The 124514-nt window shown below is 50.4% G+C and overlaps 5 protein-coding genes and 1 non-coding gene across 15 annotated transcripts; 5 read left to right on the forward strand and 1 right to left on the reverse strand.

The window, feature by feature from the left end:
- Positions 1–5351: 5351 nt before the first annotated feature.
- TLCD2 (TLC domain containing 2) lies at positions 5352–8609 on the forward strand. Its single transcript, XM_029213131.1, has 4 exons — positions 5352–5638; positions 5863–5945; positions 6164–6246; positions 6801–8609. The coding sequence occupies exons 1-4, from the start codon at positions 5463–5465 to the stop codon at positions 7251–7253; spliced, it is 795 nt and encodes a 264-aa protein (XP_029068964.1). The 5' UTR covers positions 5352–5462; the 3' UTR covers positions 7254–8609.
- A 14027-nt stretch (positions 8610–22636) lies between these two features.
- Positions 22637–59267, forward strand: PRPF8 (pre-mRNA processing factor 8). The gene is made up of 43 exons (XM_029211098.1): positions 22637–22777; positions 22971–23081; positions 23593–23761; positions 26567–26731; positions 26818–27036; positions 27182–27394; positions 27903–28028; positions 28124–28229; positions 29192–29382; positions 29513–29632; positions 29719–29908; positions 30042–30161; positions 30272–30406; positions 30754–30883; positions 31261–31457; positions 31586–31792; positions 31921–32084; positions 32224–32350; positions 32469–32661; positions 32936–33123; positions 33272–33510; positions 33737–33883; positions 34067–34277; positions 34473–34589; positions 49824–50071; positions 50173–50352; positions 50549–50684; positions 50800–50969; positions 51144–51273; positions 51388–51534; positions 51729–51889; positions 52194–52385; positions 53340–53577; positions 53725–53853; positions 54744–54857; positions 54942–55115; positions 55402–55595; positions 56341–56580; positions 56678–56819; positions 58045–58185; positions 58320–58459; positions 58565–58767; positions 58938–59267. The coding sequence occupies exons 2-43, from the start codon at positions 22982–22984 to the stop codon at positions 59090–59092; spliced, it is 7008 nt and encodes a 2335-aa protein (XP_029066931.1). The 5' UTR covers positions 22637–22777; positions 22971–22981; the 3' UTR covers positions 59093–59267.
- Positions 44750–44856, reverse strand: LOC114889866. Its single transcript, XR_003792160.1, has one exon. It is a non-coding gene; the product is annotated as a U6 spliceosomal RNA (small nuclear RNA).
- Positions 59268–59780: 513 nt separating the features above from the next.
- On the forward strand, positions 59781–63024 carry RILP (Rab interacting lysosomal protein). 2 transcript variants are annotated; one of them, XM_029211107.1, is made up of 8 exons: positions 59781–60228; positions 60301–60394; positions 60480–60586; positions 60675–60920; positions 61173–61318; positions 61641–61763; positions 62445–62534; positions 62797–63024. In XM_029211107.1, the coding sequence occupies exons 1-8, from the start codon at positions 60001–60003 to the stop codon at positions 62939–62941; spliced, it is 1179 nt and encodes a 392-aa protein (XP_029066940.1). In that variant the 5' UTR covers positions 59781–60000; the 3' UTR covers positions 62942–63024. The 2 variants fall into 2 exon arrangements, with proteins under 2 accessions (XP_029066940.1, XP_029066939.1); XM_029211106.1 differs by lacking the exon at positions 62797–63024 and having other exon boundaries at positions 62445–62770.
- Positions 63025–63573: 549 nt separating this feature from the next.
- On the forward strand, positions 63574–73516 carry SCARF1 (scavenger receptor class F member 1). Of its 6 annotated transcripts, none has more exons than XM_029211101.1 (12): positions 63574–63835; positions 64103–64164; positions 64412–64513; positions 65560–66085; positions 67336–67554; positions 67968–68096; positions 68890–68993; positions 69486–69606; positions 70077–70163; positions 70880–71004; positions 71096–71242; positions 71913–73513. In XM_029211101.1, the coding sequence occupies exons 1-12, from the start codon at positions 63618–63620 to the stop codon at positions 72770–72772; spliced, it is 2700 nt and encodes an 899-aa protein (XP_029066934.1). In that variant the 5' UTR covers positions 63574–63617; the 3' UTR covers positions 72773–73513. The 6 variants fall into 6 exon arrangements, with proteins under 6 accessions (XP_029066934.1, XP_029066932.1, XP_029066935.1 ...); XM_029211103.1 differs by having other exon boundaries at positions 63715–63835; positions 64041–64164; positions 64412–64834; XM_029211099.1 differs by having other exon boundaries at positions 64041–64513; positions 71913–73516.
- Positions 73517–80056: 6540 nt separating this feature from the next.
- On the forward strand, positions 80057–121580 carry SLC43A2 (solute carrier family 43 member 2). 4 transcript variants are annotated; one of them, XM_029211745.1, is made up of 14 exons: positions 80057–80080; positions 80969–81198; positions 89585–89792; positions 90681–90736; positions 91538–91614; positions 104974–105066; positions 106888–107021; positions 107105–107307; positions 107754–107900; positions 110368–110506; positions 111869–111998; positions 114319–114392; positions 115613–115736; positions 116300–121580. In XM_029211745.1, exons 2-14 carry the CDS (start codon positions 81039–81041, stop codon positions 116459–116461), a joined length of 1707 nt encoding a protein of 568 aa, XP_029067578.1. In that variant the 5' UTR covers positions 80057–80080; positions 80969–81038; the 3' UTR covers positions 116462–121580. The 4 variants fall into 4 exon arrangements, with proteins under 4 accessions (XP_029067578.1, XP_029067579.1, XP_029067581.1 ...); XM_029211746.1 differs by lacking the exons at positions 80057–80080; positions 80969–81198 and adding an exon at positions 81266–81836; XM_029211748.1 differs by lacking the exons at positions 80057–80080; positions 80969–81198 and adding an exon at positions 86466–86521.
- Positions 121581–124514: the final 2934 nt, after the last annotated feature.

Below are 124514 nucleotides of genomic sequence, written 5' to 3' on the forward strand. Positions count from 1 at the left end.
GGGAAGCCGGCTGGCTGGGTGGGGCGCCTGGGTTAGTCATCACTGGGCTCCCTCTCTCCCCACCTCTCGGCCAACTCTTGGCCCCTCCCCGTGGCCTCTGGCTAGGCTATTGCCCCCACCTCCCTTCGGCTGTAGTTCCAGCCTCCAACTCATTTGGCCTGTCATCCTGGCTGTTAGACTGGGCTAGGAGCTGTCAGGGTGCCAAAGGGCTGATGGAGCAGCTGGTCAGAGGGTCAGTGCCCTGGGCCCACCCCGCCCTGCAGCCAAGGGCACCTGCTTGGCACAGACTCTCAGCAGCAACTGAGTCCTATGGGCTGAACAGAGCCTGCTCAGACAGAGAGGAGTGGGAAGGAGTTGGACTGGTCACCTGGGAGAAGGAAGATACCACAAAGTTCATGCCTCCCAAGAGGGTTTTGTAATTTGAAAACCTCCCACCCTAATCTTTCTTACCCTCGGAGTATAGAAATCTCAAGGCAGGACCGCCTTGGCTCCTTAAACTGGCATGGGCCATGCCCTCGGACTAAGCGTCAGCACAGACCCACCCTCCCGAGCTCACAGCCCTCAAGCCTGCCACACCCCCAGCCCCCTCCCTGGGCCATGCTGCAGGGCCCGGCTTTTCCTGCTGATTCATGCGTTGGAACTGTGGGGGCGGGGCTTGGAACTTGGAACAAAGTTCAGTCATGGAGGGGACGGCAGACAGCCTGGAATTCATACCAGATGTACCCGGAATGTGCAAGCGGAATGCCTGGCATTTAAGAGTCCTGGGGAAGCTGCCCAACCACCCTGCCCTACCTCCCTCCCCTCCAGCCTCTGGTCCCCTGTCCTTTCCTCACAGTCCCAGGAGCCTCTGCTGACCTTCTTCCAAACTCTAGACCTCCTCCCTTCCTCACTCTTCCCCAGATGTAAGCCCCCCAAAACTCTTCTTCCAGCTGAACTCCCTGGGACCAAGTCAGTTGGGCTGATCCCTGAACTCGCATTTCTGGATCTGAGGTACAACTTCTCACCTAATACCTGGGTGACTGGTGAGGTGTGTCCAGGCTCCCAAGTCCTGCCCTCTCAGTGCTGAGGAGGCTGGGGGCCCCTGTGGGTAGCTGGGGCAAGAGGGGGTGGTGGTGAGAGCAGATATGGGTTTCTACAGCCTTCAGTTCTGGAAAGAGGAGCAAGGAAATAGGTTTAGAGCTGCCTCTTGTCTCTCACTGAGGAGCTCAGGTCAGAGCCAAGAACCCTTTATTAGAAGGTTGACCATCTTCTGGGGCTGCACTTTGATGGCCAGGGCAACAGTGTCCCTGTGACATGGCCCTGCTCAGATCTTCCCCATTTTTCCTTCCTTTCCCTTTAGGCACCTGTACCTCCCACATCCTCACCTGGCTGAGCCGCAGTAGTTCTTCAGTGGCAAGCTTTATGTCCTGACCCAGCTAAAGCTGCCAGTTGAAGAACTGTTGCCCTCTGCCCCTGGCTTCGAGGAGGAGGAGGAAGAAGAGAAGGAGCTGCCTTCCCCTCATCTGGAAGGTGACAGAACTGGGTCTGGGAAGGTCTGAACAGCGAGCGTGATGATACCTTTGGGAAAGGGAACCCTATTCAGCTGGAGAACCTTCACCCAGATTGAGCCAGCAGGAGAGAAAATTTCAGATTAGAGACCTTGGCTGAATTGGGGAATAGATGGCTCTGACTACACCCAAGGTTAGTTGGTCTCTGTGTGACAATGGGAAGAAGTGGAGCAAAGAAAACCCTGCCCACCCCTTTACCTAGATGTCTTTCCTGACCCTCCTTCCTTCCTCGTCCCTCCTTCTTTCCTACTGGCCTTTCCAAGTTCAAAAGTAAGTTTCCTCTTCAGGGAAAAGGTCATACTGAGACTCCCATCTAAGTAGTCATCCCCCTGCTCTTAATTTTTCCCCGTATTTCCTTAGTCTGGCCCAGACTCTAGATTCAGGGATACTTACCTCTATGTGAGACCCTTAGACCGCCTGTCTCATCTTCTCCACCTGTGAGGTGGGGAATCACACAGTTGAGCATGCGTGAGGGAATCAGAAGCCCACTTGTGTGGACTCAGAGCCTGGGCTCTCCTCCACAGTGGGTGGGAACAAAACAGCTTTTCACATAAGCTGTTGCCCTTCCCCCATCCCTGACCAGAACCCCAGGAGCTGGGGGTGGAGGTTGGAGGGAGGGACTAGGGTTAGACCAATGCAAGGGGCTGCTGGGAAATCAGTCTCTGCATTGACTTCCCACCAATCAAAGGTGGCCCAGGCTTCCCCTGCCTCCCAAAGCAGGGCTGCAGCCCCTGATGGGTTCCAGCTGCCACTGCTCTCTTCCCCCACTCACTTTTCCAGGATAGTGTGTGAGATTTAGCTCAGGCCTGTGCACGCTGGAAATTCTCCCCTCCAGCAACCAGGAGAGATAGGTTATGGCATGTAATCCCTTTAGGGGCATCAGGCAGAGTAAACTTGCCGCCCCCAGCTCCTGATCTAATGTCACTCTAAGGCTCAGGCTCTGGTGTGGTTCAGCCTTGGCCCAGTCTCCCTGTCTGAAGGTGACCAAGTTCAGGGGTTACAGGAAGCTGTTTGTTCCGTGTGGGGGCAGAAGTTGTGCAGGGAGCTGGGTCCTATTCTCCATTTATGAGAAACAGATTTAGGGCAGAGTAGATCACTGAACCCACCCTTCTACAGCCTAAGCTGGATGTGTGGGACTGCGGTAGAGGGGGTGGGGAGACTGAGTCCGCTCATAGGTTGCCACAAGGGTCGCTCTGTCCCTAGACGTTGCTTCCATCCTTTCTTCCCCCCTCGCTTCACTGGCCACAGTGTCTCCCTCCAGCCTTGGGTATGTGGCTCTGCCATCCTCACCCATCATGGAGCAGAAATGAGGAAGAGCAGCCTGGGAACACAGAGGCAGGCAGAAGACTAGTGAAGGACCAGGCCTGGAGAGCACAGGGCCCTGTCTGGACATCTGCTGAGGGGGGCCCATAGAGGCCAGGAGAGCCCCAGGAGGAGGGAGAACGGCCAGCCTCCATCGAGGACAAGCTTCCAGCCATCTACTTCATTCTCCGTTGCTCTCCAGTCGTTCTGCCTCCCTCAGAGATGTGGGACCATGTTAAAGCGTCCTTGGCTTCATCCTGCTGCTTCCACCTCTCCCCACCATGTAATTTAGCTGTGAAAGGACATATGCAGAAAATTCTTAAAAGAAATTCAAATGGATTTGAATGTGTGGGAAAAAATGTGTGCTTCATTAGTAATTAAAGAGAGGCAAATATAGCTGAAAGCATTTTTCCCGTAGCAAACTATAACAGAAAAAAAATAAGACCCAGTTATTGGCAAAGGAGTACTAAAATAACACTCTGTACATTGCATATGGGCGTACAAATTGGTACAGCCTTACTGATGTCAGTTTGGTAATATGTATCAAACATCCTAAAAGTTTCCATGGCCTTTGACCTAGTAATTCTACATTTGGGAATTTATCCTAAGGAAATAAGTAAAGATTAGTTTAAACGATGTTCATCCCAGCATTGCAGTAGAGAAAAATGAGAAGCAACTATCTGGTTGGGAATTGATTTCTTTTCTGCTATAATTGAAATTTGCAAGAGGGGGTTGCTTAAGTAAATTATTGTATATCCATCCGGATGGTGGGGTGGAGTGCTGTGCAGCCATTAAAAGTCACATAGAAGAACATTTGACTGGAAAGAAAAATGCTCCTTGAACATTAAAAAGGTTATAAAAATGGTGTATATTATGTGATCTCAATTTTGTTTTTATACATAAAACAGTCTGAAAAAGACTGACGACATACTCCAAATTGTTAATAATAGTAGTTACCTTTGAATGATGGAATAAAATAGTCGTAATTTTTCTGTTTGGTTTTCTGTAGTTGCCAAATTTTCTACATTAATTGTGTATGACTTCCATATAATAAAATTTAAAAGAATCAGTGTAGGGCTTCCCTGGTGGTGCAGTGGTTGAGAGTCCGCCTGCCGGTGCGAGGGACACGGGTTCGTGCCCCGGTCCGGGAAGATCCCACATGCCACGGAGCGGCTGGGCCCGTGAGCCATGGCCACTGAGCCTGCGCGTCTGGAGCCTGTGCTCCGCAATGGGAGAGACCACAACAGTGAGAGGCCCGCGTACCGCAAAAATAAAGAAAGAAAGAAAGAATCAGTGTAATTTTTAAAACTTTTGGAGAGGTGGGTGTGGAAGAAATGAAGGGATGCCCCCAGCCCCATTCGTTTAATGGGGTTTTGGTGGAGGAGGAGGGTTGTGAGAACGTTTGGGGGAGCACCTATTCGTTTATGAATTTTATTCTTTGGGAGTGGCTGGAATCCACCCTCTCCTGTACAGGGAACAGCTCTCTGAATTGGTGACAGCCATCTAAAGAGGTGTGGAGTGGAGTAAGACAGAAGGAAAACAAGTAAAAACCTGTCAGTCTTCAGGAGAGGGAAATCTCCCCGCCCCCAAGGCCGAAAGGTTCTAGAATCCTAACAGTCCTGTCTCTGAAAGCAAGATGGGTCTTTGTTTTTCTCTTTGATTCTGCCCCAATCTTGAGGTGACCCTGTGTGAGCTCTCCTTGCCTCCTCAGATTGGAAGAGATACTCACTTTCCCCCTAACAGGTACCAAGCCCTGGGGGAGGGGTGCTTTTCAAGGCTATAGGGCTGAGTGGTTCCTTTTTGCCTCCCCTTCCTAGTAATAAGGCTCCTCTGGAAGGCCCCCAAAAGAGCTTAGGGGAGGAGTCCCGGTGGGTCGCTTCTGCAAAATGGGAGCTGTTGTTCCCTATGAGAGGTACTATGTAAGGGCGCAGGACACCTGGAGTTACGGGGTTGCTGGGATGTGTTAAAGGTCTGGAAACCTCGTAAGTGGTGGCTCTAAGGAAGTGAGCTGCCCCCTTCCCCACAACCGAGACCGGGGTGGGGCGCGGGGCAGACTGGTGGCGAGGCGTAAGCACGTGGGAGTGGGTTTGCTCTGGCCTCTAACTTCAGGGCTGCGTGGGTGGGGTGGGTCGGAAGAGCAGCAGGTGAAAGGTTAGAGAGGGGAAAGGAGGGGAAAGTTAATGGGGCTGGGCCTCTGGGAGTGTCAGGTGAGATTAGTCACCCATTTCTGGATTTGCGAGGACTTCGGGACACATGGGGCTTGGGAAGACCCCTATCGACCTCCCGGAAAGCCTCCCTGAGCTCCGTTTCAGGGTTTGGTCCCGGGAAGCCCCCTACCAGACATCCCCCGCTGGGGCGGGACACGATCGGTTGCTGTGGCTCCAGGGGCGGTGGCCCACGGCTGCTCCAATCACCACCCAGCCGGGGGTTGGGGGCGTGGACGAGCCCTGGAAAAGTTAAGGCGGAATCCGTAGGCGGGGCGGGCGGGGGAGTCCAGGGGTGCAGCCTTGCCGGGAAGCTGGTTCGTAGTCCCCGCAGGGGGCGTTGGATGTGTCGGGACTGAGAGCTCAGGAGCCCAAGGGACGGATCCGGACCTAGCCAGCCCGCCAGGCCATGGCGCCCTCTGGGCTCCTCGTGACCGGCGCCTCCTTCGCCGCCTTCCGGGGGCTGCACTGGGGGCTGCAGCTTCTGCCCACGCCGGGATCTGCTGCCCAGGACCGTTGGAAGTGGCGGAACATCTGTGTCTCCCTGGTTCACAGCCTGCTTACGGGGGTCGGGGCGCTACTCGGGTGCGGGGCTTAGAGGTTTGGGAGGCACCGTGGTGAGGGTGAGAGAGAGGGGTGGAAGGCTGAGATTAGAAGACCCGGCGGCACCTTTAGAATCAATGTGAGGCCTCGAGAGTCTGAGACTGGGGTGGGGATGTAGATGCGTGGGCGGTGTGGATACGTCCACGTTAGGAGAATAAGATCTGGGTCTGCACAGACGCTGACCATGGCTCCCCCATCTCCTCCAGGCTGTCGCTGTACCCTCAGATGGCCGCCGACCCGATTCATGGCCACCCGCCCTGGGCCCTGGTGCTGGTGGCTATATCTGTGGGTGAGTCTGCAGGGAAGGCTGAACCGGTTTGGGGTGGGGGACAACCTTCCAACGGTGGGGTCTCCTTCCCTGGCCCGGCCCGCGATGGGGTTAAACGTTTCTGGCAGCTTTACTGAGAGAAACTCAAGAGCTGGGAAAAGGAGGGAGTGGAGATTCCTCTCCAGACTGTACGCTGGCTTGGGGGAAGCCTAACACCACCCTCCCCTCCTTGCCCCCAGGTTATTTCCTAGCCGATGGAGCTGACATGCTGTGGAACCAGACGTTGGGCCAGGCCTGGGAACTTCTTTGTCACCATTTGGTGGTGAGACTTGGGGAGAGGCAAGACAGGAAAGGAGGGATGCCTAGCCTGGGGTCCCCAATCTCTCACCAACTTTCTGTCCTATGACTTCCCAGAGTCTGAGCCCTGCTGGTGCTTGATGCTCCCAACCTTAGGCTGAATTGGGGGGGGGAGGGGATTGACTGCTGGCCACTGCTGGGAGTCTGAGCACTGTCTACGGAGATTGTATTCCCACAGGTGTGGGAAACGTTGACTATGGAGCTTTTCTGAGAAGAGGGAGCCCCAGTATAGGGCATGGGGATAGGGTGTGAAAGCACAGGAATGCAGATGAAGGGGGTGGGGTTCCGTGCAGATGCTACAGCTCCAGGGGAGACAGCCTAGGCGCCAAACCTGCTTCAATTCTATGGAAGGGTTGTTTCAAGCCCATTCAGGCCCCTACCATAAGGGTAAGCATAAGGTTGGGTTTCGGGGAGGGGTGCCACAAAATGCTTGGGAGCCTCTCTCAAGGACTGGGATATTGGAACATGATGGGTGGTAGGTCATGGAAGGTCCTCTGACCTCTGACCTTGGCTCCCCAGGTAGTGAGCTGCCTCAGCACCGCCATTCTCTCTGGCCACTATGTGGGCTTCTCTGTGGTGTCTCTGCTCCTGGAGCTGAACTCCACCTGCCTGCACCTACGAAAGCTGCTACTGCTTTCTCGCCAGGCCCCATCCCTGGCCTTCAGTGTGACTAGCTGGGCCACCCTGGCTACCCTGGCCCTCTTCCGCCTGGTTCCGCTGGGATGGATGAGTCTGTGGCTGATCCGGCAACACCACCAGGTACCTATTGCTCTGGTCATCCTTGGTGGAACTGGACTGGTCACTGTGGGTGCTACGAGCATCACACTGGGTGTCCGCATTTTGGTCAGCGATGTCCTGCGGTCTCGGCCCCGCCCACCCATCCCCGAGCACAAGGAAACCAAGGGCACCAGGACTTGTTGCGATGGTGAGCCTGTCACCAGGGATGATTCTACTCTCAGCCTGAAAGACTGAAGAGAAGCCTCAGGCTCCTCCTTTGCCAGTCCTGGGGGAGGTAGAACCAGGACAAGGAGATGGTGGTCTTCAATGCACTGTCCCCCAGGGGTAAGGCCTGGACTGGGTTTTCAGTATCTCAGTTCCTCTTCCAGCTAACTCCTGCATTCCTAGGATCTGAGAAGAAATGCTAATATTCATGGATGGGTGGGAACCTGAGCTATTGTTCACTGAATCCCATCATCAGTTGACCGCCCTTTCCGGCAAACTAACTCCAGAGGTATAGCCTGTGTTACCAATAAAGGGTGGCAGGATGCATGAAGCTGGATGAAAGTGCCAATGGGAGCAGAGACCCTTCGCTTTAGCACAGGAACGGATGAGGAAGGATGAAGTCCTACTAGGATCAGAGAGAGATCTAGTACCAAAGGGGTGGGGTTGGAGAGAAGAGAGACCTCACCTATGACCAAATTATGGCAGAGGGAGGAGGGCACAACAGGTGAACAGGTGCTATGCGTAGCCAGTAGGGTTGGACATAACGGTTGCCAAGAGACAGAAGAAATTGGACCACAACAATTGCTGGTGATATTTCTGGTTCTCAAAGTCACACTATTCTGTTTGTACTTCACCCTAGTCCTACTGTGTGCAGCATGCTCCTTTTGCTTTTTTTTAGTGTCTTCTGACCTTTTCAAAGAAAATGCAGATTCTTAGAGGAATGAGCACGGGGCTAGGTCTGTCTTCTCAGGACTGTACTGGAGTCCAGAGCCATAGCAGGAACTCAACCACCGGTTCTGGGTGCCCAGTGTAGGGTCTTCCCAGGGCCAGGCTTTCATGGAAGAACGAGGGCAGAGGCAGAAGCAGATGAGGTACGGCTTCTGCTCGGCTGCAGAGGAATTAAGGAATATCTGACTCTCTTCTGGGATTCATTTGCAAGCTCCCCTTTCTCCCCTGCTACTTCTACTGCATTTTTTTCTGTTGCACAAGACCCCTCCCTTCTTCAGGCAGAACATCCAGGTTATGGGAAGTGTAAGCAGATTAAGTTGCTATTCTACTAAACAATGGACAGAAATAGATAACCCTTAATTATCCACAGAAAAGATACATGAGCAAAAGCCAGAGACAGGAAGATGAACGCATAAAGTGGAGCTTGAGAGAGACAAAGGGAATGAAAGAAACAGACATATACTGATTGAAGGACAGACAGAAAAAGATTTGCTACAGAGACGAAGAGAGACGGAGGGCAAGACAGAATCCTTGGCAGAAATAGAGAAAGTCTGTTATAGATGCAGAGAAGAACGAAAATCATAGAATTGGTTAAATGGTCATAAACAAAGAGGACAAGCAAAATGGAAATTAAGACTGACAGGAAGGGATCCCAAAGGTGGAAGGTACAGATAGTCTAGACAGTGAAACAGGGAGAGTGAGTGACAAGGAGGAACCACCAGACTCCCAGGAGACAGAGGTAATAGTGGCTGGTAGATTAGCAGAGGGAGATGAGAGAGAGGTGGAAATAGAGATGAGGGGGATGAGTCAGGGGAGCTGAGAAGCAGAAGAACAGAAGGTGGAGGAGGCAGTCAATGGAAAGATTCATTGACAGAAAAAGCAGGCAATATGTTGAGTTGGAGACGGGCAGAAAGACAAAGGACAAACAGCTACAGTGCACTACCCAGAGACAGGGGTTGACAGGAACTGAGAGGCAGAGACTGGTAGGACGATGAGAAGTAAGAATCGGGGATGTGAAATGACAGAAGAATAAGCAAAGGAACTGAAGAGAAGCACAGAAAACGGGGGTGGGGGAGGGCAGAATGGTGAAATTAACATCCAGAGGAAGGAACGAGGAAAAGGAGGGAGCACAGAGATGGAGAGAGGAAAAACCATCGTAGAGACGGGATAAAAGAGAGAGAGGGACTGTGAGATATCCCCATCAGAGAGTCATTAAAACCAAAGCACAAAGGGGGAAAATGATGAACAGAGACTGAGGAGAAACTGCGACAGTTGGAAGTAAACGCAGGCAGAAAACGAGCAGAGGGTTTGAATGTAATCAGACTAAAACCAGAGATGCAAAGGTGTGGAAGTTGAGGTAGAGAAACAAAGCAGAATTCTGTCAGAGTTTGTCCTTAACAGAAGTAGTATCTTCAAACCTCAATTTGCTATTTTAACCAAATGCCTTGATTAATGAAAACATTGTTTTCAGCTTTCAAAGAAAAAGAAATGTGACAAACCCATGGGAGGAATCTCTTCCCTATGTGTTCATGTCAATATTGATTCATTCCCAGCCCTACACCTCTTCTTTTGCCACTGCCATGAATTCATGGTCCAAGTGAGTTCCCTTCTTGGGAAAACTTGGTAGTATCTATGAAGGGTGCCCAAGAACTTGACCATTAGGGAAATATGGCTATTTCTATGGGTTAACTAGTAAAACCCATACAGGAAGGGATTAGCTACCTGTGCAGGTAGGACATAAGTGGACACTTGAAGAATTTGGGATCACACACAAATTTCCATCATGGAGACCCAGTGAAACTTCAGGAAGGCAGGACTAGGATCGTGATTATAATTTAGTGGACATCTCATCAACTGGACCAGTTATAGATGGTGGACCAGATAGAGATGAGATGATGGGAATCAAAGAGCAATAGTCAACTGGGAGCCTGGAAAAGAGAAGCTCAAAATTGCAGAGGTTGGCAGATGCTGTATTTGGTACAATGAGTTGGGTCACCATGGTGGTGCTGTCAGACCTCACCATGGCCCGGTGAAGTGGTCCTCAAGACTGATCCCATCCATGCCTACTGAGCTACTGGCTAATGAATTCTGTCTTCTGGCACAGGGGAGGGGCTTTCCTGGATGGGAAACGTTGATATTTTATGGTCTCAGAACACTATCCTGATCAAAAATTAATAAATTGCTATACAAATAATAGCATCAGTCTTTTGTGAGTATGGTTGAGCCACTTTTCTTGGCTCCAGTGGTATCCTAGTTTATAATGCATGCTGGATCATGGAAGATCCAGCATTTGCTGTGAGAAGATCTCTTGGCACTAACTCTTTGACCTACAGAGCCCTGAAGTGGGAACTTCCCTCGTGGCACAGTGGTTAAGAATCTGCCTGCCAATGCAGGAGACAGGGGTTCGAGCCCCGGTCCGGGAAGATCACACATGCTGCAGAGCAACTAAGCCTGTGCGCCACAACTACTGAGCCTGCACTCTAGAGCCCATGAGCCACAACTACTGAGCCCACACGCCACAGCTACTGAAGCCCGTGCGCCTAGAGCCCGAGCTCTGGAACAAAGAGAAGCCACCGCAGTGAGAAGCCCGCGCACCACAACAAAGAGTGGCCCCCGCTCGCCGCAACTAGAGAGAAAGGCTGCACGCAGCAATGAAGACCCAATGCAGCAATAAATAAATAAATGTATTTTTAAAAAAGCTCTAAAGTGTTCTAAGATCCTCTACTATGAAAAAACAAATCAAATGTATTCAGTAGAATGGATTTAGAGCAAGAGAATGGATTCAGACAGTTTAGAGTGATTCTCAAATGCCAAGAGTTGAACCCAAAAGAGGCTTTTAGCTAAATTTATCTTGAGTTAACAAGAAAATTAGGGAATTCCCTGGCGGTCCAGTGGTTAGGACTCTGCACTTTCAATGCCGAGGGCGAGGGCTGGATCCCTGGTCAGGGAACTAAGATTCTCGCAAGCCATGCGGTGTGGCCAGAAAAAAAAAGAAAGTTTTTTTCTTTTCTAAACAGAAATCTCCATAACTGAATTGTCAAAGCATTGTTGAATATCAAATCTGTGTTTGTTCGGCTGAAGACTAAGAGCCCTCACTCTACAGGAGATTACACTAGGGAAGTTATTCTTTAAAGAACTGCTCCTTTATCGAAGTAAAGTATTTGTTTAGAATCTTTAACTTAAAGTCATAGCATCCTAGGCTGAACATGTGTTGTGCTCCTACCTCATGAGGTACCTTTGGATACCTTCTCTCATTGAATCCCACACAATAGAGACGCATCCTGTTTTTCAGATGAGGAAACCAAGGTAATTTCCTCAGGATTACCTAGTTAGTTAGTGACAGGGCCTGGACTTAAGCCCATATGTATGTTTATTTTCTATGATATCACCTGTGTCCAACATCTGCTATTTTTACCTGCCTAGCTCCTCTATCACTCCCCCTTCAAAGGGCATGTGACTCAGGCGTAGCCAATCAGAACACCATATCCTCTTTCCCTGAGATGAGCTCATGACTTAAACAAAGGTATGAGTTTCAGCACCTTGCTGTCTGCTACAACTTTTGGCTGAGATGCACTGTGTACTAACATTGCTAAGCCAGTAGGTTGATGTAAGACAGCTTCCCTGAGCATGAAGCCAAGACAGAGAAAAAGAATTCAAATATGGAGAGAGATTTCTAGCATCATTTAAATATCTGGATCAAACTCTGCCTGAAGCAAGAACTTCCCCTGGACCATTCAGTTACACAATTCAAACAACTCCCAGATTTGGACTTCCCTGGTGGCGCAGTGGTTAAGAATCCGCCTGCCAATGCAGAGGACACAGGTTCGAGCCCTGGTCCGGGAAGATCCCACATTCCGCGGAGCAACTAAGCCCGTGTGCCACAACTGAGCTCTAGCCTGTGCTCTGGAGCTAAAGAGCCACAACTACTGAAGCCCGTGTGCCTAGAGCCCGTGCTCCACAACAAGAGAAGCCACCGCAATGAGAAGCCCACACACCGCAACGAAGAGTAGCTCCCACTCGCCGCAACTAGAGAAAAGCCTGCACGCAGCAACAAAGACTCAACGCAGCCAAAAATAAATAAATAACTCCCAGATTTGCTTGAGTATGAGTTAATTTTTTTTGCTTGTAACAGTGAGTCTTTATTAATACATCACCTTCAAGATTATCTTACCATTTCATTTTTTTAAATCTTTGTTTTTGGTGGGGGTTGTGCTGCTTGGCTTGTGGTATCTTAGTTCCCTGACCAGGAATCGAACCCAGGCACCAGCAGTGAAAGCGCCGAGTCCTAACCACTGGACCACCACGGAATTCCCTTACAGAAAATTAAAGCCTAGAAAAGTTAAGTGACTTATCCAAGTACACCCAGCTAGTTTGTGGCACAGCCAGAAGTAGAATCCAGGGATCCTTATACACTATTTTGCCCCTTTCTTTATAGGAAGGCTGAGGAATGGAGAAACTTCAAGGTAGAAAGTTGACAACTGAAGATCAATCAAATCAGATATATTGCGTCGGAGGTGGTATTTATAAGTCAGGATGCTTCTTCGGTTGGAAAGCCAGACTTCTATTCACCAAGTATCGTATCGATTTCTGCACTTTTCAGGAACGCGGTAACTGTGCAGGGCAGAGGTCCGTTTTGGCATTCCCCTGCAGACGTGAACAGTGTTAACTCAGTGTTGAGAGCACATTCGTTCCCTGCCTCTAACCAGGAGGGGGACAAAACTTCCCTGGCCACACCTTCCACAGGAAGTAGACAAGGAAGTGATTCTCAGACTGAGTGAGCTCTTTCAACTGAGATAAGAATGTAGTGGAAATGATGGGCCCTGCAGGGGTTCTTCCCCACCTACCACCACCCAAACCCCCCCCAAAACAGGCTCTGGGGTAGTAACTGACATTGCAGGGATGGTAAATGATTCCTTTGGGCTAAACTATGCCCGCTCACTCTGGCCTGCCTGCCTGTGCCTTCGGAAGGATTCCTTCACCTCCTTGAACTTCACCGCTTGGCACTGCTAATCCCAAAGGCTGAGAGACTGGCACAGAGGCTCTCTCTGTCCCGGATCCCAGGTCAGGGCACTGCTAGAGGACAGAGAAGCCCAGGAACAGGGATGCCACAAATTACTGCTGCTGCACTGGCCCAGGGAAGCACTGCCAGTCAGCCCTAATCTCACTCTCCTTAGCAGCTTGTCCAACCATCATTTTTCTCAAGCTCCTGGCCTTCCTCCCCTAACCCCGGCTCTTCCTAGAATCCAAACATTTCCACCCTGGCAGCAAGCAAGGGTAGGGGACTGGGGGGATGGAGGAGATGCGGGGGGAGCCTAGCCTAGGGCAGCTGCAGCAGCATTTCCTTGACATATATTGAATTTTAAAAATTCATGTGAACTTTGCATTCTGCTTCAAAATCTTTTCCTATCTATCTCTTTTAATATAAAATAACATTTGAAATAACTTAAAAGTATAATATTTGAATTTTTTTTTTTAATTTTACAAAATGTCAAGTGAAACTGTCAGTTTTACGATCCGGGAAGATGTGCCATTCTATTTTGTGGCTCTAACTATTACTGGCACATTCCACTTTATTTCTCTTTTCAACAAGTATTTATGAACATCCTACTATGTGCTCGAACATAGGAAATATAATAGTGAGTAAACAAGTCAGAGACCAGGCTACAGGGAGCCTGCAATGAGGATTTCGTTAAAGTGGAAAGCTGGAAAAATTGGAGTTATCCAAAGGAGGGAAACCAGAGGTAAGGGATGTAGAAATGGGTCAGCCAATGACCCACAGACTAAGAATGATCTGACAACCTGGAGAGGAGGGGATTGTTGCATCCTGACATCCAAGGGATGTCCAGCATATTTCCTCCCAGACCTGCACCTTTTCTTGTATGCTCCTGGTCTGTGCACAGCACTGCCCTTAACTCACTGTATAAAACAGGAACTTAAGAATCATCCTTGGGCTTCCCTGGTGGTGCAGTGGTTGAGAGTCTGCCTGCCGAGGCAGGGGACACGGGTTCATGCCCCGGTCCGGGAGGATCCCACATGCCGCGGAGCGGCTGGGCCCGTGAGCCATGGCCGCTGAGCCTGTACGTCCGGAGCCTGTGCTCCGCAACGGGAGAGGCCCGCGTACCACAAAAAAAAAAAAAAGAATCATCCTCAAGCCATGGCACTCTACCTCCCCCACCCCCCAACAAGTCCAATTAATCACCGAGTTCAGAATGGCTTTCACATTCATTCATTTTTTCCATTTTTTTATCCCACCCTGGTTGGAGTCATCATCACCTCTACCCTGGGTGACATGGTGATAGCCTCATGACTATTTTCCACTTAGTGGTCAGTTTGTGATTTTTTTAAAAAATAAACTTATTTATTTATTTTTGGCTGCGTTGGGTCTTCGTTGCTGCGCGCGGGCTTTCTCTAGTTGCGGCGAGGTGCGCGGGCTTCTCATTGTGGTGGCTTCTCTTGTTGCAGAGCACTGGCTCTAGACGCGCGGGCTCCAGTAGCTGTGGCACGCGGGCTCAGTAGTTGTAGCTCGCAGGCTCTAGAGCACAGGCTCAGTTGTTGAGGCACACGGGCTTAGTTGCTCCACGACATGTGGGATCTTTCCGGACCAGGGCTCGAACCCGTGTCCCCTGCACTGGCAGGTGGATTCTTAACCACTGCGCCACCAGGGAAGCCCCTGTGATTGTTAAAATACAAATTGGATCATGTCATTCCCCTGCTTAATACCATCCAGTGGCTCCTCCTTTATTAGGTAGGGGCATAATTCATGATATGACCTGTAGGCTTCTTCATGGTCTCCCCTTGTCTACCCTCCAGATTCATTTCATGGTAATTTCCGTTTCACTCTTTTTTTTTTTCTTTCTTTTTTTTTGTGCTACACCACGTGGCTTGCAGGATCTTAGTTCCCCGACCAGGGTTTGAACCCCGGCCACGGCAGTGAAAGCGCTGAGTCCTAACCACAGGACTGCCAGGGAATTCCCTGTTTCACTCTTTGTGTGACTTTATTCAGTTTATAAACTATGCCATGGGGGCATAGCCCCGTGCGCCTAGAGCCTGTGCTCTGCACGCAACAAGAGAAGCCACTGCAATGAGAAGCCCGCGCACCGCAACGAAGAGTAGCCCCCGCTCACCGCAACTAGAGAAAGCCCGCGCACAGCAACGAAGACCCAATGCAGCCTAAATAAATAAATAAATGAATAAAATAAAGTATACCATGCTCCTTCCTTTCTCAGGACCTTGCACAGACAACGCCCAATGCCTGGTAGGCTGCCCATTCTCCCCTGTTTCCATCTTCCTGGCTCCCCTTCTCCTATTCCACCCCCTTTATCTTATACATTCTCAGTGCTCATTTCCAACATTTCTTTTCCTAAAGACATTTCCATGACCCTCCCCCTACAATTAGGTCAAATCTTTCTGTCTTTTCATTGGAAGTATTTATTACGAGTTTAATTGAAGGACCAATTATGAGCACTTGAGGAGAGCCTCTAACATGAAATATGTAGAATATGAAAAATGGGAAAACACAGAGAAAGCAAAGATTATTCATGGAGAATAAAACTTCAGTAAAACTCATTTTCCTCAGAGAGATAAGGGAATATATCATAAACATGAAATAATATACTACCAAAATTTAAAAAAGAATTCAGACAGAACTAAACAGAGTATAGGAAATTTAAAAGTGTGATATTGGAAATGAAAAATTCATGGAAGAGTTGGAAGATAAAGTTGAGAAAATCTCCCAGAAAGAAGATATTAGGGACAAAAATGAGACAATCATGGTACCAGTCCAAGAAACCCAACATCAAAATAATGGGAGTCCCAGAAAGAGAAAACTGAGGGAAAAAAAAGAAAAAAAAGGACTTCCCTGGTGGCGCAGTGGTGAAGAATCTGCCTGCCAATGCAGGGGACACGGGTTCAAGCCCTAGTCTGGGAAGATCCCACATGCCTTGGAGCAACTAAGCCTATGCACCACAACTACTGAGCCTGCGCTCTAGAGCCCGCAAGCCACAACTACTGAGCCCACGTGCCACAGCTGCTGAAGCCCACGTGCCTAGAGCCCGTGCTTCACAGCAAGAGAAGCCACCACAATGAGAAGCCCGCGCACCGCAACGAAGAGTAGCCCCTGCTCGCCACAACTAGAGAAAGCCAGCGCACAGCAACGAAGACCCAACACAGCCAAAAATAAATGAATAAATAAATAAATTTATAAATAAATAAAGTTTTTTCCTGAAGATGGAAATTCCTTCTTAAAAATAAAATAAAAATAAAAAAGAAATCATCAGTGAAATCATGAAAGAAAATTTTCAAAACCAAAGCACACAAGTTGCCATATTGATGGATCCATGGAATTCCCAGAATAGTGAAAGAAAGTAGATTCACATCAAGCAACAACAGAATTAAATTTCAGAACATTGAGATTAATGCTTCAGAGGGGAGGGAAAAGTTATGTATAAGCACCAGGAATCAAAATGACATCGAACTTCTAAACATCACACCAGAAGCTAAAAGGCCATGGAGCAATTTCACCAAAAATTGGAAAGAAAATTATTTAAAACTAGAGTTTGGTACCCAGCCAAACCATCAATCAAGTATGAGGGCAGAATAAAGGTATTTTCAGACATGTAAAGTCCAAAAAACTTTATCTTCCATGTACCCTTCTCAGAAAACTGCTAGAAAATACACTCCATCAAAATGAGGGAGACAATCAAGAAGAAGGAAGAGGAAACCCTCTTGTACTCTTGGTGGGAAGTAAATTGGTACAGTCACTATGGAGAACAGTATGGAGGTTCCTTAAAAAACTAAAAATAGAACTACCATATGAGCCAGTAATCCCACTACTGGGCATATACCCTGAGAAAACCATAATTCAAAAAGAGTCATGTACCACAATGTTCACTGCAGCACTATTTACAATAGCCAGGACACGGAAGCAACCTAAGTGTCCATTGACAGATGAATGGATAATGAAGACGTGGCACATATGTACAATGGAATATTACTCAGCCATAAAAAGAAACGAAAATGAGTTATTTGTAGTGAGGTGAATGGACTTAGAGTCTGTCATACAGAATGAAGTAAGTCAGAAAGAGGAAAACAAATACCACATGCTAAAACATATATATGGAATCTAAGAAAAAAATGGTTCTGAAGAACCTAGGGGTAGGACAGGAATAAAGACGCAGACGTAGAGAATGGACTTGAGGACACAGGGGGGCAGGGAAGGGTAAAATGGGATGAAGTGAGAGAGTAGCATTGATATATATACGCTACCAAATGTAAAATAGATATGTAGTGGGAAGCAGCTGCATAGCACAGGGAGATCAGCTTGATGTTTTATGACAACCTAGAGGGGTGGGATAGGGAGGGTTAGAGGGAGGTGCAAGAGGGAGGGTATATGGGGATATATGTATACATATAGCTGAATCACTTTGTTGTACAGCAGAAACTAACACAACATTGTAAAGCAATTATACTCCAATAAAGATGTAAAAAAAAGAAAAAGGAAGACCCAGATATAGAAAACAGGAGATCCAACACAGAAGAGAAGAACTTCACAGTTCTATTGGTGAAGGGGGATCCTAGGAAGAGAGCTGTACAACCGGCAGAGAGGGAAACTGATATATACTACAGCAGGTCACAAAGCTCTTGGAAAGACTTTTTTTTGAGGGGAGAGGTGAAATTGATAGACTACTTTATATGTCTGAACATTTTAAAAGAGATTTAAAAACTAATGAAGAGCCAGAGGAGAAGTTGGCAGAGTCCGTAGAAAACTAAGCGAATGCAGCTATTAACTATGGGCAAAACAAACAGTTGCATAGGAAAATAAATGTAATCATAACTTACTACTTGAATAAGCTGCAGATCTGTGGGTACCATCTGTGTAGACAGGCATAGTAAAGTTTTTTGCATGATTGTTTTTTCTTTTTTTACATTTTAACTTCATGTAAATTACTGAGGACAGATAGAAGGCAGTGGGGGTGAGTGCACTCGACAGAGGGGTGGGAGAGATAATAATTTAAGGGGGGTGGGGACTTCCCTGGTGGGTCCAGTGGTTAAGACTCTGCGCTCCCAGTGCAGGGGGCCCAGGTTCGAACCCTGGTCAGGGAACTAAGATCCTGCAGGCCACAACTAAGACCCGGAGTAGCCAAGTAAATTAATTAATTAATTAAAATTAAAAAAGAAGAAAACCTTAGGGGGAAGGGTGAGTGGAGGTGCAGGTTTCCTCCCTGTAGCCTGGATCCTTAGCAAGGGGTAGGGCTGTATCTGAAGAGCTGGGAAATAAATGATCGTCTCAGAGGCTGGGCACGTACTCCAATACTGTGTCCTTCACAGAAAGCTGGGGAGGGTACACTAGGTCATGGCTTTTAGAGCCAGACTACTTGGATTTAAATCCCAGATTTTCCACTTATTAGCTGTGTGGTCTTAGGCAAGTTACTTGACTTCTCTGTGCCCCAGTACCCTCACCTGTATAATGGAATGATAATAATAGGATTATCATGAGAAGTAAATGAATTAATGTTAATGTGCTTAGAAAAGTGCCTGCGGGGCTTCCCTGGTGGCGCAGTGTTTAAGAATCTGCCTGCCAATGCAGGGGACACGGGTTCGAGCCCTGGTCTGGGAAGATCCCACATGCCGTGGAGCAACTAAGCCCGTGCACCACAACTACTGAGCCTACGTTCTAGAGCCCGTGAGCCACAACTACTGACCCCGCGTGCCACAACTACTGAAGCCCACGTGCCTAGAGCCCGTGCTCCACAACAAGAGAAGCCACCGTAATGAGAAGCCCGCACCACAAGGAAGAGTAGCCCCCGCACGCCGCAACTAGAGAAAGCCGCACGCAGCAACGAAGACCCAATGCAGCCAAAAATAAATAAATTAATTAAAAAAAATTTTTTTTAAAAGGCATGCCAGGGTTTCCCTGGTGGCGCAGTGGTTGAGAGTCCGCCTGCCGATGCAGGGGACACGGGTTCGTGCCCTGGTCCGGGAGGATCCCACATGCTGCAGAGCGGCTGGGCCCGTGAGCCATGGCCGCTGAGCCTGCACGTCCGGAGCCTGTGCTCCGCAACGGGAGAGGCCACAACAGTGAGAGGCCCACGTACCGCAAAAAAAAAAAAAAAAAAAAAAAAAAAGGCATGCCAGTGGTGTGATTCAGGGAGTCAGACTTGGGCTATCTCCATCCAAAGGAACTTGGGCAGGGGCTGCTGACAAAAGTACTGGGGAGAGACATTACTGAGTTCAACCCTTAGGTAGTCACTGCTGGGGACAGAGAGCAGAGGAAAACATTTCCTATCAAGGTTGCCTAGGAAGGTGGGTAGCAGGGTAGTGGGTGAGAGGCACTTGGGTCCCACTGATTGGCTGAACCCCACTGACCTTCAGCAATCAGAATCCTTTCACAAGGTCATCGGGTGTGAACATAGGGATGGGGGTTAGATTTCTTGTAGACAAGCATCAGCTTGTCTACTGAAGTCTGCACACCTAGAGTCCGTGCTCTGCAACAATGGAAGCCACCACAGTGAGAAGCATGTGTACCACAATGAAGAGTATCCCCCACTCGCCACAACTAGAGAAAGCCCACGCACAGCAATGAAGACCCAACACAGCACCCCCCCCCAAAAAAAGAATCCGCCTGCCAGTGCAGGGGACACATGTGCAATCCCTGGTCCGGGAAGATCCCTCATGCTGCGGACCAGCTAAGCCCATGCACCACAACTACTGAGCCGGTGTGCCACAACTACCAAAGCCCACATGCCTAGAACCTGAGTTCCACAACAAGAGAAGCTACCACAATGAGAAGCCCACGTACCGCAAGGAAGTGTAGCCCCTGCTTGCGGCAACTAGAGAAAGCCCACGTGAGGCAACGAAGACCCAAGGCAGCCAAAAATAAATATATTAATTAATTAATTAATTTAGAAAACACAACACTGTAAATCAACTATAATTCAGTAAAAAAATAAAAATAAACATAAAAAGCATTTAAAAAATAGTGCCTAATACAGAGTAAATGCTATATAAGGGCTAGCAAACACAATTATGTAAATATTGAGTATTAGTCTCACCAAAAGAGTAATGTAATCATATTGAGAGGGTGGGGTAGTGGAAGGGTGTACATGTGTATGAGAGGCCAAGGGGAGAGTTGGACTTCCACCTTTTTTTTTTTTTTTGGTCTTGCCATGCCGCTTGCGGGATCTTAGTTCCCCAACCAAGGATCGAACCTGCTTCCCCTGCATTAGAAGGCGGTTTCTTAACCACCCGACCACCAGGGAAGTCCCTACTCAAACTTTCTGAGTCTGGGTTTCTCATAAGTAAAATGAGGATAATAATACCTATTTTGTAAGGTTGTTTTGAGGGTTAAATTAGCTGATTTATTTATTAACTTTTTATTTTGAAATACCTTTTAGGCTCACATGGAAGTTGCAAAAATAGCACAGAGTGCATAAAGATAAACATATAGATCGATGGGATATAATTGAGAGTCCAGAAACAAACAAATGGTCAGCTGATTTTTGACAGAGAGGAAAGAGTGCCTTTTTAACAAATGGTGCTGGGACAACTGAATATCCACATGCAAAAGAATGAATTTGGACCCCTATCTCACACCACACACAAAAATGAACTCAAAGGGAATCATAGACCTACAGGTAAGAGCTAAAACTGTAAAACTGTTAGAAGAAAACATAGGATTACATCTTTGTGACTTGGGTTAGGCAATGATTTCGAAGATTTGACACTGAAATCACAAGCAATAGAAGAGAAGATTTGATGAGTTAGACTTTATGCAAATTAAAAACTTTTTTGCTTCGAAGAATACCATCCAGAAAGTGAAAAGGTAATTCAAAAAACAGGAGAAAAATTTTGCATATCATATATATGACAGGGAACTTGTATGTAAAATATGTAAATACAACTCAATATTTAAATGGGCAAAGGATCTGAAAAGACATCTCTACAAAGAAAATACATATGTGTTACAACAGGGATGAACCTCAAAAACATGCTAAGTAAAAGAAGCCAGTCACAAAGTGACAAGAGTCACTATTCTATGATACCCTTTATATGAAATACCCAGATCAAGCAAATCTGTAGAGACACAAAGTAGATTAGTAGTTGCCTAGAGCTGAGGAGTAGGAGGTGGGAGGAAGTGGGGAGTGAGTGCTAAGGAGTACAAGGTTTCTTTCGGGAATGATGAGAATGTTCTGGAACTAGGTAGAGATAATTGCACAATTCTGTAAATATACTAAAAAACATTGGATTGTATACTTTAAACAGGTGAACTTTATGGAATGCAAATTATTTCTCAATAATGCTGTTTAGAAAATAGTACAGAGAGTTCCTGTGTACTCTTCACACACTTGAGAACTTCTTACATAACGATAGTAGGACAATCAAAACTAGGAAATTGACATTAGTACAATACTATTAATGAAAACAGACATTAGAATTTTACCAGGTTCTAGAATAATGCCTGGCACATAGCGGACCTTATACAAGTGGTAAGGACTTCACTACAGTGACGATAATGAACATCATGAAAATGATGCTGCGCTTTCTATTGCAGCCAGGTTGATTGGCTGCCTGTTTTCCTAACATGCCATGCTTGTTTCTCTTTCTAAACTCTAACCCTAGTAGTTACCACCACCTGGGATTCCTTTTTCCTTCCTCTTTCTCTACCTCCTCAAATCCTGCATATCCCCCACCTCCATCACATCTTTAATAATGCTCCTCTCTCTTCTTTGAACTATATGAACCTCCACACCAGTCGGTATTTGCCTGGACTCTCCTTTGCATACTTCTCATTTTCTCTTTTGAGTCCCAAATTCCCAACTAGATGAAGAACCTGTATGGGTTACAAGTCCTCTGCATCCTCCATAATAAACTTGGTGTGAGTTCAAACAAACTTATCTGTTAAGTCAAAGTTGTTATCAGAAAATAGGGCAAGAGGCATGAAAATTAAAACAAGGAAGGCAGGAGATGGAGGGCAATTCAAGCAGCAAGACATAGACAGAGCCTGAGGGAGTCAAGAAGCATTTATAGGGTATTCATTATACACTTCATAGGGTAGTCGTTGCCAGAGGGAGAAAATAGGAATGGAGATGGAGGGGGAAAAACACCCGGCAATGTTGTTCCCCAAGGCCTCTTTTACTTTGGTAGGTTCATTGACTAACTCCTCCTTGACATGATAGGCAGGGTTATATACCCTGGCCCCGAATTCCCATCACGGGACATTGTGAGAGCCTGGGTTCTCGTCTACCACTCAGTTTCCTGGGGAGTTCATTGAGGTTGGCTTCCCCCGCCCACCCCCCCGCCCCCGGCGCCCCCACCCCCTTCCCCTCTTCACCCCCCCACCCAACGCTTGATACAATAGTAGGCATTCAGTAAATGATTGTTGAATGAATGAATGAATGCATGAACAAAAGGCTGATTGACTCGGAGTTAATACTGCACCTCAAGTCTACATATATGAGACTAGCCACAGAATAAGGTGCAAACTTCGACAAATTTAGTAAAACTCTGGAAGCCTGGGCTTCTATCGGACGGACGCGAGCCGCTGCTGAGGCCCCAGAAACAGCTCCAGAAACGCGGAAGGCGGGGCTTCCGCCTATTCCGACCACACCCCCTCGCGTCCAAATATTTCCGCCCGTGGATCCGCCCCCTCCGGCACGAATTGCAATTCTAACTGGTGAGCTCTCTAATCCGTCTGAACACGCCAGCGCCTATTGGGTCAACTGCTGAAACCGGGTTGCGCACTTCCTGGCTTTGGCAACGCGGAGGGGACGTCGGCTTGCCGCCATTGCCCTGCCGGGAAGCGGCTGTCTGTGTGAGGGGCTGTAGGGGTACGTGGCGGGCTTTAAGGGCCGGGCTGCGGGAGGCGCGGTTGGGGTCGGGCTGAACGGCCGGAGGGATCGGGCCGGGCTGGACGCACTCTGAGCGAGGCGGGACTGCAGGCCGTGGGTTTCGACGTGTTCCTGCTGCCCCTCTTGCGGGCCCGGGCCCCGTCGTTAATTTTTTTCTTCCGCTGCTCCCCAGATTCTCCGGGTATGGCCGGAGTATTTCCTTACCGAGGGCCGGGTAACCCGGTGCCTGGCCCTCTAGCCCCGCTGCCAGATTACATGTCGGAGGAGAAGCTTCAGGAGAAAGGTGAAGAAAGCGTGCGGGAGCGGCGCCTGGGGGCGGGTGTGCGCGTGCGCGCAGCGGGTTTAGCCCCTTTCCCCGTTTTGGCAAGTGTCAAAACATTAGGTGTTAGTGCAATTATTGGCCCCCACTTATTTTTTACATCTAATCAAGTCTCTAAAACATCTACTTAAAAAAAGTAAAAGCGTCTATTATTTGCAGGCACTGATCCAGACAATGAGGATACAATAGCGAGACAGACAAAACTCCTTCCCTTGCAGGGTTTAAATTGCAATGAGGGAGATGGACAGTAAAAAAAAAAACCTTAATTATGTTATGACAGAAATGGTAGGCAATGATAAATGTGATGAAGAAAAAAAAAATAAAGCAGAGCGAGTAGACAAGAGAATTGTCAGGGAGTGCTTCTGCCCGGTGCCTGCCCTCTGTCATACGTCCTGACAGGAGATTAACCTAGGGCAAGAGACAGGGGTGGTTAGGGTAAGGGTGTGCCGTTCTTTAAACTGAGGTGTCCTTGTAGCCCGGAAATGGCAGCAATTGCAGGCCAAGCGCTATGCGGAAAAGCGGAAGTTTGGATTTGTGGATGCTCAAAAGGAAGACATGCCTCCAGAACATGTCAGGAAGATCATTCGAGACCATGGAGACATGACCAACAGGAAGTTTCGCCATGACAAAAGGGTGTACTTGGGGTAAGGAACATGCTGGAAGTATTTCATTTGGGGTTTGGCGCCTTTCCCTTCTCCCTGTCTCTTACATTTCAGTCCTGGATAGCTGCTCTATCATAATGTTCTGTGACAGCTCATCTGAGTGGTTATCAAAGAAGGGAGAAAATAACTGGAATTTCGTCATAATTTCCAGATCTTCCAGTTTTGCTTTTTTTTTTTTTTTGGTAAATTAATCTTTATTGGAGTGTAGTTGATTTACAACGTTGTGTTAGTTCCTCCTGTACAGCAAAGTGAATCAGTTATACGTATATATATATATCCACTCTTTTTTAGATTCTTTTCCCTGATAGGTCATTACAGAGCATTAAGTAGAGTTCCCTGTGCTGTATAGTAGGTTCTTTTTTTTTTTTTTTAATATTTTTTAATTTATTTTGGTTGCGCCAGATCTTAGTTGCGGCACGTGGGATCTTTAGTTGCAGCATGTGGACGACTTCTTAGTTGCGGCATGCCTGTGGGATCTATTTCCCTGACCAGGGATCAAACCTGAGCCCCTGTGTTGGGAGCACGGTGTCTTACACACTGGACCAACAGGGGAGTCCCAACAGTAGGTTCTTATTAGTAATCTGTTTTATATATAGTAGTGTGTGTATGTCAATCCCAGTCTCCCAGTTTATCCCTCCCCCACTTCCTCTTTGGTAAGCATAAGTTTGTTTTCTACATCTGTGACTCTGTTTCTGTTTTGTAAATAAGTTCATTTGTACCACTATTTTTTAAGATTCTACATATAAGTGATATCGTATGATATTTGTCTGACTTACTTCACTCAGTATGACAATCTCTAGGTCCATCCATGTTGCTGCAAATGGCGTTATTTCATTCTTTTTTATGGCTGAGTAATATTCCATTGTATAGATGTATCACATTTTCTTTATCCATTCATCTGCCGATGGACATTTAGGTTGTTTCCATGTCCTGGCTATTGTAAATAGTGCAACGGTGAGGATCAGGGTGCATGTATCTTTTCGAATTATGTTTTTCTCTGGATATATGCCCAGGAGTGGGATTGCTGGATTATATGGTAGCTCTATTTTTAGTTTTTTAAGGAACCTCCATACTGTTTTCCATAGTGGCTGTACCAATTTACATTACCACCAACAGTGTAGGAGAGTTCTCAGTTGTGTTCTTTATTGCCCTGATTTTTTTTCCTGATCTGGGACTGGAGGTTTTTTGTTTTTTTTTTAAATTTATTTATTTATTTTTGGCTGTGTTGGGTCTTCGTTTCTGTGCGAGGGCTTTCTCTAGTTGTGGCAAGTGGGGGCCACTCTTCATTGCCGTGTGCGGGCCTCTCACTGTCGCGGCCTTTCTTGCTGCGGAGCACAGGCTCCAGACACGCAGGCTCAGTAGTTGTGGCTCACGGGCCCAGTTGCTGCGCGGCATGTGGGATCTTCCCGGACCAGGGCTCGAACCTGTGTCTGCTGCATTGGCAGGCAGACTCTCAACCACTGCGCCACCAGGGAAACCCTGGAGCTTTTAATTTGTCCTGTTGATGCTTTGATAAGATGTCTCTATCTTTGAGTGGGTTAAAGCCCAGAGCAGGACACCTGTACATTCCTGTTTCCTGTAATTCCTAAGTGACCAGAATCTTCAGGTTCGGGGGTAGTTAACTCCTGAGGTCTTTGTACTCTTGTTTTTTCTGTGTCCCCAAGGTGGATGAGTACAGCTACAAATACCTTAGCAGATCCCTTTTCCATTTTTACACAAAAACGTTAGCCACTTGGGCTTCCCTGGTGGCGCAGTGGTTAAGAATCCGCCTGCCAGTTCAGGGGACAAGGGTTCGATCCGTCATCCGGGAAGATCCCACATGCCACAGAGCAGCTAAACCCATGCACCACAACTACTGAGCCTGTGCTCTAGAGCCCGCGAGCCGCAACTACTGAAGCCTGCGTGCCTAGAACCTGTGCTCTGCAACAAGAGAAGCCACCGCAATGAGAAGCCCGCCCACCTCAACAAAGAGTAGCCCCCGCTTGCTGCAACTAGAGAAAGCCCCCGCGCGGCAGCGAAGACCCATCACAGCCAAGAATAAAATAATTAAATAAATAAATAAATTTATTTAAAAAAAAAATGTTAGCCACTTAATGAACTGGTCTAAGACAGCTGTGGAAGTTTTATTTCAAAAATATTTTTGAGGGCTTCCCTGGTGGCACAGTGGTTGAGAGTCCGCCTGCCGATGCAGGGGACGCGGGTTCATGCCCCGGTCTGGGAAGATCCCACATGCCGCAGAGCGGCTGGGCCCGTGAGTCATGGCCGCTGAGCCTGCGCGTCCGGAGCCTGTGCTCTGCAACGGGAGAGGCCACAACAGTGAGGCCCGCGTACCGCAAAAAAAAAAAAAAAAAAAAAAAAAATTTTTGAGATCTGTGCTGTGTGCCAGGGATATAGCAGTGAACAGAAAGTAACGGTCGTTCTGGAGCTTATAGCCTAGTGACATAATAGACAATGGTTAAAGTAAAGTGTGGTAAATATTTTATTATTTTTTATGGAAAGCTACTGTGAGGTAGCCTAAAAGCTGTCTGTTAAGGGAATAGCTGTTGATTTAGAGGGACTGACACCCAGTATTGTGGGACACTGATGTTTAAGAAGCAAAGTGGCACAGCTGGAGGTGGGGAGGCAGAGTTCCTGGTCACGGAGGGCCGGTGTACTAACTTTGGGGGTTTGGACTGTAAGACCGGTTTTCTGTGGAATGTGATACTGTGCTACCTTGTGGCTTCTCTGCATGGTACAGGTAGCAGAACACCTTGTCACTTCGAATCCTCTGTCTTCCTGTTGTTGCAGTGCCCTAAAGTACATGCCCCATGCAGTCCTCAAACTCCTGGAGAACATGCCTATGCCTTGGGAGCAGATTCGGGATGTGCCTGTGCTGTACCACATCACTGGAGCCATTTCCTTTGTCAATGAGATTCCCTGGGTTATTGAACCTGTCTACATCTCCCAGTGGGGGTGAGAAGGGCTGGAACATGGTGTGTGCTGGTGGTGGTTGTGGAGGCAGTGGGTATAAACCGTTATGTGACATTGTCGACTTCCAGGTCAATGTGGATTATGATGCGTCGAGAAAAAAGAGACAGGAGGCATTTCAAGAGGATGCGTTTCCCCCCTTTTGATGATGAGGAGCCGCCTTTGGACTATGCTGACAACATCCTAGATGTTGAACCACTGGAGGCAATTCAGCTAGAACTGGACCCTGAGGAAGATGCCCCGGTGTTGGACTGGTTCTATGACCACCAGCCATTGAGGGACAGCCGCAAGTGAGTGATGGTTGGAGTTACCACTCCTGTGAGGGTTTTGGAACTGAGTATTTTGGAACTTCAGAAGGGGTCCTGGGAGAGCAATGGGTAGTATGGCTTGGCTAGCTAGCGTACCTAGCTGACGTGGGCCTCTTTTTTTCCCTAGGTATGTGAATGGTTCCACTTACCAGCGCTGGCAGTTCACACTGCCTATGATGTCCACTCTCTACCGCCTGGCCAATCAGCTCCTGACAGACTTGGTAGATGACAATTACTTCTATCTGTTTGATCTGAAGGCCTTTTTTACCTCCAAGGCACTCAATATGGCCATTCCTGGAGGCCCCAAATTTGAGCCTCTTGTCCGAGACATCAACCTACAGTAAGTTGGAGAGAGTAGAGATTTTAGGCACCTTGGGTTAAATAAAATCTAATCTTTTTTTAAAAAAAATTATTTATTCATTCATTCATTCATTCATTCATTGGCTGCGTTGGGTCTTTGTTGCTGCACCGGGCTTTCTCTAGTTGAGATGAGCGGGGGCTACTTTTTGTTGCAGTGCACTGGCTTCTCACTGCAGTGGCTTCTCTTGTTGCAGAGCACGGGCTCTAGGCTCACGGGCTTCAGTAGTTGCAGCCCGCAGGCTCAGTAGTTGTGGCTCGTGGGCTCTAGAGCACAGGCCCAGTCGTTGTGGCGCACGGGCTTAGTTGCTCCACGGCACGTGGGATTTTCCCGGACCAGGGCTCGAACCCGTGCCCCCTGCATTGGCAGGTGGATTCTTAACCACTGCAGCACCAGGGAAGCCCCATAAAATCTCATCTTGATCCTTGAGATCCCACTGTAGTTTCCAAACTGCCGAACTAGTGTGCTCATCTTTGATTTTGCACCCTAGGGATGAAGACTGGAATGAATTCAATGATATTAACAAGATCATTATCCGGCAGCCCATCCGCACTGAGTACAAGATTGCTTTTCCTTACTTGTACAACAACCTTCCACACCATGTCCACCTCACCTGGTGAGAGAGCTAGAACCCAGCTGGTGGAAAGGAGAGGTGGGCGTTTAGGTTGGGCCAGGGCAGGAGAACCTTGGCTGACTCTTCTTTCATTTTAGGTACCACACTCCTAATGTTGTGTTCATCAAAACTGAGGATCCTGATTTGCCAGCTTTCTACTTTGATCCTTTGATCAACCCAATTTCCCATAGGCACTCTGTCAAGGTGAGAGGAAGGGACGTTTGACATCAGCTCTTCAAGAGAGACTTCCTGTCCGAGAAGCGTTACTAGATAAAAATTCAGCTAGAGGGAGACATGTTTTCCATCCTTAAGTGTTCCCCTCTAGCTGTAAGCTAACGTGAGAGTTTGGCACTTGGCTCAGACCAAGTTATTGGTATAATCTTGTTTCTATGATTATCCATTTGGGTTTTATCATTTCTCCTCTGGGACTCTATGTGGTCTTATTCTGGTCTGTTTCCAACGTGTTTTTTTGTTTTTTTTTTTTAAATCCTTTATTGAGCTGTAATTCACTACCACACAATTCACCCGTTTAAAGTGGATAATTCGGTGGTTTTTCGTTTATTCACAGACTTGTGCAACCATCACCACAGTTAATTTTAGAACATTTTCATTTCCTCAGAGAGAAACCCTGCACCCATTAGTAGTCACTCTGTTTCCCTTGAATCTTCCTTGCCTAGGTAACTGCTAATCTGCTTTCTGTCACTGTAGATTTGCCTATTTTGGACACTTCATATAAATGGAATCATACAGTATGTGGTCTTTTGTGGCTGGGTCTTAACACTTAGCATAATGTCTTTGATGTTGATCCACGTTCCATTACGTTCTTAACATGAACAGATCTCCTTCCCCAAGCCCAGTTTTTGGAGCTTGGACAGAAGGTGATTGCAGTGTTCACCTCTTCCTGGTATTGGGGGGTCCCCTAGGAGACCTTCTGCTGGTGAGCCAGTTGGGGTATGAGGAGTGCTGCTTGCTTTCCTGGTTGGCCCTGCCTTGTTCTCTGCTCCCTTGGTCCCCTTTGCCCTGGCCCTTCAGGGATTCTCTTGTCAGGCAGCTCAGTTTCCATGGCAGATGTAGCCACTGTACTTGGCCCCAGAGTTTCCCTCTGATCCCAAGTGTCTGCCCACATCAGCGGGAGCTAAATAAACCCTCGGGGGTTCGTCTTTCAGAGTCAGGAACCATTGCCAGATGACGACGAGGAGTTTGAGCTTCCAGAGTTTGTGGAGCCCTTCTTGAAAGACACACCCCTCTATACAGACAATACAGCCAATGGCATTGCCCTGCTTTGGGCCCCACGGCCCTTCAACCTACGCTCTGGTCGCACCCGCCGGGCCCTAGACATTCCCCTTGTCAAGAACTGGTAAGACTTCTACCTGGGGGGGTAGTAGTGGATGTACAGGAGGAAAGACTCCAGCTGGGTGGGTGTACATCCTTCAGCAGAGCGGCTGGGAGGAGAGATGGGCCAGGCTCTGGTGGGCTTGTTTTTTCAGGTATCGGGAGCATTGTCCTGCTGGGCAGCCTGTGAAAGTGAGGGTCTCCTACCAGAAGCTGCTTAAGTACTATGTGCTGAATGCCCTGAAGCACCGACCCCCTAAAGCGCAAAAGAAGAGGTGAGGTGCCCTAGGGCCCCTGCTCAGACTTTTTCCATTCCAGAGATGATCAGGAGTCTAGCTCTCACTCCTTATTCCCACCCCAGGTATCTGTTCCGTTCCTTCAAAGCCACCAAATTCTTTCAGTCTACAAAGCTGGACTGGGTGGAGGTGGGGCTACAGGTTTGCCGCCAGGGCTACAACATGCTCAACCTTCTCATTCACCGTAAAAATCTCAACTACCTGCACCTGGACTACAACTTCAACCTCAAGCCTGTCAAGACGCTCACTACCAAGGTACCCGCGTTGGACCTTAGGGGTCTCCTGGGCTGACGGATAGACTGGCTTTGCTCTGGCCTCTAAGGAGGGCATACATCCAGTCCAGACTATTGCTGGCAAATGTTGTTTCTGTCCTTGGCCTCTTTTCCAGGAACGAAAGAAATCTCGTTTTGGGAATGCTTTCCATCTGTGTCGAGAGGTTCTGCGCTTAACTAAGCTGGTGGTGGACAGTCATGTGCAGTATCGGTTGGGCAATGTGGATGCCTTCCAGGTGAGGCTAGGAATGCCCAGTCCTGGCTCCAGGTGGAGAAGCTGGGTGAAGCCTGGGCTGATCGTGGATCTGGCTCTAGCTTAAAGCCTGATGGGGCAATTGTGTTGCAGCTGGCAGACGGGTTGCAGTATATCTTTGCCCACGTGGGGCAGCTGACGGGCATGTACCGGTACAAATATAAGCTGATGCGGCAGATTCGCATGTGCAAGGACCTGAAGCATCTCATCTATTACCGCTTCAACACGGTAGGACCCTGCCCTCGTATATTCATGTTCTCAGATCCATATTAATTTTTACATTGAGTCAGGACTCTTTCCAGGCACCTGTTTGGAGAGAGGCTCTGACTGTTTCATTACTGCCCTCATCTTGTGAATCTCAACACTTCCCCTCAAAGCCCACTTTTGGGTCTAAATAGAGAATCTCAGTGACTGGTTTCTTCATTTACTCCATTTTAGATATGGAGGTCGCAGAGTTTTCCCATTTTTTCCCTTAACTGCCATACGTGTGCTCTTTGCCTCACCTCTGCCCAATTTTCTGTTGTTGTCTGAATGCATTGTTAACTTGTATTCCTGATTTCTGCTTGGACTCCTAGGGCCCTGTAGGGAAGGGCCCTGGCTGTGGTTTCTGGGCTGCTGGCTGGCGAGTCTGGCTGTTTTTCATGCGTGGCATCACCCCTTTGCTGGAGCGATGGCTGGGTAACCTCCTGGCCCGGCAGTTTGAAGGTAAGTGGTTTTCTCTGTGTCCAGCTTCTCCCATTATCACTTCAAGGGTAGATCACGTGTGTTCCTGTACTGCCCCTTGTCCTTGTTCGAGATTGAGAATCCCTTCCTGTTGGATTGCCTCTAAGACCCAGTCTCCAATGAGTCTGACCTCGTATTCTGGGTCTTGGGCTTCGCTTTGGGGCCTTGAGGCTATCGAGCATTTACAGGGCGGAAATTCCTCAGAAGCGTAGTTCTGAATATCTGACGTATCTTGTCTTGCATGTGCTGGGCTTTGTTTATACTTACTGATTTCATTATAACCATGGTAAGCGACGGCATGCAGGTAGAGACGCTTATTAGGAGCAACAAATCTTGCTTTTACTCACTTTCACTTCTAGGCCGACACTCAAAGGGGGTGGCAAAGACCGTAACAAAGCAGCGAGTGGAGTCACATTTTGACCTTGAGCTTCGGGCAGCTGTGATGCATGACATTCTGGACATGATGCCTGAGGGGATCAAACAGAACAAGGCCCGGACAATCCTGCAACACCTCAGTGAAGCCTGGCGCTGCTGGAAGGCCAATATTCCCTGGAAGGTGGGCATCTCCCCAGCTCCGAGGAGGCATAGACATCATCTCCCTGTGCTCAGGATTACCACTTCTGGAATGTCTTAGGGGGGCATGTGGCTCCCATCACTTTTTCATTGTGCCTTTTGCACTTTTAGGTCCCTGGTTTGCCAACACCTATAGAGAATATGATCCTTCGATACGTGAAGGCCAAGGCTGACTGGTGGACCAACACTGCGCACTACAACCGAGAACGGATCCGCCGTGGGGCCACTGTAGACAAGACTGTTTGCAAAAAGAACCTGGGACGCCTCACTCGGCTCTACCTGAAGGCAGAACAAGAGCGGCAGCACAACTACCTAAAGGTTGGGCAGAGTAGGCTGGGCTTGGTGTGTGGGGGTGGGCAGGAGGGTGGACTGTGAAGTTGGGACCATACCTTGCCCTGGTGGGATTGGGCTATGGTGGGAAGCTAATTCTCATGTCCACTTTGCAGGACGGGCCTTACATCACAGCAGAAGAAGCGGTGGCAGTGTATACCACCACTGTGCATTGGCTGGAAAGCCGTAGGTTCTCACCCATCCCATTCCCCCCACTCTCCTACAAGCATGACACCAAGTTGCTCATCTTGGCCTTGGAGCGGCTCAAGGAAGCTTACAGGTGAGGAGTAGAGTAGACAGGCTCCTGTGGGGAGGTCACGGGGGAAGAATGGCATCATCGTCAGAGTCCAAAGAAAGAAGGCCTTCTGGGGATGGCTTCCTCTTGGTTTTCCCTTTCACCTTTACTCTTGCCTTGTTAGTGTGAAGTCTCGGTTAAACCAGTCGCAGAGGGAGGAGCTAGGTCTGATCGAGCAAGCCTATGACAACCCCCACGAGGCATTGTCCCGCATCAAGCGTCACCTCCTCACACAGAGAGCCTTTAAAGAAGTGAGTCAGATACCCTCCACGTTTTCCTTTGGCTTTGTGATTCATTCATGGCACCCAGGGTGGCAGGTTGCCTCAGATGATTGGTGGGTTGGTGTGAGCCAGCTTCCTTGTCCCACAGGTGGGCATTGAGTTCATGGATCTCTATAGCCACCTGGTGCCAGTGTATGATGTGGAGCCACTGGAGAAGATAACAGATGCCTACCTGGACCAGTACCTGTGGTATGAAGCTGACAAGCGCCGCCTTTTCCCACCCTGGATCAAGCCTGCTGACACAGAACCACCTCCTCTGCTTGTTTACAAGTGGTGCCAAGGTAAAACTTTTCTGGGATTCCCCTTGAGGAAGGGAGATGAATTAAGTTCTGTGTGAAATTTCTCATCCAGTCAGCATAATTAGTTTACCGTCTTGGTGCATGGTACCCAGGAAACGGTGTTGAGGTTATGTTGAGCACAGCTGACTCTCCTAGCAATACAGATGAATGAATAGAGTGGATGTGTGATCGGGTTATGAATGTGATAGCTCCTGTAGGCACTAGTTCTGAAACGGAATTTCTAACCTGCTGGAGACCTGTGTTTCCTACTCCTCAGGCATCAATAACCTGCAGGACGTGTGGGAGACAAGTGAGGGCGAGTGCAACGTCATGCTGGAGTCCCGCTTTGAGAAGATGTATGAGAAGATAGATTTGACCCTGCTTAATCGGCTGCTGCGCCTCATCGTGGACCACAACATAGCCGACTACATGACAGCCAAGAACAACGTCGTCATCAACTACAAGGTGTGTCTTAGGGGCAGGGCGGCAAGGAATTGGGGGAGGGGTGGTTGTCTGGCCCACTGAGTTGGGATTTGCTGTGGGGAGGGCAAAAGAGGATGGGCCCCGAGAAGCCTGGGACTTGGCCATGGTCAAGAGTTGTCTTTCTTTCTAGGACATGAACCATACAAATTCGTATGGCATCATTAGAGGCCTGCAGTTTGCCTCATTCATCGTACAGTACTATGGCTTGGTTATGGATTTGCTTGTGTTGGGATTGCACCGGGCCAGTGAGATGGCTGGTCCCCCTCAGATGCCAAACGATTTTCTCAGTTTCCAAGACATAGCCACTGAGGCTGCCCACCCCATCCGTCTTTTCTGCAGATACATCGATCGCATCCATATTTTTTTCAGGTGAGGGCTTGCATGGATTGTTATCCTTGCAGGGTGTTGAGGTACATGCCCAGCTTCTGGAAGCAGCTCTTGTACCTTAGTTGACTTGCTGCTGGGTTGGGGCTCTAAAATGGGATGAAGTCCTGTGAGTAGGGTGCAGGTTGGGGGTGGCCCCCGTCTGTGGAGCTGTAGGCCTCATGAGGTCGCAGTGTGCTTGGCCCTCAGCGTCGCACCTTGTCTGGTGTAGGTTCACAGCAGATGAGGCTCGGGACCTGATCCAGCGTTACCTGACCGAGCACCCTGACCCCAACAATGAAAACATCGTTGGCTATAATAACAAGAAATGTTGGCCCCGAGACGCCCGCATGCGCCTCATGAAGCATGATGTCAACTTGTGAGTCTCAATTGGGGCCGTGGGAGCTGGAATCAACCTGAGGGACCCAGAGGACAATTAGAGGGAATTTATAAGGTGGTGTCCTGGGTGGGAGGGTGTACTCTGTTGGGATATCATCAGTCTGGCCTTTGAAGGGAAGTTCCTTCTAGGAGACTGATGTGACCCTATGTTCTCTGTGGGCAGGGGTCGGGCAGTGTTCTGGGACATCAAGAACCGTCTGCCACGCTCAGTGACTACAGTTCAGTGGGAGAACAGCTTCGTGTCCGTGTACAGTAAGGACAACCCCAACCTGCTGTTCAACATGTGTGGTTTTGAGTGCCGCATCCTGCCTAAATGCCGCACCAGCTATGAGGAGTTCACCCACAAGGATGGGGTCTGGAACCTACAGAATGAGGTACAGCCTGGAGCGGGACCAGGGGGTAGTAGGAGTAGCATTACCATGCCTGTACATCCTGCGTAGGTGGGGTGAGGTGTACTGCACACCTTTTCATTGTCAGTCGGTTGAGCTCTGTTGGGAGGGTAGGGCTCAGTGGTGGTTCTTGTTCCTGTGGCAGTTCCAGAGATAGTTAACCTTGACCTTATGGTTTAGGTTACTAAGGAGCGAACAGCTCAGTGTTTCCTGCGTGTGGATGATGAGTCAATGCAGCGCTTCCACAACCGTGTGCGTCAAATTCTGATGGCCTCTGGCTCCACCACCTTCACCAAGGTACATACAGCAGTAGTGTCCTTTGTCTGTCTCACATCCCTTTCAGCTCTTCCCTCCTTTGCTCTCCTTTTTTCCCTACTGTGTCCAGTGTACTAGTCTCCATGCTTTATGGTACAGCCGCTTAGAGTGTCACATCACCTCACAGTTGTTTCCTGAGAATTCCCTGTAGGAAATCTATAGCCTACTTCTGTGTAGTTGTGATGATTCTAAGCTAAGGTCAGGGTAGAAATTGGATTTTTAAATTTGAACAAAAAGCACCATATTTGCATTGTCCCCAGACTTGTTTTCCAGGTCATACAGTTCATCTTTTGACCCGTAACATAATGTGCATGTTAAGAAGCAAGTATAATGAGCTGTATCTCAGTGTCTATGTCCCCTTCACTTGTTTCCAAAGGCCCAGCCGAAGGCAGCTGGAATTGAAAAAGAGTAATCTGAGGATTTGTTAACTGTGTGTGCTTAAGTTTCTGCAAGGTTTAAAAAGTCACCTTGCTCTTTTCTGCTGCCTTCCCGTTCCACTAATGGTGCACATGGATGTCGTGGCTAATACTCTCAAGGGCATCAATAATGCCAAAAAGAGAGGGAAGTGCTAGGTTGTTATTAGGTTGTGTTCCAAAGTCACTGTCCAGTTTCTAACTGTAATAATGAGGCAGGGTTACACTGGTGAATTTGAAATCATTGATGATCACAGAGCGGGCAAAACTGTGAATTTCACAGGCAAGTTAAACAAGTGATGTGATCAGCCCCAGATTTGCTGTGCAACTCAAAGATCTGGAAAAATAGCAGAATATTCTGCTCTTGCTCCATCAGTGTGGTTTCATTGTACTGACAACTCAGCTGGCATTGTGGACCACAAAGAAGCAAGACATAAAAACACACAGGGAGTATTCATTTTCTAGGAACGTTATATATACATAGAAATAAAATGCCTCAGTGGATTAAAAAAAAATCGCGTCATCCTGGTTTCTCTTAGAATAACTCTTAGTTGTAACATTTTCTCTCCTTCTGGCCTTCATATCCCTTTAAATATGCAGCATATAAAGAAGGTTTCCAATTTTTTAGTAATGGTTCTGTTAAGGATACTATATTTTGCGGTACGCGGGCCTGTCACTGTTGTGGCTTCTCCCGTTGCAGAGCACAGGCTCTGGACGCACAGGCTCAGCGGCCATGGCTCATGGGCCCAGCTGCTCCGCGGCATGTGGAATCTTCCCGGACCGGGGCACGAACCCGTGTCCCCCTGCATCGGCAGGCGGACTCTCAACCACTGCGCCACCAGGGAAGCCCAAGGACACATTTTTTTTTATCTTAATATTCCTTACCTAAAGTCCCTCATGATACTTTTTTTTTTTCTTTTGAGTATAGTTCAGGGAAAAAGTGTTTTGTCTTTTTAGGTTGGTTTATATCGTCCAAGAGTCAGATAACAGGAATTGTGTAACTCATTCATTCCATTTGTGTTTGTTGATAGCCACTGTGTTCAAGGCGTTACACACACACTACATGTGACATACAGTCTCTGCCTTCCAAGAGCTCACTACCTAGTTGGAGAGACAATGCATAGTCAAGAGAACTACAGTACAATGTGTTTATAGAGCTCTAGTGTTACTTGGGAATCTATGAGAATCCTCAGGTTCATGACTGTAGCCCAGTCTGGGAGAGGAAGAGAGAAAGACTTCCTGAAAGAAATAACATGTGAGAGGCAGGTGAGGGAGAGCATTCTTTCAGCCAGAGGTATGAAGAGGTAGCCAGCGTGGTACATGTGAGGCCATAAAAAGTTCGGGTTTACAACAGTAAAACTGTGGAGGAGATGGAGGCTGGATAGGTAAGCAGAGCTAGATCATGGAGGGCATCACCTGCCTTGTTAAGAATCCCATAAGAGTCCCAGGGGACTTACCTGGCAGTCCAGTGGTTAAGACTCTGGGCTCCCAATTCAGGGGACACAGGTTTGATCCCTGGTTGGGGAACTAAGATCCCGCGTACCGCATGGCGCGGCCAAAAATAAAATTCCATAAGGGTCTTGAGCATGGGAGTGACTTTTTCAGATTTCTGTTCCGTGTTAGGTGGTTCACTCATGCAGCTGTGGGGAAGATGGATTCAGAAGAGGAGGAGGAAAGATGAGGTTTGGGGACTACTGCTGAAGTCCAGATAGAGATGATGAGAACCGTGAACGTATGCAGAGGGGAACAGATTGGATAAATAGTAGGTACAGTCAGCAGAGCTTTATTTTGGTGAAATGCCAGAGGGAAAGGAAGTCAAAATAACATTCAGTTTTTGGCATGGGTGGCTAGGTGAATGTTGGTGCCATCAACTGGAAGACTACAGAAAGAAGAGCAGGTTTAGGAGAGACGATAAATGAACTTAGTTTAGGATATTAAAAGTTTGACGTTCCTGAGAACATCCAGATAGAGGTTCCAGCAGACACTTATATCTTATTTCTTCAGTTCCGAAATACATGTATGTGTGTGTGTATTTAGTGGTACCTCTTAGATTTGATGAAAAGCATTATGAGTTTGAAGCTCCAGGGAGAGAAACGAGGTGAGAAAGTAAGAGTGACTAGGGGCAACTTAGAGGTTCCTATAGGATGTCCAAGTGGAGATAACTGGAATCTGAAGCTTGGGGAAGATGTCTGGGTTGCGAATATAGATTTAGGAGTCTGTCAATATAAAGGAGATGGTTGAAAACTCAAGAGTGAGCAAGATTATCTGGGGAAATTGTAAGGAGCGAGAGGAGCAGAGGGGTGAGTTTGGAACCATAGGGAACACTGAGCAGCATGGCCAGACTGGGAGAGCGCCGGGCCATGGATGCCAAGCCTGTCAGGAATTGGGATGGGCACTTAACAGTGTCAGTTGCCTAAGTGTGTTTCAGTCAGATAAGGCCCGAAGTATCCATTGGATTTGGCAGTCAGGATGTCATGGATGACCTTAGCAAGAGCTGTTTCAGGAATATGGGGATAAATGCCAGATTGCAGTGGGTGAGGCTTTATGGGAAGTGAGGGAGTGGAGATGGCAAGGACTGTCAGTTTGCCAGAGCAAGAGGAGGAGGAGGAGGGACATTAAACGCCACCTAGAGGGAGATAGAAGTCAAGGCAGGTATTTTAAAATGGGAGTGATGGGAGTATGTGTACAGTAAGGAGCCAGTAGCAGTTCAGAGTGCAGCAGAGAATCCTGGTAGGTGATGGAACGGTGTCTGCTCCGCAGGGATAGAGTAAAGGGAAAACAGAGGGAAGCATCCTCTGAACCTAGTAGAAAGAGGTCTGCATAGTTGTGAATATAGATAAGTTTAGTGGGAAGTTATAACAAACCTTGCATTTTTCAGCTTCACCTGGGCTGGAGTGAGGGGCAGGGGGTGCTGGACTTGAGCACAGTGGTGAGGGTGGGATTCGATTGTTGAAGAAACTGCACTGAGGGTTTTAAGAGAGTGAAGACAACTGTGAGTGAGTGTGGGCTCTTCCCAGAACTTCTCAGCTTCTCAAGCTCTCAGCAACGGGCTGGAGAAGGTGGAGAGGTTGTAGTGCTGATCTAGGACTAGGGTTTTGCCAGAGGGCTGTTGTGGAGTGGTAAGGGGTTGGATGCAGGGGAATCAAGGGTGCTGGCCCCTACTGGAATCCTGGATATTGGGAGGGAGAGAAGGAAGAGACCAGAAGAGGCCAGTGGCCTTGGGAAAAAATACAGGGATCAAAGGAATATATGTGTGAGAGGTAAGAGCCTGAGTAAAGGAGGACTGTCAGAGGTCAGGTAGGCAGTTTAATATAGTCCTTAGAATAATGGGTTCTGGAGTCAGACTAGGTTTAGTCATAGCTCTACCACATTACTCTTGGGATCTGGGTTAAGTCACTCACTCACTCTGGGCCTTAGTTCCCTCATCCATAAAATGGGGGTACTGATATGCTAGCTAGCTCAGAGAGCTTTTGCGAGAAATGATGCTTATAATAAGCTATATTACTCAACAGATTTTGTAATAAATGTTTGCTGTCATTGATTAGAGGCATCTCAGAGATTATGATCAGATAGTACAGTATTGGAATTTGTTTCCTGAGGTGTGTTAAGGTAAAGCAGTTCTTGTAATAAAATTTCTTGGTCCTCCAAGGTTGATAATAGAAGGGAAATCTCCAGTAGGGCTAGAGGTGGCTGGACCTTATGGCGCTATTCTTGTCCTTACCCCCAGACTCACTTGTAGTTATTACTGATGGGGGCACTTTAGGTGCTACCCCCATTCTTGCTTTATGTACATGCAGTGCAGTAGCCCAGGCTTCGAGCCAGGACTCCTTCAGTCCTAGTAGTAGCTATGAAATAAGACTGGAACATTTAAACAAGACTTTGATATGGGCCAGGAATAACAGAAGGAAAATAGAAATGCACCACATTAGATCATATGACTTACAAGGTGCAGCCTACTTAGCTTTAGCTTATGAAGGACCATAAGGCCACCTTCCTGCTGAGTTCCCTGTCTTCCCACAAACAGCATTCTCTCTGTCCTTCACCAGGGAATCCCTTTAAGCATGTGTAGATGACTTAAAGTCTAAAGCCAAGAGGAAAAGAACATCTTTGCCTGGCAGTAGATGTATTTCTCTGTTCTTGTTTTGTTTTGACTTTTATTTTACATTATGTATTTTTTGAAAACTGTTTTTTTAGAGCACTTTTAGATTTATAATAAAATTGAGAGGAAGGCACAGAGATTTCCCATTAACCCCTGCCCCCACATGTGCAGAGCCTCCTCCATTATCAACATTACTCACCAGAGTGGTACATTTTTTTTTTTACCAAGGATGAGCCTACGTCGACACATCATAACCACCCAAAGTCCTTAGTTTACCTTAGGGTTCACTCTTGGTGGTATATATTCTGTGGGTTTGGGCAGATGTATAAGAACACATATCCATCATTAAAATATCATAGAGAGTATTTTTGCTGCCCTAAAAGTCCTCTGTTCTCTGCCTGTTCATCTCCCCTGTCCCAGCTATGTGTTTAGTTTTAGATGGAAAAAATTTGTTGTCTAATGTACCATGGTTCAAAAGGACACAGTAAAAGTTCCCATTAATTTTTTACCAGTTACGTTTTCACTTACAGTAAAAAGAAATTAAATACTAACAGAACCCAGAAAACACCCAGAATCCCATCATCCTACATCAGTTTTATTTTCCACATTCCCATCCAAGTTGGTCATGTGCCATGATGGACAGGTTATGTGAATTGAATTTGTTTTTTTTATGAAGACTTAGTACGTGTGAAGTTCTTACCATGGTACCTAGTACATGGAATCACTCAGTGTTATTCTCTTTCTTGCCTCCCCTCATCCCCAGGAACTTCTGCTATTCTTAAAGGAATGTGATAACTCCTTGGGAATTCATACTTACTCCCTAATGGGAATAAAGCACCGGTAACTGCAGCAGAACTGGAGTGTTCTGTGATACAAACCATGCAGCTTGTGATTCAAAGGACCAGATACAGTCAGAGAACTTACTAAGACTCGGAGTTGTCTTACTGAAGTCTATTTGCTTTATTCCCAGATCTAGCCCATTCTGGTCCCCAGCTCTCCGCTCTCGTTGCTATAGGTCTGTTGCCTTGGTTGTCTCATCCTGAGCACAAGCTAGATGCTCAGTTTCGCTTTTGTGATTTGATTCAGGCTGTTACCTCATCCAGGAGTCACTTCATCCTGCCTGTCTGAATACTATTTGCTCAAGGCTAATTCCTGTGATAACTCCAGCCAGTGTGAGCTTTCACTTCAAGAATTGCCTAGCAAAAGTATTCCTTACCTTAAAGTGTTGATTATATCGTTTGGTATTTTGTGGTTGCTCTCTTTTTCAAAGATTGATCTTTTGGTTTCACTGATTTTTTTTTTAATTTAATTAATTTATTTTTGGCTGCGTTGGGTCTTTGTTGCTGCGCGTGGGCTTTCTCTAGTTGCAGTGAATGGGGACTACTCTTCATTGCGGTGTGCGGGCTTCTCATTGCAGTGGCTTCTCTTGTTGCGGACCACGGGCTCTAGGTACGTGGGCCTCAGTAGTTGTGACGCATGGGCTTAGTTGCTCTGCGACATGTGGGATCTTCCCGGACCAGGGCTCGAACCCGTGTCCCCTGCATTGGCAGACGGATTCTCAACCGCCACCAGGGAAGCCCAGTTTCATTGATTTTTATCTTTCTCTTTTCTATTTCATTGATTCTGCTCTTTTGCTTACTTTGGGTTTAATTTGCTGTTAGTTTTCTAGTTTGTTAAGGTAAAAGGTTAGATGATGACAGTTTTGGACCTTTCATTTTAATAGAAATATTCAGTGCTGAAAAATCTCCTTTTAATAAAAGCACTGCTTTAGCTGCATCCCTCAAGTTTTTTTTTTTTTTTAATTAATTTATTATTATTTTTTTTAATTTTTGCCTGTGTTGGGTCTTCGTTGCTGCGTGCCAGCTTTTTCTAGTTGCAGCGAGTGGGGGCTACTCTTCATTGAGGTGCCCAGGTTTCTCATTGCGGTGGCTTCTCTTGTTGTGGAGCACAGGATCTAGGCACGCGAGCTTCAGTAGTTGTGGTACGGGGGTTCAGTAGTTGTGGCTCGTGGGTTCCGGAGCGCAGCCTCAGTAGTTGTGGCACAGGGGCTTAGTTGCTCCGTGGCATGTGGGATATTCCTGGACCAGGGCTCAAACCCATGTCCCCTGCATTGGCAGGTGGATACTTAACCACTGTGCCACCAGGGAAGCCCTGTATCCCTCAAATTTTGATAGGTTTTCATTCAGTTAAAAATGTTTTCTAATTTCCCTTGTGAGTTCTTTTTTTGTCGTTTTGTTTTTTTTTTTTTACTCAAATTATATATGTATTTTTAAAATTTATTTATTTATTTGGCTGCATCAGGTCTTAGTTGCGGCACGCAGGGTCTTCAGTCATGGTATGCAGGATCTTTCAGTTGCAGCATGCGAACTCTTAGTTGCGGCATGAATGTGAGGTCTAGTTCCCTGACAAGGGATCAAACCCGGGCCCCCTGCACTGGGAGCGTGGAGTCCTAGCGACTGGACCACCAGGGAAGTCCCTCTCTTATGAGTTCTTATTTTGCCCATAGGTTACTTAGAAGTATGTTGTTTAATTTTCAAATATTATTTGAGGGGTTTTCCAGGTGTTTTTCTTTTATTAGTATCTAGTTTAATTCCATTATGGTCAGAAAACACTCTTTATGATCTTAGTTTTCTCAAGTGTATTTAGACTTGTTTTATGGTTTAGCATATATAGTGACTGCCTTCGCGTGTACTTGAGAAAGAATCTGTATTCTGCTTTGTTGGGTTTTACAAATGTCATTTAGGTTTAGTCAGGTGATTGTGTTGTTCAAGTCCTTCTATGTCTTTTTTTTTCTTATGTCTATTTCTATCATTTACTGAGAGAAGATTGTCGTAAGTCGTGGATTTATTTCCCTTTTCAGGTTCCTCTTTTTATTTTGGCTTTAGAGACACCATTCACTTTGTTAAAGACATCCAAGCTTATAACATAAAGACACATGACATTTTTTCAGAAATTTGTATCTTTTTTGAGCACAGAAGAATGTCTGAAGTTCAGACTGCTCTGGTAGCTTTTAAATATTTAGTCAAAGTTGGGCAAAGCATAATTGGTTTGGCTTACAGGTGGAAAACCAAGAAAGAGTCATCAGGAGATTAGCAGGCTTAGGGGAGTAGGGAGCCATCTCATTGAGACCAAAATGCAAACTGACAAACTTTTTGTCCAAGAACCTGCATATGGGTGATGACCAAGGAGTTGTGCCAGGTGGAATGCTGTATCATGTACCTGAAGAGACAGCTAGAATTAGAAATGAACTTTACAACTGATGCACACAGACATTTCAATAGATAGAAGCAACTCTGTTGACACCCCAGCAAGAAATATGTATTGTTCATACTGTTGGGCATAATTATTTAATTTTTTTTTTGAATCTTATGCTTAAACAGGTCCATGATATTTTGCTTTATATATTTTGAAGCTCTGTTATTAGGTATATATTTATTTTTTTAAAGATTTAATTTTATTTTTTGCTGCGTTGGGTTTTGTTGCTGTGCGTGGGCTTTCTCTGGTTGCAGCGAGTGGGGTTGCTCTTCGTTGCCGTGCACGGGCTTCTCCTCACAGTGGCTTCTCTTGTTGTGGAGCATGGGCTCTAGGCCTGTGGGCTTTAGTTGTGGCATGCGGGCTCAGTAATTGTGGCACACGGGCTTAGTTGCTCCATGGCACGTGGGATCTTCCCGGACCAGGGATCAAACCCGTGTCCTCTGCATTGGCAGGCAGATTCTTATCCACTGTGCCACCAGGGAAGTCCCTAAGTATGTAGTATATTTAGAATTACTATATCTTCCTAACGAATTGACTCCTTTATCATCATGAAATACTCCTCTTTATTCCTTGTAATATTCTCTGTTCTGAAGTCTACTTTGTCTGATATCAGTAGTGCCCCTCTAGCTTTGTTTTGTGTGTGCATGGATGTCTTTTTCCATCCTTAATACTTTTAATCTGTGTCGTTATAATTAAAGTTAACTTCTTATAGATTGCATTTAATTGGTTCTTGCTTTTTAAATTCAGTTTAACAATCTTTGCCTTACAAATAGTCTAAACACTCCAATTAAGTTTATATGACTGTTAATGTCGTTGAGTTTAAATCTGCCATCTCATCCTTTGCTCTTTATTCAGCTTTTTTCCTCTTTTCCTGCCTTCTTTTTAATTTATTTTTTAAACAGGAGAAAATCAAAGGAAAGTTTCATAACATATATACGTGGGAGAGACCCAGGAAAACTGAGTAACTCATTTTCCTGCCTTCTTTTGGATTGAGTGGGGTTTTGGTATGATTTTAATTTATCTCCACATTTCGCTTATTAACTACACTTCTTTGTTTTTTATTGGTTGCTCTAGGGTTTACAGTATACATCTCTGACTTACTGTGACCACTAGTCTAGTATCACGTTACATATTGTACGAGAACCTTTCAATAATGTACTTTCATTTTCCTCCTCATTTTTTGTAGTGTTTGTGTTTTTTTGTTTTTGTTTTTTTTGGCCACGCCCCACGGCATGCAGGATCTTAGTTCCCTGACCAGGGATCAAACCCGTGCCCCCTGCAATGGAAGTGAGAAGTCTTAACCACTGGATGGCCAGGGAAGTCCCTGTAGTGTTTTTGTTATATGTTTTAACTGTACCTGTATTATAAACACAGTGATACTTTGTTACTGTTTTGGCTTTAAACAGCCTTTTTATCTTTTACAGAAATTACAAAGTGAAAAAAAAATGTCTTTTACATTTTACCCACATACTTACTATTTCTGGTGTTCTCCATTACTTTATGTAGGTCCAGGTTTCCATCTGGTATTGTTTTCCTTCTGCTTAAAGAATTTCCATTAACATTTCTTGTAGTAAAGGTGTACTGGCAGTGAATACACTCTGCTTTTGTTTGTCAGAAAAAGTGTTTATTTTGCCTTCATTATTTTTTCTGCAGCTTTACAATGTTGTTAATCCCATCCGTACATTTTAAAATTTCAGATATTGTAATTTTTATCTCTAAAAGTTTCATTTGGGTCTTTAACATCTTCTGTTTCTTTCCTCATTATGTTCATGTTTTTCTTTATATACTCAAACATAATTATAAAACGTTCAATAGCTGTTGTAAGATCTTTGTCTACTAATTCCATCATCTGTTGTTTCCAGGTCTGTTTGTACTGATTGATTTTTCTTCTGTTTCTGGGTAATTTATTCCTACTTCTTTGTATGCATCCAATATTTGATTGGATGCTAGAAATTGTGTAATTTATATTGATTTATGGATTTTGTTATATTCCTCTAAAGAGTGTTGGGTTGTGTTCTGGTGTACAGTTCAGTAACTTGTGGTTTAGTTTGATCCTTTTGAGGCTTGCTTTTAATTTTAAGCTTCTTAGTTATAGTGAATCCAGAGCACCCTTTCTTCTGGGGCTAATTTATCTCCACTACTAAGTTGATAACTTTCTATGGACTATACCTAATTCCCATTTATTATGAAGTCTCTGTATGGCTGGCGGGAACACAAACTGTTGTCAACCTTATGTGAGCTGTGGGACTTGTTCAGCTTACTGATCTGGTGGTGGTTCTTTTTTTGACCTCGGAGGTTTTTTTTTTTTTTTTTTTAACATCTTTATTGGAGTATAATTGCTTTACATTGTTGTGTTAGTTGCTGCTGTATAACAAAAAAATATGAAATGCTTCACGAATTTGCGTGCTGTCCTTGCACGGGGGCCATGCTAATCGTCTCTGTATCGTTCCAGTTTTAGTATATGTGCTGCCGAAGCAAGCACGACCTCAGAGTTTTATAGCCTGCAAATGGATCCCTTCATGGGTCTTCAGAGATCTCTCTCTCTCTCTCTCTCTCTTTTTTTTTTTTTTTTGGTTGCGCTGTGCAGCTTTTGCAGTATCTCAGTTCCCTGACCAGAGATTAACTGGCGCCACAGCAGTGAAAGCCCAGAATCCTAACGACTAGGCCACCAGGGAACTTGCAGATCTCTTTCTCTTTTCTTTGAAGTATGACTGACTTACAATATTATGTTAGTTTCAGGTAAACAATATAGTGATTTGCTCTTTTTACACATTACAAAATGATCACCAGGATAAGTCTAGTTACTATCTGTCACCACACAAAATTATAATATTCCCTATACAGTACATTACATCCCCGTGACTTACTTATTTTATAACTGGAAGTTTGTACCTCTTAGTCTCCCTCAACTATTTCACTCATTCCCCCACCCTTCCAAGTATCCGTGTTGTTGCAGATGGCAAGATTTCATTCTTTTTAATGCCTGAGTAATATTGCTGTGTGTGTGTGTATACATACCACATCTCCTTTATCCATTTATCTATCAATAGACATTTAAGTTGCTTCCATATATTGGCTATTTCAAATAATGCTGCAGTGAACATGGGGATGCACATATCTTTTCGAATTAGTGTTTTTGTTTTCTTCAGATAAATACCCAGGAGTAGAATTGCTAGATTGTATGGTTGTTCTATTTTTAATTTTTTGAGGAACTTCCATACTGTTTTTTATAGTGTCTGCACCACTTTACATTCCCATCAGTAGTACGGTAGTACATGAGGGTTCCCTGTTCTCCACATCCTTGTCAACGCTTGTTACTTGTCTTTTTGAAAATAGCCATTCTGGCAAGTGTGAGGAGACATCTCGTTGTGGTTTTGATTTGCATTTCCTTTATGATTAGTGATGTTGAGCATCTTTTCACGTGTCTATTGTACATCTTTATATCTTCTCTGGAAAAATGTCTCTTCAGCTCCTCTGCCGAATAGACATTTTAAATCAGGTTTTGTTTTTTTTTTTTATGTTGAGTTGTATGAGTTCTTTGTATTGGGTTGGCCAAAAAAGTTCGTTCATAAGATGTTATGGAAAAACCTTAATGAACTTTTTGGCCAACCCAATATTTTGCGTATTAACCCCTTATCAGATATATCATTTGTAAATATCACCTCCTGTTCAGTGGGCTTTCTTTCCATTTTGTTGATAATTTCTTTTGCTGTGCAAAAGCTTTTATTTATTTATTTATTTTTGGCTGTGTTGCGTCTTCGTTGCTGCGTGAGGGCTTTCTCTAGTTACGTCCAGCGGGGGCTACTCTTCGTTGAGGTGTGCAGGCTTCTCACTGCAGTGGCTTCTCTTGTTGAGGAGCATGGGCTCTAGGTGTGCGGGCTTCAGTAGTTGTGGCTCGTAGGCTGTAGAGCACAGGCCCAGTAGTTGTGGCACACGGTCTTAGTTGCTCCGCAGCATGTGGGATCCTCCTGGACCAGGGGTCAAACCTGCGTTCCCTGCATTGACAGGCGGATTCTTAACCACTGCGCCACCAGGGAGCCCCTGTGCAAAACCTTTTTAGTTTGATATAGTCGCATTTCTTTTCTTTTTTTTTTTTTTTTTTTTTTTTGCGGTACGCGGGCCTCTCACTGTTGTGGCCTCTCCCGTTGCAGAGCGCAGGCTCCAGGCGCGCAGGCTCAGCGGCCATGGCTCACGGGCCCAGCCGCTCCGTGGCATGTGGGATCTTCCCGGACCGGGGCACAAACCCGTGTCCCCTGCATCGGCAGGTGGCCTCTCAACCACTGCGCTACCAGGGAAGCCCCGTTTGTTTTTTGTTTTGTTTTGTTTTTCTTTTTGTTTTTCTTTTTATTTATTTATTTTTTTCCCCATTTTTTAATTTTTTGTTTCCCTTGCCTGAGGAGACATATCCAAAAAAGTATTCCTAAGACTAAGGTCAAAGAGAGTACTGCCTGTGTTTTCTTCTAGGAGTTTTTGGGTTTTTTTAATAAATTTATTTTATTTTTGGCTGCGTTGGGTCTTCATTGCTGCGTGCTTTCTCTAGTTGTGAGCGGGGGCCACTCTTCGTTGCAGTGCACGGGCTTCTTGTTGCAGAGCACGGGCTCTCGGCATGCAGGCTTCAGTAGTTGTGGCTCGTGGGCTCTAGAGTGCAGGCTGAGTAGTTGTGGTGCACGGGCTTAGTTGCTCCGCGGCATGTGGGATCTTCCTGGACTGGGGCTCGAACCTGTGTTCTCTGCATTGGCAGGCAGATTCTTAACCACTGCGCCACCAGGGAGGTCCCTCTTCTAGGAGTTTTATAGTTTCAGGTCTTACATTTAAGCCTTCAATCCATTTTGCCTTTATTTTTTGTGTATGTTGTGAGAAAGTCCAGTTTGATTCTTTTGCATTAGCTGTCCGGTTTTCCCAGCACCGTGTATTGAAGCAGCTGTCTTTTCCCCAGTGTATATTCTTGCTTTCTTTGTTGTAGATTAATTGACCATAACAGCATGGGTTTATTTCTGGGCTCTCTATTCTGATCCATTGACCTATGGGTTTGTTTTTATGCCACTACTATACTGTTTGAGTACCGTAGCTTTGTAATATAGTTTGAAATCAGGAGGTGTGATACTTTCTACTTTGTTCTTTATCAGGATTGTTTTGGCTCTTCAGGGTCTTTTGTGTTTCCATACAAATATTAAAATTATTGGTTCTAGTTCTGTGAAAAATGTCTTTGCTATTTTGATAGGGATTCCATTGAATTTGTAGATGGACTTGAGGGTGTGGTCATTTTAACAATATTCTTTTTTTTTTTTTTTTAATGTACTTATTTTTTGCTGTGTTGGGTCTTTGTTGCTGCGCACGGGCTTTCTCTAGTTGCGGCGAGTGGGGGGCTGCTCTTCATTGCGGTGCATGGGCTTCTCATTGTGGTGGCTTCTCTTGTTGCAGAGCATGGGCTCTAGGCACATGGGCTTCTGTAGTTGTGGCATGTGGGCTCAGTAGTTGTGGCTCGCGGGCTTAGTTGCTCCGTGGCATGTGGGATCTTCCCAGACCAGGACTCGAAGCCATGTCTCCTGCAGTGGAAGTGTGGAGTCGACCACTGGACCGCCAGGGAAGTCCCTCACCAAGTTCTTACAGTTTTCCAAGTACAGGTCTTTTGTCTCCTTGGATTGAGTTATTCCTAGTTGTTGTTTGGTTTGGTTTGGGTTTTTTTGGTTTTTTGTTTTTTAGATTTTTTTTTTTTTCCCATGGTCGTACCGTGCAGCATGTGGGATCTTAGTTCCCCAACCGGGATTGAACCTGTGCCCCTTGCATTGGAAGCATGGAGTCTTAACCACTGGACCACCAGGGAAGTCCCTGGTTTGGTTTGGTTTTTTGATGCAATTATAAACGGGATTGTTTTCATAATTTCTCTTTCTGATAGTATTCAGAAATGCAATAGATTTCTCTATGTTAATTTTGTATCCTGCCATGTTACTGAATTCATTGATGAGTTCTGATAGTTTTTTGGTGGTGTCTTTAGGATTTTCTATGTATAATATCATGTCATCTGCAAACAGTGACAGTTTCACTTTTTTCCAATTTGGAATTTTTTTTAAAATATATTTATTTATTTATTTTTGGCTGCATTGGGTCTTCGTTGCTGCGCGTGGGCTTTCTCTGGTTGCAGCGAGCGGGGGCTACTATTTGTTGTTGTGTGAGGGCTTCTCATTGCGGTGGCTTCTCTTGTTGTGGAGCACGGGCTCTAGGCCTGCGGGCTTCAGTAGTTATGGCACGTGGGCTCTGGAGAGCGCACGCTCAATAGTTGTGGCACATGGGCTTAGTTGCTCCGCAGCATGTGGGATCTTCCCAGACCACGGCTCAAACCTGTGTCCCCTGCATTGGCAGGCAGATTCTTAACCACTGCCCCACCAAGGAAGTCCCTGGATTTCTTTAATATCTTTTTCTTGTCTGGTTGCTGTGGCTAGGACTTTCAATAATGTGTTGAATAAAAGTGGTGAGAGTGGGCATCGTTGTCTCGTTTCTGACCTTAAAGGAAATTCTTTCAGCTTTTTTTTTTTTTTTAATTTTTTGGCTGTTCCGCATGGCATGTGGGATCTTCCCTGCGCCACCAGGGAAGCCCAACTTTATGCTTTTATTGAAATGAAATTCACACTTTTAAAGTATACAATTCAGTGGTTTTCATTATATGCATAAAATTGTGCAGCCATAACCACTAATTCCAGAACATTTTCATCACCCCACAAAGAAACCCTATACCCATTAGCAGTCACTCACTCCCCATGTCCCTCCCTGCCCCAGTCCTCTGGCCACCCCTAATCTACCTCCTGTCTGTATGGATTTGTTTCTTCTGGACATTTCATATAAATGGATCATGTATGTGACCTTTTTTGTCTGGTTTCTTTCACTTAGTATAATGTTTACAAGGTTTATCCATGTTGTAGCATACATCAGTATTTCAGTCTTTTTCATGGCTAAATAATATTCCATAATATGGCCGTATACCATTTTGTTTATTTGTCAGTTGATGGATATTTGTTTTTTTTCTACTTTTTGGCTATTACAAATAATGCTTTTGTGAACATTTGTGTACGTACTTTTGTGTGGACATATGTTTTTATTTCTCTTGGGTATATACCTAGGAGTAGAATTGTTGGGTCATATGGTAACTCTCTTTAACCTTTTGAGGAGCTGCCAGGCTGTTTCAATGTGGCTGCACTATTTCGTATTCCTACCAGCAGTATATGAGAGTTCCGTTTTCTCCACATCCTTGTAACTATCTTATAGCCATTGCAGTGGGTGTTAAGTAGTATCTCATAGTGATTTTGATTTATACACACTTCCCTAATGACATTGAGCTCAAATCTTTCTTGAGAACTAGGGAGAATATAACTAATTGTATCTGGTGGTTCCTAGCCACACACCCTGTCCCTGCAATGACTTATCTATAATTTACTTCTTTTTCACTATCTTCAGATTGTGAATAAGTGGAACACAGCTCTTATTGGCCTTATGACATACTTTCGGGAGGCTGTGGTGAACACCCAGGAGCTCCTGGACTTGCTGGTGAAGTGTGAGAACAAGATCCAGACACGAATCAAGATTGGCCTCAACTCCAAGATGCCGAGTCGCTTCCCCCCTGTCGTGTTCTACACCCCTAAGGAGTTGGGTGGACTTGGCATGCTCTCAATGGGCCATGTGCTCATCCCCCAATCTGACCTCAGGTAGGACTTGGCTGAAAATCTTGCTAGACCCTGAGGGAAGGAGATGTTTCTTTATTTTCAGTTTTTATTTTTTCTCTAATCTTGGTTGTGTCCCCAAACAGGTGGTCCAAGCAGACAGATGTAGGTATCACACACTTTCGTTCAGGAATGAGCCATGAAGAAGACCAGCTGATTCCCAACTTGTATCGCTACATACAGCCCTGGGAGAGTGAGTTCATTGATTCTCAGCGGGTCTGGGCTGAGTATGCACTCAAGAGACAAGAGGCCATTGCGCAGAACAGGTGGGCATCCAGGAGGGCATAGCAGTCCTTTTGAGTGGTGTGACCTTTGAGTCCTGCCTGGAGGTCAGGAGTAGAGTATTTTTATGGAGTCAAGGAAGTAGGTTGTATGTCTGACCCTGTTTATCCTTGGCCAGGGAGGAATGCTGAACTCTTCATATGAGTATTTGTTTTAACTTTGATCTTTTTTCCTTGGCAGACGACTGACCCTAGAAGATCTAGAGGATTCATGGGATCGTGGCATTCCTCGAATCAACACCCTCTTCCAGAAGGACCGGCACACACTGGCTTATGATAAGGGTTGGCGTGTCAGAACTGACTTTAAGCAGTACCAGGTACGTGGAGGGGATAGTGGAGAGATTTTCCCTGAATTAGGAGAGTCTGTGGCCATGCTGGGAACCTGGAGCAGTGGGCACCCAGAAGCTTCACCGTACCTACCTTGCCATCTAGGTTTTGAAGCAGAACCCTTTTTGGTGGACACACCAGCGGCATGATGGAAAGCTCTGGAACCTGAACAACTACCGTACAGACATGATCCAGGCCCTGGGTGGTGTGGAAGGCATTCTGGAACACACTCTCTTCAAGGGCACTTACTTCCCTACCTGGGAGGGGCTTTTCTGGTGAGGATTCTGTTCTCCCCTTACAGTGACCTCTCACATGTCACAGCCCTCTGAGCTCATCCCTCATATGCTTTTGTGCTCTACTGCGGTGTTCCCACACAGCCACCCCAGGAGGTCAGCAGTGCTCTGGGGGATGGCAGGACGTCACTTTACCTGGTCTCTTCTGCTTCCCAGGGAGAAGGCCAGTGGTTTTGAGGAGTCTATGAAGTGGAAGAAACTAACCAATGCTCAGCGATCAGGATTGAACCAGATTCCCAATCGTAGATTCACCCTTTGGTGGTCCCCAACCATCAACCGAGCCAATGTGAGTGTGATTGATAGACATGGGAGATGGGAAGCTAAAAACAAGAGTTTCTACTTCCTTAATTATGTCCTGAGAACCTCTCGGTCTCTAGTGTCACTCTCTTTTTCCTGTCAGGTATACGTAGGCTTTCAGGTGCAGCTGGACCTGACGGGTATCTTCATGCACGGCAAGATCCCCACACTGAAGATCTCTCTCATCCAGATCTTCCGAGCTCACTTGTGGCAGAAGATCCACGAGAGCATCGTTATGGACTTGTGTCAGGTGGGCTAGAGTTGAGGGGAGAGGATGCCACAAAAAGGTCAGCTCTCTCTTTTGGGTATGGGAAATCCACCCTCAGAGCTCCAAGGATGAGACTTCTGTTGTGGTCCCAGGTGCCACATTATCTTAAGTTCTATAAGCCCTCATTCTAAGTGGGCTTCCATAACCAGTCATAACCTTTCCACCTTTGCCTCCAGGTGTTTGATCAGGAACTGGATGCACTGGAAATTGAGACAGTACAAAAGGAGACAATCCACCCCCGAAAGTCCTATAAGATGAACTCTTCCTGTGCAGATATCCTGCTCTTTGCCTCCTATAAGTGGAATGTCTCCCGGCCCTCATTGCTGGCAGACTCTAAGTAAGTGCCTTACGACCCAGCCCTAGGCATCTAAGAAGCTTAGTTTTACTATTTTAGCAGCACTACTTTAGAAATTGTCCCTGGTTGCCTTTCTTTCTAATTTGTAACAAGTTCTACCCCTGATTCTGTTAACACCCTCAGCCAGGTCTGCTAATTCTCTGGTGGGTCTTGCTGATCTGGAACAGGCAGAGGAGTTGGTTTTGAGATTTAGACGTAGTGATTGAGAGTTCTTGTGGCTCTGGGGATATTGGTTGTGCCAGTGTCTTCCTGGAAGCCTAGACTTCTGACCCGTTTCCACCCTCAGGGATGTGATGGACAGCACCACCACTCAGAAGTATTGGATTGACATCCAGTTGCGCTGGGGAGACTATGATTCCCATGACATCGAGCGCTACGCCCGGGCCAAGTTCTTGGACTACACCACAGACAACATGAGTATCTACCCTTCGCCCACAGGTGTGCTCATTGCCATCGACCTGGCCTATAACCTGCATAGGTAAGTTGAGGCTCAGAAGCATGTATTGATACTTTTCATCAGCCCCACACTTTATTGTATTTTATTTATTATTTATTTTTGGGCGCGTCGGGTCTTAGTCACAGCACACGGGCTCTTCGTTGTGGCACGCGGGCTTCTCTCTAGTTGTGGTGTGCGGGTTTTCTCTAGTTGTAGCACGCAGGTTCTAGAGTGCGTGGGCTCTGTAGTTGTGGCGTGTGGGCTCTGTAGTTTGCGGCACGCAGGCTCTCTAGTTGAGGTTCGATGATGAAGATGGCCCCATTGAGAGGCTTGGTGGTCAGGTTCCCTTCAAAGGTCTAAGGAATGAGTGAGAGCTCAGTAGTTGTGGCGCACGGGCTTAAGACACCCCGTGGCATGTGGGATCTTAGTTCCTGGACCAGGGATCGAACCTGCGTCCCCTGCATTGTAAGGCGGATTCTTTACCACTGAACCACCAGGAAGGAAGTCCCTTAATTTTTATTTTACATTGCAGTATAGTTGATTTACAGTGTTGTGTTAGTTTCAGGTGTACAGCAAAGTGATTTAGTTATATGTATACATATATCTATTGTTTTTAGGATATTTTTCCCATATAGATTATTACAGAGTATTGAGTAGAGTTTCCTGTGCTATATATATATATACAGTAGGTCCTTGTTGATTATCTATTTTATATATAGTAGTATGTATATGCTAATCTCAACCTCCTAATTTATCCCTCCCCCCTGCCCCGTACTTTAATATACACGTGTTTTTTTAGTTTGCCCAGGTGAGGTGAGGTTGGCCGTTTCCTCCACTGGTGTCACTGACTCTTTCTTCCCTGCCTCTATGTACATGAGCAGGCACTCATTCTCAGCCTGACCAACAGCCTTTTCTTCCTCTGTAGAGTCGCAGTTTGCCTTGTTCCTGGGACTGCCAGCCTGGTCTTAACCTTTCTTGCCTCTTCCACCCTCACAGTGCCTATGGAAACTGGTTCCCTGGCAGCAAGCCCCTCATACAGCAGGCCATGGCCAAGATCATGAAGGCAAACCCTGCCTTGTATGTGTTACGTGAACGGATCCGTAAAGGGCTGCAGCTTTATTCATCTGAGCCCACTGAGCCCTATCTGTCCTCTCAGAACTATGGTGAACTCTTTTCCAACCAGATTATCTGGTTTGTGGATGACACGAATGTCTACAGAGTGACTATCCATAAGGTGAGAGTTAGATGCAGCGTGTGGGTGTGGGGCTCTGTATATGCCTGTTCGATGCAGCGTTTGGGTGGCCGGGCAAGTGCATGCATATTGCGAGGAAGGCGGGCTGGTTGTGTCTAGACTGTGCTAACTGATGTAATCATTCCTTAGACCTTTGAAGGGAACCTGACCACCAAGCCCATCAATGGGGCCATCTTCATCTTCAACCCACGCACAGGGCAGCTGTTTCTCAAGATAATTCACACATCTGTGTGGGCTGGACAGAAGCGTTTGGGGCAGGTGAGCATGTTAAAGGGTAGAGAGGCTGTAGAACTTTGCTGCCTCTTACTCTTTGGTATGTGGGGGGTGTGTATGTGAGAGAGAGAATCTCCTGTTTCTCTCTTTGTAAGATTCAGAACATCTCATTTAAACTTTTTTCCTGAATTACTTAACTTGGGAAGTGTTCTTCTATAAGAGGTCCAAGAATATTTGAGGTCCTTCATTACCTACAAGCTGGCGTCTCTGCTTCTTCAATCTCCCATCTCTAACCTATCTTGAAGAGGGCTATGAAAAATCATCTTTCTAAAGGGAACAAGCACTCTTAAAATGTCATTTTCACCAAATCTCTTCTCCTCCTCAAAGCCTTTGGTAGCCCCTTTCTTTTTGCTGAATTAACTTTTTGGTTTCCTAGATGCTTAACATCTGGTTGGCCTGTAACCTGTCCAGCCACAGTTCCTCTTCCTCTGTAGCGTGTTTCCTCCGGCAGTCAGTCCAGGATCCTGGTATCCCAAACCCTGATGAGCATCTCCACCTCTGTGGCTTTGCTTATAGGTCTTTGCGTCTAGAATGAACTCTTCTCTTGTTAATCACTGTCTTACTCATCCCTTAAGACTTCTTTATTTGTGCAGCTTTTTATGACCTTAGCCTTAATTTCTCTTGTCCCTGACATAGCGTGTATATAATCAAATACTAGCTCGTGGCATTGTGTGAGCTTTGTCTGGCCAGCGAGGTTGAAACACCCTTTGGGGCAAGACCATTGGACGTTTTTTCTATACCTCTGAAGTACCTAACATCCAACAGCAGTGTGTGATAGAAACATAGTCTAATTATTTTAAGACTAGAATTTTTTGTTCTAGTTGACCTGGGAGGGTGGAGACTCAGTTTCCATGTTCTTCTCTCTTGCTTTTTAGTTGGCTAAGTGGAAGACAGCTGAGGAGGTGGCTGCCCTGATCCGATCTCTACCAGTGGAGGAGCAGCCCAAGCAGATCATTGTCACCAGGAAAGGCATGCTCGATCCATTGGAGGTGAGAGGTGGTGAATGAGGTAGAAGGAAAGAGGGCTGAGACCTGCTGGTTCTGTTTCTAAACTTGGACTTGATCTTGTCTCAGGTGCACTTGCTGGACTTCCCCAATATTGTGATCAAAGGATCAGAGCTCCAGCTCCCCTTCCAGGCTTGTCTCAAGGTGGAAAAGTTTGGGGATCTCATCCTTAAAGCCACTGAGCCGCAGATGGTTCTCTTTAACCTCTATGATGACTGGCTCAAGACTATCTCATCTTACACGGTATGAAGCCACCTCACGAGGAGGGAGGGTCACTCTAAGAGGAGTGGGTTTGGGGGTCACAGGAAGGTTCTGTGCCTTAGGTTTTCCCACAGGCCTCTTATGGGGCCATTTTCACATCTTCAGCCTGTGCATGGGCCAGTGACTCTGCATATCAAGTTGACTCATGGTGAGGGGAGCACCATAGGGTTTGAAATGGGTTCTTGGGTCTCCTGAAAGGATAGGCTGGAGGAGAGGGGAAGAACATCAAGTAGCCGACCTCCTCCCATGCTGCCACATCTCTCCCCAGGCTTTCTCCCGCCTCATCCTGATTCTGCGTGCCCTGCATGTGAACAACGACCGGGCGAAGGTCATCCTGAAGCCAGACAAGACTACGATCACAGAACCACACCACATCTGGCCCACTCTGACTGACGAGGAGTGGATCAAGGTGGAGGTGCAGCTCAAGGACCTTATCTTGGCTGACTATGGCAAGAAAAACAAGTGAGCAGTGGTGGGGATACAGATGAGAGATCCAAAAAGGGTAAAATGGGTGGCTCAGTATATGCCTTCTTGGTTTTTTGCAACATTTTAAGCTCAGAACTTTCTCAAGAAATTGTCCTAGAGATGCCTATAGAGGAGAGGTAGGTAGGCAGTGTCTTCAGATGGTATAGGAAGTGTTCATGTCTCAGGGCTCAGGCGGACACTTGGGCGCTATTCCTTAGCAGAGGCACTGTTGCCATTTTGAGCAGGGCGTTTCCTTACTGTCCATACATTGCAGGAAGTTCTAACATCCCAGACCCTCAGATACCACAGCTAATAACACACACACACACACACACACACACACACACACCTTCCTTCTCTCTCCTTCCTTGTCATTGTGGCAACCAAAAATGTTCACCCAGTAAGGGTGTGGACACACCAACTGTGATTGAGAACTTGTTCTAGGATTTCCGTTTTTGAGAGTTTTCCAGTTCCAGGGCACTTTTTGTTGAGGAAAAGTGGGAGGTATGGATGCTGAGCAGGTTTGAGCATGGCTGAAAGGTGTACAGGCACAGGGCCAGCCTGGGATGTGACAAATCTTATCCGTATTAGTGTATTTCCACCTCACACTTCAAGTGTCAGTTGAAGATTATCTGGGGTCAAAGTATGGGCTCTCCTGTCCCACCAAGTTACACCTTGCCATTGGGACGTAAGTGACCAAGGGGAAGGGATCCTTGTGGTGTGACCCACACTGTCCCCACAGTGTGAATGTGGCATCACTGACACAATCAGAAATTCGAGACATCATCCTGGGTATGGAGATCTCTGCACCATCACAGCAGCGGCAGCAGATAGCCGAGATTGAGAAGCAGACCAAGGAACAGTCACAGCTGACTGCAACCCAGACTCGTACTGTCAACAAGCATGGTGACGAAATCATCACCTCTACCACCAGCAACTATGAGACCCAGACTTTCTCATCTAAGACTGAATGGAGGGTCAGGTAGTATAAGGGGCAAGAGGGGTAGGGATGGAAAGGCCTCTGGTGCTACCTGAGGTGCTTGAGTTGAGAAATGCCAACATTCCCTACCTGTTTTTAGGGCCATCTCTGCCGCCAACCTGCACTTAAGGACCAATCACATCTATGTTTCATCTGATGACATCAAGGAGACTGGTTATACCTATATTCTTCCCAAGAACGTGCTTAAGAAGTTTATCTGCATATCTGACCTTCGGGCCCAAGTGAGTATGTTTGTTCAACTAGGCCACAGTGTGTGCCAAACATTTTATGTGCCTAAAACTCACCTGAGATTTCCTGGAACTGGAGGTGCTGGTTTTGAAATTGATAGATGAGTAAATATACAAGGATAGCCAAAACAGGGAGGGAGGAGGGTTTCGGCCCCCACCAGATACCAAAACATTATAAAGCTATGGCAATTGAGAAATGATGTATTTTTGGCCTAGAATTTATTGGAAGAGGATATATAGAAACAGATTCATGTGTATATAATAAATGTATTGTATCGCCTGAGGATCCCACTTCATCTGTGGGATTAAGCGTGCCTTATGATACTGAAACAGTCAACAAAAGGAGGCTTGATCCCTGCCTCATAGCACTTAACAGAAGTCAAATCCAGGTGGAGTACAAATCTGAACGTAAAATACTAAACTGTAGTAAAATATTAGAAGAAAATATTCATCGTCTTAAAGTTAGGATAACCTTCTTAAACAAGACACAAAGCCATCATCAAAATTAATAATTTGTGCGTGACAAAGGGTACCACAAAAGACAAACTAAAAACAGGAAGAAAATATTTGCATAACTCTTAAGATATAGTGGGTTTGGATCTAGAATAGGGAATTCTCAGAGTTGATTTTTATAAAAGATAACTGTAGAAGAATGGGCAAAGGAGTATGAAGGTAGTTCAGAAAAGGAACTGAAGGTGGAAAATATATGAAAAGATGGTCAACTTTACTAGTAATCAGGGAGAATCATATTATAAAACACCAACTTGTGGCCTCAGTTTGGTGAATTTGAAGATTGTTAGTATCCTGTGTTGGGTGAGTTTATAGGAACACAAGTTTTCTTACTTTGTTCATGACAATGTAAAATTTAAAGTACTGCTGAGTGCTGATTTTATAGATGTGTTCAGTTTGTGGAAATGCATGAGCTCTGTGCTTGTGTGCTCATTTGTTTATGGACACTACTTAAATACTTAAATAATCAACTGGGGAATGTGTGAGCAGTGCTGATTCCTGGACCCCGCTTGAGATTCTGCTGTGCTAAGTCTGAGGTGAGGTCTGTGTTTAACGTTTTGAATAAGCACCCCCAGGCGTTTTTGATGCAGGACATTCTGGCCACATTTGAGAAACTGTCCTTGCTCTCGGAGAAGGGAATTAGACACAGGGCTGACGGCCCCAAATCTGGGCTGGTACTCTCTTTGGCTCTTGACCCCCTTGTCTCCAGATTGCAGGGTACCTCTATGGGGTGAGCCCACCAGATAACCCCCAGGTGAAGGAGATCCGCTGCATCGTGATGGTACCACAGTGGGGCACTCACCAGACTGTGCACCTGCCTGGCCAGCTGCCCCAGCATGAGTACCTCAAGGTTAGCGGGGGTGTAGGAGAACCGGGGCTTTCTGCTCTCAAGGTGGTGGAGGGAAGGCAGGGGTGTTACTGTCACGGGTGGGATTCCTGTCTGCAGACGGGGCTCTAAATAGCTTTTCACTGCTCTACCCACAGGAGATGGAACCCTTAGGTTGGATCCACACTCAGCCCAATGAGTCCCCCCAGCTGTCACCCCAGGATGTCACCACCCATGCCAAGATCATGGCTGACAACCCATCTTGGGATGGCGAGAAGACCATTATCATCACCTGCAGGTGGGGTTGGGCCGCCTTGGGAGGAAGTACGATGGGGCAGGCATTGCAGGCCAGGGCCCAGGAATGGTGGCCTGAGTGCTGACTCTGTCCTCATTCCTCTTCCAGCTTCACACCGGGCTCCTGCACCCTGACAGCCTACAAGCTGACCCCCAGTGGCTATGAATGGGGCCGCCAGAATACAGACAAGGGCAACAACCCCAAGGGCTACCTACCCTCGCACTACGAGAGGGTCCAGATGCTACTGTCAGACCGCTTCCTTGGCTTCTTTATGGTCCCTGCCCAGTCCTCGTGGAACTACAACTTTATGGGTATGTGAGGCAGGGTGTGGGGTGGTGGCGGGGCACACAGGATGGTGGGCTTGGGGTTAGGCCATCACCCTTAGCACTTAGGGCCCGACTCTGGTTTGGAGATGGCCCAGGACCCAGCAGGGTGAGGCAGGTGGACCTTGTCAACACTGGCCCTTTCCTTCTACTCCAAGGTGTTCGGCATGATCCCAACATGAAGTATGAGCTACAGCTGGCAAACCCCAAAGAGTTCTACCACGAGGTGCACAGACCCTCCCACTTCCTCAACTTTGCTCTCCTGCAGGAGGGCGAGGTCTACTCTGCGGACCGAGAGGACCTCTATGCCTAGTTGTCTCCTCACCTCCTGCTTCAGACTCCCCAGAGGCTAGAGCCTTTTACCCTCACAGACAAGCTGGTGACATTCAACAGCTTGGCCCCATTTTCCTCTACTTTGTGCTTATGTTGTTGACCTCGTGGTGACTTGTAATTCTGAACAAAGTATAATAAATTTTGTATAAACAGGAGTTGTTGAGGTTTTTTTTTTTTTCCCTCAGCTGGAATTCTGGGTGTAAGGGTGGCAGAGGCCAGACTTGTTCACAGCAAGCTGCTGGACTGATCCTTGAGGCCCCCTGATATTCAGGAGCTATGGGGGTAAATATTCTCTAAACTCAGAGAACTGAAGGGGACTTGGGCCTTCACACTCCTGCTGCCATGACATTTGCCAATTTCCCTCCAAAATACTTGGGAACACTCACCACTTTCCAACATCTCTTGGAGCAGTCTGCAGCTGTGGTGCCCAGCCTAGCCCTTTAAGCTTTGTGTCACTCTCAATCTGACTTGGAAACAGGCACATGGCTGGACAGTCGGCTGCCTCTGGTTGAGGCCAGTGACAGCTCTCCTACCTCTCACCTCTTGCCCGGAGAGTTGGCAGCCAAGTCAGGCCCCATGACTCCAGACACAGGGGTGGAGCCTGGTGTGGGCACTGTGGGGAGGGCTTGTCGAAAGTGACCACTTACAGCCCTGAGCCTCAGCTCCTGGACACCTGGCTGGAAGTTGGCTGTCCTGCTTCCTGTGACCTTGGGGGCTTGAACAGGACAGGGAGCAGGGCACTGAGACTCTCCTTCCCCAGCCTTTTTCCCTTAATCACTACCCCGCCCTCTACCGTCCTAAACTGCTTCCTGGGCCAGGACTGGTTGGCCTTTTCCTTCCCCAGTTGTGGGGAGGAGGGTGTAGCAGCCCTAGTCGCCTTCGGGGGACATGGAGCCCAGGAGGGTGGGGCCTGGGGCGCACTGCTGGGGGCCTCGGGTGGCCGCGGGGTCGGGGACTGCTGCGGAGCTCGTGTACCACCTAGCGGGGGCCTTGGGCACTGAGCTGAAGGAGCTGGCCTGCCGCTTCGGGCCGGAGGCGGCGGCCGGGCTCGTGCCGCTGGTGGTGCAGGCGCTGGAGCTCCTGGAAAAGGCGGCCGTGGGGCCCGCCCCGGACTCGGTGAGTCACGGCGCCCTCCCGTAGCCGCCCGCGGGCTGGTGGGGCCCGGCCCTGACGGCGCGGCCTCTCCAGCTGCAGGTATCCGCGCAGCAGGCCGAACTCGAGCTGCGGCAGCTGCGGGAGGAGAACGAGCGCCTCTGCAGAGAGTTGCGCTCTGGGCCACAGGGTGAGTGCGGGCCTGCCGGGAACCGGGGTCGGGGAGGCTCAGGGCCTCTCCCCGCGGGCCGCCGCTGAGAACGCCCCTTCCTCAGAGGAGCGCGCTCTGCTGCGGCAGCTCAAGGAGGTGACCGACCGCCAACGGGATGAACTCCGGGCGCACAACCGCGACCTGCGGCAGCGCAGCCAGGAGACTGAGGCGGTGAGGGCAGGGCGGGGCGACGTGCGGGGGCGGGGCTTTCCCGGCCCTCCGGCGCCCCGCCCACCAGCCCCCTTTGCTCCGCCCACAGTTGCAGGAGCAGCTGCAGCGCCTCCTGCTGGTGAATGCGGAGTTGCGGCACAAGCTGGCCGCAGTACAAACCCAGCTGCGCGCCGCGCGGGACCGCGAGAGCGAATCAGAGCGGCGGCGCGAAGCGACCTTGGAGCCCGCGCCAGAGCAGGCGCACGGCCAGGCCGCGGCGCCCGGGTGCGAGCAGAGGCAGGAGCCCGAGACGGCAGCCGCGGGCACAGGAGCCCCGGGGACCCCTGAGGACCGGGTGAGTGCCGGATGAGGTCAGGGACCGGTCCGGCACTCGGGAAAGGTTTGCTGTGCTGCGTAGTTAGGGCCACCGGGAAGTTGGAAGGCGGCACGAGTGTGCGCCCCCAGCCGGCCTCCGCCCCCAGTCTCAGCCAGAGCACCGGTCTGGCATCTATTGTAGCGCCCTGGCCTCCCAAGTCTCCCTGCCAGTCACCCTCTAGCGTCCCTCTCCAACCGAGGCGCCCCCCTGACCAAGCCTGTCCTTCCGCAGGCGGATGCCCTGCCGTCGCCAGGACGCCCCCCCAAGGTAGGGCAGTGCGGCTTCAGTCGAGAGGAGGTTGAACAGATCCTTCAGGAGAGGAATGAGCTCAAAGCCAATGTGTTCCTGCTGAAGGAGGAGTTGGCCTACTTCCAGCGGTGAGGGCGCAGGACAGGGGTGGGGAGGCTCGGGGGCACCACTTGCACCTGTTCCCAGGCCTCGGTTCACCCTCCTCATTCTTTGGGTCATCGATATATCCACCCTGTCGTGCGCCGGGCACTGTGCTGGGCACTGGAGGACGAGAATCGCAAAGCCCCTGCCCTCCTGGAACTTCTTCCACATGGGGTGGGCCATTGCAAAGGGTCACAGCAGCCATCAAGGAAGTATTCCTAGGAGGGGTGACATCTAAACTAAGGTTGGGACGAGACCTACTCTTGGCATCCCCACTGATTTTTCTCTGCCCCTCCCCCTCCTCTGTAGGGAGCTGCTCACAGACCACCGGGTCCCCGGGCTTCTGCTCGAAGCCATGAAGGTGGCTATCAGGAAGCAACGAAGGAAGATCAAGTCCAAGATGTTAGGGACCCCAGAGGAAGCAGAGAGCAGGTAAGTCCCTGCCTCCATTCCCACTGAGCCTGGTCACCTTCTGAGCCTGTTGCCTCAGACTGTACCTGTCACCCCAATCTAGTCACACCTTGAGCCTGTCACCTAGCTTAGTCACTTCTAGAACCTAACCTGGCCTGGTCATCCCCTGAGCCTGCCGTCCTGAGCCCACCACCCTTCTCTCTGGATCGCACTGCTCCCACCTGCCGTGCTCCCTGTACATCCTGCTGAAGAAACCTGCTGATTCTGCTTCTCCACAGTCAGTTTTCGGTTTCTTGTCTTGGCTGCATATCTGTTTGTTCTCAGATGGGTAAGGCTGTATCTGCAGTCTTGTCAGGGGCCTGCTGTGTGTCAGGCTAGAAAATAAAAGCCTCAGGAGGGGGCTTCCCTGGCGGTCCAGTGGTTAAGACTCCGTGCTTCCACTGCAGGGGGCACAGGTTCGATCCCTGGTCGGGGAACTAAGATCCCGCACGCCGTGGGGCACGGCCAAAAAGAAAAAAAATCCTCTAGTTGTCCTCCGTCTCCCCTGCTCTTCCTTGTCTCTAGCTTTGGGGCCTCTGAAGTCTCTTTGTCCTCCCCTGCCTGCTCCTGGGGGCTGCACAGAAGGCTGAACATAGCTGGAGTCCCGCTGTCCCTCAGGGCCTTGACAAATGACCCTCACAACTCCTCTCTCCTCTGCCTCAGTGACGATGAGGATGGCTCATGGCTCCTGCTCTCCAGGGATAAGGGAGACCACCTCCAGCCCCCACCCCCTGAGTCCAGAATACAGAGTTTGTATGTTGGGGGAAGAGGAAGGACAAATGTGGTGGGAGTGGAGGGACCCCACCTTTCCCGCTCCACTGTGGCTCACCCAGCCGCCCTGAGCTCTGAGCATGCCCGTCCCCTCCCGCTCCTCTGGTGGCCCCTTTACCTCCCCCTGCCTCATGCTGCCCTGTCGTCCTCTTGAGTCCCCTTTTTACAGCACCCCCTGCCTTCGGCCCCTATCCTTGACCTCCCTGGCATCCAGGCTCACAGCACCTCTTGGCTCTCCCCCCAGCTTGGGCCTGTGGTGTCAGGGTGGAACAGAGGCCCCTGAGGCTGAGGCCAGCATTGCGGCTACCAGCGAGAATACGGGGAGGAGAGGAGGCTCCACAGCCACCCCCGTGGAGCCTGTGGGCAGCCTGACAGCCCCCAACTCCTGACCGGCCCTGCTCTGCTCTCGATGAATATCTTCATGAGGGGTCTCAGCTGCCCCAGAGGCCTGCCTGACTCCGGAGTCTGTCTGGGGGTGGACGTGTGACCTCAAATGAGGACAGGTCTCCCTCCTTCCCCGCCCTCCCCAGGCTCTTTTCTAACCCTGGCCTGAGCCAGGGTGTGACGGGGAGCTCAACCTACCTTCCTTCCTGTATCTCTGTGCCAAGCCTCCAGGGCCAGATAAAAGTGCTGCTTCTGTGAGTTTCAGTTTCCCCATCCATGAAATGGAGAGTTGACTACCTCCCTCCCAGGTGTTTGTATGGATGGCCTAAGCTAATGTAATAAAGCAACTGCCCGTGATACCCAGAAACTGCTCCATGTCTGCCTGTCAGTGGTCTGCCCCTGCCCAGCTCTGCCAGGAAGTTCCCCTTGGTTGTCACTGGCTGGGGAGGCTTCTCCCAGCGTGGACCTCCACTGGGGAGTGTGACCTAGTGGATATCCATGGCTCACCCCCTCGCCTATCCCAGTCCCCGTAACTTACAGCCTCATCTTCCTGCCCCCCGACCAGACTGAGACCAGACCCTGAAGCCCCTGCTCAGCCCTCGCCATTGGCCTTCCTTTTCCTTTCTGTACGCTGGTGTCTGGTCCTCTCTGCGCCTGCCCAACTTCTCAGGGAGGTGCCTCATGGCAGCCCGCCCCTCCGGCCTGGTTTCCTCAGGAAAAGCCTTGGGAGGAAGCAGGGAGGGGGTTGGGAGCTGTGGGGGCCAGACTAACCCAAGCCCTCCCACTGCACTGGCCGCCATGGGGCTGGGGCTCCTGTTCCTTCTGCTGCTGCTCTGGACTCGGGGGACCCAGGGGTCTGAGCTGGACCCCAATGGGCGGCACGTCTGCATGGCCAGCAGGTGGGTCTTCTGGGGGTTTGATGGGGGGGGAGGAGGACATGAGGAAAGAGGGGCTAAAGCGAGAGGGGCTCGGGGACAGCCTAGTGGGTAGTGGGGGCAGATGGTGGGATGGCCAGGGACAGAGCGGGAAGGGGTCGGGGACACGGGGGCTGTGACCCTTGGCCAGGCCTGCCCGATGGGGCTGAGGCAGCATCCCATGTCTCAGGGAGACAGTGATCCACCTGCGGAGCCAGGCTGCCCCCCGGCTGACCCCTCTCTGCCCCACAGCCCCTCTGCTGAGCTCCATTGCTGCCCAGGCTGGAGGCAGAATGATCGAGAATGCACCACCCGTGAGTAGCCAGGATGCACCCCCCACCGGAGGAGAAGGGAGGACAGAGCCCAGTGACCCTTCCTTCCTACCCTCCTGGGGTCTGTTTGCCCTCCTGAGCCCTAGAGCTAGGGTCCATGCCGTGACCCAACCCCCCAGCCCTGGGGAAACAGCTCTTGAGGGGGACAGGCCACCGGGAGTCAGTGAAAGGAGCAGAGTGTCCCCTGGCCGCACCCCAGTCCTTCCAACCTGGGTGGGGTGTTTTTCAGCCATCTGCGAGGGGCTGGACGTCTGCCGGGAAGACGAGGTATGTGTGAAACCAGGCCTCTGTCGATGCAAACCTGGATTCTTCGGGGCCCGGTGCAACTCGCGTGAGTCCTGAGTCTCCTGAAGGATGAGGTTGCCGGGCAGGACTGGGGGAGAGGGGAGGCAAAGCTTGTAGGAATGTAATCTTAGAACAGCAGGGCCAGAATCCCTCCAAGCTTCGCTGAGGAGACTGAGGTCGAGACAGGAAGTGACGCACTCTAAGGGGATGTCCTGAGTCATCTGGTTTTTATCCCACCCACAGAGCCCTCCCACAGGTTCAGTTCTGGGCCATTCATCTTCCCTTTCAACTTCCGGAAAGATGCTGTGGATCCCCGTTAACTGCAGAATGGATGCATTCTTGGTCTCCCCGTATGCGCGTGTGGAGGGTGACTGGAATGTCCTTCCTCTCTGGCAGAAAGTGGGGCATGGGAGAGGGGTTGGTGGGCAGTTTAGCCAGAGGGCAGCCTGGCTAGGAGTCAGGGTTGAGAGGAGACACTGGGGGGAATGTGGCTTCTTCTTCGACCCGGATGGGCAGCATCCAGGCGGGGGAAGACACAATGGGGGAACCCAATGAAAGGGAGGAGGGGCATAAATGAAGGCACACCCACTTCTGTGTGACTCTGGGCAAGGCCCTTTGCCACTCGTGATCTTTTTTTTTTATTATTATTTTTTTGCTGTACGCGGGCCCCTCACTGCTGTGGCCTCTCCCGTTGCGGAGCACAGGCTCCGGACGCGCAGGCTCAGCGGCCACTGCTCACGGGCCTAGCCGCTCCGCGGCATGTGGGGTCTTTCCGGACCGGGGCAAGAACCCGTCTCCCCTGCATCGGCAGGCGGACTTTCAACCACTGCGCCACCAGGGAAGCCCATACACTCGTGATCTTTAAGTGTGTTCTGGAATGTGGAAGTGGGAGGCTGGGCCAGTGGTAAGGATTTGTGTAGTTCAGAGTCTGGGGCAGGAAGTAAGCTGTGCCCCAGGAGGACAGGCTGTCCCCGGCTCTTAGAGGGCGGGCCCGGCTCCCCACCTCTTCCTTGTGGAAGGGGGCGCAGGGCGAGGATCCGTGGTGCCTGACCCTGAGCCCGTTGACCCCCTTCCCTTCCCCCCACCCCGCAGGCTGCCCGGGCCAGTACTGGGGCCCCGACTGCCGGGAGAGCTGCGCCTGCCACCCGCACGGCCAGTGCGAGCCGGCCACGGGCGTGTGCCACTGCCAATCCGACCGCTGGGGCGACCGCTGCGAGTTCCCGTGCGCCTGCGGCCCCCACGGGCGTTGCAACCCCGAGACCGGCGCGTGCCGCTGCGAGCCCGGCTGGTGGTCGCCCACGTGCCGCCGCCCGTGCCAGTGCAACCCGGCGGCGGCGCGCTGCGATCAGGCCACCGGCTCCTGCCTGTGCGAGCCGGGCTGGTGGGGCCGCCGCTGCAGCTTCCGCTGCGCCTGCCACGGCTCGCCGTGCGCGCAGGAGTCGGGCCGCTGCGCCTGCCGGCCCGGCTGGTGGGGCTCCGAGTGCCGGCAGCCTTGCGAGTGCGTGCGCGGCCGCTGCAGCGCCGCCTCCGGCCTGTGCACATGCCCGCCCGGCTTCCGCGGCGCGCGCTGCGAGCTGCCCTGCCCCGCAGGCCGCTACGGGCTTCAGTGCCGCGATAGGTGAGCCGGGGCAACGGGGTATGCGGGAGAGAAGGGAGGGAGGAGGGCGTGAGAAGGAAGAGGAGAGAACGGGAGGGAAAGGGGATGAGCCGGGGGCGCAGGGAGAATGTTGCGCAGAAACAGACAAGGATGGGGTGAAAGGAGAAAAAGAGTCCCTCGACGCCCTAAAGCCCAGCCTCGCCCACCACTTTCATCCGCTTACTGTTAAACAAAATACTACTACTAGCAAGCCGTAGAAACAGATAAAGAATCAACATTGTGGCAAACGGATTGCAAGGTCCCTCTGAAACTCAATGGCTTTCAAACTTTGACCAGTTCCACCCACAGTAAGAAATGTTTTACCTCCCATTCATATATAATATATGATGCGATATATATTAACTGAAGTAAAAACTTAACCAGACAACACACATATGTACACCGAAATGTTTTCTATTCTCCCTCTCTCTCTCTTTCTTTTAATACTGGTCAGGATCTGCTAAATTGATTTTATGAACTCCCTTCCTCGCCCTACTAATGAGTCTGATCGAAGCACGTGATCCCAGATAATTAAGTCTCTGGAGGGGAAAACTTCAAGTAAGGATCAATGAGATATTAAGATAAGATAAACCTTATTGGAAAAGTTGCTAAAAGAGTAGATCTTACGTGTTCTCATCACCAGGAAAAAACCTTTTTTTTCCGCTTTTTGGTGTCCATATGAGATGACGGATGTTAACTAAACTTTTATTGGTAATCGTGTCACAGTATGTATGTGAGAAGGTCATTATGCTGCACACTTGAAACTTATACAGTGCTGGATGTCAATTATAACTCAATAAAACTGGAAAAAATGTAAGATAAAATTCTAGTGGTGAAAACAGACATTTTATGCGTTTTCATAATGCATAAAATGGCATAGAGGATACACTACTGAAAACTGCTCACGCCAGACCTCCGAGATGGCATGGGTGGAATGGGGGAAGGGGAAAAGGGGAGGAGGGGAACCCTGGGCAGAAGGGAAGCAGAGACTGAGGTCGTAACTTGGCTTCCCTGGCTGGGCTGGGAGCTCCTGGTGACTCTGGGACTCAGGGAAGGATGGGGCTCAGAACCAGGGGTTAGGAAAAGGCTGGAATCCTACTAGAGCCCACAGAGGTAGTCTGCCCAGCCTCTTTGTTGTACAACACGGGGCAGCTGAGGCTCGAACCTGCCTGAGTGGCCCAGCTGGCACCGGGAGGCTCTCCTAGTGTTGCATGTACTCTTTCTCTTCCCAGCTGTGGCCACTGCAAGCAGAATGAGCCATGTTCTGCAGACACAGGTAGCTGCGAGTCCTGCGAGCCGGGCTGGAATGGGACTCAGTGCCACGAGCCCTGCCCTCCTGGCACCTTTGGCGAGAGCTGCAGGCAGCAGTGCCCCCACTGCCGGCTTGGGGAGGCCTGCCAGCCAGACACCGGGCACTGTCGACATTGTGACCCTGGCTGGCTGGGGCCCAGGTGAGGGGGCCAGCCTGCTCAGGGTGAGGGTATACCTTCCTTCTAGATCCTCACCACAGCGGCTCCCTCAGGGAGAGCGGCCTCCTCCCGCAACGCATACATTCACACAGCCCTGGGGGCCCGCCTCCTGGGGAAGACTGAGGTGCGAGAGATGGGTGCTAATGGGGCCCTGGGCACAGTTTTCCTCCAGCTCCCTCACCACTCAGGCTTCCCGCCCTCTTCTCGTCCAGGGATCTGTAGTCTGTCACCTACTGGGTCTGGCCTCAAATTCAAGGCCCTGTTTGCACCTGAGCTTCACTGCTGAAAAGTAGACAACTGGGTCTCTGAATCTACAAGTGTGGGCAGATGGGTGAGGCCCCTCTGTGGGGTCCAGGCCTGCCCTGCTCCCCATTCTGAGTCTTGCCTCACCTCAGGTGTGAAGACCCCTGCCCGACTGGCACCTTTGGGGAGGGTTGTGGCTCTACCTGCCCCACCTGTGTCTGGGGGGCCTGTGATGCTGTGACTGGGGAGTGTGTCTGCAACGCCGGCTACTGGGGGCCCAGGTGAGGACTGGGGCCCTGGAAGGAGGCAGGGGCCTAGGTCGGGCCTCTGTGCAATCTGCTTCCCAAACTTCCCTTCCTGGGCTTCTCCATCTCCCAGATTCCCACCCAGCATCCTCATAACTAAGAAGTTATTCCTCTTGTGGGGTCTGCATCTTCCAAAGGAGGGTCAGAGTGATGCTTAATCTAAAAGGCCTGGCTCCTGAACTAGAAGTTACTTAGGAGGAGGGCGCCAAACCCCACTGTTGTTTCCCTAAGGTCTTCAGGTGGCAAAAACATAATCAGTGTTACTATCTCCAATGTCAGGTTTTTCCCACCTATAGGATAGAATGTAGCATCAACTGGAAGAGACCTCATTTTAGAGAGGAGAGAACCGAGGCCCAGAGAGTTAGGGGCAGGGCTGGGGATGGCTCAGACCTCCAAACCCTGAGGAAGTGTCTCTGGATTCCATTGGCATCTTGCTTATTTCACATTAGCGCCAGGTGGGCAAGGGATGAGGGTCATGAGAGGTGGGCCCTGACTGAGGCTTACACCCTGGGGGGCCTGGGAGCCAGGGGGCAGTTTGTGGGTGGTCTCTCTGGAAGATGGGCTTGGGGGCTAAGGGATTCTTCCAAACACTGCTAGGGGTGCTTAGAATGTGGCTGAGAGGTCAGAGGAATCTGCGTGGACATCATCCGGGGAAGTCTGTATGGCAGGGGGTGGGAAGCAGTGCCCAGAAATTTACCCTCCCCTGTGCCCTGCCCACCTCCACGCCTTCTCACCCAGCCTTCAGCCTGTCTCTCCTGTCACCCCAAAGCTGCAACACTTCGTGCCCATCTGGCTTCCACGGAAACAACTGCTCTGTTCCCTGCGAATGTCCAGAGGGAAGCTGCCACCCTATCTCTGGGGCCTGCCAGCTGGGTAAGGTGGAAAGAAGGGCACAGGGAGAAGTAACCGGGGAAAGAGTGGCCCTTTACGTGGGCTCCGGGGCCTCATTACTTGCCAGAGAGGCTGGGCCCTCTTCAGAGATGTTCTCTTTACTTGAAATCTGTATGGGTGCTTTGGGACCCCCTGAAGATGTGACAGAGCCTCTGTCCCCTGGGAAACCAGGCTAGCACCCAGGAAATGAGCGGACAGGGCCGGACACCGGGATGTCTCATCGGGCCCGAGAACTGAGGGCAAGAGTTTGCAGAAGAGGCCGTGGACCATCGGGAGAGGACCAGTGGGGAGGCTGCCTGGAGGAGGGGGCCTCCAGGCTGAGCAGAGTCTACATCTCTTAGAAGAGCGGGAGGGGCCCACAGGTGGAAGGTTCCCAGGATCTCCCCAGAGTAGGCAGTTCAGAGCCAGAGATGAGACGTGATGTATGGGAGACAACATGGCCCTGAAGAGTCGCCCGTCCCTGGCTCTCCCTAGGATCTAATGGTCAGGATGCCGCCCTCCTTGCGGGCATTCTTGTGCCTCTGCTGCTTCTCCTCCTGGCCATCGCCTGCTGTGCTTGCTGCTGCTGGGCTGCCCGGTTGGATCCCAAGGACAGGTGAACCCTGGCCCCTTCCTTCCCGATTCCACAGCTCAGGCCATGGGTGGAAGCAAGGTGGCATCTGGTTTCCTTTCAGGGGTGGGGATGGGCTGGCCTTGTCACACACGTAGGTCAGAGGTAACGAGGTAGCTGGCAGTGGCTGTGGCCTGGAGACACCAGGTCAGCCATCTGCCCTCCTCAGAAGCCTTCAGTGGGGGAGGTTCTGAGTCACGCGTGAGCCGGGGTCCCCGGGCACCAGGATGGCAGAAGGCAGAAGCAACGGGACAGCTCTGGGCAGGGAGGGGAAGAGACCAGGCCTCAGAAGGGAGAGTGCCATAAAAGCCCGAGCAGTGGTTTAGCAGAGAATGTGGCTTTTCGAGAAAAGGAGAGGCGAGGAGGGATTTGAGCTTGCGGGCTGCTGTGGGGAAGCGGGGAATATTCCTTGCACAGAGCTTTGTTCCTTTACAAAATCTCTTCGTACTTCTCAGCACCTTGGAGGCTCACAGCAGCATGGAGGTTTGGAGCGGGGCACGTGGGGCAGGAGGATTAGCATTCTCAATTCCCAGGAGGACAAGGTGACCCAGCTAGTCACTGGCACGGGCAGAGCCCGTGGCCGGTTCTCTGGACTCTTGGTTTTGTCCTGTGTGCTCGTATTAGTTCACGCACTACCCCTTGATCGTGTCCCCCTCTGTGCTGTGGGGCATCCTCAGACCAGCAGACCCAGTAGCCTCCCCGCGACCCCGGGCATAGAGCCTGGAGGTGGGGAGAAGCCCCTCACAGGAAGACCAGGACATGTGCACAGACTGTCTGAGGAATGGTAATGATTGAAGCTGTCACTTCCAGCTTCGGGGCGGGGACAAGAGTGGGCTTCCTGGAGGTGGTGTCACTTCCAGAAAGATAGGTGAGCTGGGCTCAGCTGGGATGATAATAACACACTGCTGCATTTTGGGGCAGCCCCACCAGGTAGCTGGTGCTGTGCTGGGTCCTGAAAGAAGTTCTGATAGATAGCAGTTGTCCCCATTTTACGGATGAGGAAGCTGAGGCCCAGAGAGGCAAAGTCTGAGCCACAGTTGCTGCCTCGTGACTCTGGAGCCACGCTGCCCTCTGCGACAGGCCCAGATCTCAGGGTCAGTAGTTTGGACTTTACTCTGTAGTCATAGAGAGTCACTGAAGTAGACACAGTCACTCTGTCACACGAATCCCGGGACCAGAATGGTCCTGGCCCTTTTCTGCTGCCCCCGGCCCGCCCCAACCGGGGTCTCCCTCACTGACGACTCTCCCGTGCCCTCAGGCCAGTGAGAGATGGAACCGCTATGTCCAGGATGAAGCTGCAGGTCTGGGGGGCACTGACCTCCAGCCTGGGCTCTGCACTGCCCTGCGGTTCCCTCAGCAGCCACAAGCTTCCCTGGGTGACAGGTAAGTGGGTGCTGAGGGTCAGGGGCTGCAAGGGGACAGGGCTTCCCCTGGGGCTCTGCGCCTGACCTAGAGCCTCCCCCTGCCGCTTCAGTCTCGCACCATGATCCGGAGATCCCCTTCAACCATAGCTTCATCGAACCGCCCTCGGCTGGCTGGGCCTCAGACGACTCCTTCTCTACTGATCCCGAGTCTGGAGAAGAGGACGAGGATCCTGCCTACTGCGTGCCACCCCAAGAAGGTAGCCCCCAAACAGCCCACTCAGCCCCTGAGCAGCCCTGCTCATCACAGCCTCTCCTTTATTCCTTCAGCAAACGTGTATCAAGCTCCCATTCCATGCCCTTCACAGTTCCTGGCAGTGGGATGCAGTAAAGAACAAGATAGATTCCTGTCCTCCCCAAGCCTGTAGTCTGGTGGGCAGTAATCAGACACATGTGGGACAGAGTGATACATGCTTTCATGGGGGACATGCAGGTCAGGGCTCGGAATCCAGCCACGTCAGGGATGACTGGAGTCAGGGAAGATGTCTCGGTGTTAGTGGTATTGGAGTTGAGGCTGGCAGAGTCAGTAGGAATTAGCCCTGGGAAAGTTAGGGAGAGTTGGGAATGATGTTTCAGGAAGAGCGAACAGTATACCCAAAGGCCCAGAGGTAAGAGGGACATGGCCATGTGGCGCTGAAGGAGTTTTAGCATGGTTAGAGTGTGACATTAGTGCAAAGTAGGGTGGGTGGTGAGAAAAGAGGATAGAAGCAGTAGCATCTGCCTGAATAGGCCCTTCCCCTGCCTCTCTGCATCCTCACCCTCTCCCTTGCCCCATCTGAGGGGCCTCCTGGAAGATGCTGAGCTGGGTAAGCAGGATGGATTGGGGTAGCCAGCCCAGGTTTGGCCAAGCTCTTCTGTCTCCTTTGCCAGGGATGGTCCCTGTGGCCCAAGCAGAGTCACCAGAGGCCAGCCTGACCGGAGGTCCCTTCCCTCCCCCTGAGGATGCCTCCACGCCGTTTGCCATCCCGCGCACTTCCAGCCTAGCTCGGGCCAAGCGGCCATCAGTCTCCTTTGCTGAAGGCACCAAGTTTGCACCACAGAGTTGCCGAGGCTCCGGGGAGCTCTCCAGCCCTCTCCATAAGCCCAAGAGGCTCTCCCGGGGGGGCCAGCCAGGTCCGGAAAGCCAGGAGGCCGAAGAGTCCACAGGCCCAGAGCAAGCAGAAATGAACGGGGCCCCTTCTGGTGCCGCCAGCCCCAGGGATTCAGCCACTGGCCGCCGCCGGCTCCCGCTTAGTGGCCGGACGGTGGCTGAACGCGTGGAAGCCATTGAGGGCAGTGTCCAGGAGAGTGCGGGCTCTGTGACCACAATCTACATGCTGGCAGGGACACCCCGGGGATCTGAGGGTCCCGTCCGGTCTGTCCTCCGCCGTTTTGGTAGCTTCCAGAAAGGCCAGGCAGAGCCTAAGGTCAAGAGTGCCATCCCCAAGCCTCCACGCCGGGCCCTGAGTCGGAACAAGGGCAGCCCAGGGCTGGCCTCTGGCTCTGCCCATCAGAGCTCCAGCTCAGCCCCAAGTGAGGAGCTGACTGGGGCCTTGGAGTCTGCAGGGACTGGGCCAGAGGAAGTGGCCAGGGGGCTAGGGGATGGCATCAAGAGCTCAGGGAGGGGCCAGGAGTTGGTCCCTGAGGGTGGTCCCCTAGAACAGGATCCCCAGAAGCTGGCTGACGAGGAAGGGCAGGAGGAGCCCCAGTATGAGAATGTCGTACTCACCTCTGGGCCACCAGAGCCCTGAGGACCTTGAATTTCGTGAGTGGGAAGACTGTGGATGGTGCTTAGGCATCCGAACTGCCCCGAATTAGATGGTGTTTTGTGCTGGGAAAAGATCCCAGGGCCAGGAAAGACACGCTGGAGCCCCTGCACTTCCACCGGGACATGTCAGAGCTGGAGGCCGGTTGGCTCTGGCCCTGGCCATGCTCTGGGAGTGGGTCTGGAAGGCCTGGGCAGAGACCCCACAGGATGGGGTCAGGAAGGGGAAAGAGATGGCTGCAGGGACTTTTTCTCTGTTGCCCTGTACTCTGTTTGCCCCCAAAGGCTATTCTTTCCTTCATTTGCAAAACATTTTTCTGAAATGGGAAACAACCTAAATGTTTGATGCTGAAAGATTAATTAAAGAGCTATTCCTTATGAAAGGTTCCTAAACAACCATAATAAATCAGGTTGTGTAAGAATATTTAATATGGGAGCATGTTCACACTATCCTGCTACGTGTAAAAAGTAAGTTTTCTTTTTACAAATTTCATTCCTTTTGGTCTCAGAATACGTTTAGAATTCTTCCATTTTGTGTTTATTTTGTGACTCTTTTACAGACTTTTTTAAAAAAGATGTATGTGCATAAAAAAGATTTGAAGGGGCTTCCCTGGTGGCGCAGTGGTTGAGAGTCCGCCTGCAGATGCAGGGGACACGGGTTCGTGCCCCGGTCCGGGAAGATGCCACATGCCGCGGAGCGACTGGGCCCGTGAGCCATGGCCGCTGAGCCTGCGCGTCCGGAGCCTGTGCTCCGCAACGGGAGAGGCCACAGCAGTGAGAGGCCTGCGTACCGCAAAAAAAAATTAAAAAAAAAAAGATTTGAGGGAAAGGCACCAAATGGCATTTTTCTCTGGGAGATGAGATTGTGGTAGATATTTATTTTCTTCTTAAATTTTTGCATAATTTGCAAATTTTCTACAGTGAACGTTCTTTTTACTTTTCTCACTGGGTTGAATATTTAAAATTATAATAGGCAATATTCTTCGTTAAAAATAAAAAGTACTAACATTATAGACATGTCTAGAGTAAAAATGAGATTTCTCTTCTCCCCAGAGGATTCTGGGGGATGAGGGAGGGGCCAGACTTAATTTTCACGGAGTGCCTGTTGGTCTAGTTGTGAATAGTTTCCTCACATACTTGAATTAGCCAGTCAGGAAATAAAGAGCAAGTCCCTCCGTCCCAGTGTGCAGAGAATCTCATGAACAGGTTAGAGGCTTCCTTTCAAATGTTTTTCTGTGCGCATGAAAATAAAACAACATACTGTTCTGCAATTTGCTTTTTTACTTAACAATATAACCTGGCTATCTTTTGATGTCAGTAAATATAAAGCTACCTCTTTTTATAAAAAATGGCTGCATGGGATTCCATCATGTGGAAATAACACAGGTTATTTAAACCATCCCCTGCCTATGGGGATGTGGGTTGTTTCTAATTGTTTTGATACAATAAATGATGCAGTGGACAACTCGGTCTACATTTCCTTTTGCATCAGTGCTAGGTTTTCTGTAGAAGAGCTTCCTGGAGGTGGAATTGCTGGGTTATGGGGTAAGAAAATTAAACATTTGAGTATTTACTCCAATTGGCCCTCCAAAAAAAGTTGAATGGCTTTGTGTTCTCATAAATTATGTTGGCATCTATTCCCCACACCCAATCTGATAGGTTAAAAGTGATATCTCATTATTTTAGCACACACAAAAAATAACTAAAGTAATAACATTTTTAATTATTAAAAAGTTAAACTCTTTGTACAGATAAAAGTTTTGGGTTTTGTTTTTTGGCCGTGCCAAGCAGCTTATGGGATCTTAGTTCCCCGACCAGGGGTTGAACCTGGGCCCTCAGCAGTGAGAGCGCAGAGTCCTAACCACTGGACAGCCAGGGAATTCCCCAGATAAAAGTTTTTTGTTTGTGGGGTTTCTGTTGTTGTTAAGTATCTTCTTTTTTTTATATATATAATGTTAATTTTTTTCTTTTTTCTTTTTTTTATTATTTTTGGCTGCGTTGGGTCTTCATTGCTGTGTGTGGGCTTTCTCTAGTTGCGGTGAACTGGAGCTACTCTTCCTTGTGGTGTGCAGGTTTCTCATTGTGGTGGCTTCTCTTGTTGTGGAGCACGGGCTCTAGGCACGTGGGCTTCAGTAGTTGCAGCATGTGGGCTCAGTAGTTGTGGCACATGGGCTTAGTTGCTCCGCGACATGTGGGATCTTCCCAGCCCGGGGATCGAATGTGCGTCCCCTGCATTGGCAGGCAGATTCTCAACCACTGCGCCACCAGGGAATGCCTGTTTGTGTTTTTTAACTATCAGAAATGGTATGATTCGTGCACCCAGTGTTCACAGCAGCACTATTTACAATAGCCAGGACATGGAAGCAACATCAGTATCCATCAATAGATGAATGGATAAAGAAGGTGTGGCCTAGGACTTCAGGTTCGAGCCCTGGTCCGGGAAGATCCCAAATGCCATGGAGCACCTAAGCCCATGAGCCACAGTTACTGAGCCAGCACTCTAGAGCCCGTGAGCCACAATTACTGAGCCCACGTGCCACAACTACTGAAGCCCGTGCGCCTAGAGCCTGTGCTCTACAAAAAGAGAAGCCACCGCAATGAGAAGCCCACGCACTGCAACGAAGAGTTGCCCCCTCTCACAGCACCTAGAGAAAGCCTGCACACAGCAAGGAAGACCCAACCCAGCCATAAATAAATAAATAAATTTTAAAAAAAGAAGACGTGGTCTATATACAATGGAATATTACTCAGCCATAAGAAAGAATGAAGTATTGCCATTTGCAGCAAAATGGATGGACCTAGAGATTATCATAGTAATTGAAGTAAGTCAGACAAAGAAAAATATCAAATGAGATCACTTACATGTGGAATCTAAAAAAAAATACAAATGAACTTATCTACAAAAGAGAAATAGACTCACAGACATAAAGACAAGATTAAGGTTACCAAAGGGGAGGGAGGGAGGGATAAATTAGGAGTATGGGATTAATATATATACACTACTATATATAAAATAGATAAACAACAAGGTCCTACTGAATAACACAGGGAACTATATTCAATATCTTGTAATACACTGTAGTGAAAAAGAATCTGAAAAAGAATACATATATATATTGGGAATTTTCTGGCGGTCCACTGGTTAGGGCTCCATGCTTCTACTGCCGGGGACAAGGGGTTCGATCCCTAGTCAGGGAACTAAGAACCCACATGCCGTGCTGCACAGCCAAAAAAAAGAATATATATATATATATATAAAATTGAATCACTAAAAAAAGTGCAAAAAATAATCATTAAAATGTGAATTCTATGATTATTCTAAGACTAAGCTTCTTTTCATATCTTTAAAGTTATTTGTATTTTTCCTATAGATGATTTGGTTATATTCTTTCCCCAATTTTATTTTTCTTTTTTTTTCTGAATTAATTAATTAATTTATTTTTGGCTGCATTGGGTCTTTGTTGCTGTGCACGGGCTTTCTCTAGTTGCGGCAAGCGGGGGCTACTCTTCGTTGCGGTGCACGGGCTTCTCATTGCAGTGGCTTCTCGTTGCAGAGCACGGGCTCTAGGCGTGCAGGCTTCAGTAGTTGTGGCATGCAGGCTCAGTAGTTGTGACTCGCGGGTTCTAGAGTGCAGGCTCAGTAGTTGTGGTGCACGGGCTTAGTTGCTCCACGGCATGTGGGATCTTCCTGGACCAGGGCTTGAACCCGTGTCCCCTGCATTGCAGGTAGATTCTTAACCACTGCACCACCAGGGAAGCCCTTTCCCCGATTTTCAATTGAGGTGTTCATTTTTTTCTCATTGATTTATAAGTGCCTTTATATCAAGGATATTCTTTTTTATTTTTATTTAATTTTTTTTATTGGGATACAGTTGTTTTACAATGTTGTGTTAGTTTCTACTGTACAGCGAAGTGGAGTTCCCTGTGTGCTATACAGCAGGCAGTTTCTCATTAGTTATCTATTTTATATATATTAGTGTATATATGTCAATCCCAGTCTCCCAATTCATCCCACCTCCACTTCCCCACTTGGTGTCTATACGTTTGTTCTCTACATCTGCGTTTCTATTTCTGCTCAAGGATATTAATTCTTCGCCCAGTTTGTAATTGGTCTTTAATGCTGTTTATAGTTTCTTTCTTCTTTTTCTCCATAGAAATTAAAAGTTTAAATTTAGACAAGTCTTTTTGTTTTTGACTTCTGGGTTTAATGTCACGCATAATGGAAAGATGGAAAGGCTTTCTCTACCTTAAAATCAGTGAAATAATCTTCTACATTTTCTTTTAGTACTTTAATGGTTATTTCTTTATGAATTTTTAATTGAAGTATAGTTGATGTACAATATAGTGATTCACAATTCTTAAAGGTTATGCTCCATTTATAGTTATTATAAAATATTGGCTACATTCCCTGTGTTGAGCAACATATCCTTGTAGCTTATTTTATACATAATAATTTATTTCTTTATGATTTGCCAGCAGTGCTGGTGTGTTGCCTTTAACACTGCTGACAAAAAGACTGAAAAAAACCCCAAACCCAGAGAATTCCCTGGTGGTCCAGTAGTTAGGACTTTGCACTTTCACTGTCCTGACCCGGGTTCAATCCCTGGTTGGGGAACTAAGATCCCACAAGCCACAAGGCTCGGCCAGAACAAACAAACAAACAAAAACCCAGAATTTCATTCAAATTAGACTTGGATTCAAATCTCAGTTCTGACATACTTGTTTTGTGACTTTGGAAATGTTACTTAAAACTTGTTTTTTCATCTGAAAAATGCGGATATGGCTATATCCCAGGTTATAGTAGGGATTAAATGACAAAGTATGTAAAGCACCTAGTAAATATTTGACTCTCAATAAAGGTTCATTATTATTGGCATTACATCATTCTCCCAGTTTTGAATCCTTTGTCCCTAGAAGCTGACACCTTTCTCCTCTTCATTTATTCATGTTTTCATTCAACAAACTTATATTGTGCATCTGCTTTGTGCTTTCTTCTGTATTAAGGGCTGGTTAATACAGAATACAATATAATACAATACAAAGCTGAATAAGACACAGTTCGTGCCTCCAAAGAGTTCATAGTCAATGGGAAAAGGGAGAGACAAACAGATGAACAGATTGTAAAACAAAGCAATCAGTGGACAAAGATAATGGAGAATATCGTGAGTAGTAGTTAGGGAAGACTTCCTGGAGGAGGTGCTGTTCCAGAAGGGACTACGTTTGAGGGTCAGAGGTGAAAGAACAGCACCTGCAGAACTACAAGCAATTCCATGTGACTGGAACATCTTAAGTCAGCCAGGGTGGGGGAGGAGCCTGTGTAGGTCAGGTTGGAGAACTTGAACTTTATCCTGCAGGACAAATGGTAAAGAGTTTCCGAGGCATTTTAGCAGAGGTCAGATTTACATAGCTCACTGGGATGGAGTGCGGTGGAGAGATGGATTTTTGTGGCTGAGATTGGAACCTGGATGTACAGCAGTTGCAGTCATAGACATACATGGGCAAATTAGATAAGCACTTAGGAGATACGGATTGTCTGGGTGGGGTGGGGGTGGGAGGGAGAGGGAGAATAACAGCAGGTACCCAACAAATATTTGTTGAAAAGGTGGTTCACGGTATCTGACTTCAGTAGGTAGTGATGCTGTTATCTGAAAAAGGATGGGAGGAACAGTTTTGGGGGGTGGGGGTGGAGAAAGTGAACTATTTCAGAGATGTGTTTGAAACAGTTTAGAAATGTGTATGGAACAACTGCCTGGAGACAGCCCTCAGGCAGGCGGCTCTAGGAGGGAGGGAGGGAAAGATTGAAGTTAGTCAAGAGACAGTTACAACCCTGTGAGCGGGTGAGATGAACGGGATAGGTAACCAGCCAGGATCCCCCAAGCCCACAATGTCAGGCGTGGTCTGAGCAAGGTTGCCAACGGTGGGTTCACGGCGGCAGGGGGCGCACTCGGACTCAGGGACGTGGAGCAGGAGGCTGCTGGGTCTCCCACAGCCCTGGGATGATAAGGCCAGCTCCCAGAGCATGCCAGAGAGACCAAGCTGAATCTGCGGGAGGCCGAAGGCCTTCCGAAGTTGTTGGCCTAGTGCCTTCGATGGGGGAGATCCTCCAAATGGAGCTGAACCTCCAGGGCCTAGGTTCCATCCCCCTGCCCTGGCAGTTCCTCGGGGCATGTCCAGGTCGCTGATCAGAGCAGGAGCCTGGAGCCCTCCCGACCACGCGCACTTTCCGGGAGACCTGACTTGTGCTTTGCAGTTTGGCACTGCCCACCGCGTCAACCTGCAGGGAGAGCCCTAACCTGAAGGAGATGTCAGGGAATGGGGAGTAAGGGGGTGGAGGTGGTGCCGGGCAGTGGGAATGGGGTGGTCAACTACAGCAGGGAGTACCAAGATGACCGGTCTGGGTGAAGGTCCCCGAGGGGACCAAGGAGAGAGGGAACGGGGTGGGGTCGGGGGGTCAGAGTCTCGATGCGGCACCCGAGGAAACAACGTTCTAGGAGGCAGACAAGCCCCAAACTCCCACCTGGGGATCCCCGAGGTACACCTTCCAGGGACCACCGGGCAGATGGCACCCAGAAATGGGGTCGATGAATCAGGAGAGCAGGGAAGAGGCACACCATGCCTGGATAGAGAGAGGTCAGGGGATCCAGAATGCGCAGACAGCGCCTGGATGAGGGTTACTAGGGGCAGGAGAGCGAGGATTCAGGACACAAAGCCCAAGACAGACAGGATGGCAGCGTTGCGTGGGGAGGCAATGGAAGTGGCGGGAGCGGGACGACTCATGCGGCGCCAGAGCATCGGGCGTGGTGCCCAAGGCACAGGAGAAGTTGGGGAAGACGAAGCCGGCCGGAGGAGAGCGGAGTGCGGGAGCTAGGCTAGGTGAGCGAGGCGGACCGGCGTGCAACTAGGGGAAGTCCGAGGGAGCCGGAACGCCGAGCAGGGGACCCAATCCAGAGACAGGGCTTCGGGGCGAGGCTCTGGAGAGGCGATGGGGCAATGCCTCTGGGGGTTCCCGGCCCGGCTGTGACTCCAGTTTAAAGTACCAGACCAAAAACACCGCCCAACGCAAGACCCGGTGCACCCCCAGCTCCCTTGTTTGTCTCCTAGTCCGGCCGGAACCGGCTTCTGCTCGCAGCGGGGCGGGCAGGTGGCTGCTGATTGGATAAAGCCTGTTTCCAGCCCCCACTCAGCCAATCAGCGTGTGGCAGTGTTTTCTTCTTGGGGTCGGAATAAAAGGGCTGGAATAAAAGGGGGGCAGAAAAGGCGCCGGCCGGGCCCGATACACACCAGTAAGAACCGGGTGAGCTGGATCCGGGGGACCTGGGCCCCGGGCTTGGCTGCTGGGGGGCAGAAGGCGCACGAATAAGGGCGTAGGTTGAAGATGTAAAGAAGAGAGGAAAGGAGAAAGGAGAGAGACTGAATGGATGAGGAGCCTCCAGGAAAGAGTTGACGAATCGAGGAGGGAGCTGGGGGATGGAGGGACGGGGGTCCACTTCCATGGAAACGAGCTAATTGCCGAGGAAACGGCCCCGGATGGGGGTCGCGCGAGAGACTCGCGCCGCCGGTTTGAACCGGCTTCTCCTCTCCCATGCGGGGCTCGCGTGGCCGCAGCGCCTAGCGACCTAGACAGCCGCCAATGGCGCGGCAGTTCCTGTGCCGTCAGGCCAATGAGCGGGCCGTGGGCGGGCCGTTCTGGAACTCCGTGCGCTGATCTTGTGGTTCAGGGAGCCCGGTCTGGGAGAGGGTCTCCAGTGCCGGCGGGCGGGCGCCAGTGAGGGCCCTAGGGAGTGGCAGCCCTCAGGTATGCACCTGCCCAGGTATCCGGACCTCAGGCTGCCTCCCTTGCCAACCCCCAGGCTGTGTCAATCCTTCTGGGAGCCAGGACTAAGTCCACGTCCCTGAGCAGACGTTAGTCCCTTCTTGTTTCCATGCCTCAGTTTCCCTCCGAGTGAGCCGAGGGAGAAGTCTCCCTGTCTGGCCGGGGCGGCTCTCCTGGAGCTGCGGGCAGGCGGCCAAGCCAGCGGCGCAGAGGGTGGCCCAGAGTACGGGCAGGGCTGGGGCTTCCTTGCTGCGCGCACTTGCCTCCCGGGCCGCAGAGGGGTGACAAGCTCCACGCGCTGCGGCAGCGGCCCGGGTTGGCCGACCCGGCTGCATAGTGCCGGGCGCTCACGCCGAGGTCTGTGCGCAGGCGGCTGCAGAGCCGGAGCCCGAGCCGGAGCCGGGCCGCCGCGCCTCGCCTCGCCTCGCCTCGCCTCGCCATGGCGCCCACCCTGGCCACTGCCCATCGGCGCCGCTGGTGGATGGCCTGCACGGCCGTGCTGGAAAACCTCCTCTTCTCGGCAGTCCTCCTGGGCTGGGGCTCGCTGCTCATCATGCTCAAGTCGGAGGGTTTTTACTCCTACCTGTGTACTGAGCCAGGTGAGCCGGGTGTTCGGACTCGGGGTGGTTCCTGGAGTGGGGGCTTTGGGAGAGGGGGGGATGGCGGTGTAGACCCAGCCAGCAAGACCGCCTCACTGCGCAGCACCTCCTAGTTAGCAAAAGGCCCATTTGATCCTCACCCAGCTCACACACACCCACAGTGTGTGCTGGGTACACATCACTGTCCCTGTTTTGTGGCTGAAGAAACTGAGTCTCAGATCTTCTGACTTGTCTGAGGCCGCACAGCTGTAGACTGTAATAGATCCAGAATCCCTAAGTCCAGGGTGTTCTTTCCACCACCTGGGAACATGACTGGACTCCTTTCCTCCCAGTGCCTGGCACATCACTTGCTTTGCAGTAAACATGTTGCTCTCTGACTGTAAGAAAGAGGAACTCCTGACTCAGTAGCTGGGGTGCAGCAGGAGAGAGGAAGTGGCTTGGCCTCCAGCCGGTGGAAGGTTCATCTAGAATCTAGATGTTTTTCTGTCAGGCCATCATGGAGTCTCTAAAAGGCTTTTCGGATACAATTTCTTGTCTATTTTTGCTGCTTTATGATTTTCCAAAGGACATTTCCTCCCACAGGCTGTGAGAACATCTCAGTGGCCTTCTACCCCCATGGGGGTGGGGGGAGGAGAGAGGTAAGGAGGATATTTATGGAAAGGACACTAGGTCTGTCCTCTCCCTTTGCTACACACTGGTGTTGCTGAATGAAGGCTGAGGATGCTTGTCTACAAGAAATCTAACCCCCACGCCTATGTTCACACCTGATGACCTTGTGAAAGGATTCTGAATGCTGAAGGTCAGTGGGGTTCAGCCAATCAGTGGGACCCAAGTGCCTCTCACCCACTACCCTGCTACCCACCTTCCTAGGCAACCTTGATAGGAAATGTTTTCCTCTGCTCTCTGTCCCCAGCAGTGACTACCTAAGGGTTGAACTCAGTAATGTCTCTCCCCAGTACTTTTGTCAGCAGCCCCTGCCCAAGTTCCTTTGGATGGAGATAGCCCAAGTCCGACTCCCTGAATCACACCACTGGCATGCCTTTTTAAAAAATTTTTTTTAAATTAATTTATTTATTTTTGGCTGCATTGGGTCTTCGTTGCTGCGTGCGGCTTTCTCTAGTTGCGGCGCGCGGGGGCTACTCTTCCTTGTGGTGCGGGCTTCTCATTGCGGTGGCTTCTCTTGTTGTGGAGCACGGGCTCTAGGCACATGGGCTTCAGTAGTTGTGGCATGCGGGCTCAGTAGTTGTGGCTCACAGGCTCTAGAGCACAGGCTCAGTAGTTGTGGCACAAGGGCTTAGTTGCTCCGCGGCATGTGGGATCTTCCCGGACCAGGGCTCGAACCCGTGTCCCCTGCATTGGCAGGTGGATTCTTAACCAGTGCGCTGCCAGGGAAGCCCAGCATGCCTTTTTTTTTCTCTAGAGTTCTAACTTTGAGGGAAGAGAAAGCTTTGGACCAGCTCATGCTGCCTGTCAGCCCGTGTAGAACCCTTCCTGGTCTCCTACTCTGATCTTCCTAGGAGATTCCTGAGCATTCCAAGTCACTAGGGAAGCTTCAGCTGGGAGAGGTTAAGGACAGGAAAAAGGGAGGGGATGCTGAGCCTGCCTGAGGGCAGAGAGTATATCATTTATAACCTTTAGCCTTTAGCCACTCAGAAATATTTCCTAATAACCTTAGGGTTCTTGGCAGACCTTTCCCCACATCAGCAAGAAATCTCGGGAGATGGGAGAGCCACTCAGACCTTGTTCCTTAAAAAAGCTTTCTGCTTTGCTCGAGAGATGTTAGGAGATTAATGACTCTCGAAGGGAACAGATTGGAGTGTTAGGCGCCTCCTCTCCCTCCCTCTCTCCTCTCCTTGTAGTTCATGACCCTTCCTGCTTGTCTCTGATGGATTCTTTCAGGCTGCACAGAGGTGTTAAAAAAACAGAAGGAAGCATCACCCCCAGATGAAGCTTTTAGCATCTCATCCAGACTGGAGGACTATTGTAGTCAATTTTTTTTTTTTTTTTTGGACCTACTGTGGTATCAGAAGGTCCGATTCTAGTGTTTTCTCCCCCACATTGTCCACTGATTTATTTTATGGTCTTGGCAGCGCTGGGGCTGGTCACTTCATTCCTGCCTCAGCCTTGGCTTCTTCCTTCTTTGAAGTGGGAGGAGTCCCGGAGATTGTGCCGACGTAGTGCTGAGTTGGTGTTTAAGCCCTTGAGAGGCTTGCCTGGTCCCTCCTGTAAACCAAAGTGAAGGTGAAGGGTCAGGATTGTGGGTTGAACATCAACTTCTTATCCCGTGCCTTTGTTCCTGCCTCTGATTTTGGTTTTTCTGACTATCTGGCAAACCCGCTGACCCAGCATCTGTGGCGGGCAGGCCTGCTGATTCCACACAGCTTATCTCTCTGGCCTCCTTGCTCCTTGTTTCTTGGAGTTGGAGTAACCTGTTGCCTTTTGGGGCCAGGAGTCCCTGTGTCTTGCCTGGCTGGGTGTGCCCGGAGGATTTAGGATCAAGATTTCTGCTTAGGCCTAATATTTTCATGCTTGGGGGACGGCTGAAGTGCAGAGAAGCGGTTAGGCCATTTATTACCTTTATTGACTTCAGCTTGTGAAAAGCTGATCAGTCTACAGCTGACTGAAATGCAAATTTGTCAGCTTTTTGTTGCTTTTAGGACTGACGCTTTGGTTTGTTCTCGAAAGAAAATTTGCCTGAACCTGTTGAAAGGTTCTCAGAACTCTTTCTCGGGACTCCAGCCAGAATCCGGCCACAGACACGGTGTCCGGTTCCAGCATGTCGAGGTGGGAGACAGAAAGAAAGAGCTGGGTTTTCCATTTCCCCTCAGCTCTTTATCCCTGTCTCCCGGACAGTCAGGATGGATGACTGGGGCTGGGGACCTGGGCCTGGCACTTGGCTTTGCCTTCCCACTCCCCGCTGGAATGGACAGGAGACCGACTGGGTTCCCAGCCCTGGCGTTTCCAGAACTGTGTCCTTTTGGCCGCCGGATGGCCGCTGTCACCACCCACACCCAAACTCTTTCTTCATTTCCTCTGTCAACCGGTGGCCCACTTCGACAGGGTCAGCTCAGGGGCCTGGTGCTACCTGTGGATGTTTAATCTCCTCTTTCATCTGACCTATACGTTCAGTAAACATTTTCTGAGGGGCTCTGCTGGGTGCAGAGCAATCCGGGCCCTCAGGGCGTCTGTAGTCTGCCAGCATCTAAGAGTCATCACACATAGGTCTACATGCTTCCAAGTGGTGGTCCGACCCCAGCAGAGAGCAGGGTGCCGGGGTGAGAGCCACCGTGGGGATCTGGTTCAACTTGGGGGGGGGGGGCTCTGTGATATTTAGGCAGAAGCGTGGAGGGCCACAGGGGTGACTCAGGAGAGGAGCGGGCAGTGAGCCTCCGGGGTAAGCTGTGTTTTGAAAGAGAGGAGAGAAATGACAGGCGGGCAGGAGATTACTGGAGATCTGGGAAGGGGCCAGGGCCTGCAGGCCCCTGGGGAGACTGAATTTTATTCTCAAGGCAGGAAGAAGCCCCTGAGGCAGAAGAGAGGATCAGATTCACCTGTTAGCCTCTCATGAATTGTTGAGGGCTTGCCACACGCCAGGTGCTGGGTGGGGTGGGGGTCCTGAAGGTGGGAGACGTGGCCTCTGCCCGAGGAAGCCACGGTCCAGCCCAGCCATGGACCCCAAGGCAGACCCCAGTTCTGTGCTCTTGACCACCACAGTTACTCTGCTTGTGGTGGCCGGGGGGTGGCAGCCCTCACTGAAACAAAGCAGGAAGCTGGCCCCCAGGACGCTGAGAGAGCAGGGCCAGGCCTGGTCCCCACCAGGCAGGACCGAGGCTGCAGGTGTGGACAGGAGATGGTCCGTGCCACTTGACGGCCCTCCCTTTTTATGGTCTCCTCCCACCCTCAAAGGCCACTGGTGGTAGCTTTTGAAAACCCATCGTTTCACATTGTGTGTGTGTGTGTGTGTGGCCACGCCGCGTGGCATATGCGGGATCTTAGTTCCCTGACCGGGGATCGAACCCATGCCTCCTGCAGTGGAAGCTTGGGGAGTATTAACCACTGGACCACCAGGGAAGTCCTTTCACTTTTTTGCTGCGAATAGGACTGTTTTCACCCTCTCCCCCCAGTTTATTTTGGATTTCTTTTTTTCAACTCGGTACTTGGGGATCCAGGTTGGGCCCTCCAGCCTCGGGACGTGTCACAAAGGAGCTGGTGCCCTTGGCCCTCCCCACCCACCCTGCCTGCCTCCTTTCCATGACCTAATTTCCCTCCTCCACATCTGCTGGCCCTCCCTGGCTTCTTGGTGTCCCATTAAGGTCCTGTACAGCTTGGTTGGCTTTCAGGGACCTCGTGGGAGCATCTTGGGGGCAGTCCCATTCTCACTAGGTGACATTAAGGGCCACCTGGCATTGCCCCGACACTGATAGCCTCGTGCGTCTTTCTTCCCTCAGCATCTTCTCTCTGAAATGCCTCTAACCCAGGTGGTACAGCATCAGCACAGCCTGAAGGTTAAAAGCAGGAGCTTTGAGGTCCGACCACCTGGATTCAAGTCCAGCTTCCCCATATACTGTCTATGAGACCTCGGGGAAGTGACTTATCTGCTCTGACACTCCTGGTATCTGGATGTGGAACATGGGGTGAGGGTGGGATGGCGCTCGGTGACACAGGAACCACTAGCGCAGAGCACAGTGGCCAGCGCACGGCAGCACTCTGCGATCACAACGTGGGGGCTGGGCCCTGGCCTACCCGGCATGGTCCTCTGACTGTGTCCTGCCTCGGTTTGCTGTGTCTGAGGCTGACCTCTTACCTACATACCCCCTGCCAGACTGAGATGCTGCTTCCTGTTGCCGGATAGACTAAGGATTTGAGGGAGACAGGAGATCCTGGGGCAGAGACCACAGCAGGGCGTCCAGAGGCCTGCACTCTGGGGGTTGGGGGCGCAGCTCGGGTTTGCAGAGGCCTCCAACCCGGTGCCCCTTGCTCCCTTGAGCATCGTGCGGTCAGCTCTTCTGGTTTGTTTCCCTGGGGTCAGGGGAGCCCCCTCCTTGATCCAGAGAGGTTAGGGGAGCCTCAGGGGGACCACAGCACCCTCTTTTCTCCCTTGCTTTCTCTGTAAGGATTTCGTGTGTGAGTTCTGTGAGGGGGGCCGAACAGGGCAGGCGTTGTTCTCTCTTCCCTGCCCCGGGCCTCCTCCTGAGCAGCCCTACGCCTGTTCTCTGCACACTCTGGACACGCCAGTTCCTTGCCTGTCTTCTTGGTTCACCTTCCCTGGCTGGGCTGGGCCGGAACGGGCCGCTCTGGCCGCATCTGTAGTAAGCCGGTGCAGGTGAGGCACAGAGCAGCCTGGACCGGGGTGAGGGCTGAGGTCTAGGCTGGGAGCAGAGGGGCACCCCAGGGGCTTGGCGCTTCCTGTGTGCTTATCTGTTTGGGTCTGTCTGGCCCACAGTGGCCCAGGTGGGAACAGAGCGACAGAAGCAGCCTGGGTGTGACTGTGTTTGGGCATTTGCTGGATCTGTGATAATTCCGTGTGGGCTGTTTACTGCCAACAAAGCTTCAGGCTCACAGAAGATTTAGTTCCCTCTGGGGCGAGGGGCACTCTCGCACTGCTCCCTGGGCCGATGAGAGGCCACCCGGGCGCCTCCACCCCCAGCTCATTTGTTGCTGGACATCACTGCCGGGAGCTAGGAGGGCAGAGGGCCAGGTGGCCCCGTTGGCAGGGATTTAAGAGAAGGTTTGTGGCCAAAAGTGTAAGGTCCCTGCTTCTGTTATAGCAGCTCTAGGATGAAAGATGGGAGAGACAGATTCCCTTCCCTCCACTCTAACTTCCTGAGCCCCCCTATCTAGTTACAGGGTGACCAGATCTCTAAACAATTCAAGATGTTTTCGTCCCCATCTTCACTTAGAGCAAATCAGGGAGTCTGCCTTGCATATGTATGTTGCCTTGGGATTTCATCTTCTCTCTCTCTCGGGGAGTACAGTCATGGATTTAGGTCCAGCTGTGGTTCCTCTCTGGAGAAGCTGGGAGCAGAACACCCTTGTGCCTTTCCTCAGACCCGGTGCTGCCTCGCTTCCTCTGCTCTCCATCCGATCATGGCTCCCTGCTTGTAGCAGCAGATCCCACAGCACTCCCAGCCCGGAGTGATTTCGCGTCCTCTAGCGCTCTCACAAGCCAGCGATCCCAGACCTGGGGGTGCCCCCTTCCTCCCCCATCCACTCTGTCGCACCTCTTTTGTTTGTTTGCACCTGCACACCAACCTGGAGGTGGCCGTTGCTTTGCGGACACCCTGTCCTCCCGCCTTACATTCCAGTTCCTGTTGCTGCTGGCAGAGCTGACACCCGAAACCAGTGCCAACCTGTGAAGCAGCTCTGCTTTTCCAGAAGCGGCCTCGCTGTGGACAAGCAGCTCAGGCCTGCTGGCTAAGGCAGTGTGTGTGACGGTTCTGAGCTGGATCCTAATGGGCTCAGATGACCCTGTTTGTCATGTGTTTTGTCTGCCAGCACGGTGGGGCATCTTTTGGAAAGCTGAGAGACAGTGGTGGGGGGCGCTGAGAGTCTGGCTTGTTAGGTTTTGTATCTTTGGCTTCAGGAGGTTAACATTGGGTCTATAATCTCCTTCGATCCCCTCTGTCTTCAAGTTGGTTCCATGTGTCCTGTTTCATTTCTTCTCTCTTGATCCTTTTGGCCAATGTGATCTGATGCCACTGTTTTCATTCATTCAGTAAACAACTACTGTGTACCAGGACCAAGGGGAGGTGCTGGAGACACAGGTGACTAGAACACAGTCCCTGTCCTTCAGGGCCCCCAGCCCAGTGGGAGACTAGATATGAATTCATGCTGTGGATGGTCAGTTACAGAACTCTGCTCCCAGTTAGTGTGTCCAGCTGTGTTGCCAGCCATTACCCCCATTCCGAGCCAACGAGAGGAGTAGTAATAGTAGTAATGACAACTTTTAGCTATTGTTTATTGAGCATTTTCTATGCCTATGTGAGCTCTAGAATGTTATCTGGATTTCTCTTTTATCTTCCTCAAAACTCTAGAAAGGTAGATGATTTTTTATATTATGCCCATTTTATGGATAAAGAAACTGAGGTAGAGATGAAATCACTTCTCCAAGGTTATACAAATAGGAAGTGGAGGAACCAAAATTGGAACCCAGAGGCCAGGTCCCTGCACCCCACCCTCAACGTGCCCCCTGCAGGGCCTGTTGGTCAGAGGCTGGCATATAGCATGATTCACCCAAGGTGCATCTTTTCCCGTAACCTTGGGTCACACCCGAGAGAGACCCGGGCAGGCCTTGCACACCTCAGATTTATAGCCCTGGTGCCAGAGGGCTGCATTCAGGAGGCACGCAGTTATCTGAAGAGAGGTATTTCCCTGAGTCTCCCAGCGCGACCTCACCTCTCATCAGAGGTTGCCCCTCCCTCTGCGGGATTAGTCAGCATCTCTTAACTAGCAGTTCCCAGGACGAGAGGGCTCCTCCGCCACATGGCGGCCTGTCCTCTACCCTCCCACCCTCTGCTGCTGCAGCACTTTTCCCTCCGTCTTTTCGTTGTCTTGGTGCCAGGTGGACTTTGGAGGGTATCGTTAAGGACTGGGATTACAGCACAGGCGTGGCCACAGGGGACAGTGACATCATGACCCCAGCGAGAAGAAGAAAGGTGCACTTCAACAAGTGAAAGCAAATTACTTGGGACTTTTCTTTTTGTTAACAAAACAAAACAAAACCCCTTCCCAAGGGCTTCCATGACACAGTGTATGTGGCGGTTGATGCTGTGAGAACATCGGGGAGGATTGAGCACAGGGGCTGTGTGTTTGAGGGATCTGCCGTACTGGGCAGTAAAGGAGGCCTACTCACCCCTCCCCTCGGTTGACCAAGGGCAGCGCAGTGAGACCAGCAGCTTATCCTTCCCAGGTGGTCTAGGGTCGGCCTCCTGTATACTGGCTGCAGACTGTTTCCATGGACAGAGCTGCAGAGAAGGTTCTAGCCAGCCTGGGGTCCCACTCACAGCCTGGGTTGGGTCCCGAGGCCTACTCTTCTAGGTGTCGGTTACTCTAGAATGGGAATCCCAACCTGGGGCTCATGGGTGCTGCAGGGGATGCCTGAAGGCCCTGAAACTGTGGGCAAGACTTTGTGCATTTTCTAAAGAGCAGGAGCGGAGCTTCCTTTATTGGATTCTCGAAAGCATCTGTGACCCCCACACAGAAGTGAAGAATCTCTGCATTATCGCTCCAGGGAGCTTGGGCCAGATAGACATCCCACCCTGCTGGGGGTAGCCAGATTCAGCCCTGGCATTCCCAGTGGGCTGACTCCGGGTGGGCACCTGCCCCTCTGATCTTTGGAGATCGCTGCCACGACCCTGTGGTCAGGTTTCGCTCCCTCTACACACAGAGAATGTCACCAATGGCACAGTGGGGGGCACAGCAGAGCAGGAGCACGAGGAGGTGAGCCGAATGAATGGCTGGCTCAGCTGCAAGGCCCAGGATGAGATGCTAAACTTGGCCTTCACCGTGGGCTCCTTCCTGCTCAGTGCCATCACCCTGCCTCTGGGCATCGTCATGGACAAGTACGGCCCAAGGAAGCTCAGGCTGCTGGGCAGGTCAGTTCTAGGGGTGGGGGTGGGCAGGTGGGACCCCTGGGCTGAGATTCCCCACTGTGGGTAATCCTGGTACCTGCTTTCAGGTGCACTGTGGAGCTCCCTAAATGCCTGCCCAGGACGGGCTTCCTACCCCACGTGCAACCAAATCAATAGCTACTGTGACCCTTGCATTGTGCCGATCTGCATGAATGTCACAGGGCTCAGGCCTGCCTGGAGGGCCTGGAATCGCTTGTCATTAAGAACACTGGTTTTTGGGGCTTCCCTGGTGGCGCAGTGGTTGAGAGTCCGCCTGCCGATGCAGGGGACACGGGTTCGTGCCCCGGTCCGGGAAGATCCCACATGCCGCGGAGCGGCTGGGCCCGTGAGCCATGGCTGCTGAGCCTGCGCGTCCGGAGCCTGTGCTCCACAACGGGAGAGGCCACAGCAGTGAGAGGCCCGCGTACTGCAAAACAGACAAACAAACAAACAAAAAAAGAATGATATATGTGTATATCATTGACAACTCCATGTGCTTATATTAGAGGTATGTATTCAAACTCTTTCTTCTCATGGAGGTGTAAGATCAGAAAGACTGGAAACCAGTGTTCTTTTTTTTTTTTTTTTTTTTGCGGTATGCATATTTCATATTCTTTTCCATTACGGTTTATCACAGGATATTGAATATAGTTCCCTGTGCTAGACAGTAGGACCTCGTTGTCTTGTTTTTGTTCTTCGAGTTTTATTTTTCTCATCAGTAAAATGGAGCCAGTTATACTCTGTAGAATTGTTAAATTAAATGAAAGAATGTATATGAATTTTCTGAAAGCATCTGACACATAACCAATACCTCCAAATAAGCAATATTAACAATAACAATAATAACAATGTACTGTTTCTGTTTCTTTTTAGTGCCTGCTTTGCTGTCTCCTGCTTGTTGATTGCATATGGAGCAAGTAACCCAAACTGTGAGTAAGCTTTTCCTCTACCCTTTTGTCAGGGACTGGGGAGAGAGTGCCCAGAGGTGCCTGTAGGCCCACCTGCTCTAGAAAGCTGGGCCAGGCCTGGTGCTCACTGCTCACATTAGAGGGACACCTGTTAGGCCTTTACCCGGTGACTTATCTCTGATGGGTGGCTGGATAACCAAATAATGGCCCCAGACAGAGGTCTGAGAGAAGCTCCCAGGGGGTGAGAAACACCCATCTCATTGCCGAGCCAGGCCAGTCCCCCATGGCCTCATTGATGCCAACTGGAGAACTAGGCCAGCTGCAGGGGCCTGTGTGGAGGTCATGAGCTGAGCCCCTTAGGGCAGCCCAGGCCAGCACTTTAAAAATAACTTGGAAGCTGCCTGGTCCCTAACCCTGTTCAGGTGGAGCTGATGCTGCAGGGACTTTTAGAACAAACACCAAAATGGGATTTGAGTTTCACCAAAATCTTATCCAGGCTCATCTCCTGATTCTTGGGTACCTGTACTTTTGGTTTCAGTGAAGCAGCTTCTCTAGGCTTCTCCCTTGCTGCTAAGGTTAGTGGAGAAAGGAGGACGGGGATGCAGCTTTTGCAAGAGCCCAAGCTCCATAAAATAGGCAAGAGGAGGATGAGGCAGAGGCTGGGCCGGCTCCCCAGGTGTCCGGCACTAACGCCTGATGGCTTGTCAGGCACTCAGCTGCGTTTGTTCGGAGCCGGCTCCTTACCCGGCACTGGGGCAGACCCCGGCCTCCCTGAAGCTCAGCCGTGGTTCCCCACTTAGGAGCTTTTCTGCTTCATTCCAGCCCTCTCCGTGCTCATCTTCATCGCCCTGGCTCTGAATGGCTTTGGTGGGATGTGCATGACATTCACCTCATTAACAGTAAGTACCAATTATTTTAGGAAGATCTCTAGTTCAGTCATCTTCTGTGAACCTGAGGCAGCTTTTATTGGCTTTGATTTCCTTGCTTTCCATTTGCCAGCTTCTGCCTGGGTATCCCAAGCAGTAGAGGGTCATCGGTGGTGAAGCTGTGGCAGCAAAGCCAGCTTCGGCCTCCCAAGCTGGGGAGGTCCTGCAGGCAGAAAGGAAGGCAGCAGAGCGGGACTCGCGGAGTGGCTGGTCCCCTGCCTCCGGACCATGACTGAGGTGCCGAGGGAGCCATGTGCCTAGAGAAGGCGGGACCCGGGAGAAAAAACCTGCCACCTGCTTTCTTTTCTCATATTTTCTGTGGCAAGAGATTTCTTGCTAACAGTGCAACCTTAAAACACACCTCTCTTGGAATCACCCTGCCCCTAACTGTTGCTTTGTTCAGAACTAAATGAAAAACTCTGGGGAACACATAGGCTGCCTCTCTGCTGGGTTTTCTAAATGCTGGGGCACAGAGAGCCCTTCTGGGCACAGGGAGCCCTTCTGGGGAGGGTTTCTATGGTAGCACCAGAACACCACAGAATGTGCTTCTTTTGGAAATGGGAGAGGCTGCAGGAAGGTCTGGGTTAAAAGAAAGTCGAAGGAGGAGGAAGAAGGGAGCTGTGTGCAGGTTCACCTGGTCAGGCAGGTGTGCCTTTCAGAGCTGGCCATTGGGAAAGAAGTGAGAATGCTGGGCTTTCAGAGAGATTTCTCTGTCCAACAGGAAGTTCTGGACTGTCTCAGTTTCCCGTTGAGAAAGTATTAATGAAACAATACCTCCCATCACTATTTATTTGCAGTGCATTCACTTCTGCTTTCTCTTTCCACTAATGACTCAGGAGTCATGCTGTTGAAGGGCCCTCGTTTAGCTTTGAGGGAGCTCTGGGGACTTGCTGGTCTTCTTGTAAGGAGCTTGAAGAGCTACCGACATCTCTGTGACCCCTTCCTACAGGCTGTGAGCCAGAGGCCAGGCCTGGCCCAGAGCCTCTTCTGTTCACCCTTCCTGCGTTTTGCTGTGTTAACTTTGACCCGGTGGGAAGGATGAAGTGCCTGGGTCTGGGTCCATGGAAATGGAACACTCGGTGGGGTCTGTGTTAGGTGAGAGAGGCTCGGCCCAGGACCACATATGTGCTGTGCTTGGGGAGTGGGGGACACACACGTATCCGGGAACTCTGGTTGCCTTGCCCCTGGTGGTGTGAAGGAGATTGACTTTGTAGTCTTTTGTACATTTTTATTTATTTATTTTTTTAAAGCTACTATTTCTTTTCTTTTTAACTTTTTTGAAGGAACATTTATTTATTTATTTATTTATTGGCTGCGTTGGGTCTTCATTGCTACGCGCGGGCTTTCTCTAGTTGAGGCGAGCGGGGGCTACTCTTTGTTGCGGTGTGTGGGCTTCTCATCGAGGTGGCTTCTCTTGTTATGGAGCACGGGCTCTAGGTGCACAGGCTGCAGTAGTTGCGGCACGTGGGCTCAGTAGTTGTGGTGCACGGGCTTAGTTGCTCTGTGGCATGTGGGATCTTCCTGGACCAGGGGTCAAACCCATGTCCCCTGCGTTGGCAGCCGGATTCTTAACCACTGCGCCACCAGGGAAGTCCCTATTTTTATTTTTTTAACCAGGTAGATTTATAAAAAATGGATATATCTCCTTCCTTCTCAAATTCCCAGGGGAAAACAAATGTTGAAACTGTAAGAAATATGTTAGAACTGTCAAACGTACACAGATTCCACTAAGTTGCATAAATTGTGAAGCAGGAGCCGTGGTTCTGTTTGTTTTTTGATAGTGTGAACACGACCACCTCTTTCATCAAAATGAAAAATAAAAATCTGGCATCACCCCCGTTATTTGAGCCACACTATGCCTATGTGATGGCAGTTCTGAATTTCGGGATAAAAGAAGGAGATGGTCCTTGAGGAGTTTACGCTCTGAAATACAGAAAGCTGCTTTATTGTAATAAAGCCTAAGACAAATAGACAAGAACCACCGCACCATGAATCCCCTTTAAGAAAGTCTTTAACAGGAATAAAGATGCAGACCTACTAGAGAATGGACTTGAGGATACGGGGAGGGGGAAGGGTAAGCTGGGACAAAGTGAGAGAGTGGCATGGACATATATACACTACCAAACGTAAAATAGATAGCTAGTGGGAAGCAGCCACATAGCACAGGGAGATCAGCTCGGTGCTTTGTGACCACCTAGAGGGGTGGGATAGGGAGGGTGGGAGGGAGGGAGACGCAGAGGGAGGAGATACGGGGATATATGTATATGTGTAACTGATTCACTTTGTTACAAAGCAGAAACTAACACACCATTGTAAAGCAATTATACTCCAATAAAGATGTTAAAAAAAAAAAAAGAAGACAGTCTTTAAAATGAGTTCATAGTTATTGTCCAAGAAACCTTTAGGGGAGGCTAGTAGGCTCATAAGGATTCTTTTTCTTTTCTTTTCTTTTTTATGATTATAAAACAAAAAGTAAGAAGTCACTATTTTGGAAATATAAAATGTGGACTGTAAAATCCTATAAGCCTAACTTCATCAGTTTAGAATGTAACTCTCCATTATGAAAAAAATAAGAAAACCTGGATATACTAATGTTGCTCTTTTTAAAAGAAATACTGTTACAACTTGCCTTTTTCACTTAACAGCGTATCTTTTATGTCTTTTCCTGCCAGTCTTTAGAAATCTACCTTATTATTTTAAACTATGGAGATTGGCCTCATTATTAAACAGTTCCATGTTATTCTATAATATAGATGTGCCATAATTTATGTAACCAGCTTCCTGCTAATGGACTTTTGGGTTGGTTTCCAATTTTTCTGATTTATGATGCTGCCGAAGTAAACATCCCTGTACATGTATTTCTGTAAAATAAATTCCTAGAAGTGGGATTGCTGGGCCCCAGGATCAGCATGTGTTAAATTTTAATATAGATTGTCAAATGGTCTTCCCAAAAGTTTATACACAGATGCTAGCCTTCCAGAAAGTCTGAGAGGTTTTCCTCCACACCCCTTCCGATGCCCTGTCATTAATCATGCAGACATTTGCCAGTCTAATGTGGTGAAAACTGATATACTATGATTTAAAATTTTTTTCCTTGTTAGTGAGATGGAGCATCTTTTCACCTCTTTTTTGTGATCATTTGTATTTCTTCTGTGATTGCTTCTTTGTGTCATTTGTCTTTTTTTACAGGGTTGTTTCTCTCTTTTGTGTGTGCTTTTGAGCACTCTCTCACATACAAAAAAATTAGTTCTGTTTCTGAGTGAGCAAGGGGTCTTACCCTAGGTTTTTTGTTTATTTGTTTGTTTGTTTTTTTGTGGTACGCGGGCCTCTCACTGTTGTGGCCTCTCCCATTGCGGAGCACAGGCTCCGGACGCGCAGGCTCAGCGGCCATGGCTCACGGGCCCAGCCGCTCCGTGGCATGTGGGATCCTCCCAGACCGGGGCACGAACCTGCGTCCCCTGCATCGGCAGGCGGACTCTCAACCACTGCGCCACCAGGGAAGCCCTACCCTAGGTTTTTTTAGGCCTCTAGGTGGTCCATGAATAAGCTTCAGGGGGGCTGGGCACTCCCTTGAGATTCTCAGCAAGCAAGCAAATTGTGTGTGTGTGTGTGTCTGCACGTGCACACACATGCCGTGCAGGTGCATTTTTCTAGAGGAGGGTCTGTTGCTTTCATCAGCCTCTAGTAGGTCTGTGTGAAGCCAAACGCACTGCAGCAGGAGTGTTCCTGTTAGCTCTTGGCTCTTCCAGAGGGAGGTAAAGGCTGCACAGGCCAGATAGTGACCAGGCAAGAAAACCATCTAATCATCACCTGAAGCGTTTGGTTAGCAGGCATCTGTTTAAGGGACGTTGGTGGCTTGTCCTCTAAGGTCCCCATTCTTGGATCTAGAGCAGAGGTCAGCAAACTGCAGCCCCCAGGACACATCCAGACCACTGCAGGTTTCTGTAAACAAAGTTTTACTGGCACAGAGCCACTCCCACTTGTTTCTTTTGTGCTGTGGCAGCAGAGTGAAGTCTTTTACAGAGACCACATGGCCTGCAAAAGCTAAAATAGTTAATCTCTGTCCCTTTACAGAAGAAGTCCAACAACCTTTGGTCTAGAGGCACCAAGAAGCTGCTCAATCACAATCCCCTGTTGGAAAGCAGGGTTGACGCCCACCCCAGCCCCTGCCCACTCCCCTTCTAGTTTCATGGCCCAACTCCCTAAGCACCTGTTTTTGTTTGTTTTTTTGTTTGTTTTTTTTGCGGTACGCAGGCCTCTCACTGCTGTGGCCTCTCCCGTCGCGGAGCACAGGCTCCAGACGCGCAGGCTTAGCGGCCATGGCTCACGGGCCCAGCCGCTCCGCGGCATGTGGGATCTTCCCGGTCCAGGGCTCCAACCCGTGTCCCCTGCATCGGCAGGCGGACTCTCAACCACTGCGCCACCAGGGAAGCCCCAGCACCTTTTTTTTAAGGTTTTTTTTTTTTTTTTTTTTTTTTTGATTTATTTGTTTTTGGCTGCGTTGGGTCTTTGTTGCTCTGCGCGGGCTTTCTCTAATTGTGGTGAGTGGGAGCTACTCTTCTTTGCGGTGCGCAGGCTTCTCATTGTGGTGGCTTCTCTTGTTGCAGAGCACGGGCTCTAGGCGCCCGGGCTTCAGTAGTTGTGGCTCGCGGGCTCTGGAGCGCAGGCTCAGTAGTTGTGGCGCACGGACTTAGTTGCTCCGAGGCATGTGGGATCTTCCTGGACCAGGGCTCGAACCTGTGTCCCCTTCATTGGCAAGCAGATTCTTAATCACTGCGCCACCAGGGAAGCCCCCTAAGCACTTTTTATGTCATCTGTTTCCTCCTCCGCACGCTGCCCCTGGCCTGAGGGACCTCCTTGGGCATTCCTCTGTCCTGTGAGGCCTCAGATAAGGAGCCTCTCCAGAACAGACCCCGAAAGGGGAATGAGAAGCAGGTCAGTGAGGGCAGGGCTGGAGCTCTTGGGCAATGTTCCTGGGCTGGCCGAGGCTTCTGCTGAGCAGAGCTGAATCTAGTTCTGACACAGCCCAGGCCTTTGAGAAAGCAGAACTGTCAGGATCGGCTCCCGGAGATGCCGAGCTAGCAGCACAACGGTACTTTCTGTTTGGGTCTCCCACCCATGTTCTAACTGGGGGGACAAAGGAGTCTTCAGGGTCGCCTTTAGGAGCTTCCTAAATCAAATCTCCTACAGCAGCTCTGGGTCCATGGGTAATCACTCCGTAATAACCTGGGAATCTGGGGGGAATGTTGCCAGAGAAATCTTAATTGGGGGACTTTTCTGAGTTCCAAGGGGTTTTGTGTTGCATGGGCTGTGGTATAAATAAAGATGACCAGAGACAGTGAGCTGCTACCCCCATTGGTGGAGAGGGGGCCCCAAATTGGCAGAATGCCTTTTCCCCACAGGCCTGTAGACCTCCCTACAGAGCCGGAGAGGTGTGTACTCATAGGTGATCCCATCCCCTAGAGCAGAGACTGGATCCCATGCCAGGTGGGCTGCTTAATGGCTAGAACTGGCTTTCCCAGATCCCTGCCGCAGAGGGCCCCGGGCAATGCGACACCCTCAGAGGAGGAGGGTGCGGGTCATTGGTGGTGCAGGGCACACCCCGAGGTGCCGAGCCTCAGCCTCCCCCCTGGACATCTGGACAGCACACTCTGCTCTGTTTGCTCAAGGCCTCGCATTTGCACAGGTCTTTAACTCGCTTCATTGGCTCGAGGAAAACACCAGCCGGTGGCGGAGGCGGCATCTCTGGGCCGCCATCCGACGATCCGGGGCCAGGGTTGCTTAGAGATGGGAACAGATGCCACCAGTGTTGTGAGCATGTCATTTCCATTTCACTCCTCTGACCCCTGTCAGTGTGGGTGAGACGGGGAGTTGTGAGCTGAAACCCTCCCAGAAAGGTGACGACAAAATGTTGCCAGGCTCCTTAATGAAAAATTTCTCTGTGGGCTTTCCCTGTTTGATTCATTGAAGTCTTACTTTGAACCTGAGGAAGAAGTGATCCCACGGGAGTTGGGATCTGGGTGTGAAGAGAAATAAATATCCCTCTTCAAACACCTGAGAGAAGGGGAGGGAGAGGATTCTGGGTACAGCAGTGAAGCAAATGCCCCCTGGGGGTGTGTGTGGGAGTTTAGCATTCCTGCTCAGGCCAGGAGAGGGTCCCCAAGGCATCCTACGTGCCCCAGGTGCCAGGTGAGCAGGACCCTCCCAGTGCGCAGAGCCAGCTCTGCCTCTGGGTTTCTGTTCTGAGCCTTGAGAACCCAAAGCAGTCAGCTGATCACCATTGGCTTGGGAAAAATTCACCCGTCAGAGTGCACCACGTTCCGAAGTTGCCCCAGCACGTGACTCGTTCAGGGGTGGACAGAACGTGTCGTGGGGACATCGGGGATGGACCTGGCTGGGAAAGCGGATGAGGTGACTGGGGGTGTGGAGCCCCTCCACCTCACCCATTCGGCAGTGGAGCGGAAAGGTGACCACAGGACCTTCTCCGGGCAGTGTGTGCTTGGAGCTGTTGGCTGGGAAGGGTTAGAAAAGAGCCCGGCTTTGCCAAGTCCGCTTGTCCAGACTGGCACCTGGATCCTGGCCTGTTCAGGTTGCACAGAGCTCTGCGTGTGTACCGCCGCCACCTGAGGACAAGGCTCACCTCTGGAAGGGGCCTGAGGACCAGAATGCCAGCCCCTCGCCCACCCGGCGCGGCATGCGGCTGCTCCCTGAGGACCAGGGGGAGCCCCCAGCTGGCGGGCTGCGGAGATCACTGATTTGGAAAGTCGGTACCAGGTGGCTACACAGTGGCTCTTCTGTCCCGCCTGCCAGCAAGCCCTAGGCCTGAGTTGGAGGGCCCTGGGAAGAGAGGCATCTTAAAGAGGGTCCTCCAAGGAGGACGGCCCACCCTCACCGTGCTGGAGCCTAGGCTTCTGGTGATTCTCATCCAGTAGCAGCCTCTGTGGCCAGCACTGCAGGGGAGGGGCCATCTGCAGCTGCTGTTTTCCCCTCTGGGAAGGTCACACAGCCTGTTTACAGTGCAGCCCAGGGGCTGAGAGAATGAGTCACCACCGGCTCACGCAGGGATGGCCTCCCCATGTGAGCCAGGCCAGCACGGAGGGCCGGTTCTGCCTGGCTGAGCCCCCTCCAGCCCTAGTCCTCCCCGAGGCAGCAGGGGTGGTGATGGGAAGCACACAGAGCCCGGGAGGGGGCCTGTGCCCCCCCACCTGCAAGTGCAGTTGTGAGCCCAGGGTCAGGAAGCCGCCCCTGCTGAGTGTTTTCCCCGCATCTGTCATTGCAGTTCAGCTACAGCTTCCTACTTGGCAGAAGACGTGGCTCTTGCCCCTCCGCCTGACCCTCAAGCCGGTACTAGGGCACTCTGCTCACTACTCAGCCACCACTCACTCTATCACCAGGGCTTCTGAGTGGCCATTATGTGCAGCTGAGGTCAGGCAGAAGCAGAAGGAGAGAGGAGGGAGGGAGGGAGGGAGGGTCATGTGGAGACCAGTGGGGGAGGAGACTCAGACAAGAAGATGAAACAAGAGAGAGTCTACAGCCAAATGCAAGTCCACCTGACAGTGTGGCCCTGGACTGTGGGGAGGTCGGCCAAGGAAGGTCAAGGGGAGAGAAGGAGGCAGGTAGGTCTAAAAGGAGCATCGGAAAGGATATAAGAAATCTCTAGTGGGGAAAGCAAACAGAATGCTTAATAAGGGACGCAGAGAGGTGTGAGAGGTAAGGGTAATCGCCTTGGTCCCCCAAGTCAAGTGTGTACCCTTCAAGGGCCATGTGAGTTTTCCAAGACACAGAGTAACCCAGTGGCTATGCACGTAAGCTTGACCTGCTTTGAATTCCAAATTTGACCCTTACCAGCTTGGGGGAGTCCCTTGACTTTTCTAATCCTAAAGTTTTGTACCATTAAGTGAGGGTAATAAGTGACACCTGGGACTTCCCTGGTGGCGCAGTGGTTAAGAATCTGCCTGCCAATGCCGGGGACACGGGTTCGAGCCCTGGTCTGGGAAGATCCCACATGCTGCGGAGCAGCTAAGCCCACGTGCCACAACTACTGAGCCCGTGTGCCACAACTACTTAAGCCCACGCACCTAGAGCCCGTGCTCTGCAACAAAGAGAAGCCATCGCAATGAGAAGCCCACGCACCGCAACGAAGAGTAGCCCCTGCTCGCTGCAACCAGAGAAAGCCTGCGCGCAGCAACAAAGACCCAACACAGCCAAAAATAAATAAATGAATAAGTTTATTTTTTTAAAAAAGTGACACCTATCTGGTAAGGATGTTTTGACGGCTCTTAGGATAATAATAGTTGCTATTATAATAATAATGCTATTATATGATTTAGTATATTAACATAACTATGTTACATTATTATACAACTTAATAATAAGGAAAAATCCTCTGATCGAGCTGCTCCTGGGCACAGCAAATGGGGGAAATTTCCTCTGGCAGGCATGACAGCTTTGGGAGGAAGGGAAGGAAGTAGCTTAAAGGATAAAACACAATTAGTATTAACATATGAAAAATAATTAATGCCCCCAGGGAAACCTTCTTGTCTCCTGTGCTTGCTATTTTGTGACCACACATTGACTACTGCCAGGATGTTTATGCTTTGCGTTTTTCGCTGGTCAAGGTCATCCTTGATACTGTTTTCAGAGAGATTTCATCTGACACAAATGTTAGGTAGTCCCTAAAAGCTGAAACAGACTTTGACTACCTATTTAAGCACTTATATTGGTAAAAAAAAAAAAAAAAACCCACCACGAACTAAGAAGTTAAAGGCCAAACTAGGAAAACATACCTACAGTATATGGACAAACAGTGAGGGTCTTTAATATATAAAGAGCCTATGCCAAATCAATATGAACAAATTAACATCCTCATAGGAAGAAAGGACAATAGGAATATAAATGAGGAATATAAATGACTGATTTTAAAAACCGTAGAAAAAATGTTCAAAGTCATTAACAATCAATAAATGTAAGTTTTTTCAATTTCAATTGGTGTAAGTTTTCTGGAAGGCAATTTGGCACAGAGTATCACAAAAACTTAAAAATGTGTATTCCCTTTTGCCAAATGATTCTACTTTTGGGAATTTACCTTAAGGAAATCATAGCTATATGCATGTATGTTTATCTTCAAGGATGTTCATTAAAATGTTATTTATGATAAAAATTAAAAAGGCTCTGAGAACATCAGAGAAATGGTTGCATAAATTATAGACCATCCAGAAAAGGAAATACCGGACAGTTGTTACAAATTATGTTGAAGATGAATAGTAAATTACAAAATATTTATAATATATCAAGTAAAAAAAGAAAAAGTTTATAAAATAATATGTAGCATATGATCCCAGTTTGGTTACAAAGCTATAGGTATTTATGGGAAAAAGATTGAAAGGAAATATATCAAAATGGTAACGTGGCTATATCAGGGGAATTTTGATTTCATTCTTCTTGTGTACTTTGTTCCAGATGTTTTACAATGGACACGCATTGCTCTTCTAATCAGGAAAAATAATCGTAATTTAAATACAAGATGTACATGTTGGTAAGAAGGCTGCATAGCGTGGTTTGCCCTGAGGCTCTGTACACCCTAGGAATGGCCCTGCTGACTAAAATAACATGTTAGGGAAGAGAATTTTCAGGGTGTTGCAAAGAATGTTCCAGGCAGGGAGAGGCAGGGAAGCAAGGAGGGCAGCTGGAAGGTTACTGCCCTTTTCCAGGCATGAGGGCAAGTGTCTCATCCAGGACCAGATGTCAAGTCAGTCTCCTCTCTCAGCTTCCCGTTCTTGCCTGTCCTGGATCCAGTTCTGGGGAGAAGACTCCAGAAGATGAGGTCAGAGTTGCCCACTAGCCCCAAGCCCCTGTTGTTCTGTTCTAGCTTGGGTTAGGGTAGAAGGAAAAGGGCTACCTAGCAAGCAGTCTGCTCTTCAGAAGTATCCCCTTGCCCTGTCAAAAAGTTGGGGACACTCTTTTTACCCAGAGGTGACAACTGCAACAAAAGTGTTTCCTGGCTTGACGGCACCGAGTGGCTTTTGTCCTCCATCTGCTCTTCTGGTTGGGTTCTAAGCCCTCTTTGACCCCTTTCTTCCTCCACATGCCCTGTGGAGGCTGGAGTGGCATCCCAGGCTAGAACAGTTTCCTCTTTCCTTACAAGCAGAACTAATCTTTGGATTCTCCCTGGGGCAGATGTGGCCCCAGAAATGCCTGAGGCTGCCTTGCTGGAGTAGCCAGCGTGGCACAGCCCAAATATGTGAGCTCAGAAACCGAGGCGTGTCCTCTGAACCACAGCATACCTGGGAGGCAGGTGTGCAAAGAGTAAGACTGTGCACCTTTAGTGCTCACTTGGATGTGCCTGGGCCCCCATGAGCACATCACATTTCCTCTGTCTTTACCTGGGGGAGTTTCCATATGCTCCTTATCTCCCTCTGACCCTCTCTGAGAAGACTGAGTTGACACAGGGGGCTGGAAGAAGAGATCTTTGTGTGCTGGGGATTCTTTGGGTAGGCTGGAGAGCCACCCTGGCTTCATGCCATAGGATGGCTTTGTTGGCCATACACTATAGATTAATTCATGTTCCTTTTAAATCCTGGGATCCCAAAACATCTCAAGTCTCTCATTCATGTTTTTTTTTTCTTAACAGTGATATTGAGACATAATTCACATACCATACAATTTACCTAAAGTATACAATTCAATGGTTTTTAGTTTATTTATAGAGTTACACAGTCATCACCAGAATCAATCGTATCCCTGCAAATCACATCTCTGTACCCATTAGCATTTCTACCTATTCCTTCCAGCTTCTTCCACCCCAACCCTAGGCAACCCCTAATCTGTTCTCTGTCTCTATGGATTTGCCTATTCTGGACATTTCATATGAATGGAATCATACAATTTTGTGCTCTTTCATGACTGGTTTCTTTCACTTAGCATAGTGTTTTCAGGGTTTATCCATGTTGTATTCATAGCATGTATCGGTACTTCATTTGTTTTTGTGGCTGAATAATATTCCATTGTGTGAATATACCACATTTTGCTTATCCAGTCATTGATGGGCATGGAGGTTGTTTCCACTTTTTGTATATTGTAAAGAATGGGGACTTCCCTGGCAGGCCAGTGGTTAAGACTCGGCGCTTCCGCTGCAGGGGGTGTGGGTTCAATCCCTGGTCGGGGAACTGAGATCCTGCATGCCACAAGGTACAGCCAAAAAAACAAAAAAACAAAAAACACTGCTATAAACATTCATGTACACATGGGCATATATTTTCATCCCTCTTGGGTATATATATACCTAGGAGTGAAATTTCTGGGTCATATGGTAGCTCTGTGTTTAATTGAGGAACTGCCAGTGTTTTCCAAAGTGGCTGTGTACCATTTTACCTTCCTACCAGTAGTGTAGGAGGGTTCTGAGTCCTCTGTATCAGCACCAACATTTGTTATTATGTGTTGTGTTTTTTTTTTATTATTATTATTATAACCACCCTAGGAGGTATGAAGCGGTATCTCATTGTAGTTTTAATTTGCATTTCCCTATGATTAATGATACTGAGTATCTTTTCATACGGTTATTGGACATTTGTACGTCTTCTCTGGAGAAATGTCTATTCAGATATGTCCATTTGCCCATTTTTAAAAATAAATTTATTTATTTTATTATTATCATTATTATTTTTTGGCTGCGTTGGGTCTTCACAGCTGCGCACAAGCTTTCTCTAGTTGCGGCGAGCGGGGGCTACTCTTCGTTATGGTGCGCCGGCTTCTCATTGCGGTGGCTTCTCTTGTTGCGGAGCACGGGCTCTAGGCGCGCGGGCTTCAGTAGCTTTAGCACGCAGGTTTCAGTAGTTGTGGCGCGTGGGTTTCAGTAGTTGTGGCTCGCGGGCTCTAGAGCGCAGGCTCAGTAGTTGTGGTGCACGGGCTTAGTTGCTCCGCGGCATGTGGGATCTTCCTGGACCAGGGCTCCAACCCGTGTCCCCGGCATTGGCAGGCGGATTCTTAACCACTGTGCCACCAGGGAAGCCCTATTTGCCCATTTTAAAAATGGTTATATATGGTTTTTTTTTTACTGAGTTGTAGGAGTTCTTTATATACTGCAGGTACAGGTGCCCTATCAGACAGATGATTTGTACAAATTTTCTCTCTTCTGTGCCTCTGTTCGTTTTCTTGATGGTGTCTTTGAAGCACATTTTAAATTTTGGTGATGCCCCTTCTTCATTTTTAATTGTGGTCAGAACAGGCAGAAATGATGAGGGGCAGGTAAATAAACACATTCAAACCGCCTCTGTTCAGCGACAGCAGACTAGCTTGCGGGCAGCCATCACGTGGTCCGTGTTTGATAAAACCCCAAAATGATTCCAGACAAAGGGGGAGGGGAACATATATTAGGTCCATAGAAACATCTGAGTTCAGTGAAACAGGTTGGCAGATCCAGGGAGCGATTCTCAATGCCAGGGACCTTGTGGGTGTGGCTGGGAAACCTTCAGCACGCAGTACGAGCGCCCCTGAGGTTAGCAAGAGCAGCCAGCACTGCCGTTTGAGGAGGACGCACTTTGCCCCATGTCTGTTTGGATCCATGACTGAGTTGCCATGTTATACCATGTCTGGATTTGTATGGAATCACTGGGGGTTTTAGTTTCACAGTCGTGTTGGACGGGCCCAGAGCAAGCTGCTGTGAGATGGGAAGAGCGGCCTCACAGGGAAGAGAGACTGAGCCTCTCTTGCCGTTGCTCCTTCCAGATGGAAAAGGGGAGGGCCCTCCTTGGACCTAGAAATTCAGACGCAGGACTTCCGGGCCAGCCCCCTCGTCCGCCCTGGGGGCTGTAGAATTCTGATTGGCACCTTCCAGAGACCTACTCTTCTCAGCAAGAAAAGCAGCCTTTGCTGACAACTGGTCCTTTTGGGACATGGATATTTTTATTTATAAAATGATCTCATCCTCAAACAGATTCTTACTCTAACAGGCTTGCTCCCTTTGAGGGTTGCCTCAGGCTCCCAGCTGTGCTTGCTGGCATCTTCTTGTAACCCTGCAAAGGCGGAAGGACCTGGCCTGTGCCGGAGAAGAGAGGAGGGATGCTTGCCAACCAGGAAGTCTACCAGCTCTGTCTTCATGTGCAGAGTCTGAGTTCTGTATTACTCTCCTCCCTTCCTTTATCAACCTCAGTCTGGGAAGAAAAAACTTTCAATTAGCTGCGATTACCCCTGGACTGATGCCCCCGTGAATTACACAGGGAGGAGAGCAGATAAGAAATGGTGCCTGAGGATGCCATGATTCTTTCTTCCCCTCCTCTTTCATCCGTCCCCTGTCTGTTCTCTCAGCAGAAGTCTCCCTTGCTTCTTATCTTTCAGCTGCCCAACATGTTTGGTGACCTTCGGTCCACGTTTATTGCCTTGATGATTGGATCCTATGCCTCCTCAGCAGTCACCTTCCCAGGAGTCAAGGTGAGCGTGTGTACTAGTGTCTGAGCAGAGGCCTCTTCTAAGACTCCTTCAGCGCTCCCAGAAGAGGGAAGTCATTGTGGGTGCTGGGGCCCCCCTTCCCCCAAGCCCCATCTGGGGGGAGGATGCACCTGGGCACCATGGGGGTAAGAAAAGAAACCTGGGGATTCCCTGGTGGCGCAGCGGTTGAGAGTCCGCCTGCCGATGCAGGGGACACGGGTTCATGCCCCGATCCGGGAAGATCCCACGTGCCGCGGAGCGGCTGGGCCCGTGAGCCATGGCCGCTGAGCCTGCGCGTCCAGAGCCTGTGCTCCGCAACGGGAGAGGCCACAACAGTGAGAGGCCCGCGTACCGCAAAAAAAAAAAAGAAAACAAAAGAAAACTGCTGTGCGGGGCGGGGGGGGGGGGTCTTCCGATCGGGAGATGGGGGGGGGGGGGGGGGGGGGGGGCGGGGTGGGGGTTGGGAAATGCAAGCATATCACTGCAAGGCGTGACTGAAGGCTGCCTTTGCGTTTCAGGCCTGGGGACAGAAAGGGGGTGAGTGTTTGTCCCCAGTCCTGAGTCTAACTCTAGTCCCCCCACGCCCAGGTCTGTTGTTGTTGGGCTGTATTGCTCCCCACTGCCAGAACGCTGCTGTCAGCCAAGTTGGTTCAGCTGTTTCCCTCCCAGGCAGGATTCTGAGCCTGTGGAAGTCACACAGGGTCAGGATGGAGCAAACACCTCACTGTTCATCAGTCCCAGTTCCTGCTCCAAATCCTGTTGCTCCTGAAAGGGCTTCAGAAGGGGCTTCTCCCTTCTGTGGCACCAGCACCAAATAAATCCCCTTTCCTGAGAGGTCCAAGGGGGAGAGGCCATAGGGCAAGAGGAGGAGGAGTCACAGAAGGCGTGGGCCAGGGGCTTCCCTAGGGGTCCAGTGGTGAAGACTCCACGCTTCCACTGCTGGGGGCACGGGTTCGATCCCTGGTTGGGTAACTAAGATCCTGCATGCCACACAGCGCGGCCAAAAAACAAAACAAAAAGACATGGGCCGGCCACCTGGACTTCGAGGTGCTTGGAGGGGCTGGGGCCAGACGTCTGTGGATTTTAGGGATCCTCGAGTTCCTGGAGTGCAGAGGAGCCTACAGGTTCCCCTTCCTCCCCTTCTCCGTGTCTAACTGCTGGTCCCCTCCCTGGGTAGCTGGGCTGCTGTCTACCGCTACTCTGGGGACTCTTGTGCTGGAAATCAATGGCAATAATGACATTAACAGGCTTGCAGGCTTCTCACCTGTCAGGCCCTGTCCTGAGCCCTCTACCCGCTTGACCCCCACCTTGACACCATGAGGGTACATGCCAGTGTCACACCCATTTCACAGAGGAGCAAAGCGAGACTTCCAACTGTTCATTCCTTGAGTATTTTTTTGGCACCTACCGTGTGTATGCTTCAGGGTACTAGAGAAACATCAGTGGACAAGGCTGGAGGCTCCTCTCAGGGAGCTGGCCTGGTAACAGATGAGGAAATGAATCAAGAAGTCAAAAACCTCAGCCAGGGCTGTTCACTGTGAGCCAGTGATGTGACAGTGATGGGTGGTCTGGGAGGGCCTCTCCAAGGAGATGACATTTGGTCCAAGCTGGAGGCATTTGGTCCAGGGCGAGCTAAGATTATTGGAATGCAGGTGCCTGACGACCAAACACCCAGGCTGATGGGGCCATGCCTCTCCTCGCAGCTGAGCGCAGGGAGAGCAGGACTGCTGGGTGCCCCTACCCGCTGCCCGCTCCGGCTTCCCTCTGCTAACTCTGCCCTCCGCCCTGCCCTGACTCCAACTGCTACCCCGTTGTGCCTCTCAGGTCATCTACGACTTCGGTGCCTCCTTCATCGTCATGCTCGTGGTCTGGGCTGGCTGCTCCGGGCTGGTTTTCCTCAACTGCTTCTTTAACTGGCCCCTGGAGCCCTTCCCGGGCCCAGAGGACATGGACTACACGTAAGTGGACGTGCGGTCTGCTCCCACCCCTACGCCGGCGAGGGGCCCTGGCAGCGCGACAGACACTCTCCTGTGGCCTCTAGGGTGAAGATCAAGTTCAGCTGGCTGGGCTTCGACCACAAGATCACTGGGAAGCAGTTCTACAAGCAGGTGACCACGGTCGGGCGCCGCCTCAGCGTGGGCAGCTCCATGCGGAGCGCCAAGGAGCAGGCGGCACTGCAGGAGGGCCACAAGCTGTGCCTGTCCACCGTCGACCTGGAGGTCAAGTGCCAGCCCGATGCCGCAGGTACCCGCGTGCGGCCCCCACCTCCCAAGCCTGCCTGAGCCGTCAGCAGGGGCTCCTAAACCCGCACCCCAGCAACAAGGAGGGGGAGGCCGGTCCAGATGTGGAAGCTGCAGCCCCCTCGGGGGGACCAGCTCCCGCTGAGGGCTTTGTGGGTACCATCTCCCTTAATCCCCATTTCATCCCCAAAGAGCCGGTGGCACCATCCAGCCTGCCGTACAGACGAAGGGTCAGCGAGGGTGAGGGACTCACCCAGCTTGTTTCGTACGGCTGGGTGACCTAACTCCTGCGTCCAGCCGTCCACCTCATCCAGCATGATTTGGTCGGCAAAGCAGGGCTCTCAGCCCCACGCGCCCAGCCCCTGGGTGGCAGGTGGGCCGTGGCCACGGCGGTACCGCGGCCACGGCGGTACCGCCCAGTTCTCCCTGAGCACCCTCTTCTCCCTGTAGCGGCCCCCTCGTTCATGCAGAGCGTGTTCAGCCCCATCCTGCTGCTCAGCCTGGTCACCATGTGTGTCACTCAGCTGCGCCTCATCTTCTACATGGGCGCCATGAACAACATCCTCCAGTTCCTGGTCAGCGGCGACCAGGACGCAGGTAGGTGGCCTCCAGGCCCCGGGGCGCAGCCCATGAGCGGTGGCCACTCCTGCCCGCCTGAGGTTCAGCCCACTGCCCGGCTGGGCTGGACCAGCAGGGTCGTGAGATGGCAGAATCCAAGGGCCTGATTGTGTGTCAGAGCCATTTCATCACAGCCGGGCCCAACTGTCCTTTCATGTCCCCGTCGGAGTTTCCCGGTTTAGGAGGGAGGAGAGGACTAAAATAACTACGTGTGTTTGGGGTGTGGGGATGTGTTTTTTGTTGCCGGAGGGGGACGGTTGACGTGTGTGTTCGTAAATGAAAACACGGCACAGAACGCGGTACTCCACCTGAGAGCCTGTTGAAAGGCTATCAGTCAAACCCAACGCCAAGAATTCTCCGGGAAACTGCAGGGGTGCCGCGTGGAGAGGCTGGGGGCCGAGATGGGGGCTGGGCTGCTGCGGCTGGAGACTGGGGCTCCTGGGCCTGCACAGGATCTGTGCCCTGAACTGGGAAGCAGAGCCAGGTGGAGCCTTCCTCGTGGGTAATCCAGTCCAGGCTTGTTACTTCTGGTAAACAGAACTGATAACCCACCTGCCACTTTTCCAAGAAAACACACAAGCTGATTAGTGGTTTTGAGTCTACAAAGAAAGTCATTACTTCCTCAGGGCCTGAGCTGAGTCAGCTTTAGTTATCCCTAAGCGGGACAAACACATCTGGTAAATCCTTTTTATTGGCTGTCTCATTGGTGTGCAACATTTGGGTTGGTTCCCCCCCCCGGCCCCCCCCCACCCCGGGAAGATCTGCCCGGCACTGTACATTTTTAAAGAGGATGAGAAACCTGGCCTTAGCAAAAGGGGAAGGTGACAAAGAGGCACAGATAATGCAGGTGCTACTCCAAAAATGGGTGTTCGGACGTGAAGCAATGTGGGAAAATCCTATCACGCGCCCTCGCAAAAATTTGTAGCAAACGCAAAGATAGGAAGAAAAAGAACCTGTTTAGCTTTGTTTCGTCCAATGATATTCCCCTATATTTCTACCCCAGGAACCCTTTTATTATGTAACATTCATTAAAATCTGTGTGCCACGCTTTGGGGAGAGATGACCTAGCGTGTCTATTTGCCCTCTATTGTAAACCCTGAGGCCCAGACAGGTGGAGACTCTGACGGGTACAGGGAAGGGCCCTCACTGGCCCTTGGAAGGCAAATCTCCCTGCCGCTGAGTCATGGCCTTTTACTCTCTGAGAACTCTTGCTGCTCAAGAGGCATTTTTTCCATCTGTTTCCCGCATTCAAAAAGTCAGTTTCAAGAAGTAGAGGAAGTTGGGCCAGGAAATTCGGTCTGCAGCTGACAGGGCATTGGGTTTCCCCATCCTGCTCCTCTGAGCAGTTGTGCCTGACATCACACACACACACACACACACACACGCACGCACACACACATGTCTGGCTATCAGGGTCAGGGGGCCAGTAGGTGGACGGGAGACCAGCGCTGGCTAGTGAGATACTTGGGCTGGGTGTGGGGTAGATTCTTTGCCCTCGGAGGGAACAAGGGCAACGAGGCCCAGGTTCTGCCAGGTCTTCTGCACCCACACCGCTTCCCCATCACGGTCCCCCGCAAACACCACAGGCCTGATTGACCAGCCCGCTTGTGACGAGGCACCAGCTGCACACGAGTGAGGCCCCAGCCGGCAGGAAAACGTCCGCAGACACCCGCGCTGGGCACTCTTGAGAGTCAGGGCTTGGTGGGAAATGGCGTGTGAGCTGGGCCCAGAGCTAGCCTGCCTCCATGCCCCATCCCCCTGTAATAACCTGAGACATTTCTGCTGCTGACCTCACTCCTCTCTGCTTTTTCACTTTTGCTTTCTTGATGCAGTGATGGCTACCGGTAAGCCAGTGGGGGCGGGGGACGGGGGATTGTCAGGGAACACATGACATCCTCTCCTAGCCGGTCTGTTCAACTGAGAAACACCCCTCCTTGAACTCCAGACATCCCTCTCGGCCAGACCTGTGTTTGGGGGTGGGGCGGTCAACATTCAGCTTCTGTTTGTCTGAGAAATCCCATCATAATTTTAAGGCTCTTTGAAGATTGAAGCCCTTACGTCAGTGCCCTTGTGAGTGGTGCCTTCCTGGTATATTTCTAGAGGCAGAAAACTGACGGCCAGTCACACACAAAACCTCAGTCCCAGGCATTGGTAATTTTGTGGTTCCCAAAGTCAGAGAGACTTCCTGGAGCTTCTGGGGGAAGTCACTGTGACATACTGGATTTCGTTAGCCGTTTCTTGGAAATAGGCGAGGACTTTGGAGAAAAGAAATGGGTGGCATTGATTTCAGAGGTTAAGGTCTCCGGGCTCCCCTCATGACCCACAGTGACAAGGGGGCGGTTCTGGAGAAAATCCCAGAAGGGCTTGTGGGGTCACAGACTCTGCCCAGCGCCCACCCCAGGCCTCTGCCGGCAGCCCCCGTGACCCAGCCCGTCTTTATCCTCAGTGGGCCTCTACACCTCCATCTTCGGTGTGCTCCAGCTGCTCTGCCTGCTGACAGCCCCCGTCATTGGCTACATCATGGACTGGAGGCTGAAGGAGTGTGAAGATGCCCCTGAGGAGCCCGAGGAGAAAGACGCCAACCAGTGCGTAGGCGGAGCTCGTGCCCCGGGCCCCGGCCCCCAGAGGGAGAAGCCCACCGGTCAGGTGTTAGGCAGCATCAGGGTGGGTGGGTTAGGTTTTAAAGTTAGCAGGAGAGGCGAAAGAGGGCTGTGCTCAAAGCTGCTCTTGCCCGCGCTCAGCTCAGCACACGTTTTGGTCTGTTGCTTCTGTAAGGAAAGTCTTTTGTATGCAAAAGTTGGGGAGGCACGGAGCTCTAAGAGAGGAGGAGAGAAACCAGAGGAAGGTCTGTGCAGACAGCTATCAAACATCCTGCTTTTAGGGCTGCTCTCCGGTCCTTAGCACAAGTAGTACACCGGCAGACATCCTCAGAGTGGTCCTGTTTGCCTGCAAGGTCTGCTCCACTGGGTGTGAGTAGTAAACGGCTATAACCTTAATACATGTCAATAGATCTGTTCATGACTGTGAGAATTAAGCAAGGGACCGGAGCCCTACTTTACAGAAGGGTTGGGCTCTAAGATCAGAGGATGAGTTAAATGGTGTCTTCTCTGACTCCACCTTAGTACAATAAGCTCCTCTTTACTGTATCAGGCCCTGTGCCAAGCCCTTAATGCACAACATCTCAGGTAAGCCTCCCAGCACCTCGATGAGTTAGACCCATTTTGCAGATGAGGGGACTGAAGCTAGGCGTCTGAGTGGCTTGCCTGAGGTCACATAGGGAGAAAGTGGTGGGTCTGGGCCTCCCTGCACATCTCTGAGCCCTTGGATGTCATACAGTTGTCCGTGGGGTATCTTTGTGGGTGTTGAGGCTGGAATCAGTCATAGTGAATTCACAGGGAAATAATTACAGAGAATGCTCTGTTATGTAGGTCAGGTCCTACAGCCAGAAGGCTGTTGGTGCCCATTCCAGTTCCATCTGCCGCATACTCGTTTCTCCTTCACCCCTTCCTGCCGCCCAAGGAGAAATCCACTCACTCCCTTTTTTGGCTTATTGTCTGGCTTAGTGTCAGCTCCCTGCAGGATTCAGGTGAAGTTGGAGCCAGTAGTGAAGGAGGCTTTGCCACATCCTGACCGGGGTGCACTCTCCTTCTCCCTCCCCATCATCGGGCCTCAGTCTTCGCCGAAGCAGCGCAGGGCGTTGACGCCCATCTCCTCGTGCCTTCTCGCATCCGACCTCTCCACTGAGGTTCACACTCCGCGCTCAGTCCAGGGGGTGCAGTGGGGAGTGTCCCTCGTGCTGGTCTAGCCCCCACAGCCCCTAGCACATGCTTGCGGGTGGTCTCTGAGTCTTGCGCTGTCCACAAGCTGTGACTCCGGGACCTGGCTTCCTGGGAGAGCCCATCCTCCAGGGAGCCCCCAGCTCCGGTGTGTGCTCTGCGTTTCCACAGAGGTGAGAAGAAGAAGAAGCGGGACCGGCAGATACAGAAGATCACCAACGCCATGCGGGCCTTCGCCTTCACAAACCTGCTGCTCGTGGGCTTTGGGGTGACTTGCCTCATTCCCAACCTGCCTCTACAGGTGGGTATGGGGAGAGGGAGAAGCCAGGTGGGGTATGGGGTGATGAGACTGAAAGGTGCATGATGTCTCATGGGGGAGAGAACAGTGCTCGCTCAGCAAAGAGAACAGTGACTTTTCATTTGTCTAATTCAACCAACCAACCTATCAACCGGCCCGCTGTGATTTACCAAAGGGCCCCCTACCTGCCAGGCTCTGTACGTGCGTGATGCTGGGAGCAAGGTGTAAATGAAACTCAGATTGCCTTTCACGGAAGACTCTTGTCTGTGAAAGTACATCATTCTTCTCGGTCTTTAGGCATCTTGCATACCATGAGTACCGTCATCTTACCATTTCTGGAACCATGTGGTGTAGTTGTGTGGCTGCTCGTTTTGCATGCGCTCGAACAGCTGAAGTCTGATGTCCAAAGAGCTCTGGCTAGTCTGTGGCGTTGGTGGGAACGTCTGCTCCTCCAGTACAGGGGAGCAAGACCGACGATCCCTTGGCATCTGGGTTCAAAAGTTTAATTCCTTCTCACAAGATTTCCAGTGCCTTTGGAACCTGGCTTTTGGCAGAGAGTTTGAGAAAGGTAGATTTTGTTACCTGCCTGGCTCCACCCTTAGGCCCACAGAAGTGCTCTAGCTCTAATCCCCAAATGTATGAACTTGGAAGGGACAAAAGTGACGGCGTTACTTCCAGATGGGTGTGACCCAAGTCCAGATGGTATCTTGGACCAGGTCCAGGAGGAAAGCAAGAGTCCCTTTCTACAAGTGGCCGCACGTAGAAGTTCATTGAACATCCAGGTGTGCACCACCCACAGGTGCTACCATGTGTTTGTGCCGACACCGCGTGCAGCCAGAGTAAACCATGGGAGGCTCTACCAGTTCCAGATGGGAGTATTGCTGCATCCCTGGTGCCCTCCCGGCCTCCTGGTGGTGGCCCTCTCCGCAAGACCAGCAGACCCTTGCCCTGACCACCCTTGCCCAGTCGCGGGGCAATGCTCAGTGAGGACAGTCATCTGCTTTGTGTTTTATCCAGTTCTTATTGAAAGGCAAGTTGTGAAAAGGCAGCAAGGCATTTGGAGTGGAAAGCGGAGGCTGCCGAGGGATGGGTGCACGTTCAGGCACAGACCTTTCGCAGCACCGCAGAGAGCAGCCCTCGCCACCTCCACTGCCCACATTCCCGGAAACGGGTCTTGGCTGCTGAGCCCGATGGCAGGGCTGTGTGCAAAGAGCAAACAAAGGGTCCTGGGAGCAAAGGAGACAGCTCGTGGCTCTAAGGAATCGTTAACAAGTGCTTGCTAAGCTTGCCAAGCTTGCCAGCAGTGACCTTTCCTCAGGAAAGCAGAGCTAGAGGGGAGAGGGACAGCCATCTACCAGTAGGGCCTGGGTGGCCAGGCAGGGAGACCTGGGCACAGTCCTCAGGTCCGCGAAGGCAGGAGTGGTGATTAGTGACCTCCTGCTTAGTGCTATGTCCATACGTACACTTAAGAGCAGACTCTAGATGGGGGCGGGATGGGGGGAGCCCTGGGTTTTAGCGTTTGCCAATTTCCGCGGTGCAAGCGCTCTCGTCGTGGCTGATATCAGCCAATACGGTGTCACTAACTGTGGAGTTGGAAAGAGACACAGTAACACACCATCATACGATATTTACAGTAGAGCAAAAAACCTTAAGAGCGGGAATTCCCTGGTGGTCCAGCGGTCAGGACTCCGCGCTTTCGCTGCTGAGGGCGCAAGTTCAATCCCCGGTTGATCCTGCAAGCTGTGCGGTGCAGCCAAAACTAAAAAAATTTTTGAAAAAACAAAAAAACCTTAAGAGCACGGCTAATGGTAAAACAGAATAAAATAATTAGGATGTGCTGGGTTTTGAGTATTCATTAACTTTGTTTTCAACGTACAGTTGACCCCTGAACAACACAAGTTTTAATTGCGTGGGTCCACTCCTACTCAGATGGTTTTCAGTGGTAAATACTAAGTACCACGTGACCCGTGGGTGGTTGAATCCGAGGATACAGAACTGTGGATACAGAGGGCCGACTCTAAGTTATATGTGGATTGTTGGCTGCGTGGAGGGTCGGCACCCCTAGCCCCCCGTGTTGTTTAAGGGTCAACTGTAATTTGTTGAATTGTACGTTTATTACAGTTGAACTGTTAGTAGTGACTGTGTTTAACTTAAAATCGGCTCAAAATTCTTGGCAGTTCAGGAGTTGGCCCTGGAAAGCTGGCACAAGCTGACTCCAGGGCGCCAGTACTCCCACCGCTCAGGACCCCAGGAGCTGTGGGGCAAGGGGACAAGGTGAGGCCCTCCATGTCTCTTGCTCAACACTCTGCTCTCCCTCCCTCAGATCCTCTCCTTCATCCTGCACACGATCGTGCGAGGATTCATCCACTCTGCCGTCGGGGGCCTCTATGCCGCTGTGTAAGTCCTGGGAGCTGTGGGTGGCCTGGTGGGTAAGGGAATGACCTGAAGGAGGTTCCTGGTGGGACTGAGGGCCTGAAGGGGGCCGTCTTGCTCACTTGGGGTTCATCCTCTGGCCTTAGGTACCAGGGCTTCTGTCGGGTGTGTCAGGGGAAGGCCATACCTGGCAGGAGCAGGTCAGTGGGTAGACAGTTGGGTGCCCACAAGCCTTGGCATTTAACACGAAGTCAGTTGCCCCAGCCAAGGTGCCGCTCGTTGTTGCCTCGGGGACTGCTGCGCACTCGGGTTCTGAGGCTGCCTCTGGCTGCTCATGGGAAGGGCAGGGGGGTGGGTTCTAGATGCCCACAGCTCAACGGTGACCTTCAAGTGGGCTTCAGCGGCGGCAGTGACGTGAATAACTGAGCCCAGGATGTGCCTGACAGATCCCACCCAGGGCCTCAAAGGGCTGGTTCTGTCCACAGCCTTCTTAGGCCTTGGCTAAAATGAAACCTGCCTCCTTTTCCAAGAGGCCACACATGCCTAAGGAACCATAGTTGTTCCTTCTCCTTGGGCCGGGCCTTGGCTCACACACTGGAACCCAAACACCATCCACTGTCTCCCTCTGACCAAAGACTAGCCCGTTCCTCCAGCCGTTCCTTGCTAGGAGTCCCTTCTCACCTCTGGGGCCACGATACCTGACGTGGCCCCAGAATTCTGGCAAAATCTGGCTAAGATTTTGCCAGAACTCTCTCCCTCTCTCAACAGTATCCCATGGGGGTCATTCCAGGTCTGCCTGTTCCACCCCCACCTACCCCCCAGGCCTGGAGGAAGTTGTGGCTGCCCTGGCAGAGTCTGAGGGACTCGTCCGAGGGCTGTGATGCTATGTTTCCGTGATTACACAACGCTCCTCTGGTAGAGGGTGCAGCCAAGCCAGGCCCAGCCTCCAACCTGCTCCCTGGGCCTGGTTCACAAGCTGCAGACTCCTGCTGGCACCACATTTTCCGCTTGGCTTGGCCAGACACCCATGGGCCCCGGGGCCTCATGCTGGTCCAAAAGACAAATTCGCTTTGCAGAACGGCTCAGCAGAAAGCAGTCCAAGGATGGACACCCCATTCCCACCTCTTCTCTGCCACCGGAGGTGCAGCCTGGGGGCACCAGCACCTGGGGCCAGGCTGCGAAGGAGCATGTGGGAAGCCGGAGCATGGCCCCCTGTGGTGACAGGTTCTCTACTGCCCTGGCAGGTACCCCTCCACGCAGTTTGGCAGCCTCACAGGCCTGCAGTCCCTGGTCAGTGCACTCTTCGCTCTCCTGCAGCAGCCCCTGTTTCTGGCTATGATGGGTCCCCTCCAAGGAGACCCTCTGTGGGTAAGAAGGATTGGGGTGCAGGGGGTTATGGGCATCCGCCCCACTCTGCTGATTGGGAGCTGGGAGGCATCACTCGGGGGCTTCTAGAACCCCGGGATAGGCAGTTTGGAACTTTGGTTAGGATCAATTCAGGGACCCCTTGTGAATGGGCAGGAGGGACAAGAGGAGAAGAGTGTCCTTTCTGGACCTGATTTTGGGGTAAATCGAACAAAGTTGCTGTCCCTGCTCCTCCTGCCAAAGGCCCAGATTCTTAACCAGGTGCTGTAAGCTTGTCCCAGTCCCGCCCCCCACCCCCCCAGAGATTCAGATCAGTACAGTATGGTGGCCCGGCCTGTGGACAGCTGGGGAATTCTGTTGCTGGAATGTGGAACGACGGGCCCTCCAACCTCTTGAAACTCCTTGTTTGTTTTTCCTCTCCTCTCCTGTGACCTTCTCCCCATTCCCAAACCTGAGAGCGAGGAAGGGGCTGGAACTGGGCTCTGCAAAGACCACAGCCCCTGCCTGCTCCCTCCCTCCCCCCTGCCCTTGATGGCGACTCTCAACTCTCATCCCTGCCTCCCCAGGTGAATGTGGGGCTGCTTGTCCTGAGCATGCTGGGCTTCTGCCTTCCCCTCTACCTCATCTGCTACCGGCGCCAGCTGGAGAGGCAGCTGCAGCAGAAGAGGGAGGACGACAAGCTTTTCCTCAAGCTCAACGGCTCGTCCAACCGGGAGGCTTTTGTGTAGTGCCCACCACCTCGGAACTGTGGCGTCCCGCCCTTGCTTCAGTGACTCAGCGGTGTCCTCCCCACCCCAGAGGACCTCCACGCACCCCTAGGATCCTGTCCTGAACCATGTTGGAGTCCTCGCTCCCTCCCAGGGCCCTGGTCCTGCTTCGGAGCTCTGCGGTGGAAGGATGGGAGAGGGCCCGGTCAGGCGCTTCTCCTGCTGGAAGCAGAGGCGCTGCGGACTTCGCTCAGCCACCCTCGAGGGGCCCTGGAGCCTCGGGGCTCCGTGGTGCCTGCAGGAGCAGACAGGAGGACCCCGGGCAGGCAGGCCCTCTCCCCCCAGTGTGTCGAGATTCCGCCTCTTGCCAAAGCAGAGGAGTCTGCCTTCTACTGCCCACCACCTGCCCCTCGGCTGCATGTCCACCAGCCACGCCTGCTGAGGACAAAGGCTTGCACTGTCTGTACCCGCCTCGCCTGGCCCCTCACCTCCTCCCCCGGCCAGTCTGAGCTGCCTGAGGAAGGAAGGACCCGCTTCCTGTTGTTGGTGCTAACTCCTTTGTGATTCCAGCCCCCTGTGGCCTGTCCTCCTGTTCGAGGCCTGTGGAGAAGGCCCCCTGGCTTAAAGCCTGGGGAGGGGATGGAGGGCTGGATGGTCACATGTGGCTCAGGAGCTGTGGTCAGGGCCGAGCAGCAGTCCCTTCCCTCCTCCCTGAGGGCCTGAGCCGGGGGCATGTCTCCACTGCCACCCTCTGTCCAGTCTGTGACCTGAAGGGAATTAAAGGGGCACCACACACAAACACACGCATGCGCATGTGTGCGCGCGCGCGCGCACACACACGCACACACACACACACAGCTGTTTTTGTGGGGGTGGAAGTGAAGATGTGGCTGACAGACGTGGAGGTCCAGGCCCGGGTGGGAAGGTGGATTTGTGAGAGACCTAGGGGTGTGTGTGCATGTGGGTTGTGCGCGCGTGTCCTGTGCATGAGAGATGTGTGTGGGATGGGGGTGGGATGTGGGCGCTGGGGGTCTGCCCTTATCCTCCCAGAGACACCGCGGAGCCAGCCAGGCCCGCAGCAAGCCCAGCGCCCAGGAGCCGGCCCCGCTCAGGGTTGGGAGCTTGTCCCAGGCTGCAGGGCCACAGCGCCCCCTGCTGGCAGAGTTTCCAAGGGCCCTGGAGCTGTTTATGCGGGCGAGGCCCCGTTTCCTCCGCCAGGTGGGCCTGGCTTGCCAACCCACCCACCTTGACTGCCCTCAGAAATGTGTCTGAGGCTTCCTGGGAGCTCTGAGAAGGGTGGGTTGATTTTTAGGTGAATTGTTTTGGTGGTGGGTTGGTTTTTTTTTTCCCCTTTTAAGTTTTATCAGACTCCTTTTTATAAAGCAATAAATCCATTTTCCTCCTGGTAAGGGACGCCCCTTCTAGCATATCAGTTAATGACTACATGTGCCTGTTTTGAGCTTGAGAAGAAAAGGCAAGACAAGATTTTCTGCCCCAGTCGTACCCAGCGACTCACCGTCTCTCTGGGTGTGATTGCTGTCTCTCAGGAGGGGCAGTGGGCCAGGAAAAGACCTTCCTCCCCTGCCCCACCCCCAAACAAATGGGGCTTGTGCAGACACCTTAGAAGTGTGGCCATCCCCTCCTCTGCTGCTTATCCCAGCCCGACAGGCTAATCCTGACCCCCTTTCATCCCTGCTCAGACTTCCTGTCACCAGTCAACCATGCTGAGGGTTCTTCCTAAGTTCAGGACACAGGGTGACCCCAGGAGAGCCGCAGGCTCAAAGAGAGCAGAGGCAGGATATGGCGGAGGAACGGGTGGCAACAGGAAGGGGCAGGGGCAGGCCCAGGCCCGAGCCCCTTGAATGCACCTAATCTCCCTAGGCTTCACCCACTCAGATATTCAAAAGCAAATGTTTGTTTTAAACAGACATTTTTTTTTTAAAAAGAGAGAGCCTGAGATCAGCATTTCCCAAAGCATTCCTCAGCATGCTAGTTCTGTGAGATGTCAAGGTCATTCTCATTTTTTAAAACAGCGTTGTAGTCAGATTCGGGAAATGTTGAGATAAGGTCAAATGAGCGGCACTGGTGGGCTGTGTGCCTCTCCAGGGGGTGTCGTCTGTGACTAAGCGATGGCTTTAACCATCACAGCCGTCCTCCACGTGGGGCCCAATGACCACGAGCAGCAGGAGCTCTCGGGGTGCTGGTTAATAACAGCCTCTGGGACTTGCCTCTGACCTAGAGGGAAACCGAAGTCTACACTTTGCTAAGTCCCACCTGGTGGTTCTGGCGCCCGCCCCCCCAACATTTGAGACCCACTGATAAAGGAGTGCAGTTTGGGGAAGCGCTGACTAGCGAGGGCCCTTCCAGCTGGGAGATATGTTGAGCTTGTACAGACATGGCCTGTGCTGTTCCCAGCAGTGCCCAGCCCAGCCAAAGTGGGAGCTGCGGCCTCTCTCTCCCACCCACCTGCAGGGTGTGCACTTTGGGGGAAGAAGCAGGCATTAAGAAACGAGAGTTCAGGGTGGGAGATAGTCTAGGGCCAATAGTGCGTGGGGATTAGAGGCATGAAAATGGGAGCAGGGTACCAGATGGGTTGGGGACCACAGGTGCCCCCCCACTTCCTTGCCTGTCATTTTGCTCTGACTGTACAGGGTTGATGGGTTACATATTTTCCCATTACCATCACTGGATCATGCTAACAAGCCAGGAGTTCATACTACCCTCCCTAATTTACAGCTGGAAAAATTGAGGCCCAGGGAGGTGGAGTAACTTGCTCAAGGTGAGAGCCAGGACTCATATGTGGTTCTTAGCCTCTAGGTCAGGACATTCCATTCAGAGCAGCAGCGCCAGGGGCCACCAGGCCTTGAGATCAGGGCGAAACAGCCTAAGGGAAGCAAACACAGGCGAGGTGTCTGTTTCTTGGAGCCAAGGGCTTCCTTGGAGAGAGTGGAGTGAGCTCTACTTAATAAAGTCATCTTGGCCCTGGAGGCCGATGGTAGCTTGGGGGAGCAAGTTTCTGGTCGCCCCAACCCCTGAGAGGAGTGCCCTGGGGTGGGGCAGGGACCACATGGCCTCGGCCCTCCATCTTCGTCCTCCTCCTCTAGGCTTCTGGTGGGAAGGAGCTGGAAGTCATGCCCAGCCCTGCGGGCTCAATCAGAGTGAAGAGCGCGGCCAGGCTGGGCTCAGGAGCATGGCCCCGAGCCCCACTCCTCTCTAGTCTCCCTGTACTTGAGTCCAGGTGTTCCTTTGTGGTTAGCTTCCTACGAGCCCTCCTGGTCTCTGCCTGTGGCTCTCGCTACCTGGGCCTGTACTAGGGAAGGTTCCCACTCTCGTAAAGGCCATAGATGGGGCTGCAGGTTGTGAGTTCCGTTCTGTTTCTCTTTTTATTCCTCTTGTACCCGGTGTTAGCCTGGTGAAAACTTCTCAAGCCCTCCTTGTCCTGGCCCTGGTCTGTGCAGTGTGAGGAGGGCATCCCGCTGCCCTGGGCCCCAAACACACTGAAAATGGGGAGCCATCCAGTATTGGGGGTACGTGTGCAGGACTGTCCCAGACAGCGGCACAAAAAGCCCAGTGGAGTTGTCGATGCATTTGCACATCAGCCTGCCTGAATTTAAACAGATACACACCACCGGGGGCAGGTGAGGCTGTGGACCCCCTGTGGTAAGGGGCTCCTGTCGGAGAACTCTGAGAAGTCTTCTCCGCAGAGTCAGGCTTCCGGGGCTGTTTAATACGGTGCATTCTCGTGGGCTCTGGGACAGTAAGGCGCCTTATCTGTGGGGTCAGGATTAGGAGCCCGGGACCCCAAAGTGAAGGGATGGGTTTTCCACAGGCTGCAGCGCTCCCCTGGGGTGGGGGTGGGGTCAGGGTGAGCCGGAGGGCTCTGGAAGCCTGTCCCACCCAGGCCCTGCCTCATGCCGAGTCCTGGGGTGAAGACCTGGTGTCTGGAAGGAGGTGCATCGTCCTCCACGTGGGTGGCCCGCCGCAAAGCAGACCTCTCCCGCCGCTGGCACACAACCACCGCCTGGGCCCTTGGTCTCTGCAGGCAGCATGTCCAGCCCCGAAGTTAGTCTTTCTCAGCCTCCCAGGCAGATCCAAGACCAAACCAGGGCCTCTGGCCGCTCCCAGCCCCCCAGCCCTTCCCAGAGTGAGACCGTCTCCTTGTGCTGGGGAGGCTGTGAGGGAAGGGCAGAGGTTAGGGGCCCCACCACACATACTATCTCGTGACCTGAAGCGAGTCTTGAGCCTCAGTTTCCTCATCTGTAAAATGGCAATAATACTCTCCCCGGGAGGCTAGGTGGACATGGACGTCAAGCAGTCGCACATTGTTGCACCTGGCACTCCATAGGCACTTAACAAGCGATAGCATTATTTTTATGACCCTGGAGGAATGCAGAGAGCACAGGGGATGAGGACCACCCACACCCACCCTCCCCCGCCCATATAACAGGACAGACTTTAGGCAGCCCTGACCGGGACAGCCTTGTGGCCAAGTAAAGGAAGTGAGGTCTGTTTCTGCTGACCCCTACCCCTCTCAGAACCCCCTCTCTAAGCAAAAGCCTTAAGCAGTTGTCCCCTTGTTCAGTTTTACGTTTTTCACATTTTGTTAAGAGACTTGGCCAAAGCTCCTCAAGCTAACCTCTAACTGGTGGATATCCGGGCACTCTTGACAGTTTTATGCTGAGGTGGGTGACTCAGAGCACAGCTTGTAGGCAGTACCTCCATGCCACCTCCTCGTGAAACTGCTTGGCTGTGCCTCTGTGTGTGTGTGTGTGTGTGCGTGTGTGCACACGTGTGTCTGAGGTGTGTTCCAGGCACATCAGGTGTGAATGTGTTTGGAGGAGTGTGTGGGAGCTTGTCTGTGTGCCTGTCTACCTGGACGAAGAGGGAGAGGGTCCCACGTCGCTGAATCCCTTTTGGTGGCTGGAAGGGCCTAGGCAGGCCCCGTCCAAGGACCCAGCCCAGGCTCTCAGAGTGGTGCCTGAAGGGTTAACATGTTCCTGTGTCAATGAGGGTCAGTGCAGTGTCACTGACAGCTCAGCAGCTGACCCTGACCCTTCCTGGCCCTTTGCTGTTTCTAGCACCTGGATTACTTCCTGGCACACAGTAAGCACTTAATAAATGTCTGCTGAAAATGGCTAAGAACTGCTTCCTCCTCGGCCCCTGTGTCTCTTTCTAAGTCACTCATCCCCTTGCCACTTGTCTCTTGCCTGTCACTTGTCTGAAACGTGCTCCCTGACCCCCACTCTCCCCTAGGTTGCACTCATCGCGGCCCAGCTTTGCTGGTGGGCCAGCTTTCAGCAGAGCTGGGGAAGGGACAGAGGAAGGAGCCTCTTGGGTGGGAAGCCCAAGGCTGCTGGGAATTCTGGTTCTAAGGTGGGCGCTCATCCTTGCCCCTTTTCTTTTGTCCTAAGTCAGTGGTCATGGGCACACCTGCTCCTCCTACAGGTTTCCCACGAAGCTGGCCACTGTCCTGCCAGGCCAGGGCCCTGGGTAGTAGCAGCAGAAAAGAAGAGCCACTGGGCTTCCCCAGAGAAGCCCCAAGGAGATCCCCACGGCCAGGGAGGGGAGAGGATGGCCTGTTTGTCTGAGGCCTGGCTCCTGAGCCTGCCGGGCAGAGGGGGCTTGAAGCCCAGGGGAGGGAGGTGGATGGCCTTGGGGGCCAGCTGGGGATGGGCGAGCAGCAGGCCCCCTGCATAGCAGGCAGGGCAGAGGTGCTGGATGGATGTGCACGAGGGCTTCTACTCATCAGGATTGTGAGCTCACAAGCTGGGGCGCTGCTACATCCCTTTGCTGTGTCCTTCATTTTCCCACTTTTGATGGAGACACTACGGGGAACTATTTCTCTAATATAAGTAGAGCCACAGCACAAGCTCTGTGATGACACGGGGGTAGCTAGACCTTGAGCTCTCTGCCAGACAAGAGGACTTGGTGGGCACCATGGGGACCTGGAAGCCACAGCTCCATCTAAGGACAGCCTTGACACAGCTGCAACCAATTAAGGCCCTGTGTGAGCGAGCCAGGTGGTGCCCGATCTGATTTTTACAAGAGAAGCTGGCAGTCCCGAGTTTTATAGAAAATATCCCTATTTTCAGATGCTGGGTCAAAAAAACTTTTTTTTTAAATACCACAGCTGCTCCAGTAGCTTTTCACGGTGTGCAGGCCAGAGTCGGGGAGTGGAGGGTGGAGGTAAATCACCGCCCCACAGCTGTTTCCTCCACCTGGGCAGACGCTATGCATGTCTGAACTGCAGCCCCGCTCAGGCTGGGACCATTCTCTTTTGTCTCCCCCAGACCAACCTTTGTCTCCCCCAGCCTGGCGCGTAATGAATGCTGTTACATGAGCAAGTGGTTACTCATTCTAGTCTAGCTTCCTGAGTGACCCCCAGTCCCTGTTTAGGGACAGTGAATCATCAGGGCCAGCACGGGGCAGAGCCAGCTAACCTCAGAGGCCCGAGTCCCTGCCCACGGGCTGGCTGATGCACTCCTCTGGCCAGGGAGAAAAGCCAGGCAGCCAGGGTCACGCTTTGTCTGCTCTTCTGTCTGTCTGTCTGTCTCCCCACTAGAACGAATGCCCCCTGAGCGCTGGTACGTGCACTGCCTTGGTCACCATGATACCTCCAGTACCTCAAAACGTGCCTAGCATGGAACAGCTGCTCAATAAATATTTGGAGGATGAAACTTAGAAAGAGAGAGGTAGAGAAATAAACCAAAAAGAGGCTGAAACTGACAGACAGAGGCTGGGAGAAGAGCATGCTCTCAGCAGCCAGGAAGGGACAGAACAGAAGATGGAAACAGTGAAATGCAGTCTCTCTGAGATACACGGAGATGGGTTACAGGTGTGGCTGTGACGAGGCAGTAACAAGGGCCAGCCAGCCAGGAGCAAGCGCGGGGGTGGTCCAGAGCAGTGAGATGCACAGACAGCAAGACAAAGGGGAGAGAGAGACAGTCCAAGACAGAACAGAGAGAGCAGGTCATTACCCAGAGCAGACGGCAGTGATAGGGAGAGACAGAGAGAGGGAAACACGGAGGGAGGTGAGACAGGAAGAGAGGTAAAGAGAGACAGAGAAACACAGAGAGATGGAGAGGGGAGAGATAACAAGAGAGATTAAAGAGAGAGAAAGCGAGAGGACAGACAGAGGAACAGAAAGAGAGAGAGACAGAGGGAGCACAGAGAGAGAACAAAAATAAAGAGATAGACAGGGAGAGACAGAAAGAGATACAGAGAGACTTCTTTTTTTTTTTTAGCCAAGTCAACATTTTATTTAAAAACACACAAACATGTACACAATGGTAACAACAGGAAAGGAGCCAAGATCTCCTATTTGGGGACAGGCTGACCGCATGGTGCTCCCATAGGCCTCACTTTAAGAAAGAAGGTACCTTCAAGACCAGATTTCCAAGAGAGATAAATTAGGAGGTGGCTGTGTTTTCACAAGAGGTGAGATAAAGAGAGATCGACAGAAAGAGAAACAGACATACCAAGAGATGGAGAGGAGAGACAGAAGGGGGGGTAGCTAGAGAGATGGAGAGAAGGTGGGTACAAAGAGGGAGAGAGGGAGAGAGAGACAAAGAGGGAGAGAGGGAGAGAGACAAAGAAAGAGAGGCATGTGAGACAGAAAGATCGCTGTGACACTGGAGAGTCACGTCCTTCTTGCCTGTTCAGCCTGGAGCACGTAGAAGTAGTCTCAAGGGGCAGTAGTGTCCATCCCTCCTTCCTCACAGCATCCTTTCCTCCAGAATGATAATACAGAAATGTGGCATGTCCTGCATGAAATTATTTTATGCACATTGCCTCATCTAGGATGCCCAGCAATCCCACATGGTAGCCACTACCATCGTCCCCATTTTACAAATGAAGGAGCTGAGGCTCAGAGCGGTTAAGGAACCTGCACAAGGTCACACAGTGGGAAGTGGTAGGGCTGGGACTCCAGAGCATCAGGCACCAGGGGGTCCGTTCCCACAGTGGGACTGTTGACTCACAGTGGGGCACCCTGGAGAGTGCTGTGGCCCCCTCATGTAAGGCCTCTTTTTCTTTCTTTCTTTCTTTCTTTCTTTCTTTCTTTCTTTCTTTCTTT

The sequence above is a fragment of the Monodon monoceros genome, unplaced genomic scaffold (assembly GCF_005190385.1).
Source record: "Monodon monoceros isolate NGI ecotype Baffin Bay Population unplaced genomic scaffold, NGI_Narwhal_1 Super_Scaffold_9, whole genome shotgun sequence".
Taxonomy (NCBI): Eukaryota; Metazoa; Chordata; class Mammalia; order Artiodactyla; family Monodontidae; genus Monodon; species Monodon monoceros.

Bases quoted from the DNA above. Each gene is read 5' to 3' on its own strand.
- TLCD2 (XM_029213131.1), top strand. From the start codon at position 5,463: ATGGCGCCCTCTGGGCTCCTCGTGACCGGCGCCTCCTTCGCCGCCTTC. The intron at 5,639-5,862 runs GTGCGGGGCTTA...CATCTCCTCCAG, and splicing joins GGGGTCGGGGCGCTACTCGG to GCTGTCGCTGTACCCTCAGA. The intron at 6,247-6,800 runs GTGAGACTTGGG...TTGGCTCCCCAG, and splicing joins TTCTTTGTCACCATTTGGTG to GTAGTGAGCTGCCTCAGCAC.
- PRPF8 (XM_029211098.1), top strand. From the start codon at position 22,982: ATGGCCGGAGTATTTCCTTACCGAGGGCCGGGTAACCCGGTGCCTGGC. The intron at 32,351-32,468 runs GTGAGTCAGATA...CTTGTCCCACAG, and splicing joins CACAGAGAGCCTTTAAAGAA to GTGGGCATTGAGTTCATGGA. The intron at 50,072-50,172 runs GTAGGACTTGGC...GTCCCCAAACAG, and splicing joins ATCCCCCAATCTGACCTCAG to GTGGTCCAAGCAGACAGATG.
- RILP (XM_029211106.1), top strand. From the start codon at position 60,001: ATGGAGCCCAGGAGGGTGGGGCCTGGGGCGCACTGCTGGGGGCCTCGG. The intron at 60,587-60,674 runs GTGAGGGCAGGG...CTCCGCCCACAG, and splicing joins GCAGCCAGGAGACTGAGGCG to TTGCAGGAGCAGCTGCAGCG. The intron at 61,764-62,444 runs GTAAGTCCCTGC...CCTCTGCCTCAG, and splicing joins CCAGAGGAAGCAGAGAGCAG to TGACGATGAGGATGGCTCAT.
- SCARF1 (XM_029211099.1), top strand. From the start codon at position 63,618: ATGGCAGCCCGCCCCTCCGGCCTGGTTTCCTCAGGAAAAGCCTTGGGA. The intron at 64,514-65,559 runs GTGAGTCCTGAG...CCCACCCCGCAG, and splicing joins CGGGGCCCGGTGCAACTCGC to GCTGCCCGGGCCAGTACTGG. The intron at 68,994-69,485 runs GTAAGGTGGAAA...GGCTCTCCCTAG, and splicing joins CTCTGGGGCCTGCCAGCTGG to GATCTAATGGTCAGGATGCC.
- SLC43A2 (XM_029211745.1), top strand. From the start codon at position 81,039: ATGGCGCCCACCCTGGCCACTGCCCATCGGCGCCGCTGGTGGATGGCC. The intron at 90,737-91,537 runs GTGAGTAAGCTT...GCTTCATTCCAG, and splicing joins TGGAGCAAGTAACCCAAACT to CCCTCTCCGTGCTCATCTTC. The intron at 105,067-106,887 runs GTGAGCGTGTGT...TGTGCCTCTCAG, and splicing joins TCACCTTCCCAGGAGTCAAG to GTCATCTACGACTTCGGTGC.